At 41.1% G+C, this 144179-nt stretch overlaps 1 protein-coding gene across 5 annotated transcripts; it reads left to right on the plus strand.

Annotated features, from left to right (window-relative positions):
* Window positions 1-5030: 5030 nt before the first annotated feature.
* LOC131251596 (THO complex subunit 2) lies at window positions 5031-110789 on the plus strand. Of its 5 annotated transcripts, none has more exons than XM_058252409.1 (32): window positions 5035-5496; window positions 5698-5823; window positions 14528-14569; window positions 18390-18449; window positions 18567-18629; window positions 36691-36771; window positions 42894-42968; window positions 43111-43158; window positions 43500-43568; window positions 43687-43820; window positions 66527-66602; window positions 67391-67584; window positions 85405-85485; window positions 86413-86626; window positions 86730-86969; window positions 87051-87131; window positions 87231-87350; window positions 87459-87518; window positions 88741-88868; window positions 89912-90008; window positions 90104-90232; window positions 93456-93559; window positions 93840-94020; window positions 94595-94776; window positions 94981-95587; window positions 95761-95865; window positions 100213-100368; window positions 100503-100583; window positions 100778-101236; window positions 102599-103759; window positions 108257-108561; window positions 109911-110789. In XM_058252409.1, the coding sequence occupies exons 1-32, from the start codon at window positions 5362-5364 to the stop codon at window positions 109978-109980; spliced, it is 5664 nt and encodes a 1887-aa protein (XP_058108392.1). In that variant the 5' UTR covers window positions 5035-5361; the 3' UTR covers window positions 109981-110789. The 5 variants fall into 5 exon arrangements, with proteins under 5 accessions (XP_058108396.1, XP_058108392.1, XP_058108394.1 ...); XM_058252411.1 differs by having other exon boundaries at window positions 102602-103759; XM_058252413.1 differs by lacking the exon at window positions 108257-108561 and having other exon boundaries at window positions 5031-5496.
* The last annotated feature ends 33390 nt before the right edge of the window (window positions 110790-144179 follow it).

Below are 144179 nucleotides of genomic sequence, written 5' to 3' on the forward strand. Positions count from 1 at the left end.
ATGATATCTCTCTCCAAGGACCAACAAGTTCTAAATCTTCGATAGTTACTGGGGCCACCGCCTCTTAATTAGGGATGGAGAGTTGCCTCTCTAGTAGTTGTCTCATTTGGTTGAGCTCATTGGATAGTGTTTCGACTTGGTTTTGCAGAGAAAGATAGCAGCCTCCCTGGTTCCGATATCGTTGCGTCGGGCCCATAGGGGCCAATTCGACTTGAAGCTGAGAAGACGAGTTTTGAAGGTTGTGCTGCTTAGCAGGTTTAGGGTTGGCAGTGGTAGTGGGAGGATGTGTCTTCTTTCTTCCTTTGGCCATAACTCTTTCTGGTGAAGCAGGATTGACTTTCACGTCTTCCCACAAACAACGCCGAAATGTTGATGCAAAAATCTGGTCCACCCTCACTGAGCTTCTGATCTTTTGAGCACTCGCACAATGAGAAGAAAGTAATGGAGACCCTGACCAAGACAGGGGACCCTCCGATGCCAAAGTCAAGCTAGGAATCTGGGTTTAGTTGTAGACGAGGGTTTTGCGGGAGAGATTTTGCGTACCTGTTCCTGTAGGTGGGTCCCATATTTATAATGTTCATCAAACAGGGGACCCGTCATTCTAGGCACGATCTCAGCCATTAGGCGAGATGTGCATGAGCGATGATATTGTCGGTTACCCCAGAATCGTGTATCGAACGGTTATTTTTATCGTGCGTTACTGGAGGTGATCTCGCACCTAGCTGATCTGGTTAAGCCCACCTAGTCGAGAAAAGACGATCCGAGCCGAGCTCCTCTAAGCCGAGTTATGTCGAATGGCCGAGGACAACTTGGATTGGGCTTATCAAAACTTGACTTTGTTGTTCTCGATGGTTCTTCGATCACACCAGGTTATTTGGTTCTCGATATGTGTGAATGTCCAGACACTTGAGGCCCCATCCCGCTGAGGGCTATGTTTGCTAGCTTCATGCCAATTCTCTTAGGGCCTGTTTGATTTCCGGGTGAAATGGTAAATACCGTGTAAAAAAATAATTATTATTTCTCTATGCATTCATACCATACCTGATTTGACTCTTACTTTTTGACACAAAAACCAAGAATATTGCAAAATATCAGTGAGTCCCAGTGTGATGCATTTTGCTTATCCGCACCATTCATCCATTATTCCAGTTGAATTTATAGTATGAGTAAAAAAATGAGGCATATCCAAAACTCAAGTGGACCATGTCATACGAAAAAGGAAATTGAATACTGACTGTTAAAAACTTTTTGGGGCCACTGTTTCTTTTGGCGTGGGCCACTTGAGTATTGGATCTACTTCATTTTTTTGTCTCATGCTTCAAAATATTGTAGTAAAATAGATGGATGGAATGGATATATCATATGCATTATTATGTGGTTCAAAAATTAAAATTACCTCTTTTGAGCCAAATTTAAAGACACGAATTCCTATGAATTTTCAAACACGTGAAATAGCGGAAATTACCGTTTACCGTGTATTTACCATCTCTTGAAAAAACAAACAGGCCCTTAGGTAAAGGCCGAGCTGTCCTTGAAGGTGGTCAGATCATATCTTACTAACAGCATTATTTAAAAAAATGTTGATTCCGCGGGGATTATATCCAACTACTTAGTACTTACCAACAGCATTATTTGAAAAAATGTTGATTGCGGGGCCCTTTACCGTCATTTCCAAGATACCAAGTGCCGGGTTTAGCTAGTGACAGTGACTCCCCATACCAGGGGCTGGTGTAAAAGTGCTGTAGGCCCCACCATCATGTGTATGTTTTATTGTCGCCGTCCATCCATTTTGCTAGATTGTTTAGGCCGTGAGCCCAAAAAATGAGGCAGATCCAATTCTAATGCGATCCACACCACAGGTAAAAGAGGGGATTGAGCACTTATCGTAGACCTTTTTTTTTTTTTAATGCCACGGAAGCTTTGGATAAGGATGATATTTGTGTTTTCCTTTCATATAGGTATGTGTGACCTTATCAACAGGTTGGACGGAAAACAAACATCATGGTGGGCCCCACAGAGCTTTGACACCAGCTAGCTGGCTGGTGTTGGGGTCAAATAACCTGGAAGATGCTTACCCATATAGCATCTGCATTCATGATCGATTTTGGTTTACACGGCCATATTGGCTCTTCTTGATCTGTGGCCCATCTCGCACGTGCACACGTGCCGACTCGGCATGCTTTTGCAAGAAAAAAAGAATACAGTAACGAACCACATTAAAGTGAGAAAGACGTGAACAAGCCACTTTTAAAAGACCAAAGTTAAGTACGGACCCAAGCAAACGGTTTTGATCACCGAAAGGTGAACCCCACGTGTACAAAGTGATGGCCCGAACGAAAACACTAGCAACAGGACGAACATTGCATGATCTCTGCAATCATGGCTGATATGAAAAAAATGGCATATCAGTAGGAGATCCGACCCATTCATCAAGTGGGAATCGTGGGGAGGCCCCTTTGTCCAAAAAACCAAGATGGCCCCTTGATCAGGTGGGCCACACTTGTTTATTGAGGCCCGGAACGAACCAGCATAGTTTTGGGACATGAACAGATGCACATTTGCCAATCCAACCCGTTCATCACGTGTACCCAATGTGAATATGCAAATGTTAGGTTTGTGCATTCATCAGGTGGCCCACATGTATATGTTGAGTGCTGTCCATTGGTTTTTTCTTTTTATTTTTCTCACAAACGTATGGACCACTTGGTGATGGATGGTCAAAAGATGGTTAATGTCGGCTTGCCTGGACCTGGTTAGGACAACCCAAGCCTAACCCGAAAATACAAGGTCCAAGATCAAACCCAAAGAACACTCAAAATGGGCCACTTTCTAAGGCCCGAGCCTGAGCCAACCAACACAGGCGGTTTCTCAGTCTGCATATATTATATGGGGATCCATCGAGCCATTGTCATGTACGTTCATGCACTATGCCCCAGGGCCAGCTAGTCCTATCTGATGGTCAATGGTCTTGGTCCAATTACAAATCAGAACTAATCAGTTAGACTCAACCTGATCAATGGTTCTTGGAGTCTAGCTACATCACTGCCATGAAAATCCATGCAATAAGACCTGACGGGATGGATCAAATAGGGTTGCCGCCCACTGGGTTTTTGGGCTGGCTCGCTTTGGGCTGGAATATCAGACCCGAGGGTTGGATCTAGCTTAAATTTAAGCCCATCTATTAATTAGGCTGGGCTCGGCAGTTTATTAACTTATGTAGGGGTGCACATGGAATTGGTAGAACCGGTAAATCGGATCGGAACTGTGGTTTGGTTTAGTTCTAAAGTGTACCAGTTCTGGTTTTGATTCCGAAAATCAAAGGACCGATTAGTTCAGTTTAGGGTCCTTAGAACTGAACCAAACCGTGAACCAAACCGTATAACCAAACTCGGAACCAAACTTGGAACCAGACTGAGTTTACAATATATTTTAATTGTCTATTTTATTAGTTTCCAATATATTTTAGTTGTTTATTTTATTCATGATTTATGTTTTACAATGCACTTTTTGATTGTTTTCATAAATATCTTTCTGCACACTTTACAAAATATTTAAACCATTTATCAAATAGATCACAACATGAATGGACATAGGCTGGATTATTAAAAAAATATATGCAATTGGGCTGGATTATAAAAAGCCCAGAACTGTAGAACCGAACTGGTTTTTACGACCGGTTCTAGTTTGCAAATGGTTTGGTTCCAATTCCAATTTTCTTAGAACCGTTAGAATGGTTCGGTTCTAGTTTCAACCCAGAACCAGACCGCACCCCCAAACCTGAGCCAGTGTCGGTCCATCTGGCCAGTTTAGGATTTCAAAGGCATGTTTGTCATATAAAGGCCCACCTAATGGACAGCCCAGATCTTGCAACAAAGTTGGTGGCCTGGCTCAGGATGGGCTCTGGCGTGCATAATCATCACAGCTGGGCTCAGGTCTGTTTTGGGCCTTTCATTTGCTATGCGGAATGGCCTCTGACAGATCTCCCACCCACTGTTTACGTACGTACACAACCACTGACACTTTCGAAAATTAAACACGTGTGAGGTCAGTAAACGGATACAAGCCATGTTAGTTATTGGGCCTGAGCCCAGGCCCAAACCCAACAGACGTGCCGCTTTAGTCCCCATCCGGTCTAAACCGGTCGGACGTGGGCCGGGCGGTCCTACGTACCGCCATTCTTGCAAGTGCAACCATGTTTCGGTACGGAGTATATAGCATTATAGATAGAGTACAGGTGAGGCTTCAGAAAATAAATGTGATAGATACCTCAAATCAGAACCGTTTAAAATTCTGGAGTCTATCTGGATGGATTACAATCCAAAGTTTACACTGTAAGTATGATCCTAACCGGTCAGTTAGTGGGCATCAAATGGACGGTAGAAGAGAATTGGGAAATGGTCCAAATTTGACAAACAAACGTCCATTCAGCGGTCAGGATCATGCAATCAATCTGATTTTGAGTAAATTGACACATTAGTTCCCATTATTTGAGCCGTTCTGATTTGACTGCCACGTGTGTATTAGAGACACGTGTCATTATCAAAATGCTCATGAACTCGGGGAGTAGGCTGATACATGAGTTGTGCAACATTTAAAAAATGATGGTGCCTCATGCATCCTCACATTCGGCCCTGATATACTATTATCCAGACCATCCAAGTTGTGGCTCCCACTATGGTTAAAGTAGATCTAAAAGTTTACACTGACAAATAAAATCTCAACCATCCATTTAATAGCTATCAAATGAATGCTGAAAAACCGAAGTTTAGTTTCGTGGTCTCACTACAAATTTCGGTTGTGCTTCATCAACGGTTCGTTCAGTGAGTTGGACGGTCCAGATCACAATATAACCATGCCATATTGTCGTGTGCACGTTTGAAGAGTCACCACCATTTTTGAATTGGGACAAAACTACAGGCAGACGAGACCGTCAAAACGCATTTCCACCCTATACCCGCACCCTATCTCGCACACGCGTGCCATGTTAACACGTGAGACGCGAACATTTCCCTCATCATTCACTCGCGCGAATCGCCCAACAATTTGCGTAGCTTTCGTTTTCTTCCTTCTCCATGCCTGAAGGAAATAGAAAACCCTTGTTCGCTTCTCTCTATACTTCCTTTTTCCATAATCGACCCCAATCTTTCACATATTTACGTTTCCACCCCTCTTCCCCTCTCCCTCTCTAGTTCCTTCTTCCACAATCGACCCTCAACTTCTACATATTTACCATCCCCCTTCCAATTCCTACCCAAACCCTTCAATCTCCTCTCAAAACCATCCCCATCTCTGAAACCCTCCGCTCCAGCAGAAAAACCCTACTCTTCGAAATATTTCCTATTATACCCTTCTCCGGCGGCGATGTCCGTTCTATCGACGGAGTATAAATACCTGACAGAGGACTGCGTCCGGGAATGGAAGAATTCGAGCTCCAATTTCAAGCTCCCGAATCCGGTCCCGACCCTCCGTTTCCTCTACGAGCTCTGCTCTACCATCGTACTTCTCTCTCTTTTTCTTTCTGTAGCCTCATCTAGGTTTTTATTTTATTTTATTTTAATTTTAGTGGGAATTGATATCTACTCTGACCCGATTGATTTTCAAACTCCCCTTTCTGGTTTCTGAATCGAAGAAGTAACTGAGTAAGTAGTCGCTATCATTTTAATAACTATATATTTTTGAAATTTTTTGTTTTCATAGGTTCGTGGAGAGTTGCCACTTCAGAAATGTAAAGCGATTGTGGAGTCAGTTGAATTTTCCGATAAGCAGTCCAAGGAAGAGATGGCTTCTATATTTGCGGATATCGTCGCCCAAATGGGGCAAGATGTGAGTGCTTCTCTCTCTCTCTGTTTTGCAGAGGGTCTTTGTATGTTCTGAGCTATCTGTTTCTATCTAGAGCTTGTATTAGAATTTTAAGGGTATGTTTTGGCGAGAGTGAATTATCATTCTAATGGAATGCTGTTACTCATTGTCATTGTCTGAAAGAGAGCTCGGTGTCATAGATTGATAATTCTTATGGGGCAAAGTTGTTGGCTTAGCCAAATTATGCTCATGTTGTACACTAGAGGCTTTGTGCATAGATTATAGAGAATTATAGAGTAGGGAAGAAGTGTGCAGAGAGTTGTAGAGAATGGTAAAAGTGTGTAGATAAGTGTGGAGGTCTAAATTTTTTTTTGAATTCTATAGTGAAGCCTTGTAGACAGAGTAGTGTAGAGTGTTCTTGAAGTTTTTTAGAGTGTTTTAGCTGTTGGATGATCAATATATGATGCTATGCTAGAATTTATTGAGGGAGTCTAGAATGTTCCAAGGTCTATATAACAAGGTTGTATCATCATTTGTAACCATGCTAAGAAACTCATAAGCTTTGGAGCTCTAGTGCAATAGAAGCATCTACCATATGTCATGACTCTCTTGTATTCTAGTAAGTTTGGTGCATAGCACTTGGAGGATAGGCTGACTTCTTTGAGACGGAACTATGAATCAAGTGCTACATGGTCTATGCTTGAGGAAGCACTTGGAACATGGCAAGTGGTATTAGAAACAAGTTACGAAGCAGTCATAACGCTTGTGGGACAATAGAGATGCAATGGCATCAAAGGTGGTTAATAATGACCAAGCTTATGGGAACGAGGGTATTGGCATCAACAAGCCAAGGAGGGAGATGCCTTATGATGTGTTGGTGTTGTTGGAGGCGCAAATTCACAGGTGGAGCTGGCTGTGGAAGATGGATAAGAGCAATTTGAAGCAGTACACATTAGCATTGAGGACCTCAATAGTGGGCTTCGAGAACTCAAGGGGGAGATGTTGGTGCCATAAACATGTTGGCCGACACTCAATGTCGAGAGGAGGAGGCTTCCAAGCAACGATGATGGAGACACTAAACATGTTGAGGGAGCAGGTTGAGGAGACGAGAGGCGGTTCAACATTGTGCAAAAGGTTCATGGCCATGGGTGGTGCAATGAAGCTGAGGATGCTGGACCTAGGACCTTCAATGCATCAAGGGACGCTAAGGAACTTGATAACTTCGGTAATTGAAGCAGTATTTTGAGGCTGTTTTGTTGGAGGATGAGAGGGTAAAGTGAGGACTGCGAGTTTGCAACAATGTACCCCATGGACATGATGACTCTATGGCGAAAGCATCGTTCGGACATGAAATAGGGAAAATGGGGAATATGTGTCATCAACACTTGGGATGACTTCAAAGGGGAAAATTGAGACACTGCTCTATCTGAGAATGTTGAGTATTTGGCATGGAAGAATCTCAAGTAGTTGAAGCACACAAGGTTGATTTTTAGTATCTCAAGGAATTCTTGACACTCATTGTAGAGATTCCTAACATGCCAGTGAAGGAACTCCTCTTCAACTTTATTGATGGGTTGCAACATTGGGCGAAACAAGAATGTAATGACGTGGTGGGCCTGACTTGGCTTTGGAAATTGCAGTGATAGAGAATTTGATTGAGTTCATGAGGGTGACTCTTCCAGACTGAGATTACTTAGGAGGGATGGTCATGGCAAAGGCGGAGTAGAATGCAAGGAAGACTCCTACCACATGGATGGGTCTATTAAGCCATCAGGTGACAGAAATGTTAAGGGTGCTAGAGACAGGAGGGATGACATGGACAGACCGGACGTGTCCAAGCCATAGGAGCTGAAATGCTTTATTGCTAATGGGCCTCATGACAAGGGAGTGCCTAAAGAGATAGGCGCTTAACACCCTCAGAACGAAGTTGGATGAGGAGAGTCTAGGAAGCTAAGGAGGAGCTAACATATTAGGTCGATGTAGCTTCCCAATGTTGCAGATAACAAACCCAAGAGCCAAGAGAAGAGTTGAACTTTCTTTATTTGTGATAATGATCATTAGGCAAAGGATCGCCCACATAAGAAATCCTTGGGTTCGGTCCATGTTAATTAGGCCAAGGATCAAGTTCTCGAGTGCTTTGCAGGGGCAAGTGGTGAAGTAGGTTGAGCCGCTTGGACGAGAGTTGATGTGTACATCAATGGCATGTTCACTTAGGCTATGGTGGACGTAAGAGCAATCCATAACTTCACCTCTATGAAGGAGGCAAAGTGGCTAGGTTTAACACTAGTGAAAAGCAAAATCAAGGCAGTCAACTTGAAAGCCAAGCTTATTTGAGGTGTGCCAAGGACGGGGAGCTAGGCGTTGGTGGGGGAATCTGTAGGACGAGTCTCTTTGCCATTTCCACCGGGCATTTTCAAGTTGATATCGGGCATGAGCTTTATATACAAGGTGAAGGTGATTCCAATGCCCCACCTTAGAGTTATGAGCATCATGGATGAAAGGCATCCATACATGACCCTGGTGGCATGTAAGGGAAATTCGAAGGTTGGGATGATCTTAGCCTTGCAACCAATCTAGGAGACAAGGATGAAATGTGATGTGACAGATCACAAAACCGGCATGAAGGATCATCGACAGGTGGTCGATGAGGGCATCGACGCAATAGGTGGAAGATTGTCGTGTACCTATCATTGTCATTGGACCAAGTCATGGACTTGGTGAAATGATGCTCATCTTGTTCGTTAGAGGTTTTGTACACAAAATTTTAGGAATCGTAGAGTGGGAAGAAGCGTATAGAGTTGTAAAGAATGGTAGAATTGTGTAGATTAGTGTGTATATCTTTGGAGCGTTCTAGAGTTCTTTAGTGAAGCCTTGTAGAGAGAGTAGTATTGTTTGTTCTTAAAGGTTTCTAGAGTGTTCTTCGCCATTGGATTATCACCACATGTTGCCACTCTAGCAGTTAATTGAGGGAGCTCGAAATGTTCCTAGTTGGTCACTTTGCTGGCCTTTTCGGTTGCAAGGTGGGATGCTTTCCCCACATCTTATTTGGGGCTCCCCCTTTGTATTGGGAAGCTGACAAAGCATCTTTGGGACACAGTGGTGGACAGGTTTGAGAAGAGATTATTGGTTTGGAAAGGGTGGTACTTATCTCTTGGAGGGCATATTACCCTTATTAAAGCAACTTTATCCAATCGCCCTATCTACTTTATGTCACTCTTCAAATGTCCCAAGGCAGTTCTTTCCTACCTTGACAAGCTTAGATGGGATTTCTTTTGGGGTAACTTGGCTGAGAGAAAAAGTTTCACTTATTGGAGTTGGGCGAAGTGTACAAACCATATGACAAAGGCAATGCTGATATTCACTCTTTAGAATGATGAATGATGCCCTCTTGGGCAAATGGCGGCGGTGGTTTGGAACAGAAGTGGGGGGGTCTCTGGAGAGAGGTTGTTGCTAGAAAATATGGTTGTACGATAGGAGGATGGTAGACTAAGGATTCTACCCTTTATAAAACCTCGTCGGTTTGGAAAGGAATTGTTAGCATGAAGCACAAGTTCTCCAATGGTGTTGCTTTCTTATTAGGGAATGGGGGGAAGATTCGCTTCTAGTAGGGGTGTCAATGAGCTGAGTTTGGGCCCAGCCAACCTCTGTCCATGCTTGGTTTGCAGTTTTCTTCATAGGCCCAAACCTGGCTTAGGCTTGTGACGGGCCAAAAAAATTCTAGTCCGAGCCCGTCTTGGTGTGTTTACGCTGGGCCTAAGCTCGAGCCCTTTCCATTGTCGTGGAGAGAGAGAGTTGCTAATGGGGGGAGCTTTTGAAATTTTAGAATTTTCTAACTCCAATGGGTGGGCTGGGTTGGGCTGATGGGCTGTTTTACTTAGCCCAAGCCTGATGGGCTTCAGATTTAGGCCCGAGCCCCGGCCCACGGGCCTAATATTGCAATCCAAGCCCAGCTCGTGGTAGGCCAAGTCCACAAGCCTGATAGCCAGCCCAACCTATTAACAACCCTAACTTCTAAGAAGATGTTTGGAGGAGCGATATGCCTTTGTCCACCTGTTTCCCGACTATTGCTTGTCTTGCTCTGGATCGAAGCATCATGATCGATAAATGCTATGAGCTCCGTGGTGAGGTGGTTTGTTCTCTGCCTTGATGCCACCCCCCCCGTGGGATGAGGTGGATGAGTAGGTTGCCCTTTTGGAATGGCGTCATCCTTGCAACTTGGCGGTTGGTGAAAATGACAACATGTTTTGGACTAAAGACAAGTCTGGTCGCTTCACGGTGAAATTGTTCAACTTCATGCTTCGGAAAAAAAGGGAGAGTGTTGTGAACACTTCTCATGTTTGGAATTACGGTGCCCCTCCAAAGAGTGGGGTTTTTTGTTGGCTAGCAGGTAGAAAAAGAATCCTCACTATCGACAATTTCCAAAAGCAATCCATGATCATTCTGAACACGTCTTCTTTTTATGGCCAATGAAGAGTCAGTTAACCATCTTCTCATCCACTGTTCCTTTGCTAGCTGAGTGTGGGTTTCTCTTCTTGCTAGGTTCGGTATGGTGTGGTCCATGCCTTTTGACAAGGATCTCCTCTGAGCTTGGATGGGGTGGCCCTTAGCAAGAGTTCTTGCGCGATTTGGAGAGTTTTTCTTCTTGCCGGTTTACGGGCAGTTTGGGTCGAGAGGAATGGACATGGTAGATGCTTCCATAACGTTTGTCGTAGTGTGGATTGGGTCGCTAGTCATATTTGGGATATTGTACTGGAGTGGGCCGTGGGAAAGGATTGGTTGAGAAAGTTGTAATTTTCTCTTTCCTTTTTGCTCCCTTTTTGTTTTTTGGTTTTGTTGTTTTCTTTATTTGCACTACCTCAGCGAGGTGCAACCTCATTTGTAACTAAGGGATTCCAAATCGGTTACATTTCGGCCGTAACGGCCGACACGTAACAGTAACGGTTGATACCATTACGCGTTACAGGGTCGTAATGGCCACCCTCTCTTTTTTGTGCCTGTAACGGCCGTTACGGGGCCATTACATTCCATAACGGCCATTATGGTATCGTAACAATTGTTACGACCCTAAAGAAAATAGGAAAAAAAGAAAAAAAAAGAAAAAAGAAAAAAAAAAACATACCTTTTTTTTTTTCTTTGTTTTCTTCTTCTTCTTCTCCTTCTCCTTCTTCTTCTCGGATTGCTGCAGCTGCGGCTGTGGTTGCTGCCGCGGCCCTTCTTTTTCTTCTTTTTCTCGTCCTCCTCCTCTCTCTCTCCCTCTTCTTTCCCTCTTTTTCTTTTCGGTTTCCCTTTCTCTCTATTCTTTTTCATTTCGGTATTGGAAAAAGGAATGGACTGCGTGGCTGTTTCTCTCTCTCTCTCTCTCTCTCTCTCTCTTCTTTTCCTCTTCCTCTTCTTCTCATCTCCATCAGCCGACCAGCATCTCTGTGACTCTCTGTTAGGGTTTCAAAATCGGAGAACCATCTCTTTCTCTACTAGGGTTTTGAGCACAGAGCCATGCGCATCTCCCTGCTAGGGTTTCGTGCAGAGAGCCCTCGCATCTCTCTCCATTTGAAATTGTAGCGAAGTTGAAGAGCCCTCGCATCTCTCTCCATTTGAAATCGCAGCGAAGTAGAAGAGCCCTCTTTTGCTCTCTTTTCATTCCAAAGGAAATTGGACTGTGTACGAGTTACGCAACACGCTTTTAGCGTACCGAGTAAACTTTGTTGGGCCCATCGTGAATGTATGTGGTTTATCCACACCGTCCATCTATTTTTCCAGCTCATTTAAGGGGTTGATACCAAAATTAAAACATATATAGAGCTCAAGTGGATGATACCATAGGAAACCGTGGGAATAATGATTTCCACCATTGAAACCTTGCTAGGCCCCACAGTGATATTTATTTGTCATCCAACCTGTTCATAAGATCACAAAAACATGGATGAAGGGCAAACACAAATATAAGCTTTATACAAAACTTCAGTGGCCCTCAATAAATTTTCAACGGTAGAAATTCAATTCACACTATTTCCCGTGGTGTGGCCCATTTGAGATTTGGATATGCTTCATTTTTGGGCTCAAGCACTAAAATTATCTGGTAAAATGGATGGTAGGAGTGGATTAAATATCTAAATCACGTGGACCCTACAGAGTTTACTCGGTACGCAATCAGCTTCCATTCCAAAGAGGCTGTGTGAGCCACCGAGTTTTCTTTTTAATAAAAGGTCCACATGCCGCGTGGCCCCCACCATGATGTATGTATTTTTTCCAGGTCATCCATCCATTTTGCCACATCATTTTAGGTCATGATCCAAAAAATTAGTAAGATCCAAATCTCAGGTGGACCACACCATAGGAACCAGTGGTTATAGAATGCTCACCATTAAAATTTTCTTAGGGTCCACTGTAATGTTTATTTTCCATCTAACCTGTTAATTGGGTCACACTGACGTGGATGAAGGGAAAACACACATGTCAGCTTAATCTACAACTTTTGTAGCCCCCAATAAATTTTTAATGGTGGACGTTTAATTATTGTTGTTTCTTATGGTGTGGTCTACCTGAGCTTTGGATCTGCCTCATTTTTGGGCTCATGCCCTAAAATTATTTGGCAAAATGGATGGACGGTGTGGATATAACACATTCATCACGGTGGGGCCCAAAAAACTTTGACACTCGTGTGTTACACTTCACAATCCGAGTCCCGCCTAATTCGGGCCCTTAAAAAATTGTACACGAGACATTTATTAACTTAAAATTTACCAATTAAATTATGGACTGTAGTTGCTACCTCACAATGCCAAAATCAAATTGTTTGAATAGTTATAATTATTAATTTGTGGATGCTTATTTTTTAAAATAGGGCCTTTTGATTTTTTTCATGATTCACTATCCAATAAATGTCCACCAATTCATAAGTGAGATAATGCCAATAAATTGCATGAATTTGAGGCTAATTTGGGGCATGGATTGGTCCTCCAAGTCAGCCCCAAATTGACAACGCCATCTACCTGAATTTAATTTCATTTTTTCAAAGAACTATTGGGAGAAATGATATCAAATTGTTAAGTATATAAATTAGATATTTAGAATATTAAATATATGAATTTTGTAGTCAAATCTAGGTTATCTGGCTCATAAATTCATCGAACAGTCCGATACAACTTCTCACCAAAGAGTGGACCGTTACACCACCATAAACATGTTCCAATTTATAAATGAATGCATATTTGGAATGCTTAGAATATTCCGGATTTAATCTATATTTTTTTAGCAAAAAAAATAAAAATTGCACCGTTACGCCCCCGTATCGCCGTTACACCCCCGTATCCGTATCGGTATTGGAGGACACTGTTACACCAACCGATACTGATACGGGATACCTTGTTTGTAACCATACTAAGAAAGTTGCAAAGCTTCACAGCTTTAACACATTAAAAACATTCTTCTACATCTCGTGTTATTTTTTGTGTTCTAGTAAGTTCGGTTCATAGAACTTGGAGTGCGCGCTTGGGGATAGGCTGATTCGTTCATGACGAGACTGAATCTAGTGCTGCTTTGTTGGTGTCCGAGAATCTTCCTTTGCTAAGGTGGCTGCTTTGTCGCAAAGGGCTACTGAATTCAAATTTAATCTGCTGATCATTGAAGGGGACTCATGCAATGTTATTAAGAGATGGTGATTTCCCTTCCTAGCTCGCAATTTTCCTGGACAAGGTGGCTGACATTTCTCTATGCCTTCGGTGTCGCTTTCTCACCTTCATAGATCCGGTAATGTTGAAGTGGATAGCCGGAGTAGGTCGTTACTGCAGGTTTTGGTTAGATGAGATCTGCCGGGGTTTAATCCTTGTTGAATCCTAGTTGTCTGTTCCTTGCTAGCCTTTGGCCTGTTGTTGTTTCTCTTTTCATTTGTGAAAAAGGACTTAACGTTTACGACACATAAGACTATTGGAAACTATTGCTAAAGACAACCAAAAAGATCTAATTTTGGACTCCTAAGTCCTAACAAAATCCTCAATATATTTACTGAATAAGACTCCAAAGAAGCAAGCGACAACCTCACATGAGATATGTCTCCTTAAAAATCCGTGAGCACAAGTCCACCTGTGGGGCATGTTGGATGAGCTGTAGGACCCGCAAGTTGTTTTTGGAACCCACGTCTTCATTGGACACTTGTTGCGATCATTCATCCTTGCATTAGAGGAACTATGGAGTTCTGTTTTCTCTTGTAGTCTTAAATCCTGCAAGAAAGAAATTTGAATATCTCTTTTTCTGCATGATGAATTTCCTATAGATTTCTTTCAGTGCATTTCTAAATAATTGAAGGATCATTGTGACATATCTTGTGGGAGTTTTGGATATTAATAGAAGCTAGAACTAATTTGATGACCATGGTAGGTATGGATGGGTCTGGTCAATATGGTGCAGTTTTTGTCTTAAAAGTATGATGTGGTATGTTCGATTGTGGAAATTTGGTAAATATTTTTTGTTGCTTATTTTTGAATGTCTTTTTTCAATGTTTTCTTAAATATAAAAATAATCCATCAAGACACTTGCAATTATTTGATTTTCGGTTGCTGCAAAATGACACCTCACTTTGAATGATATGATTCAATTTTGGCAACACTAGTCGCATCACTAGGCTCTTTGTCTTGTACTCTTCTTTTTTATGTTACTTATTATTATTATTATTATTATTATTTTTGATGAGGAATCCTTCTGAATTATGGTTGTACATAATCATCTTTTACAGCTTACAATGCCTGTAGAGTATCGTGTCCGCCTCGTCAAAATGGTAAATCTTCACTAACAGAGATCTTGTTTTGTTTACGTTCACTATTTTGTCTTGGTTTAATTACCTAGGTGTTAGCTTGGAAAATGTTTTGTCATTATTTTTATTTCACATCAAAGGTGCTGAATTTGCTTAATACTTATTCATTATGGTTCTAGTGGTTATCTTGGAAGGTGACAAAATTTATGTTTTGAGTTCGTATTGCTTTATGCTGAAGTTGATGAGTCTGTTATCCTATTTTTAAAAGTATCCACTTTTGTTTCCAAGGGCCAGGAGGTACTTTGAATCTCTAACAAATCGTACATCTACAGTTTAGTGCTTGCAGAGGAATTTTGCATTTCTTCAATTTGTATTAAAGTTTACCGAGTTGTTCATAATAAAAGAAATCAAATGATCTCCCGTTGTGTTATTTCGTATAATACAGATCAATTTTTTCTCATGTTACTGCAAACTTATTAAAGAATGATGTTGAACATGTCTTATTTCCCTTATTACTAGGTACAATAAGTCCTCATCATCATCGTCTAAGCCTTATCCCAACTAATCGGGGTTGTCTACTGGATAAAATAAGTGATGTGCAGTTTATATTGGAATTATTACCTGAGTATTGGAACTGGTGTTGGGTATGGCGCTGCATTCAGTGGATCACCAAAATCCAAATATTAAAAGGGTCACAAGAAGGAATGGTTAATGCATATGACTGTATTAATAAAAAACTTCACAATATTCTAATAAGTTGAATTGGTCCTTATTGGTACGGTTCACTGTAAATTCTACAATTAACTACTATAAATTCAAAATTAATAGCTTTGAGATTTCAATTCTGGGGAAATTGAGAGCCTGTATCCTTGTCCAAGAACTTAATGAGCATATGACTCAGGTGCTCTATTTTCTTCAAGGATCTATCATAAGATCGGATTTGCCGATAAGACTAATAAGTGTATTTAGTAGCCATGAGCCTTGAATTTCTTTTAGTGAACTCTGTAGTCCCCTTTTGAAATTTGAGGGACTATAAGATCCTCGGCTAGACATTTGTGGTGCCCCCAAGTCTTGAGCCTATGCTAGTGGGGCCCATGATATAGACCATTTATCTGATGGCTCCATAATGGATTGACCATGGCCCAAAATTCTCCCTGACTTGACAACCCTAACCCTTTGACAGGTTGCTTGTAGTCTATGATGGCCAGACACGGGTACTGATTTGAACACAAATATGGGAAATGGGTAGATGACTCAACAGTTCAGGATATGGATGCAGTTATGGATACAAGTGTCCCATCTGTAGTGCCCTATTTGTATCTCATTTGAGATATTTGACCATTTTATTCTGTCATATTAAACAAAGTATTACTTTTAATTGTTAAAGTATGCTGGATTTAATGAATTGCTGACATTTGCAATTTTATATATCTATCTATTACAAAGACGTTATGACAAGAACGAAAGAAAATTGTTCGTGTTTCAGAAATAACGGGCCTAATTCAATATGGTTTAGTTGAACATTTCCTAGTAGTGATGGGATCAAAACCAAAAAACCAATTTAGCTTCGATTCCTATCCAAGTAGTGCATAGGGGAATACCTTTTTCAAAAATTTGAAGCTTCTAATAACTTGGACAGATTCTATCTTCTCAGATGTCTCCAAATTTTATTCAATTCACACACAAAAGTGACACAGAAATAAGGTTGTTAAAGAAGATAGAAAAGCTCATAGTGTCGTGGAGTCTTACCATGAGAATAACAACCCTAAGATCCCGTTTGATCATTATTCACCATCTTAGCGTTACCCCAACTAATTGGGTCGGCTATGCGAATCCTTTTCTGCCATTCCACTCTATCAAGTACCATGTCCTCAGCTAAACCTTTGTTACCAAATATTTTCTTATTATCTATTCTTAATGGCTCTACTCACGTCCTTTAGGGGCTTTCCTTTGCCCTTTTGGAGCCTTCAACTTGAACCAACTCCCTCCTAACCGCTGCTGCAGTTCTTGGTCTAAGAGCCAATTTGATGATGCCCTTAAACCATCCTAAATGATTCTAACCAACATTTTCAATAGCTTGTTTGGAAACTTGACCAATAGTCCACCTGAAGAGTGGGATGGGCCTGATATTTGAGTCAGGGTATGGTCAGGGTACAATGTACCTAATGGGCAGTTTGGATTGCTCCCATGTGTGATGTGTTGGCTCATGTGTAGGTTGGCAGTATCATCCCGCCTTGCCAACTCATTAGTCATTTCCACAAAAAGAGCTAAGAGCTGCTTTCCTGGGGAATGAGTCCAGAGTCCAGACATCGCCAGAATTTAGGTAGAAATAATTGGCTCTGGTTTTTTGGGCCCCAAGGAGTCTCACCTTTAGGGATCTATAAAAAACACTTTACCTTTAGGATTCTGAAAGTTCTCACTTCAAAATTTTAGAAGCATCCAACTGCAGGGATCCATAAAAGAGGCTTCATTTCAATCAACTATTTCATTGTATATTCCATACTGGCTATACATGCATAACTTACACATACATGTATACGAAAGTCTCAGTTGCAACAGGAAAAGATGTAAAAAAAGTTGCAACTAGCTGCTTGTTTGGCCCCTGTGGTGTATGTATATCATCCAATCAATCCAACAGGGTCACTCGTCATGAAAATAGGATGGCCAATAAATCATGCTGATCCAATTATCATGTGGGCCACTATATAGAAAACAATGGACAACCCCCCTAAAAACATTAAAGTTCATGTGGTCTACTTGATGGTTGGATCAGCTTGATTTTTGGCATCTAGACTGGTTGGATGCCACACGGAGGGCCCTGTACTCAACTTGTTGCATTTACAAATTGCAACTAGTTGTAGTTGAGACCATTCCATATGCATACCCCCCCTCCCAATACACAATGAGGTCAAGCTTTGTGGCCCCACTCTGATGCGTATGTGGCATTTGAATTGTGCATCTAGTGAACCCCTTCTTGAACATGAGATGTCTCAAAAAATAAGCCGTATTTGGAACTCAGGTGGGCCACACCACCCAGAATTGTGCGAAATCATGCCTAAGAACTCGAAATTCACTTTGTGGGGCCCACCTATGTTTGGAAACACTTGAAAATTTGTCAATCCCTTCATCCATGTGGGACACAATGAATGCTTTGGATGTTTGAACCACACCACTGTGGGCACCAGGAACAGTCAAGGGTAGGGGTCCACTCTCAATTGTTCCCTATTGTGTGACCTACTTGAGCCATGGATTGGCCTGATTTTTGGGCTCATGGCCCACCATGGAAGGGTGCATATGATATTTTGATGGTTGGTGCATATGATGGATAGGTACAGACCCAAGGCAAATACCTCATGAAGAGCACCCAATGCAAAAAATCAGACTTATCCAATCATCAAGTGGGCTCTGCCATGTATAACAACTCCACCCAAATACTTCCGAATTCATGTGGGGGCCTGCCATGGTGTGTGCATGGTGTCCAACCTGTCCAGAAAGATGCCTGAGATTCTATATTTAGGACTCATAAACGTTATTGTCTTCTACTGGTAAAATGTAAGATGATTTGATAATAAAGGCCATGTTTGTAATTCGAAATGTGGTGAAGTCTGTCAGCTGCCTAAAACCATATGTTTCTTTTAGCTCGAATCTCTAGGCATGAGGAATAATTGTTAGATGTATTGTAATGTTTTAGTGCACTGTTATATGTTATATCCTTTTTTATTCATTTTCTGGATGTTCTCTCAAGTCTCAACTGCCCATTTCCTCAGCAGTGTTTATAAATGCTTGAAAAACCTTTGTCTTTTATCAATGCTATCCAATTCTGATGGTTTCTTTGCGAATGTAGGCGAAATGGCTTGTGGACTCTGCATTGGTTCCATTGAGGCTTTTTCATGAGCGCTGTGAGGTAAATTTAATATATTTTCAGTCGCTCAACTTTTCTTTGATTTACTTTGGGTTTTTGTTTGGGCATCACATCTATTTGCCTATCGTAAAGACTTGTTGTTGCACTTTGATGTTGCAGGAAGAATTCTTATGGGAGTCTGAAATGTGTAAGATGAAAGCTCAAGAAGTTAAGGGCAGAGAGGTAGGGCGGATGCCATCATTTTGGAGTAATGCATGTTAGCTTTTCCATGTATGCCCTCAAGGAGTTGGCCGTCAATCTATGTAACATGAGCTTACTTCATGCATTAAAGAGTAAAATGTACCTTCACTGGGGCCACATGACTAATGCCCATTTCTTCACAGACAATATGAATATGGGCATGCACATCATGCCAATTTCTCTGAAGTTGGGTGCAGGCAATGTGTTTCATATTGGTATCGATGGATGTATCGCACCCTTGGTATAAGGAAACATATTGGTTACCACATAGGAAATATTGAATGTATATGTAATGTTTTGTTGTTTTTTGGAAACATGGGAAAAATGATCAAATTTTTCAATGAAACTTAAGGGGATGTTAAAAAAGACATCATTACACACAAATTAAAAGATAATAAAAAACAAGTGCACATAATAAGTTTCCTTAGTAGATTTGAGAAGTTTTTAAGGGGAAGGAAGAAGAAGAGAGAAGAAGAGAAAAAGAGAATTTATGAGAGAAGGGCTTCTTGTGTCTTAGAGCAAAACAAGCCCAAACACACTCTTATTATATTACTAGAGAACACTCTTACATACTTTAGAGGAACACAAAAGACTGTGTACCCAACACACCCACACGCTAACACTATATACATACATTGCATTATCTTTCTATACTCCCCCTCAAGTTGGAGCATATATCTCAATCATGCCCAACTTGCGAGTGATATGGAGAAGAACATCTCGACTTAGAGACTTGGTGAGGACATCAACTAGTTGTGCCCTAGAGCGAACGAAGGGAGTTGCGATTTCCTTGTTAGCCACTTTCTAAGTGACAATCAATCTCAATGTGCTTTGTGCACTCATGAAACACTGGATTGCTGGTAATGTGAATGACAACCTGATTATCGTAGTGCAAAGGAATGAGACTGGAAGGAGTATAACCAAGTTCTTATAAAAGGGTTCGAAGCCAAACAGGTTCACATGTTGCATGAGCCATCGCTGTATACTCAGTTTTAGCAGAACAGCGTGCAACAATAGATTGCTTCTTACTCTTCCAGGTGACAACGTTACCACCAATGAACGTACAATATTCAGATGTAGATCGTTGATCATGTAGATTTCCAGCATAATCAGCATCGGAGCTACCCAAAATATGAAGATATGACCATGCTGTTGAAAAAGCAAACCGTTACTCAGGGCGGACTTGAGATACCGAAGGATACGATACACAACTGTTAGATGCATGGTATGAGGGATATGCATGGATTGACTAACAACACCTATGGAATAACAAAGATCTGGTTGGGTAATAGTGAGATAAATAAATCGGTCAACCAACCGATAGCACATCCCTGGATCAGAGAGGCAAGCACTATTATCAGGATTGAGTTTCATAGTAGTATCCATAGGCGTACTGGCAGGCTTGCATCCTAGCATCCTTGTTTTCGAGAGAAGATCAAGAGCATATTTTCTTTAAGAGAGAACCACACTCGACTTCGACCAAGCGACTTCGATCCCCAAGAAATACCAAAGAGTCCCTAGGTCTTGTTTTGAGAAAAGATTTAACATCCACCATTCCCTCTGTATCATCTTTAGACAGCACTATCATCTCTAGACAGCACAATGTCATCCACATAGACAATTAGTACCATAACTCGGGTGGGTTGACGACAAACGAAGAGAGGATGATCGGCTTGACAACGAATAAATCTAAAGTCCAGAAGAGCATGACTGAACTTGTCAAATCAAACATGTGGAGATTGTTTGGGACCATAAATGGATTTCTTTAGGTAACACACAAGGGGTGGATTGTGAGAATCATGAGGCATGGAAAAACTTGGGGGTTGGTCCATATAGATCTCCTCAACAAGATCACCATGTAAAAAGGCATTTTTCACATCTAGCTGAAATAAGGGCCCCGACAAATTTATTGCCATAGAGATAACCACACGAATAGAGTTGAGTTTTGCCACCGGAGAATGTCTCAAAGTAGTCCACACCATATGTTTAAATAAAATCCTTTGCAACCAATCGTGCCTTATAACGGTCGACGGAACCACCTGGATGATACTTGGTGGTGTAAACTCATCGGCATCCAACAATTTGTTTTCCCTCAGGTAAGGAAACCAACTCCTGGGTATTGTTCTTCTCCAGAGCTCGCATTTCTTCCATCATAGCATTAGTCCAGTGAGGGCTACACATGACTTCCTTCAAATTGCGCGGGGTAGTAGAGGAGGATATGGAAACTACGAGAGACTAGAAGAAAGGTGAAAGATGGTTGTAGGAAACAAAATTACCAATGGGATGCTTTGTACATGAGTGGGAAGGCTTACATAAAGCGATGGGAAAATCATCATGAGGTTGAGAGTGAGAGCTTATACATGAACCACTAGTAGGAATGGATGAAGTGGTAGGTGGGTGATTAGTAGACGTTTTAGTTTGTCGATGATACACAAGAATAGGCTTTGGGACAAATGGGGGAGATACCATATCATTTTCGAGACATAAAATTGGAAGAGGTATAGGGTTGGAATTAGACTACGTAACCTCCCCCTGACTAGCAAAAGGATGGTGCAGAGATCTCCCTTCATCAGAAAAGTATGGAATCTCTTCAAGGAAGGTAACATCTGTGGACACATACTTTTTACAGGTCAAAGGATCATAACACTTATACTGTTTCTAAGACCGAGAGCAACCTAATAAAACACACTTTATGTCTCGAGGATTCAACTTAACATTACTTCAATCAAGAATTTAAATAAAGCATCTACACCCAAAAACTTTAGGGGGTAACAGAAACGATTTGTTCCGTGGGTGCAAGATTTCAAATGAAGATTTGTGTGCCAATATTTGAGATGAAATGCGATTAATTAGGAAAACAACAATAAGGCATCATCCCAAAATCGTTTTGGAAGATTCATACCAAGTAGGAGGTCACGTGTAACTTCGAGAAAGTGACAGTTCTTTCGCTCAGCTACACTGTTTTGTTGTAGGGTGTGTGGACATGTTGTATGGGACAAGATACCATGATCCTGCAAGAAAGACAAAAAAGCATTCGACATATACTGCTCCCATTATTAGAATGTAAAGCTTTGACCGGGCATTGAGATTGGTTGACCACTTCGTTGTTAAAGAGCTTGAACATATTAAAAACTTGATGCTTGGATTTTAAAAGATAAACGTAGGTCATCCATGTGCAATCATCATTGAATGTAACAAAATATTCTATCCAAAAAGAGATGTGATGGGAGTGGGACCCCAAACATTCGAGTGGACCAACTTGAATGGTGTGGGTTTCCTCTCAAACAAACTAGGAGTAAGCATAGTCCGATGATGTTTAGAGAACTCGCAAGTTTCAAAGGTTTTGATACAGATATGGAAGGAAACAAAAGTTTTAACGTAGATAAGGATGGATGCCCTAAATGACAATGCCATTGGGACTTTGATTCCTTATTTAAGGACAAGGCACTAGATGTTATTGCAGGTCCATTATAAAAACTAAAATAAAATTCCTCCACGTTCATGGCCCCCCACCAATCATTTGCTTCGTCTGGAGGTCCTGAAACACATAGTGAAAAGGGAAGATAGTTATTGAACAATTCAAAGATTTTATAAGAAGGTTAACTGATAATAGATTGAGAGGGAAGCTGGGAACATGCAAAATTGAGGACAAGTGCATAGGAGAGAGCTTGATGGAACTAGATCTAGCTACAAGAGTTTGGTTTCCATTGACAACAGTGACTGAGTGTGACTGGCAATGTTGTTAAATAACATATGCGATCGTGTGCGATTGCATATGCCTATGCGCATATGCGATCGCACAATTTTTTTTTAAAATTTTTTAAAAACATTTTTCAAAAAATTTAAAAAAATCAGAAAAATAGGGATAAATTAAGAAAAAAATGAATAAATTATCATATGTCATTGGCCCTTGAAATACATAATTTAAGTAAAATAAAACCAATTACATAATGAATTAAATATTAAGTCATAATTCATCAACAATTCTACATTCTACAATATAGTTAACATTTAACAAATATGAAATATCAACATTTAACATTCAACAATACATATACATCAACAATCAACATTAACATACTTAGTAAACAAAATGAAGAAGTTATTTATTTATTATTCATCTAATCATATACTATTACTATATACATTGATCTAGTTACCATTGTGGCATATCACCACCAGGTCCACCACTACCACCACCACCACCACCACCATCATCATCATTATTCGAGTCATCTCCTTCTTCCACATACACTCCACACCGTAGCATCAACAAGATCACCATCCATGTCATGAGTCAAACCGTGATTTTGTTCAATAGGAAAGTGACATGGTTTGCATCTCATCATTCAGCTTTTTTGATAAAACATCTAGTGCATACTTACGAGGAAAAGACCACTGTTCGATGTCACCACTTAGATGCCCAGAAAAGACTTATTCTTTCATTTCTTCATCATACGTACTAATACTTCATCAACATCCAATGGTGGATGATCTTTAACTTGATCATTATTATAACCATCTCCTTCTTTCATCTCCTCAATCACTTCAACGGGTTGGCGGCTACTACTCGCCCCCCTGCTCCCTCCCATCCTTCACCTTCGAGTGGTACTACCTTCATCAGGTGTCGATCCGTATGCGGCTTCTTCAACTTGTGCCCATGTCAGGTCCTCTCTAGCAAATATCGATTCCTCCGTCTCTACAAGCTACTCGTTATCTGCATCCAACTCATCTAAGCAGATAGGGTCAAAGAAACCGGGCTTTTCTTTCTTAGTTTGGAATCGTTCTCGCAATTTTTGATTGTCTTGAACGAAAACCAAGTCGTTGAGCTCATTTTGCTTAAGGTGATTCCTTTTTTTGGTATGAATTTGCAAGAAAGAAAGCGCATTTGACATTAGCTATTTAGGTAATTAATTTAGCTTAGGCCTTGCACTAAAAAATTGAAGTTTACAATTACTAAACAGTCTAAACTTACCGCCTCGAACGTGCTCCAATTGCGCTCGCAACCAATGGTAGAACACATGAGTCTAAGAATCCTCATAGCCAGCTTCTTTAGAGCTGGATCCTTCCTGTTCGGGTCCACTTCATAGGCAGCCCACCACTTAGATGAGAAAAACAGTTTAAGTAGGTTAGAAACATTTTGTAGAAAAACTATTTGTAAGACACTAAGACTGACATTCATAGTAGTATACTTACTAGGTAATTTCATTGTCCGATGCCTTATTACGATATCCCTTGAGAATATCCCCTCACTTTTTGTATAAAAGTCTAGTAAAGTTGAGATCTTGTCTTGTTCTCCTTTATCTGGAATCATTCTTTCCAAGATATCAATAAATCCAACCATATGCATAGTTAGTGCTTTTGCTGGATCAACAGAAGTGAATAAACAGGCTGGGTTAAGGATGTAAGCTGCCGAATACAATGGAGATGACATTTGGCTGTCCCATCTTCTATATATAATATCTAAAATTGGCTTGTAAACACGGTCTCTATAGTTAAAATGGTCCATGATCTTATTTTTCTCCCTCTCCATCACATCATATATGTAGCCTATTGTAGGCCTCTCATCCCCGTCCACCAATCGCAACACAATGACTAAGGGCTCGGATGCTTTTAACGCCGTTACCACTTGTGTCTAAAAACTTTGAGAAAGGATTGTTTGTTGAACCTGTTTCCCTTCATCCTTCTTTGACTAAGGCCCACTTGTAAAATCGGCCGACACTACAAAGCTTGTAAGTTCTAATTTTTTTGCATGTAATCTTTGTAGTGTTAAAAAGGCTGTAGCGAAACGGGTGATTGCTGGACGTAGCAAGTTAACCCAATGTTTTTTCTCATTCGACTGAGAAGAAGGGCGTGTTTGTACATAAAGACCGTGATTCTTCTAGCCCTTCCAATCACACTTATAACTAGCCTACCTATATCTTCTAATATAAGATCAATACAATGGGCCGCATAAGGGGTCCAAAATAAACGATGCCTCTTCTCCATAAAAAGACGTTTGACCATTACATAGGAGGCTGCGTTGTCTGTAATTACTTGTATAACATATTCCTCACCTATTTCTTCAACTACATTATCTAGTAATCTAAACAAGTATTCTCCTGTGTGTGGATGACCCGATGCATCCACGGACTTTAAGAATATTGTCCTAGCTGGACAATTTACCAAAAAGTTAATGAGAAACCGAATGGATATATCGGTCCATCCATCGCCCATTAGTGAACACCCATATGTTTTCCATGATTCCTTATATTTATTTATGAAGGATCGTGTATATTCAACTTCAGTTTTCAGGCATGTCTCCCTTATTTCATGATATGAAGAAGGTTTAAGCCCAGGTCCAAATTGACCTATAATCTCAACCATTACTTTGAAGCTTCTGGATTTAACGGCGTTGAAAGCAATGCCGGTTTGGTAAAACCACTTAGCAATATATTGAATAGTGGTTTTCCTATCTTTTTATTTATACCGGTTCTCTAAAGTTGTTTGAGCCGGCCGTTTGCCTCTACCCCTTTGGTCGATCACATCCTCGGGGTGTGGTCTACACCATCTATTCATGGGCTCATGCCCTTGGGCTCTTTTCGAGACGTTAGTTGTACTTGTGGTTTAGACCGGCCTGTCAAAGTAGGGGGAGTGGGACTAGATTCATCTACATTAACTATGTCTATATCTTCATATGCATCTTGTTCCAAATATTCCTCCTTACGTGGGACACTATCGCATCTCTTTCTTGATTGTTTTTCCATATACTCCATGATCTTCCTTCGGATTTCTGGTGTAATTTTGTCGCATGCTTTTGCATTTGACCCTGGTAAATGTGCAAGGTGTGCTTGTGCCTTGCAATGCCACCGGAACTCACATACCCACATAACTCATATACTATGTGAATCTTATCCGTAACACTACGGTAGTGCCCATACTTTCAACCCAGGTCATTCGACTTGGGTTTCAAAGATGAAGATTGGGAAGAAGACATTATGTTGGTGGTGTGTGTATTGGTTGCTACAGGTCGAGCGAGGTCTCCAGTGATCAGTGGGTTTTAGGTTGCTCGAGGTAGTGTGGTTTCCTTACGAAGATTTTCTCTTGGAATGTGAGAGGAGTGGGGGCAAAGAAAAAGAGAGGGATAATTAAGGATGTCTGCGGTAGAAGTAATCTAGATGTCATCTGCATTCAGGAAACAAAGGTTAAGCAGATGAGTGACAAGTTGATAGGGTCTATATAGAAAGAGTCAGATGTTTGTTGGCAGACGTTAGACGCTAATGGTAGCTCGGGTGGTATGCTGATAGCTTGGAAATCTTCGGGGTGGTCTTTAATCGATTCCTGGAAGGGGTTTATTCTATATCTGTTTCTTTGAAGGATTCGTCTTCTGATTTCTCATGCTTCATCTCCACAGTCTATGGTCCTAACAAAAATAGCAAGAGAGCAGATTTCTGGGAGGAGTTGACAGAGTGCAGAAAGAAATTTAATGGGCCTTGGTGCATAGCTGGTGATTTCAATACAGTTCGGTTTGTAGAAGAGAAGTCCAATGGGCGAAAATTAACCTCAGGTATGAAAGCTTTTTCCTGTTGGATAGGAGAACAAGAGCTGGTTGATCTACATTTGTTAGGTGCTAAATATACATGGTCTAATGAGAAAGCAAGTCCCATCAGGTCCAGACTGGATCGGTTTCTGATGTCGTCTAATTGGATCGAGACTTTCCCTCTCATAAATCAGACCATCCTTCCCAGACCTACCTCAGATCATAGTCCGATTTTGCTTTCAGTTGAAGAGAAGAATCGAGGTCATAAGCCTTTCAGATTTAATATGGCCTGGTTAAAGATAGATGGGTTTAAGCAGCTTATTTCAGATTGGTGGTCGGATTTCAAGGTGGAGGGCTTTGCTGGGTTTAGACTCGGTCGAAAGTTGAAGCTTCTAAAGCTTAAGATAAAAGAATGGAAAACCTCCGTGCTTCGAATTAGGGAAGTAGAGATTGAGGAGATTTTAGCTTTGGATAAGGAAGCAGATCAAGGTCAGATATCTGTCGAGAAGTTGAATAAAAGAATGCATCTTACTCAGAAGTATTCAGCTAGGATCTTGGAAGACGAAATTTCTTGGAGGCAAAAATCAAGGGTCAGATGGATTAAAGTTGATAAAAATGCTCATTTCTTCCATTCTATAGCTAGTGCAAGAGCAAGAAGGAACATAATTAGCAGTTTGAAGGTTAATGGGCAGCATACTAACGATCAACAGACCATTACGGAGGAGGCTGTTAGCTATTTCAGCAATCTTCTCAAGGGAGAAGAGTGGAAGAGATCGACCCTAGACTTGTTGCAGTTTAAAAGAATTTCAGGGGAAGAAGCGAAAAGTCTGGAAGCTCCCATATCTGTGGAAGAAGTGAAAGGGGCCCTGGATGATTTAGGAGGCGACAAGGCTCCTGGGCCGGATGGTTTCCCTATAGCATTTTTTCAATTCTTTTGGAATATGCTGAAGGGAGACATTATGGAATTTATATCAGAATTTTATTCTAGAAGCTGTATTTCGAAAGATTTGGGTGCGTCTTTCATCACTCTAATCCCAAAGATCTCAGGGGCAGAAACGTTAAAAGACTTTCGACCCATTAGTTTAATTGGCAGCCCATATAAAATTCTGTCCAAAGTTTTAGCTTTGCGGTTGAAAGGGGTTTTAGGAAAGATCATTCAGATAATCAGAGTGCCTTCATCCCGGGGAGACAAATTATCGATAGCGCGTTAATTGCTCTAGAATGTGTGAATTCTAGTCACAGATCCAAGGAAAAAGGTATATTATGTAAATTGGACATCGAGAAAGCTTATGATCATGTAGACTAGGGTTTCTTGCAGTACATGTTACATAGGATGGGGTTTGGGGATAGGTGGAGGAAGTGGATGGGAGAATGCGTGGGATTGGCTTTTTTCTCAATCCTCTTGAATGGCTCCCCTAAAGGTTTCTTCAAAAGTTTTAGGGGTCTGAGGCAGGGGAACCTTAGTTCTAGATCCTGAAGACATTGTCCTCCATACGTCTCACACACAAGAAACCCATGAGCAAACAACTCAAAGAGAAGACTACGGGATGAAAACAATCACAAATCTATGGAACCTTAGTTCTAGATGATGGTCCGAAGGTCCATAAATAGTTAAAGGGAAGCAACTCAGCAACAAGAATCATAAGGTGTGAACCCAACACAAACATTGCCTTACACATGAGAATCGGTCATCATCACATGCACCATGATCTCCGGTGTATAGGTAGACCCCTCTAAGACCCAAAAAACGGTACGACCGTACGATTTACCCTCTGTTTGGCTTCACAACACTCCCAAATTACCTCTTCTCTGTAACATAACTCCATGGGGAGTCAAATACAGTAAAACCGATCCATCATGTGAGGAGAATCTAAAGAAACAACTACTGATTTGGGAGAAATTGTAGAAAATTCGAGATTTGTTGGGTTTTTTTTGCCGAAAGAGAAAAATGAGTGAAACATACTCCATAGTATCTAAAAATCTCACAAAAATTACTATAATTCTTCTAAAATCGAGATCTATCAAACCATGTTCTTCTTGATCAAAATCGAGTTGTATGGTTCGTATAGTAGTTGACATCAGTAGTACGGTTGCTGGCGTCAGCAAGCTCCTATAGCACTAGTCAACACGAAGACCGTAGCTCTAATACCAAGTAGATTTGAGAAGTTTGGAGGGTAAAGGAAGAAGAAGAGAGAGAGTTTGTGGGAGACGGGATTTTTATGTCTTAGAGCTCCACAAACCCTAACACACTCTTATTATATTCTAGCGAACACTCTTACATACTCCAGAGGAACACAAAAGACTGTACACAACACATCCACATAGTAACGTTATATACATCCATTGCATTATTTTTCTTTATCCTTCGTATAAGGTCATAAACTATGCGTTGTCTGATAGAGGTGATGTAACTATATTTAAAATAAATTCATATCATTTATAAATCTAGGAAATGGATTCGAAGTGATTTTTTTAACAAAAAAGGGGATTTTGTAAGGCTTCTTTTTGAATTTTTTTGGGGACAACTTGAGTGTTGTTGTTGATATTGATGTATAGACAATACTATCATCAATAAAACATAGATACAATGCGTTAATATCATCAACATCCAAAAGTCTTGCAACTTCCTATAGGTCTTGTATTGCTGAGCTGCGATTTCGATAATGTTGTCTAATATTATTGATATTACAAACGTTGGTTGCAGGCGAGGTGTATTATTGTTATGAAATGCTAAAAAGAAAGCAGTATGGATTATGACAAGTAAAAATAACCACGTGGTTTTTATGCACTTGTGTTGAATAAAAATGACTTAGTCTAGCATTTTCTGTGTGCATGTTAAAAAATGAAAAAAAAGGAAACTAGATGTCTAGCAAGCATTTTGGTGCATCAAGATTCGAGATCCAACTCAACAGGCTTGTTCGAGTTTATTATTATCATGTGGCAAGTGTTTTATTTCATCGGTATTTGGAGTATTAACATCTCCTTTAGGTTTTAGGCTGCCATTTTTATTAAATCTTTTTCTGTTGTATTTGTTTTATGTTTGTGACTTCAGTGCTCTTGTGTAGCTCCGATCTTAGGGAGAGGTACGTGTGCAGTGAAGAATCATCTGCAGAGGGTTGGTGTGATTGGAGTGTTGGATGGGGGGACACGTATCTAGCTTCTTGGTAGGTTAGCTGAGGAGATGGGACAACAGGTGGCTGTCAACCGCCTTTTTGTCTGGTGACCATTAATGCCTCTGGCCTATGTCTCGATGTTGCAACAACTGGGGCAGTGAATGGAGGCATGCGTGCGACATGTGGATCGTTGGTGGTTGATGGTGCAGAAGAGATGTAGTTAAGGCAACACATGGCTCTCTCTTTCACTCAAGGGTTAGGAGCGGTTGCCGGGGGTCAATGGCGGTAACCATACGTGGTTGGGCTGGATCGCTTCATGTGACTTTGGAGTCGGAGCGGTGGGAGGATGTTCTACGCGCCTCTCTGGTTGACTTTGAGGATAGGTGTCCATTGGCTTTGATGAGGGAGAGAGAGAGACGTGCCTCTCTGGTTGACTTCGAGGATAGGTGTTCGTTGGCTTTGATGAGAGAGAGAGAGAGAGAGAGAGAGAGAGAGGCTTTAACAGGTGGGCGTCTCGGGATGCTGTGTGTCTAGCCTCGCTCGATGTTGCGGCGAGTGTCGCAGTAACAATGTGATGTTACTGGCGGTGAGTGAGAGCTTGTTATTAGATGACAATCGTCTATCCTCTCTAGTTGACGCGTGTTTGCTTCGTACGGAGGGGGTAACACGTGGCCACTTTTTGCCTTTGCCTTTACCTTTGTCTTTAATCCCTTTTGCTTTTGCCTTGCATTATAACCCTTGAGACGAGGGGTCTCACCCTTCCCTTTTAGAAAAATGGTTCTCTCTTCTCAGATACCCCCACCCTCATTCTCCTCTCTCCTGATCGTTTTCATACCCTCGCCTCCTCTTTTATTGCTTTCTCTCTGAAGACCTTTTTCAGTCCAGAGGTTGGGGAGCCTGGGATTGTCAGCTCCTCTGAGGTCAACTCTCTCTCTCTCTCTCTCTCTCTCTCTCTCTCTCTCTCTGGTGGCAATGCCTGAACCATTGGGATTTAGAACTAACAGAGATGAAGTTTTGGAGTACGATTTTGAGGGAGGAGTCCAAAAGTGGCTCTGAATGTCACCCCCCTGCAAGCAACTTCCTATGTTGGAGAGTTGCATCTGTTTTCAAGGCCTTTTCTTGCTCTATTGGAGCTTCCTAGGGACATGGGGGGTTTGGCTAGGGGAAAAAGATGGATAAAGGAAGCAACAAGTCATGTGGGGAGGCTTATTTAGGTAATTTTTGGGGATTGCGACGGGGATTGTGGCCCTCTTCTAGATGGTAGAGGAAAGAGGCCTTCAAAAAGCTTCATCGAGTTTCAAAAAAATTGTGTTGTTGTCCATCGCAAGTCTTCCAGATCTTCCAAGGGTTGTAGGGAACTGGTGGGTCTTAGTGTCTCTAGGAATAATTTCAAGGAAGGCCATCCTTAGGGGAGATAGGAAGGGGAGAGGGGTAAGGATCATGTCTCAATGAAGATTCTAAGTTGGAATGTTAGGGGTCTTGGGAGTTAGCAAAAGAGGCTTTAGGTTAAGGAGGTTTGTAGGAAGTCTAAACCATCAGTGATCATCATTCAGGAGGCAAAACTCCAGCATGTAGATCAGGGGATGATTGAGTCCATTTCAAGGGGTAAAAGGTTTGAATGGGAAGCTTTGGGAGTGATAGGTTCGGCTGGAGGGGTCCTTGCCCGTTGGAACCCTACAATCTGGGTTGGGAAGACAGCTGGTGTGGTAGGTTCTTGATAACGATCATCCTCAAAGATCTCGTGTCATCTTTTCGTTGAATTATCTTTGGTGTCTTTGGCCTAGACAGCTAGCTCTTTAGCCCCTGTTTTGAGAGTTGTCAATTGGCTCGTAAAGGTGGCATCTCCCCTGGTATGTGGAAGGGGACTTCATCGTGGTTCATTTCATGCACGAAAGATACAAGGGGTTGCGTATATTCGGTAGCATGCAGGGGTTCAAAAGCACTAGCTTGTAGCTTGTCTATGTTCCAATGGGAGCAATGATGTTTACTTGGTCTAATGGTCAAGCGAATTTAGCCATGTCCAAGCTTGATTGGTTCCTAGTCTCGCCCTCTTAGGTGGAGAGATTCCTGTTGGTGGTCCAAGGGGGTCTTCCCAAACCCATCAATGACAATTGTCCTATTACCCATTAGGTAGATGAGGAAAGCCCTTTCGATTCGAATTGGCCTGGCTTGAAGTGGAAGGGTTCGATGATATGGTGTTAGCTTGGTGGAAATCCCTTCAGTTTCAAGGCTTTGCTAGCTGGGTTTCAAGGCTCTGCTAGCTTCAGATTGTTCCAGAAGCTCAAAGCTTTGAAAGTTAGTTAAAGGCTTGGAGTAAGGAAGTGTTTGAGTAAAGACTAAAGAGTTAGTGATATGGAATTCTGGACAACATCCCAAGGGCTAATATGGAATTCTGGACAACATCCTAAAGGCTATCCAAGAGCTTGATATTAAAGAGGAAGGGGGATCTCTGTTTGAGGCTGATTCGAAGGAGGAAGAGATTAAATGTCATTAATGGTCTAGTGCGCTATGGTATTGCTAGTGCCCATGCTCGGTGCAATCAAATCTCCTCTCCATCAGTTGATGGCAGGTGTATCGAGGATTAGGATTTGATTTGCTCGGCTATAGTTAAACTTTTATTTGGGGCTCCTTTCAAAGGTGGATTGGGTCTTGCCGAGTTTAGATAATTAGTTTCGATAGCATCTCATCCTCTGAAGCGGAGGTTCTTGAAGTTCTAGCCTTGGAAAAAGAGTTTAAAGACGTGGTAATATCTCTTAGGAGGGACAAGGTCCTTGGGAGGGATGGGGATCCAATCCCCTTCTTTAAAGTCTTCTGGGATATCCTAGACAATCTGTTAAGTTGTCTCTTCTTTGATTCAGGTCGGTTGTCTAGAGAAATGGGGCTTTCATTCATTGCTCTTATTCCCAAGGTTGAGGGAGCTACTTGTCTTAAAGACTTCCGTCCCATTAGTCTTATAAGTAGTCGTTATAAGATTGTTGCCAAAGTCTTGGCCTAGAGGTTCAGGTCTATCTTGGCCAAGGTAATATTCTCCTTCTTCAAAGTGCGTTCATCTTTGGAAGGCAAATCATTGACAATGTATTGATTTGTGTCATAGGGAGGGTAGGAAAGGATAGTTGGTAAGCTAGACCTTGAGAAGGCCAATGACCATGTTTACCGTGGTTTTTGGATTGTGTGTTGGGAAGGTTAGGGTTTGTGGAAAAATGGAGGTCGTGGATACATTTTTGTGTTTCCTTAGTCCACTTTTTAGTCCTCATCAATGGGTTTCCTTTCGGTTTCATCAAAGCCTTCTAGAGGTCTTTGCCAAGGCAATCCTCTCTCACCCTTGTTTTTCTTGGTCGTGTCTGAGGCCCTAAGCAGAATGCTTAACAAAAGGTAGTCGGTGGGTCTTTTTAAAGGTTTTAAGTTTGTGCGAATGTTGAATGTTCTATCTCCCATTCAATTCGTTGATGACGTGCTCATTTTTTGTGGTGCGGCGTAGTCCAAAGTGGATAATCTGCGTAAAATCATTCGTTGCTTTGAGGTTGTCTTGGATCTTAAGGTCAAATCTTCCAAAGAGTGAAATTCTGGGGGTCCACTCGAATGTGGGGGAAAAAACATTGGCAGAGATATTTGGCTGTCGAGCAGGTTCCCGTCTTCTTACCTTGGGCTTCTGTTTTCTACAAGCAATCCTCCCAAGCATCTTTAGGACACGGTGATTGAAAGAATGGATAGGATGTTGTCGCCTTGGAAAGGCAGGTTTCTATCCCTAGGTGCTAGAATAACGCGGATCAAGTCCGCTCTCTCTAACCTTCCTTTTTATTCTCTGTCCTTATTTTGATGTCTTAAGTCGGTTCCTTTGAGAATTGACAAGTTGTGAAGGGATCTTCTCTGGCAAGGTGGATCTCTTAAAGGAGAGTTTCATCTGTTGAATTGGAGGGAGGTTTGCGGGCCTTTCAAGGCGGGTGGGGTGGGAGTTAGGAGGTTAGAGGATGTTAATTTTGCATGCTGGGAAAATGGGTGTGAAGGTTTGGGGTTGAAGAGGGAAGTCTGTGGAGATTTGTTATTGTAGGGACATATGAGCTTTCTAGTTTGGGGTAGTGGATTGAGGAATCTTTGCTCTATAGTGCTTCTTCTTGTTGGAAATCGATTGCTATAATGGCGTGTAAAGTCTTCTTGAAGGTTGGGTTCTCAGTTGGTAATCATGAAAGGGTCCATTTTTTGGGAACATATCAAGCTTCAAGAATCCTCTCTTGGTTCTGCTTTCCCTCAAATAGTGTGGCTGTGCTCCATTAAGAACATCGTGGTTGCTAGGTGCTTGATATGGCAGTGTGTGGATTCCAAGGTATTCCGTAACAGTAATGTGGCCGTAACAGCCATCGTTGTTACCTTTATGATATGGTCTCCATTTTTATTTTTATTTTTTTAAAAATTTAATAAAGAAAAAAATTCCAAAAACTTGTATCAGCCTCGTAATGAACCTTTACGGGGCCATTATGGCCTTTATGGTGGGTGTAACGGGTTGTTACAGGGGTTGTAACGGCCATTACGGGTCATTTTTTTTCCATAACGGCTGTTACAACCTTTACGACCCTATAACGTGTAATGGTTGCCACTGTTACCTTTACGTAACAGTGGTTATGGCTAGGGGTGTACATCGAGTCGAACTAAGTCGAGCTGGCCTCAGCTCGACTCGGCTTGGCCACTAGCTGACCTCAGCTCGAACTCAGTTCGGCTCAGTCCTTGAGCCTGACTGGCCAGCTCGGCTCGGTTCGGTCAACAGCTCGGGCCAGCTTGGGCCGAGTTCGAGCCAAGTTTGCCATTGAGGCATTTTCACAAACACCTAGACTGCACCTTCAAAATCTCACTGTATTTGAGATAGCAACAATGGTTTTACAGGTATTTTATCAAACACCTTCTAAGCAACATAAAAATCAAGAAAAAAAGGGTGTTGGTTTCATATACATAACTTCCTTGCCACCAGCCACACTTCTTTGAGTCATTTCATCAAACACTTGGTGAGCAACATCAATATCAAAGCAACCGAGTCACCGAATTGGTTCGATCCGAGTCGAGTTGAGCTGGGGCCAGCTTGAACTCGGCTCGAACTCATTTTTGAGCTCAAAAAATCAGCTCGACTCGGCTCGAACTTAGCTTCGAACCGAGTTGAATCGAGCTTTTTCGAGTCGAGTCGAGCGAGCTAACCGAGCTAGCTTGGTTCGTGTACACCCCTAGTTACAACACACTATGGTGGATTCTCCCTTGTCATTGCAACCTTTCGAATGCTGAAGTCGACGAGTCGGCAAGGCTTCTTGCTTACTTGGAACGCATTTGTCCTAATCTAGCTGAAAAGGATGGATCGGTTTGGAGGAGAGAGATCAGGAGGATTCTTTGATCGGTCTGGAGGAGAGAGATCAGGAGGGTTCTTTGTTCGATCCTTTGCTTAAGGTGTGGTTCTAAATATTGGTATTGGGGGGTGTATTGGCCTGGCTAAAAAAATGATACGATATAGGTGTTGTGTATCAGTATTGGTCCATATTGGACCATATTTGCCCGTATTGGTCAATTTTTTTTTTTAAGCTAAAGAATTTAAGAAACAATTAGAGAATAATAAGATATTTAAGAATCTATCTTTTTTTTTTTTGGGCGTGCATATGTTGGTGCATCAGACCATTCTCTGATGAGAATATTGTTTGTCGGTTCGAGTTGTTGAAGTTCAACTAAATGGGTCCTAGTTGAACACAAATCAAGCATGATTTGGTGAATTAGGGCTCATTACATTGAAATACAATAAAAAGAAGATGATAATATCAAAATGGAAATGAAGGTTTACCATTCTTGTTGAATTTTCCCATAATGGTCTGCTTCACTTTGATTTGTCGAATCCCATTCAAATAATTTGTTTTGATCCCAAAATAAATCTAAATCTAGCCTAAAATGAGTTTTTAAACTTCCTACATGGTTTAAATGAAGAAAAAGAGGAGACGAGTGAAATTTTGAAAAAAAAGAAAAAGAAAAAAGAGAGTCAAAATTGGGCTTTTATGGGCGTATCGGCATGTATCCGTCAATCTTTTCGTATTGGGTTGATATGGCTCCATATTGCGTATCGTCTCCTGCTGATATGGATACGATATGGCCATATTGGCCGATACAATATCGATATTCAGATCAATGCCTTGAGATGATCTCTTATTCCGCGTCTGATGTCGAGTGCCTTCATATAGGCTTTGTCTGGCGGTATGGGGCCCCTTAAAAGGTTGTTGGCGAGGCTTGCTGGCAGGAATAGAATCCTAACTATTGATAACCTTCGAAAAAGGGTGATGGTGCTCCTAAATGCTTGCCGCCTCCTTTGCTTGAATAATAGGGAATTGGTGAATCATATCTTCATTCGTTGCCCCTTTTGTGAAGGGTGTTTGGGATGGTATTCTTCTTGCTTTTAGCATTCCATGGGTAATGCCTAGTTCTTTGGAAGAGCTCTCTTTGTTGTGGCAAGGGGGCCCTAGTTCCTGATGCAGGACAATTAACCACTTGCTCTAAAAGCTCGAACTGTTAGAGCATGGTGAATTAATCCCTTTATCTCATAGCCCAGGCCCCACATCTCATGGGTTAGGACCTCGACCGAACCCCCCTCGTGGGCCCCAAATCACATGGGTACCGCCACACAGGGGCCGCCCACCCCGAGTGTGTCCCCGCATCCCATAGGCTACACTACTCGAGCCCGGTGTGATATGCGCATTAATCACCCCCGGTGAGGAGTCTAGAACATGAGACCTCCCTCGTGGGCCCCGCCCACCTCGAGTGTGCCCCTGCATCCCACAGGCGATCCCACTCGAGATCGGTGTGAAAACGCCCCTGCATTAGTTCCAAAGATGGGCTAAAATGGCTGCTGGTGCTGCTTGTGGTTTCGTGGTCTATTTGGCGGAAAGGTATAGCAGATTGGTTTAAGAACTGCAGTGATCCCATTGGTTATATATTATTGGCAAAGTTTTCTTGCTGATCGGGGAGTGGGCTTCCTGAATCCTGGGTGTTGGGTGGCCGCGGCTTTTTGTATTTTGTGGTTTCTCTTTTTTCCTTCTTGTTGTCTGTCTTTTGGCTTGTTTAATAAATTATCAAGCTCTTAGTATAGCTTCCTTCATGTATTTGCTCCTTGAGCTACCACTTTGGATCGCCCTTCCATGAATCATTGAGCTGCCTAACCCAAGTAGCATTCTTAAAAAAAAAGGAAAAAACTTTGCTCCTTTGGTTGGATGATTTCTCGTCTTGTCCAACTGTTTATATGCTGTTGCTTGTGCTTCTTTCTTCTAATGAAATTTGGTCTTGATTTAGAAGGAAATTGCTACCATGTTCTCTCAATGCTATTATAATTTTCAATTTTTTTTTCATTATCAGTTTAGTAGAACTAGATCCCTCTTATTCTAACTACTGATTTTTTCAGGTTAGAGTAAACACCCGACTTCTTTATCAGCAAACAAAATTCAATCTTCTCCGGGAAGAGAGTGAAGGTTATGCGAAACTGGTAAGTTCTGATTTGGTCTGCTTTATATTGCTTGTTCTGTATTTTTATTGCAGTGATATTTTTATGGCAATAGGAACTTATGGCTCCACATACTAGTTCATTTTCTTCATTCAGATTAGATACTTATTCCCTTGTCACCATGGAACCGTAAAGGGCTTTCCAGGTTTCCAGCAGGCATTGCCTGACTAGGTATCCATGTTTTATGTTTGGTTATTCTATTGTTCTTTATATCTCAGGGTTTGTGTTCTTTGTAGCATCTGATTCGTATGAGACATTCGTACCTTCCCATTTCCTTAAATGCTCATTACCATGACCTACATGAAGTGCTTGGTGCATGGGGTGCCAAAAGTTGGAAATAAGCTATTTTCTTACCCATGGCATAGACATGTGAGATTACGATGCAGGACTTGCACCTTAAAGAAGAAGATGTGTGTAATCATAGCCTGTTATGTTGATACAATTTCGTTTTTAGCCAATGTGGCTTGAAGAGGAGGGCTTTGTTGGAAAGGTCAGATATTGGTAGAAGTCCGTCCATTTGAAGGTTGGGCTTGTTTCAGATTCATGGTGAAACTGAAAAGATTGAGAGGTTTTATTAAAGAATGGAAACAGCTGGACTGTGGTACCTCAGGAATTGCTAAGGACGCTATCCTTCAGGAGATTCTATCTCTTGATTGCGAGGAATTATTGTCCGTTTTATCAATGGAGGAAAAAAGGCAAACGTCATTCTCTCAAGCTTGAATTTCAAAGAGAACTTAGAGAAGTGGAAAGTATGTAGCACCAAATATGAATAGCTGTTTGGCTCAAGGAAGGCGATAAAATTACTCAGTTCTTCTGTGGCATCTCAAATGCTTGAAGAAGACAATAAAATTCAAAACTTAATGGTGGATGGGAGGAGTGGAGTTGAAGCAGGGTATATGCAAGGGAGTGGTGGACTTTTATTCAAATCTTCTATTTTGCAATGCTGGGATGTCCAAATCTAGACAATCTTCGTTTTGATTGTGTGAGTGATGATGAGGTGGGTTGCTTGGAAAGGCCAATTGATGAGGCTGTTAACCAAGCAGTCTAGGATCTTGGAACTGACAAGGCCCCAGGACTGGATGGGTACCCCATTGCTTTCTCCAACTGTTTTGGGAGGAAGTGAAAAAGGAATTATTGGATTTCATTTCAGAATTTTACAATAGACAAAAACTTGTAAAGAAATGTGGGATGCCTTTATTGTTCTCATTGTTGGGAAATATGGCATGATAGTTTGAGAGATTTTGGACCTATCAGTTTGATTGGAAATCCATACAAGATGTTAGCCAAGATTTTAGAGGGAGGATTTAGGTGAGTGCTTGGAGGGATCATATCCAGATCATAGGGGGCTGTTCTCTTTGGTAGACAAGCAATTGATGAGTCTCTCATAGCGAATGAATGCATCTAATCAAGATAGAGAAGGAAAACCGTGTATTTTCTTCAAAAAAAGAAAAAAGAAAAAGAGAGAGGAAAACTGGCGCTTATTGTGCAGGTTGGGAATATTTTGGTAAGTGATCAAAATGAGGCTGATCCAAAGTTCAAGTGTACCACACCACTGGAAATTGTGGGGATAGCGATGACACTATTGAAACCTACCAAGGGGCCCACAGTGATTTTTTGATAAATCCACCCTGTCCATCCATTTTTCAGCTCATGTTGGTGGGTGAGCTAAAAAATGAGCAAACCCAAAACTCAAGTGGGCCACCAGGACACCCAGATCCATAGCTCAACTGGCAGACTGAGTGGAGATACCTTGTTTCAACACTTGAGGTCATGGTATCGATCCCTAGTGGGGGTGGCTAACATGGAGTGTGTGTACTGACATGGGTGTGTACTAACAAGCTAACCCCCAAAAAAAAAGAAAAAAAGAAGTGGGCCACCAGGAAACAGTGGGGAGGGAAATGCGTACTGTTGAAACATTCCCAAAACAGTGCTGTTTATATGCCATCCAAACCTGTCATAAGGTCATTCCTACTTGGATGAACTAAAAACCTAAATGTATTAGGTCATCCAAATTGCTCCTGATTTCAGATGGATCTTACCCAAAAGCCATATTGACCAAATGATATCAAGCATTGGATTTGCACTTTGAATTTGGACCGCTCGCAACTCTACTTTTTAACTATCTATTTAATCGCCACCAACGGATGGTTGGGATTGCTCAGTTAATGTGATTTTTGAGTGATACACAATCTGGATGATGAGTAAAGCTGTGCTACATGCATGGAGATGGGTCACCAGTGTCTTGAAAACGGTGGTGAACTACCACGGGAGCCTCATCCTACCAAGCTAGATTGCAGGAGTAGAGAGTTGAGACTTGGGCCAGGGAAATAATACAGGTACCTGTCACCACATGTGCCAACACAAAAAACGAGGACAAGATCCAAGACGTCCATTAGGTGAGTCCCACCGTGTAAATGCCATGGCCCAAACATCTGGCCTTTTCATTCATCAGATGTGCGACAGGTGTTTGAAACAGATGGATGGCTAAGAAAACTTGGCTGAGATTGTTTCTTATCTGCCAAATCTAGGCAACGTGATAAACGGTCAAGCATAATTTTTGGGTCAGGGCAGCTGCACGGTGTGGCCCACCTGATGTACAATTGGCTCATGTAATTCTTATCTTACAAATCAACTGAAAGACAATCTCTCTTTTCCGGGAATTATATTATCCTCGAACAGTGAATTCAATGGTCGGCATTCAATACCCCGCCGTGTGGCTCACTTGAGTTTGGGATCTACCTCATTTTTTGTCTCACATCCTAACATGATATGGAAAAACAAATGGATGGGGTAGATTTCTCAAAAGCATCACAGTGGGCCCCAAGTGTTTCAACAGTGGCTGTTCAATCTACATTGTTTTCTGCTGTGTGGTCAGTTTTGAATCTGCTTCCTATTTTGCCTCACATCCTACGTGGTCCACTTGAGTTTCGAATCTGCCTCATATTTTTTCTCACATCCTACCATTGACATTGTAAAACTGATGGACGGAGTGGATGTCACATGGACAGAGAAGTGGACCCCACCAATGGGCGAGCGGGATAAAAAAGGATGTCAAAAGCAATGAGTTCGCATGCTCAGTGTTTGAAGGGTAAAACAGTAGGAACCTTGATTCTCCAGGGTAAAAATGTCTTTACTGATGTTAACGGCTGTTCGCCTTTTGGAATTGTCAGTCAAAGTAAAAAGGCATGTTTTGGAACTATTTCTGAAAGGTAAGCAGGTTTAAATAAGTATCCAAAAAGTAGGAGGTTATCGATCCATATCTTAAACGTTAGGCTGTTATTTGAAAAAAAAAAAAGGAGACCGTTTTTCCTTCTCGGAAACGACAAGAATATAACTTACTAGCGATGGGAATCATCATGATGGCCAGCCAGGGGTGTCAATGGGTGTTCCTCTTATGATGTGTTTGTGTTCCCAAAGTAGCACAAGGAACATACGTCTTCTTGTTGGAAAGTGTTCGGAGCAAGGAACATACCTGTTGATCATCTGCAACATAGATGGATGATGATTCCCATTAGGTGTATTATGTGTGAGGCAGGGGAAGAAGATGTCTCTCATCTTGTTCATTCACTACCCTCTTTTCTTTTATTTTCTTTCTTTTTTTGGTAACTCATTCACTGCTCTTTTGCTCGAAAATTATGGGCATCGATCTTTGTGAAGTTTGGTGTTCTATGGGTGATGCCCTATTCGTGAATGATCTTTGTTCGAGTTTGCAAGTAGCCATATGGGGTGCTATTGGCAAAATCTTGTAGGTGTCTTTGGAAGTGCTTCTTTGATGCACCTGGGCTGAAAGAAATTGCAAGATTTTCCATGGGTTCGAAAATCGGAGAGTGCTGTGTTTCACATCATTGTCCTTAGCAACTAATTGGGGTAGACAGACCAGGGCATTGGTGGGTATTCTTGGGAGTCTTTGTATCCTCCTTTTGGGAAGAGATCCTCAGATGTGGTGGGCCTTTCAGGAAGGATAGAGAAATTTGGAGGGCTTCACCAACATATTCATGTCAAGTTGAATTTCGATGGTTGCTCATTAGACTGCCGTGGCTCTACAGACGTTGGCGGCATTGCCAGAAACAATGGGACAATATCATTTTTGAGTCCTTAGGCATGACTGGGATAGGAAACTCATCTTTTGCCGTAACTTCAGTGTTGCTATATGGAATCAGGATAATGGCAAAACACAATCTAAGTCTGATAATAATCGAGGGGGATTCCAAGAACTTCATCCAATGGATCAAGTCTGTCTAGCAGATTTCCATGGTGGCTGACCAACATCTTAGAGGGTGTTAGCGAATCATTGGATACTTCTTTTGTTCACGTGGTTGTTTGGCAAATGATCAGGTCAACGTTTTGGCTAAGAAAGAGCTTCTAGGAGCTCATTTTGGATTTCAAATGGTGGTTAGCTACCGTTGGGCCTTGAGAGAGATTCGTGATAAGTTTCCTTCTGTCCTCTCTAGTTTTCTTGTATAATAGCATGGGCTGTCTGCCCTGTGAGGTCTTTTGTGTGTAGTTTGTCAGCTTCTCTGTTTGAATAAAATATCTCCATTTGTCAAAAAAAAAATATAAAATGGAAGAACAAAGCCTGAGCTAGTATGGACTATTGTTTCCTGAAGAGTGAAGTAACATGGCAACAGATTTGGGTGTGGGAATGAGGAATCGTATGTTACAGATGTTATCAAGCTGGAGTGGGTGATTCCACTTAGAAGCTGGAGCGGGTGTGTTAGACCAAAGCATGATTTAAAGCGGGATCATCACCTAGTTAGAAGGATCATGCAACTAAGGTATGGGCTGATTGTATTCCTGCTTTAAACTCTTCAGTCTGGTGAATCCGCCGGAAGGCATGGGTTTGTATCCAGTACAATAGAGTGTAGGAAACAATTTAAGAGGAAATGGAAAGAGAAGGGCGATAACTTTGTTGACTCTCACCACAAGATTTGAACTAGAGTCCCATCAACAGTTCTCTAAAAGAGTCTCACTAGTCACTTCAAGGGTTTGTTTCCCCATCACAGGACTCTAAAGAATTTTTTTTTTTTTTTTCAAATAAAATTTGATTTTGTTCCATGTTCTATTCTCATTTGCAAAAACCTGCCACCTGGGTGCCAATCCCAATCTGGATTATAATTCGGATTTGCACTCTGCTTCCTAGCTGATTATAGTTGCTAACATTTTGGGACAGATGCTTCCCTGCTCCTGAACCTGAATATGCCGCTGCTTTACACACCACACAGCTATAGTTTTATTGTTCCATGTGCATGGCTTTATGTAGCCTTCTTCATAAACAAAGTTCCAAGTACAATAAACATCTATTTATTTCCTATTTTTCTACGTTGACCTTCCTAAACTTTACTCGACACCTATTGGCACTCAGTTGCTAAAACATGGTGCATTACATGCAATCGCATGAACCCCTAAGAGTCGTAATTCTATACAGCATCTATAAAATACTCTTTATGGTTTGTTGCCAACCCCCAAAAGACCATCAATTGGATCTGTGGGCCAGGCCTTACAGTTCAATAGGTTGATAGGGCCATCCAATTGGATCTGCAGGCTCCATATGGAAATCAGACCCCCTTTTTGGGATTGATCATCAATCGGGAAGCAGTGGAGTCCACTTTTGGCCTCTTTTTTTAATTTTTTAATTCTATGTTCGGATGGTTCTGCATCCATTTCTTGTGGGGGAAAAGGAAAAAAGATTGGAAGTTGTAATCATCTGAACAAGCCTCTGTGGAGTGTTGTGGATGCTTGTGTGAGGAATTCATGGTTAAATGTGTCTTGGACACGTTTAATGATTTGACTAACACCGATAAGATGCACCTAGTGGTGCTTGTAACAACTGACCCCACAGCCTCTCTCTCCCCCTCCCATTGTCCATGTCCTTCTTCCCTCACTAGGGAAATGCACATTTACACACTGTATTGAGCCCTGAAACATCTTCTCTTGCACTTTTTTGCTGATATGTTTGAGGTGATTATTGCATTCATTTGTTTGCTTGCCAATCCTTTGCCTGAATTTTTCTTTAGTTTTCTTTTAGTAGTGATTGCATTTAATTGTTACCAGTAGAGTTAATGGATTTGCTTCCACTTGTTATTCACTTTTGGTGGATCTTGCAGGTTACCCTTCTTTGTGAAAGTGGTTCAGAAGTTTCAACTCGGAGTACATCAGCAGCAAAGATCAGCATAATTAAGGTATCAAATTGCACCTAAAACTTTTTTTGTTTTTGTTTTTTTGTTTTTTGTTTTTTTTTTGTTTTTGTTTTATTATGAATATTTGCTTTATACGCTTCGTAATTTGTTTCTCATGATGCCCGTTAATATGTAATATCTGCAGTCATTAATTGGACACTTCGATCTGGACCCTAATCGTGTTTTTGATATTGTAAGTATCAACCTTTATTTTTTACTTTGTCCCCATTCTTTTCATCCATGGCCATTGTGCTTCTTTTCCCCATTCTTTTGATCCAGAGGACACCAGTTTTGAAGACTTGATAGGTTTTCCAACACCTCCCATGTTAAGGGGGATGACTTGGTTCATTTTCCAGTGAAACAGAATTATCTTGCAAGTCTTATTTTTTTGGGGGTTTTGATTCCTTGGGTTTAATTGGTAGAAATATATTTTCTTATACAATACATGAATTGAAAATTTGGTATATCAATCATCACACTCTCGTACAATGTTTCTCATACACTATTTTTCTATCTTATTCTGAGGTGCATCAGGTTTTGGAGTGTTTTGAACTGCAACCTGACAACAGTATTTTCTTTGACCTCATACCTATTTTCCCGAAGGTATGGAATGCTGGATGATCAGATTGTTACTTGCAGTTTCTTTCGGTAATATCTGTCTGTGATAATCTTATTTATGCTAAATGTGCATTTTTTGACCCTTGATTTTCATGTCTTGCAGTCACATGCATCTCAGATTCTGGGGTTTAAGTTCCAGTATTATCAGCGTATGGAAGTAAACGGTCCTGTGCCTTTTGGGCTTTACCGCCTAACAGCTATGCTGGTCAAATTGGGTTTTATCGATCTTGATAGCATGTGAGTTTTCTTGCATAATTTGGTTTCATAACATCGTGTTTTACAGGCTTTGTTTTCTTTATGTTGACATGTGTTAGGGTCCATTCAAATTTAAGCCCTCTCCTTGCATTTTCAAACAGATCTATAAAATCATTAAATTCTTGCAATGTTTAATTCATTTTATGTTTCCTTTCACATGCATGTTCTGCTCTTTCACTGTGATGGTCGTTGCCAATTGCATTGTGTTCCAATTTGCAATGAATGGTTCTTGTATTGTATGATCTCTGTACTATGAAAATGCATGCTTGCTCAGTATGAAAATTTCTTTTTTGCTAACAGTTACATGCTTTCCTGTATAACCCTTGGTCTCATCAAATGGTAACATCTTGCATCTCGCCTCTTGCAAGTGAGTACCTGAACATGGGAGGGGGTTCTGGACTGCTACATCTGTATTTGCAGTTGGCCTGTTAGGCAGACCTGATTATTTATGACCTGGTCTTTGGTTGGTTCTCACTGGATTCTTACTTTTGACATGATGTGCGATTTTTATCAACGGAAGCATGGATTACTGAGAGGCTCCTGATTTCAAACAGTTTAGGTTCTGCTTCCTGTTTTGTACTGTTGAGAAGCCTTTTAGTTTCTGGTTGGGGAGTATGGCTTTCAGCAAGTTGTTGTTGTTGTTAACTTGAACAGATTTGAAGATGAGATGTCATTTAGAAGGCTCAAAACAGTAATTATCATGGTTGCATGGCAAAAGTTTGACGACCGGCTGCCTCCGTGACATCAACCATCCTTTACCTGGGTTTGGGTTGCGCTGGCTTCCCTCCTGATATTAGCGCTCCTTTACCAAGGCTGGGGATGGGCCTTCTCCCAAACAGCTGAGACTACGCTGTAATGATGCCTTTAAAAGGTTTCTGAAAAGGGACCTTAAGTTTAATGCTTATGGTGTGCACAAGTTAAAGTTTCTAGTAATCCAATCCGTTGGTATGGGAGAGCTCGCTCTGATACAGTGACAGTTATATGCTTGAAGACGGTGATGCTTGAGAATGGTGATGCTTTTCACTCAATCATGTTCTGATCTTATGGTTGTAAATTAATTTGGCGACTCAAAAAGTGGATGGCGGTGCTTAAAGAGGTCTAATGGAACTGTTTAATATCCCATGCATAGCTGGAGTTGGACACAATCTTTCAGATGGGCAATGGAATAATATATTAAAGAAGGTTGGAGAAATATTCAAATTTCATCATGCTAATGGATGAGAAGACCCAATAGATTGGTATGCCCAAGATGCCCCTTGGCAAGGGTATTAGCGAGCTCATTTGCCTCTGTAGGACAAGATGAAAAGGAAGGAGTGACAGTAGTCATCTATTTTGTTGAGAAGGATGGATTTTGCTCTTTCAGATTCTGGGCTTTGGTCTTGGTTGATGAAGATCTGACAGGATTATACCAGCATGTGCTAATATGACGACTTTATTATATGAAAGCGAGTATGATGCTAATGTGACGACTTTTCCATATCAAAGTGAGTATGATGCTAATGTGATGACTACACTATATCAAAGCAAGTTTTAGGTATATATATATATACACACACATTAGCATGGTATTGGGGTTTCCTCGGACCATATGATTGGAAGACAGATTCTACCTCACCAGTATGGAACAGGAAAGCTCGGATTCTTGTTTGGAACTCAGTGTCCTGGCACACTAATTCATCTTGAAAATATGGATCTCAGCTTGTGAGAAGGGGCTGTGGAAGACAGCAGTGGCAACAATAATCCTTGATTGAAGTTAGATCATTAAGTGAAGCATTTGAATTGAGAACATCTGCAAAGCTTTCATATTCACCATGTTATGCCTTGCACCTAGCAGCATCTGTCACTGGAATGTGGGAACTGTTTCCAGTTTAGTGTTTATATATGATGGGGCTGATTGCTGGAAGCTTTATGTGGCGTCAAAGGCGAGTTCCATACATTTTCGATGTTGATGTTACTCCAATCTTTTTATTTTATTAGTTGCATGTCCTTAACAGTGGTATGGCAAAAGTTACCTATTGTACATATTCCTCATGTTCCCTGCAAAAGTGCCTCGACAGCATTTTGCTGAAAATTCATTTTGTTGGTTTCCTATGATATCTAGTTATGCTATTTGAATTCCATGTCTGTAAATTTGATGTTGAATCTTGATGGAATATTTTGGTTCTTACTTAAACTGCTCTGTTGTGATGCATTAACTGGTTTTTGTCAACTGTAAGCATTTGAATATACTTGACCTTGTGCGTTATATTACTTGTGCAAGCAAAATTTAGCTATGATCCAACAACCAAAAATACTTGTCCCTTATGTCAGATGGTTTAATCATATACTAAAATCATGCAATCTCTGCAAGTAGCTTGTGTGGTCTAAATATTTATTCTACCAGCTATGACAAGTTTCATGCTATATCTTCTCTGCATTTCATCTTGGATGCTCAGATGGAAGGTTGAGAAAAAAACTGCACATTCAATTGAATTAATATATATCGTTAAATTGTTACAAGCTGGAATGGTTTTGGGGCGTGCTCCATCCAAGATGAGGATCAGCAGAACAATGGTCCCTGACTCGTGCAAGTTAGGGTGCGTCTAACTTCGTGACTTGTCTGGTCAAAACAATCAGCTGCCGATGCGTTGGTGATGCGAACGCCAGACGGATGCCATGTGGACCCAAGGCACGAACACCATCCATGGTTTAAATTTTGGCAGGTGGGCCCATGGTTGGGCAATTTAGATTGTTCATATGCTATGTATCTCTGTGGATGAACCACGCTTCAAATAATTTCCAGATTGGCGGCCTATAGATGCTCAGATAGATGGTTCAGAAAAACAGTGCCTATTCAAATGGATTAATATACATCGCTAAATTGTTCCAAGCTGGGTGTTTTTTTTTTTTTGTGGCATGCTCCATCCTAGATGAGAAAAAATAGACCTATGGCCCTGATTACCGAATCATGGGCTCTGTTTGTGAGAATTGCAAAATAGGGGCCGACTCAGCCGAGTCGCCCCTGACTCATCTGGTGTGACTTGACTCGAGACTAGACGAGTCAGTTTGAATTACCAAGTCTGAAAACCATGATATTATTATGCATGTCATTGATATCTGATTATTTTGGAAGCTGATATATGATTATCTTGTAACTCATTCATCCTAATTGCTAGAAGTATTTAATGTAACATTTAAGAGTAGCGCTGTCAATGGTCTGGCCTGTCCCGTTGGGCTTTTGGGCCTAGCCCCACCTCGGACTGGAGTATCAGGCCTGAGGGCTGGTCCCGGCTTAAAATTCAAGCCCACTTATCAATTGAGCTAGGCTTGGACTGTGTACAACAGCTCGTCTGCCCAGCCTGAGTCCTGTCTGGCTCATTAGGTTTGCGAGGGAATTAAATAAAAGCTACTTAATAGAGACTAATGATTGGCAGCTCGGGTGGGTCCCACCGTTGTTTATGTGAAATCCACCTTGACCACTAGGTGCATCACCCTATTTTAGGCTCATGGCCTAAATATCAGCCCCATCCGTGATTCAGGCGGACTACATGATTGGAAACATTGTAGAGGGCAATGCTTACACTCCAAACTGTTTCCCTTAGTGTGGCCCACCCGAATCATGGATGGGCCTAGATTTTGGGTTCCATGCCTAAATTTGGTATGGCTTCCAATGGTTGGAGTGGATTTCGTGTAATCATTACGGTGGGCCCTGTAAAAATCAAGGGTGGACATCTCTCTCAACTATTTCCTTTGGTGTGGCCCACACCAATCACAAGTCAGCTTGATTTCTTGGCCCTGGGCTCAACGTGGGATTAGATATGTAATGGTGAGAGTGGATTTCAATGCACATCATGGTGGTCCCATCAAAATTCAAGGATGTCCTTGAATTTTGATGGGACCACCATGATGTGCATTGAAAAAAAAAAACTCACATATTTAGATTTCTACTCATTTAGTCCTTGAATTTTGATGGGACCACCATGATGTGCATTGAAAAAAAGAACTCACATATTTAGATTTCTACTCATTTATTAAAAACTGCAATTTTACGGAGGCCTACCCTTGATTTTTCATGGCGCCCACCATGATATGTATGTAAAAATCACTCCAACGCTTAGATGTGTAATCCTTGAGCCAACAAATCAGGATGACTTGTGATTCATGTGGATCACAACAAAGGAAACAATTGGGAGAGAGATGTCCACCCTTGATTTGCAAGCCCACCGTGATGATTATATGAAATCCACTACAACCATTAGATGCTGCACCAAAATTTAGGCATGGGGCACAAAATTCAGGCCCATATGTGATTCAGGTGGCCCACACTATGGAAAAGAGTTTGGAGGGGAAGTGTTGCCTTTACATTGTTCGATCATGTGGCCCACCTGAATAATGGATGTGGCTGATATTTGGGCCTTGAGCCTACAATGGGGTGACACACTTGGTGGTTTGGGTGAATTTCACATAAACATTACGGTGAGGCCCACCCCAGCTGCCAACTCCTTTGCTAGCGTACTCCCTTCTTTCTCTATCTTCCAAGCTGCAATCCACTCCCCCATCTCTCTCTCTCTCTCTCTCTCTCTCTCTCTCTCTCTCTCTCTCTCTCTCTCATCATCTTCCAAACTCGTTATCTTTTACTAGCTTCCTCCGATCATCCGCCTCTGCTGGATTTTTGTCAGTATCTACCTCGAATCGGACACCATTCTTGCTAGCTCGGACCCAGCATAAAAGTTTCGGGCTAGACTATTTTGGCCTGTCATGGGCCTAGGCCAAGCTTGGACAGAGCTTGGCCCAGCCCATGGACACCCCTAATTTAGATTGTTATGGTTTATATAGCAGAACATATTTCATGAATAGATTCAGGTTAAGTTCTAATTTCTTATAAGAGCTATTATTTTATAGCATTTTATCCCTACCATATATGCTTCACTCCGTAGTTTATTGGAGACGAGTTAAACTACTAAACTAACTAATGCTTTTTAGAAATTGATTTTAATGTAGAATGAAATATGTCTCCTGTTACTTTAAAATAAATAAATAATAATAATAATAAAATAAGAAAAAAGAAAAAAAAAGTCTCTTCTGGGATAGAGTCTGTTGCTGCCTAGGGATTCAGTGGAGTCCTGTCTGCTTGCGTCTGTTAGAGTTGTATGGCTTCCCTGGTTTCTGGTTTCTGTTTTGCGTTTTAGCTGGTTAGTGGGTTTTTGTTGTATAGTTTTTCTGGTTTCTGTCCTGCTTGGGGCCGTATAGTTGATTATTAATTTTCTTTCTTTCTTTTTTGTCTGTTTTTCCTTTTCTTCTGTTTGTTTCTCACTGTTTGTGTTCTTTTGGGTTGCTTCGGTTCCCTTCATTAATATATTTTTCTCAATCTTCAAAAAAGAAAAAAAATGTTGACATTTAATCTTATGATCTGCAGAAGATACGGCCAAGGCTTTAGAGGTCAGGGAATCAGGATAATCTGTGGGTTGATGATTCTTACTGCTTTCTAATTGTCCTGGCTGTTTGGAGTTGCTGGGTTATCTAGTGATTTTAGCTAGGAGTCGGAGAGGTAGATGAGAAATTTTGTGTCTATGCTGCTTGGGTACTTCACAATTAGGGTCCATATCTAGCATGTCAAGTCTCTTTATAAATCCTGTATCTCTTATGTGATCATGCTATGCCCCTGCTGCATTGTGGTTGAAGAAATTGGAGGCTGATATGCATTGGTGGGAAATGGCATTTCATGCTTTAAATACACTTTTTTGAGGACTACCATCCATTAAAACACAGGAAAAATTTCCACCTTAAAATACCTTTGACGGCTCATCTTCTGTGGTTGTGGTTAGAGTTAGGTTATTGAAGCAAGTGATGATCTGAAACTTTAGAGGGCTCATCTGGTATCCAGGGTCTTTGAGTTCCTGGTGCAAAATATGTTGGCATTGAAGATTAAAAAAACCTGTTCGGCTTGTTGAGTTCTTGGAATGTTGAGCTTGAGTCACTCTTCTCATTCCACCATCAAGCTCTCGCCCTCTTTTGATACATGGACGGCTTCCATACTCATCAAGTGGGTTCAATGATGAAGGGTCAATACCCAAAAATCAGTAGTCACATGATCCTAGTTGTCTGGCCAAAGTTGGGACTGACATGATGGATGATGTACATTAATGATTGGACAATTTCTTGTAGAATCAATATAGAACATACAATTACCTAGTTGAGTGGACAGTTAGGATCATCTGACTAACATGATTGTTTGAGCGGGATGAACAATCAAGGGTGGGACCTAATGTGGGCTAACATCGTTGATAAATTTTAATCTCATGATTATCTATCTATTAGTATAATGATTTGCAAATAAATTTATGCAGATGACAAGTTGTAGGACAGTTTAAAGGTTGGGTTATAGGCGGATAATGGAGCAATGGGCATCTTTGTGGAACTGGGGGTGGACAGTTGCCACATGTAGGGTTTTGAGGGTTGTTTACTAGGTATGGCCTTACAGGTTGGATTAGATGGATTTGGGTTCCGATTTATTGGCCGTTTACGGGTAAGGGTGGTTTTATAGGTTTTTATTTTTATTTTTTTTTGAAAGGTGAGAACACGCACACACACTCTTACACCTGCACACACATGGGTTCTCGAACCCATGACCACAGAGTTGAAACAAACAGTTTCTACCACTGAGGAGTGAAGTAGGATACATCCAAGCCTGTAAATAGGAATTTAGTAATTATGGACTGGAAAATAGGTTTTACTTTGGTTTCCCCGATCATGCATACACTGCTGTTGGATTTTTTTGGGACCATGTACACCCGATTGTTGAGATTTGGCTAGGAGTTGAATGGTTAAAATTGGTGTATGGTTTGGGTTGGTTTCCTCGTATGTATATTAGGCCGTAAAGAGTCCTTAGTGGTATATAAGCCTCAAAAGATTCCTTAGTGAGTAGGCAAAAAAGCAACGAGCTTCAATTCACTTCAGAGACCTTACTGAGTAGTCACGTTGTGCGAGTTGCTCACATTTTTTTGGCAGGTATCACTCCTGTTTTTTGTTGCTAAGTTAACTCCTCCGATCGAAATGAGCTACCATAAGAGAAGTCAATAGTCCCCCTGGTGATTGATAACCATTTCATTTACCTGGTGTAGTCGAGTTTGCATGTATAAGGATTAGGGTTACTGGTTAGGATGGGGCAAAGTCCGTGGTTTGGGATTTTGGCAAAACTTGGCCTATGGCTAAGGTTTAAGGAGCATCAGTTATTGGTTGGAATTGAAGATGGCTTGGAGGTTGAGGTGTACGGTTAGGGAAAGTAGTGTAGAAAGGTTATTGGGGGCAATGTTTTAAATGTCGATGATATCGGCCGATATATCCCACAATATATCTGGTATCTGACCTGTGTGATACGAAATGCACAGGTAGTGCGATATATCCCACATGTTCGATATGGTGAGCATTTTCGAGTTTTGTTCATTTTATTTTCTATAAATCATGTTAAATTAGTGTCAAATTGATACAAATCCATGATTTTTCATTTTTTGCATGACAAATTATGGATTGGGAGCTTTGATTTTGAGATTTGGAGGAGATGGGCCAAGTTGCAAAAAATTGAAAAAAAAAAAAAAATCGAAATTTCCCAAATTCTCGCAAATCATTTGCAATTTGTGTCCAAACATAAAATTAAACATGTATGTAACCTAATCTAGTGATTCTTCTTTTGCTTTTGAATGTATTGCTTGTGTTTCCACAAGTCTTCTTACATTTATAAATTGTATGAATAGACATTGAATATACTTGCATAAATTCAATTAGGCAACGCATAGATTAGGACCCCATACAAAGAAAACCTATTATGTGTACTTGTTTTTTGTAATGTTTTGATTTATAAGTGTGTATTGATGTCTTTTTTAACAATCATTGAAGTTTCATTGAAAAATTCAACCAATTTCCCAAAATTTCCCCATGTTTCCAACAACAACAATACATTACATGATACAACCGATACATCCCATGCGATAACCGATACGTATCCGTATCCCAAGAATGCGATACGTAACGCGATACTGATATTTCGAACACTGATTGGGGGTAGTCTGGGATTTGAATTACAGTTAGAACTAGGTATCTAGCGTGTATGGTTGGAAAAGTTGGGGCTGATTTGGGGATTTCGGTTATGAGATTTTGGTGAAGTTGGGGTTTTATTGATTAGGATTTACAAGTCTTGGGGATTAGACATACATTGGGTGTAGGGTTTGGGATTTGTGGAAATTTAGGGAGTTAGGGTTTTTATTTGGGAAAGTTGGGAAATTTTGGGAAAGTTTTTCGTTATGATATTGAGAAAATTGGGAATTTTAGGGTAAGTGTTTGGGAGTGTGTCATTGCCGGTCCTAGGCTAGGATAAAGGAGGGTTGCGTTAGGTTGGCAGCCGTCATCAAATGCTAGCTGCAACTTTTTCTCATGAACCTTGACAATGTGATGAATTTAGTTTTTTGAAGCGTAATGGAACTTTTATTAAAGACTTACTGAAAAACTGGCAAAGAAAGAATACAAGGCGAAAAATAGAAAAAGAAAAATTCAAGATGATTGACAAGAGAGGCCCACTCCGAAACAAGGGTTGAGACTCGAGCGAAGACTGAGTCAGTTGAAGAAAAAAAAAAAAAAATCTCTAAAACAATGCCCGTTCCTCTCATTCCGAACGACCTACCAAACAACAGGGAGGGAAATGCACCAACGAATCTTGTCCTTAATGATCAAACCTTCCTTGTGCCAAGCCCACAATAAATCCTTCACATCCTTAGGCATAGGCCAAGAAGGGAAGAAGGATGAAATGACAAGCGACCACAGCTTGGTTGTGAAGGGGCAGGAGATGAAGAGCTGATTGATAGTTTCCTCAGCTTGCTGAGATAGGATTTATGAATGATGAGAAACCGCTTCTGAAGATTGTCTATTGTCAACATTGTTGTCATGTGCGATCGCATATGCGCATATCCATATGCAGATCGCATATGTGATGTATGCGATCGCATATTGGCAATGACACATTGAATTTTTATTTTTATCTTTATTTTTTTGCAAAAAAATAACATTGTCTATAAAAAGGCTTCCAAATCTCCTCAATTTGCAATATTCTCACTCCAAAACTCTCTTACTCTATTTTTCTCTTACATTTCTTAATTACAAGTGGTCTTTATCTCCCTCTCTTGTATTTCCTACTTCCAAGTGATCTAATTTCTCTCTCTCTCTTACATTCCCTCTCTCTTGGAAGTTGGAAGATCAAGATTCAAGCACTTTTAAGTTTCAAGGAAGATAGCTTGTTGATTTTCTACCATAATAAATAAATAGCTTGTTGATTTTGTTGTTACTTCTTGTTAACTATATTGTTAAATGTCGATGACTTGATGTTTAATTCATTGTTTAATTGATTTTATCTCTCTCAAATGTAGTATGTAAAATTAGTTATCTATTAACTTAGAAAAGTTCTCCTCAGTTTCTTATATTTTTTTACAATTTTTTGAATTTTTCCCTTATATATATGTGTGTGTGTGTGTGAATATATATATTTCAAAAAAAAAAAAAATGCGATCGCATATGCGCATAGGCATATGTCATCGCACATGATCACATATGTGATTCGACAATAATGCTTGTCGAGACTCTTTTCTTTCCCACTAGCCATGTGAAAGGCGCCGCCTTAGGAGGGATTTACATAAGACCAAAAATGATACGCAAATCCCCCATTCACTTCTGTAGGAGGGGGGCAAAGCAACTTGTAGAAAGAGCTAATTGTAAACCTGCCAGAACTATGGGCGGCCCAAACCATATTGTCTTCCCCACTAGAAGGGCAAGCAAAACAGAGTTCATCTTGGAGCACAAGGAACTCCGCCAGTTCCTGGTCTGAGAGATCTCTTCTACAGGGAGGAGTCCAATAGATAGAAGATTCCTTGAATGAGATACATTCCACCATTGAAATATCAATTGAATGAGCAAGACGGGCCATATTTGGAAAAAAGTTGAGATAGAGGGCAATCACCGCACCACTTGTCCTCCCAATCCCATAACATGACTCTAGTTCCATCACCAATAGAGAAAGAAATACCTTTCTTGAAAACATTCTTATTTTCCATTATTGACTTCCAAACATTAGAGGGCCTATAAAGAGTTGACTCCTGAGCCTCCCATCCCCCTTTCCCAACCTGTACTTGGAAGCAACAGTTTCCCTCCATAGGATCCCTTCCTTCTTTCCAAAGTGCCATATCCACTTCTCGGGAAGAGCTTTGTTCATAGAGCTAAGATTTCTCAAACCAGCCCCTTCTTCCTTAACTGGCTTGCAGGCCTCTTCCCACTTCAACAAATGAAACTTGTTGACTTCACTTGCACCTTTCCAAAAAAAGTTCCTTCTTAAATTGTCCAATCTTTTCCGAACCACCGTAGGACACTTGAAGAGCGACATGAAGTAGAGCGGCGTGTTGGAGAAGACTGATTTTAGAGGAATTAATCTCCCAACCAAAGAGAGATGCCAACCTTTCCACTTCGAGAGCTACTTTTTTATTCTTTCTATCACCTTGTCCCAAAGATGGATCGCGGGCTTCCTGATGCAAAGAGGAAGACCCAAATAGAAGGTTGGAAAGGATCCAACCTTACAGCCGAAAATGGAGGCAAAATGGGATACTTCTGCCTGGGACAAGTGAATGCCCAGCATCGCACTTTTTCCCCTATTGATTTTCAACCCAGATACCGCTTCAAAACAATCAATAATCTTTTGCAATTTATCCATCATATGCGGAGAGGCGTCGCAAAAAAATGATGGTGTCGTCAGCGAACTGGAGGTGCGAGATGGGATTCATGTTTTTGGAAACACGGAAACCACTAACAAGGTTAGCCACTTGGCCTCTTGCCAGCATTTGACTGAAAGCTTCCGCCACAATCAAGAAGAGGAAGGGGGAAAGTTGGTCTCCTTGGCGAAGGCCCCTAGAAGTTCTGAAATAGCCTTTGGGGGAGCCGTTGACTAGCATCGAACAAGTCGCTGAAGATATGCTGGATCCATTTTCTCTATGTATCATTGCATCCCATTCTTTTCAATAAGTATTCGACGACATTCAACGTGATCGTACGCAGTGTTCGAATTATCTTCGATATTATTGAAATATCCCCGATATTATCTTTATCTCTAGCTTAGCGATATCGATAACACCGATAGCGATACCGATAACGTTGGTAGCATCAGAAATTTAAGGTATTAGCAATGTATCGATAAGTATCGCCAACATATCAATATCACTAATGCAATCGCCGATATTTTCAACTATGTAAATTCTGTGTCGCTTGAATTGCCAATGCATCAATATCGCCACTATTTTCGGCTATGTAAATTCTAGGTAATGCTTGTATCATAAGTATATCGACGATATTTCAATAATATTGTCAACGTTTTGATATCATCAAAATTTTGTTTATTAGAAAAAAAATTATTTCAATTTTATTTTCATGTGCACATGGTTGTACGTAGTGTTCAATTTTTCATTTATAATATTGATAATATCTCGCAACATGCGTGATATTGAGACCACAATCTTTCGTTTCCTTTCCAATTGTTGATAATTTCTTGGTGAAATATCATGTGTTGTTGATAATTTCCAATATTGATGGATGTTTGGATGGTTAAATAGGCCGGATGGGATGGTTGGACTGATTTCTTATAACAACGCATGCTTTCAAGGCCCCATTAAATGGAAACTTGTTATATATGCATTTTTTTTGCAATTTATTATTATTATTTCTAAATATGCAAATATGTACATTTTAACACCTCATGAAGTTTCGTAGAAAATTCCATCGTTTTTCCCATGTTTACCCACATTTCCAGTTATCAGCGATATTATTGACAATATCGATATGGTTTCCGTATCCCTGTCCAGCGAAACCTGTAGCGATACCGATACTTCGAAAACTGATTGTACGCCTTCTCAATGTCTAAGTTACAAACAATCCCCATCTTTTTCTCTTTTAATCTCAAATCAATGCACTCGTGAGCTATTAGAGCGGTATCCATAATTTGGCGACCTTCCATAAATGCTCCTTGGGAATGTGATGATGTATGGGAAATGGATAATTAGTGTTTAAGGATTTTGGGATTTTTGGGTTTGGGTAAAAAATATTTAAGGGCTTGTTTATATAGTGGGAAAAGAGAAGAAAATTGTAATGAATATTCAATGATGATTTCCCAAGATCTCCATGAGCATTATGGAAACATGGATTCCCATGGATTTCATTTATGGGGTTTTGTTTGAATAGCAAGTGGAAATCTCATAAAACTCTTAGAACAGTCATCCCATATGTTATGCCTGAGAATTTGACTATGGTGTTTATGTAATGATTGCTTCCAATATTTTTAAACTATTGAAACATAGGGCTTCATTCATCGCTTTAAGTCCTAAAGTTACAGGAGCCGAAAATTTAAAAGATTATAGGCCTATAAGTTTAATTGGGAGCATTTTTAAAATTCTTGCGAAGGTATTAGAGACTAGATTTAGAGGCATGCTAGCGAGTGTAATCTCCAAGTTCCAAGGTGCTTTTTTGGAGGGGTGCAATTTCTTGACAACGCCTCTAATAGCTCATGAATGTATAGATGCTAAACATAAGGAAGGGTTGAGAGGAGTAATTTGTAAACTGGACATTGAGAAGGCTTACAATCATGTGGATTGAGCCTTCGTGAATTATATGCTTGGGAGAATCGGATGCGGGATAAAGTGGAGGGGTTGAATAAAGGAGTGCATTAGTTTTGTTTGATTTTTAGTGTTAGTTAATAGATGGCCGAAAGGATTTCTCCAAAGCTCGTGAGGAAATAGGCAAGGGGACCCGCTCTCACCTCTCTTGTTTGTGGTGGTAATGGAAGCGTTAGGTAGGATGCTTGAACATGGTTAAGAGGTGGGTCTCTTCGGAGGCTTTTGTGTTGATAGATTGAGCCCCCTGATTTCTTATCTACAGTTCGTTGATAACATACTCTTGTTCTGCGATGCTAATGAGGTTAAGGTGGAAATTTTGGGAATGATTATTCGATGTTTTGAAGCTGTCTTGGGGTTGAAGATTAACATTGATAAAAGTATGATGTTGGGTTTTTAGTATGCCAAGGGAGAATTTAACAAGGTTGGCTTATGTGTTTGGATGTGAGTCAAGAACATTTCCTCTTCCTATCTTAGGTTGCCGCTTGGTATAGGGAAGTTGACAAAACATTGTGGGACGGAAACTAGTGCGGTAGAAATTCCGATATTTTTCCCTTGGGGGTTGGATAGCTCTCATCAACGCAACGTTATTGAATTTGCCTATCTATTTAATGTCGCCATTTCGGTGTCCAAAGTCGGTTCTAGAGAGGTTGGATAGGCTGGGACATGATTTTTTTATGAAAGGGTTCAGAAGGAACATCCAAGTTCCATTTGTTATATTGGGTAGAGGACCTAGAGGTGCGTAAACCTTATGATGATGGAGGGGTAGGAAATGGGAACTTGGAGGTGATGAATATGGTGTTGTGGGGAAAGTGGTTGTGGAGGTGTGGGATGAAGGAAGATGCGTTATGGAGGAAGATGCAAATATGGATGTGGTGGGGGATGGTAGTGCATTGAGGAATCATCTTTGTGTAGATATCAACAAAATTTTTTTCTTTCCTAAAGGTAACAACAACTTTATTGAAAAGCATGCCTAAAGGCGAAAAAGGAATGCAAAAGCAAAGACAAAATGACCCACAAGAAACAACCCAGGCTGCTTTTACATAGATTGTCCATCCGAAAACAAGGCCTTCGATTCTACAAATGGCCTCCTCAAGAGAGATTTATTATGAACCAATAAGCATTTCTTGCTCCTCAAACAACCCACATGATGGCCATAATATGGATTTAAAACCTCAACAATTTGAAAATGGATTCTCTCAGTAAAGTCAAATTTTGGCGAAGGGGTTGGTTTTGTTCTTGGGGAAAGTTGGGAAAGCTATTTGGAGGTTGCTTATAATTGTGGTCTTATGGGCCATATGGGGAGCTATGAATGGGCGCTGCTTTAGGAATGTTTGCAAGAGTGTAGAGGAGGTTATTGGTAAAATCAAAGGTCTTGTTAGGAGTTGTGCTGTCCATGTCAAGGCCATTTCGGCTGATCCTTTTTGTTGATTGTTTTTCTTGTTGTTGTATTCTTTTACCGCTTTTGGCGGGTTTTATAATAACGTTTATGTTACCTCTCAAAAAGAAAAAAAGGAAAAAGAAAAAGAAAGAGAAACTGGTATTACTGCTAGGATTAGCTAGATTGAGGAGCTTTGGGGGGGAATAACATATAATAAAGTGAAAGTGGGAAAGAAAAAAAAGAAGTCCCGAGATAGCCCTAATACCAGGCTGATGCAACAAGATAAAACAAAAATCTGAACCTAATAAAGAAAGGATCACTATGAACCAGTTAGGGATCAATTTCTTTTTTGTTTTTCTTGTTGTTGTATTCTTTTCCTGCTTTTGGTGGGTTTTCTAATAAAGTTTCTATTACCTCTCAAAAAGAAAAAAGAAAAAAAGAAGAGAAACTAGTATTACTGCTAGGATTAGCTAGATTGAGGATTTATGGGGGGAAATAACATATAATGAAGAGAAAGTGGGAAAGAAAAAAAGTCACGAGATAGCTCTAATACCAAGCTTATGCAACGAGATAAAACAAAAATCTGAACCTAATAAAGAAAGGATCACTATGAACCGTTTAGGGCTCAATTTCTTTCCAATGTGTCACAAGCTGATCTTTAATTGCTTTAAGAATCATAAACAGTGATTAAAGCAACATTTTTTTTTCCCTTTTCAAATCAGCAATGCTAAAAATTGCAATTAATAATCCTTCAAAGGAAGAAAAAAACAATTAATAGATAAACAAATGTAATAGCATCCAGCTTGTCAGTTGAGTCGGTTAGTTTGCCCCTACAATTGGGACACTAGTTCTAGCTTTACTGATGTACTGGTTTCACTGTTTTCAGTCCTGCCTAAGTTGATTATATAATACAGACCAATGTTTTATACCCTAGATCAGATTTTCACCTGTTCATCATCATCATTGTCGTCGTTGTTGTCGTTGTCATTTTCATTATCATCATCTAAGCCTCATCCTTGACAAATTTGGCTTGGTTGCATGAATCTTGTTCTGCCATTCCACTCTGTTGAGGACCATATTCTCGGTTGAACCATAGGTCAACAAATCTTTTATTGCTACTTATCCTTTTGGGCCTTCCCCTTACTATTTTAGAGCTTTAAACTTGAGCAAACTCACTCCTAACCGATGCAGTTCTTGGTTTCGTTTGCACATGCACAGGCCCTCTAAGTCTACTTCCCTCATATTATTACCTATTAGTGCTACTCCTAAATTTCCTTGAATGAATCCATTTCTCGTTCTATCCTTGTCTTACCACTTGTCCATCTCAACGTCCTCATTTCAGCTAGTCTTCCTATGAAAATGTTGATCCATGTCTGCCCAACATTTTGTCCCATAAAACATTGCTCGTCTTATAGCTAGCTATATAATCTCCCCTTCAAATTGAGTGGTATGCGGCGATCACATAAAACTCCATAGCCACATCTATGCTTCATCCACCCACCTCTAATGGACTATTTGGATATCTTGGGTTGATAATTCATGAGATCAGGATATTGAGAAGGATGTTGCTCATAGCATTATGGGGTACCTCTTGGTAAAAAATGTTAACTATTTCCTCATTTCCACTCCAATTGTTACTAAATTGCATTCCATAAACTCTATTGTAGTTAATTGATTTTAAGGGCTGTTTGGATTGGTGGAATTCTTTGGAAAACTGTGGAAATGAAATTGATTTCAATAGATGTGATTTTTTTTGAGATGAAACAACATTTTATTAGAAGACCCACTGACATAGGAAAATAATAGAAAGGAAAGAAAAGAAAGAGAAAAAGTTGACCCTACAAACAATCTCATTCACCGAGCAACACTTATTGGAGAAGCATCTATCGTTCCGTTCCTTCCAAATGGACCAAAAAATGTCTATGATAAGGAGCCTCCATATCACTTTACCATCTTTACCCGGTCCTCTCCCATGCCACATCCAAAGGAGATCCTCTACTGACTTCGACATAACCCAAGACATCCTCATTGCCGCGAAGAAGCAGTCCCACACCCCTCAAGTGAAGAAACAATGAGTAAACAAGTGATCGATAGATTACACTTCACTCATACACATCAAGCAAATGTTAGGAAGGATGAGGGATCTTCGTTGGAGATTATCAATTGTTAGAACTCTCTTTCTTCCCACTAACCAGACAAAGACCACCACTCTAGGAGGAGCCCCATAGGACCAATGTTTGGAAGGATGAGACAGACCCAAACCTCTCGCTGTATTATGAAGAGCGGAGAAAAATGGCCACAAAAAAAAATCCTGAAAGAGTGGTCTTTCCAAATGAGGGAGTCAACTTGTAAGGGACAAGGGATCACTGGTTTCAGTCGATTCAAAAGATCTAGTAGCTCGCATTCTTCAATATCGTATAGATTCCTTCGACAGGGGAGATTCCAAACCACCGCTCTGTAAATAATAGAAAAACATCTGTCAACTGTTATGGCATGGTCGAGAGCAAGGAGGGCTAATCTAGGGAAGGCCTCTTGGAGCGCCACCTCACTAAGCCACACATCGGACCAGAAATGAATGTGAGTTCCACTGCCCAGCACATACCTAATTCTGTTTCGCATGAGGTGTTCCATCGTAGCTATACCTTTCTATATACCCGAGGCGCCCCCCGAGAAACACCTCCCTCCACAATCTTCAATAGATGTGATGTTTTCTCCTATTTGTGAAACACATTTATTTGTGGAGATTAATTTCCTTGGAAAGGAGTCGTTGCCATTTCCTAAAAAAAAAAAAGAAAAAGAAAAAAAAGAGAGGTTAAATCTAGATTTCCAAGCGGGCCCTTAATAAATTTCCATTAATCTTTAAAAAAAAAAAAAAAAAACTAGATTTCAACTGTTATGATAGACGTCTCTCACTTTTTATTTGTTCACCTTTTAACATTTCTATGGAAATCATGTGCTGAAACAAACAAATTTATGTGGATTTTTTCCCACAAATTTTCCTTCCCTCAGATGTTTTGATTGGTTTTCCATATCCACGTTTTGGTTTCCACCAATTCAGACATGCCAGATTCTAAAGCATCCATTCATAATTCTAGCTTTGTGCTTAACCCCTCTCGCATCTTGTCAATGAAAGCTATGTCATTTGCAAACAACATACACCTGGGATCTCTTCTTGTAAAATGCCTCATGTTAAATTGTCCACAACTAATGCAACAAGATACATGCTCAATGCCGACCGTTGCTGTAAGCCTATAGTAATTGGAAACTCACATGACTCTCCATTGGTGGTCATCATTTGTGATTGTTCTCTCATATATATATATATATCATTAATCAGGCTAATATATTCATTAAGACTCCTTTCCTAACACCTACCAGATTGTCTCTCTAGGAACCCTATCATATGCTTTCTCCAAGTCAGTGAAGACCATGTGGAGAATTGTCATCCTCTCCCAGTATTTCCCCATTAGCTGTCTACTAGGTGAGTAACCTCAATAGCCATCCTTCCTCGCCAGAATCCAAACTTAATTTTGATACATACATCTCATGCCTTCAAATTCTTAAATAACTCTCTCCCAAAGTTTCATACTATGACTTGTAAGTTTAATCCCACGATAGTTAGTGCAATTATCTTTATCACTTTTATTCTTGTAAATAAGTACCATTTGTCTGGCATTCTCTCTCTCTCTCTCTCTCTCTCTCTCTATTTTATTTATTTTTATTTTTTTTAAACACACACACACACACCCCCACACACTCACACTGGGATTTCACCACCTGTGGGTACTCGAACCCTTGACCAGGTGTTGAAACTCCTAAGAATCTACCACCCAAGTAAGAGTAAGGATCCCATTGACTAAAATAAACAAATATCTCCCTTGCACTTCCAAACCTCTTTTGGTATATCATTTGGTCCTAGTGCCTTTCTTGTCTTCATCTTTGTCAAAGCCTTGTTTCAGTTTTGATATAATTATCCTACGGAAGTATCTATGGTCTCCGGCCTCTTTTAAGTTTATATTACTTCTATAGCTAGGCTCTCAGAGTTATCGTCATTTAACAGGTTTTGGAGATAGCTTATCCACGTTTACTTGATGTCGTTGTTCTTAATCAATATCCTCTGGTTATATCTCTTAATGCATATAACATGATCTTCATCCCTACCCTTGTCAATCTTTTTCGAGGTATTCAATAAGAGTAACGGTGGCCGTAATGGCCACCACCGTTACCGTTTTGATATAGGTCGTGATGGCCATTACGACCTTTTTTTTTTTTGAAGAACCTGTATCGGCCATTACAGCCCAGTAACGTGTAACGATTCCCACCGTTACCGTTACAAAATGGTCGTTATGGCCATCATGTAATTGTTTTTGAATACCTCGATCTTTTCTGTAAGTTTCAAGACATCTTTCGTTCTCTGGCATGTTTGACACATTCTCGTCCCCAATCCATCATGTAGATCATCATATGCCTAGTTTAAATTTTTTCTCATTACTAGCCAGGCCTTGTAACATGGTCACTTGTTATTAGCCTATTGGCTCCATTATATGAGTGGCTTTCCCTCAATATATTCCTATAACTTCTTTCACCACTTTCTAATGCAGTCTGCAATCTCATTCCACATAACATTCACTTTCTTTCTCAAGATTTGACATTCCTTCTTCCATCAATGAATAAATAAAACAGTCTCCTGTTAAATTCCACCACCTTGTTTTTAGATACCCATTAATTTCACTCCCTCTTCCATTTCGTTATGTAATCCATCATCATCATCATCATCTAAGCCTTATCCCAATTAATTAGGGTTGGCTACATGAATACTATTCCGCCATCCCACTCTATCAAAGGCCATACCTTCAGTTGTACCATAGGTCACCTAGTCTTCTTACTACCTCCATCGACGTCCTTTTGGGCCTTCCCCTTGCCCTTTTAGAGCTTTCAACACGTACCCACTTGAGGCTTGCAATCGATGTGGTTCTTGGTCTCTGTTACACATGACCAAACCATGTAAGTCTACTTTCCCTTCTCTTATTATCTATTGGTGCTACTTCTGAGTCCCCTTGAATGCATTGATTTCTAATTCTATCATTCCTCATCTTGCCATTCATCCGTGCCAACATCCTCATTTCAGCTACACCAATCCTATAAATGTTGTTCCTTGACTGCCCAACATTCTATCCAAGAAAGCATGGCTGGTCTTATAGCTATTCTATAAAATTTTCTTTTATGTTTGAGTGGTGCACGATGATCACAAAAAACTCCGGAGGCACATCTGCATTTCTTCCACCTAACTTGAATTTTATGACCAACATCCTTCTCAGTCTCTCCACTCATGCATTATTGACCCAAGGTATTGAAAGTGGTCATTTTGAGAAACTTCTTGATTAGTGATCATAACTAATAACTCATTTTCATTCCTATTGTCACTAAAAGGAAGCAACTAGTTGATGCACATGGGTTGATATCACCATCCGATTGCACGTGTGGACCCTGCAGTCCAATCAGAGTAGCAATTTCTGTGCAGATCAATCATCAAACCCTTGATTTGAACTTGATCCTTAATCAAATCGATTTGGATAATTGATGCGATCTAGATCTTAAATCTAGATTTTTGGTTTTGTTAGATCGTTAATTAGGATCTTTGGATGGGCCTTATCTTCGATTGGCCAGCTGGTGGGACCTTAGTTTGCTTTGAATTACACTGTAACTCCGACTTCCTAGCCATTTATACTTGATAACATTTTGAATCTGATGCTTCCTTGCACCCATACCTGAATCTGTTGCTGCCTTGCTTCACGCTTCACGCAACTATATGTGGGACCCATTCAATGTTGATGTCTGCCTGGATATGTCATATTCATTAACAAGAATACTTTTCCAATGCGATAGGTTTGATGTGTGGGGACACGGCCCCGGGGCCGGATGGGTTTCCTATGACCTATGCTTTTCTTTTAGAAATTTTGGCATGTGGTGAAGAAAGACATAATGGATTTCATCATAGAATTGTATGAGCGTAGTTGTTTCTCTTCCAAACTTGGAGCTACCTTCATTGCTTTAATTCCCTAAGTGTAGGGTGCAGAAAATCTGAAAGACTTCAGACTTATCAGTTTAATAGCCCAAGGCTGAAGAATGTTCTTTCCAAGGTAATTTTTAATCAGGGTGCTTTCATTGCAAGCAGATAGATCTTGGACAACGCACTAAGAGCCCATGAATGCATAGATGCCAAGAACATGGAGAAGAAAAGTGGGGTAGTTTGCAAGTTGGATATTGAGAAGGCATACAACCATGTCAATTGGAATTTCCTTGATTATATGTTTTTCAGATTGGGTTGCGGTTTTTTTTTTTGGGGGGGGTCCATTCTTGTTAATGGATTGCCAAAAGTCTTTTTTAGAGACTCTGGGGGCCTCCAACAAGGAGATCCTTTATCGCCTTATTAGTAGGATTCTTCGGAAAGGGGTAAAAAATGGGCTTTTTAGTGGGTTTATGACTTCAATTGCTGGACCTCAGATAAGTCATCTTTAGTATGCGGGCAATATGTCGTTCTTTTGTGATGCAGATGTGGCTTCTATTGATATAATCTCCAAAAGATAACAATATGTTTTGAAGCTGTGTTGGGCCTGAATATCAATGTAGCCATATCTGAGATGTTGGGTATTAAGGTTGGTGAAGAGGAGTTGTGTCAGCTTGCGAACATTTCTGGGTGTAAAGTGGGGTCTTTTCCCTCCACATACCTCAGGTTACCACTTTGCATTGGGCAGCCGACAAAGCACCTTTGGGTAGGGCGATAGAAGGAATTGAGAAGAAATGGACCTGTTGGAAATGTCGATATCTTTCTTTGGGTGGGTACTTGACTTTAATTTAGACAGCGTTCTCCAATATGCCCATATACTTTGTCTATCTTTAAATGTCCTGAGTTGATTTTGGATGGGCTTGAGAAGCTGAGAAGAGATTTCTTATGGAAGGTTGCCAATGATAACAGGAAGTTTCATCTGCTTAGGTGGGATGAGGTGTGTCGTCCGATAGAGGTGGGGGGTGCTGGCTTAAGAAGTTTGGATGATATGAATCTTGCCCTTGTTGGGAAGTGGATTTGGAGGTTTGGATTTTTGCCCAAAAGATTGTGGAGGGAGGTGTTAGCAAACAAAAATGGTGTAATAGGCGATGGATGGTTCATGATGAGATCATCTTTATATAGAGCCTCAAGCATTTGGAAGGCGTTCATGATGACTGAGCACTTCATCCACAGGGGAGTTACTTTCTCCCTTGGCAATGGGAACCACATCCTTTTTTGGGTGGATGTTTGGTGCGGCAACATTGTGCTCCAAGATATATTCCCTACAGTGGCCTCCACTGCTTTTGATCGCTTTATTTTGGGCTCGGAATGCTTCTATATTTGCAGCAATCAGGTAGTCTGGAATCCTCCTTGCTGTAGGAGTATGCTCAATGAAGAGTTTGTCAAGTTCGTCGGGCTGCTACAACACCTATAGGATTTTAGTCCTATTCAGGAATGCAATTCTATGCTTTGGTTGGCGTATCTCTTCGCCAAATTCTCTGTCAGGTCACTATTTTGGGTAATCAATATGATGCATCGAATCCCTATTCAACTGCACCCTTATCATCATTGGTTTTATGGAGCTCCTCCTCGGGTGGCGGCTTTTGCCTGGCTAGTGGGATGGAAGAGGATCCTCACGGTGGATAATTTTCGAAGGAGATCTCTTATTCTTCGAAAAATCTGTCTTATGCATATGAAGGATGCAGAGTCGATTGAACATCTTTTTATCCATTGCCTATTTGCTAGGAGTGTGTGGGAGCACTTTTATGTTTGTTTAATGCTCTGCTTGGGTGACGCCGAAGTCAGTGGCTGATTTCATGTGGGTGTGGCATGGGGGCTGGTAAAGCTGTGTGGAGTCTAATTCTCATGGCTGTTCTTTGAGCTATTTTGGGTGCTAGGAATGGGTGTTGTTTTTGAAATGAGAGAGTGGGTGTTGAAGATGTTATTAGGAAAGTAAATTTTTGGTTTCAAGTTGGGCTGTATAAGATATCCCTGCTGCTAGTCTCTTATTTTAAGCTTTTTTTCATCGGGTTGTATTCTTTTCTCACTTTTGCGAGTGTTTTAATAAAATTTCTGTTATCTCTCTCTCTCTCTCTCTCTCTCTCTCTCTCTCTCTAAAAAAAAAAAGAAAAAAAAAGAAAGTATTTTCCTTGTTTACCTGATAGATCTTGGCATTACAAGTAAATAACACAAATCATTCTCTTTGGTGGCTATTCTACTTGAAAGAAGGGAGACATGCAAATAGAATTATTGGATAATGTTTGATAGTCAGAAGTTTATGTGGTTATTACATAATTACTACTGGAGGGCCTCACATCTGCAGCTACTTTGCAAATGTCAAACATTCTGGGATAATACCTCATGTAGAAGTGCTGAGCAGTATTTTCCATGTCTCATTTGTGTATAGTTTTTATCCATGTACAATGTTCCCCAGTCTATTTCATGCATCAACCTTTTGAAATGTTAATGCCATATACTGTCAATTTAATTCATTTACTAGTTTTTCTTTGTGGTTTATTATTATTATTTATATTGATTATATCTATAAACTAGGTGGCTTGGTTTCTGATAGTACACTGTTCATCTTTTTCAGATACGCACATTTACTTCCTAAGGATGATGAGGCATTTGAGCATTATAGTGCATTTTCAGCAAAGCGGTTTGATGAGGTATGTTATCTCACCTCCCCCCTCCCCAACATACACACACATAGTTGATTATGAATAGATCTGTATTACTATCTTGATTTCGACTTTTACATATGAAATTATGATTCTGCACTCTTTACTGTGAATTACTTGTAATTTAAATTTATATTTGGAACATAGAGATTTATACTTTGATTTACGCAATGTCAGGCGCATACAATGTAACACTATGCATGCAGGAATATAAAGTAACACTCGTTATTTCACATATAAAAGCTACAGAATCAATTTGTTCACATTACTATAAGCTTAGTAATCAATTTGTTCACATAAGTATATTACTTAGTAGTATGTGCTGGACTACCCACATGATCCTACCCCTAGTTTGCTATGTATTTGAGGAAGTAATGTACCTCATAATCTTTTTTAAATTGGCAACATGTCCTCTATGCTTGATGATACCATCTCAAGTAACAAACCATTAAAGTTCTCTACTATCAGGCCTCTTTAGGAATGGGGGCTAGAACTCTTAACCCTATGTAGTGTATTTAGTTTGTTTGAGAATTGCAGTTTTAGTCAGTTCAATCTTCTGTACGTTGCCTCTTTTATTGGAATTTGTTTGTGCAAATGTACATCAGAGTCAGCACTGTTCTGCCTTTACTCTGCAACTTTTCCTTTTTTGGAGGTGATCTGATGTACACATCATTTTCGAAGATTGATTTTCCGTTGAAGTACTTCACTCTTGTTACTTTTGTAGATGGTTGTACAAATTTATTCAGGCTTCAATTCTTGTGCCTTTTTTTTTTCAGGCTAATAAAATTGGGAAAATAAACCTTGCTGCTACTGGAAAAGATCTGATGGATGATGAGAAACAAGGGGATGTAACGATAGATTTTTATGCTGCTTTGGACATGGAGAATGAAGCTGTGGCAGAGCGTGTTCCTGAACTTGCAAATAACCAAAGTTTGGGTTTGCTCACTGGATTTCTTTCTGTAGATGACTGGTAAGTTAAGCGCTTAATCAAATTCAGGTGATAGGATGTCATAGTTAAAACGCTAGCCCATCTTGTTGGTGTTTTCTGTCGGAAAATTCAAGTGATAGATTGCTGAGGCTAATAATACATTCATTGCAATTGACAATCTTCATTTGTAGGTTATAATTTATATTTGTCTCTATCTGTTTTCGTCGTATGAGTTCCATCATTCATTACTAGTATCTCTCTTGATGTTGGTCATCCTGTTGTTGCTGGACCTTTTCATCTCATTGATGCAGGACATGGAAATTAAACATGATATGCAAAAAAAATTCAGGCTTAAGATCATACTAAATCAGAAACAATCACATAAAATTCCATATCCCACACAAAAGTTCAAGCATTCAATCAAGGGGAATCTATATGGGTTCAGGCCTACACATGCTAGGGCCGGATCAATTAAAATTATAGACCAAACAAGAATCAAAGGAGGGTAAATTCATCCACACATGCACAGAAATAATTTCCCTAATCAAAGGGATTCAGAAATTTCAATTCGAGAAACCTTAAGGTTAAAGAAAGGGCATAAAATTAGGGATTTGAGTAATTGAGGGTTAGGTTTAGGGATTTTGGGTGAAAGTGGAGTAAAAGATAGGAGAGACGAATCAGAGAAGTACCGCACGCGTGGATAGCAACAATGGCCCAGACGCACGTGCGTGTGATCCCGGACGCACGTGTGTGGGGCCCATTATTCAGAAAAGGGCCACCTTGGCCCTGGTCGGCCAGGGATGGACTCCAAACCCATAAATCTCAACTCGATCTGATGGACGGTTTGTGCGTGGTGCTCTGCAGAAGTTTCAGCCCTCGTGCAGGGCCAGATTCCAGAAATCTGCTGTAAATGGGGAAATGCCTGCAAATATTGATGGATTTGCAGATGGAATGCTTGTAGGAAAAGAGAAATATGGATGGTAGAAGGTGGGGGCGAATCGGGATAGGTGTAGCTTCGTACTACGGTAGTTAGCCCTTCGAAGAAGGGAGGGCTTCGCACCCAATTAGGTTTTCATAACTCGGAAAGGAGCAGGAAACGCATAAATTTAATTAATCTTCAATGAGTAAAAAAGACTACAAGGGGTGCCTATTTATAATAAAACCCTATACCCCAAAACTCGCGCCATGTGCGCAACCATTACTTGGCGACGAAGTAATAAAAAATAACAACTAATCAAAGCAATCTAAACCGCCCATGATACTCCTAATAGCAATAATAAGCAAAACCCAAAGTACTAAATTAATTAGAATAGTGGGCCACGATCGTGAGAACTCGTGGTGGGACTCACATGGCTATTGGGTGTACTCTAACGAACCAAAACGCAGCTCTCTAACTAGGAGGACCTCCCTGGACGTCGTCATCGATCCAAATCGATGGTGGGGCCCTCCTCCTACTTGCGTACGTGCGTGAGGCGTGCATGTGCACGAGATATCCCCTCACTCATGCTTCTACTTAGTAGGAGATTCTCTCTTATTTCAGACCCATGAAAGTGTACTCCTGAGATATTTCTGTTTCTTGCTCAGATGGGCGCATATATGAAATGATCACATTGTAATATTACCACCACATTTGTGGTGGTAACGTTTCAAAATGTGCTCTAATTACATGTTTACACGAATTCGAGAATGCGAAATAGAACAAAGGTGCATGAGAAAATCTCCCTGAAGGCCGCAGATTCAGCTGAGTGAGGAAAGAAGGCCGAGATGGCAGAATCGAGTAGAAGGGAGGCTGGTGCTGGAATTCAAGTGAGGGATCGAAGAGGGCTTGGGGATCGAAGTCGTGGAAGATGGGAATAGAGGAGTTGGGGTGGGAATCTTGCATGACAAGGAGATTGAGGATCGGGCTTGGGTGAGGGAGTGGAGAGGGCAAGGGTTTCAAAGCAATAATAAGGAGAGAGGTAGGGGTGGGGATAGGTTTCTGGAGAGGGGACTAAGGAGTGTAGAGGGGTAGGGGATCGAAGTCGGGTCAAGTTGGAAGGAGGGGTTGGGGTTAGAAGTAGGGTGAGAGGGAGTATAAGGGGTAGAAGTCATGTTGTTGGATTGTCTCTCAGAGAAGGAGAAGAGCGAGTAGAAGAGGATGGTTAGGTATTTGTGGGAACGCGACGCTAGTTATTTGCCCTGGACTACTGTGCGGTTTGACCTCTTTCGGAATATTCTACCCTCTTTGTGGAAAACTTCCTGGAGGGGTGGCTGGAGACGCAATTCTTAAGGGTGTTCAGGCAAGTGGGAGTAGTGAAGGAGGTTATCCCTTAGATGCGTGGGTTGTCATCTCCTTGGTGCTTCACTTTTATTCAGATGGAGAAGTAGAAAGACGTCCCACGAGCAGTGGTTGCGATGAATGGCTGGAGTTATGATGGTTAAAGGCTCTCTATTCAAAAGGCTCGATATGGGCTTGATGTGGTGAATTGAGCAATTAAAAAGAGGCAGGGAATGAAAGAGAAGGGCAAGCTTGTCCCTGGCAAGGGTGAGATCAGGATAGAGAGTAGCAAGGAAGGTTGCAATAGTCTCTTTGGCTTGAAAGAAGATGAGCCGGCGGAGGGATTTAGAAAATCAGAGCAGTTGGTTCTCTCTGGTTTGAAGGATGCAGAGGAGCAGATCATGATGAAAAAATGGGTGTGAAAGTAGACGACTGATGGTTCATGTCCACCCAAGAGTGGTGGTGAATGCTTGGGGCGTGCTGCAATGGAGCTTGGTGTTGCAAATCAAAGAAGGTTCTTCGATTGCATAAGTCAAGATTCGGATGGCAGCATGCTGTGGTGTGGATGATGAAGGATGTATTATCAAACCCTTCAACAAGAGGGAGCTATGGTGTTCGTTTGGACCAATGGAGAATCTTGACAATATATTCATTGCCGGGGCTCTATTTAGGGATGAGCTAGTAGAGGCGATTCGTAAATGGGCCGATTGTTTGATTTTCTGTTGGGAGGACGTCTGGGGTCCAAATTTGGGATTTACCTCTGGAGCTGTGGTTCACAGAAACATCGTGGCGGTCGGGTCCTTCATTGGTGAGGTTCTTGTATTGGTTTGGTGATGAAAGAGGGTGAGGATATCAAGGTCGTGAGATTATGGATTAGGAAGAAGAAATGGGTTGATTTACCGGATTGGGTTTTTATTTTGGTGGGGAAGAAGAGGGTTGCAATCTAGGTGGTGAGAGAGCTATCATGGGAGAGCTGGGAAGGGGGGAGGAGGAAGGGGGGTGCAGAAGTGGAGAGCGGTCATTGTTTGGCGCTAGGGGCGGGTCGATTGGGGAAGATGGAGTACCATTTGGGTGGTCTTGCAGATCATTGGACCAGGGGGTGTCTACATGTAGTCCTCTAGATGGGTGGATGTGGATCAAGGTGTCCCGTATCGGTATCGGTTGGCATAACGGTGTCCTCCAAAACCGATATGGATACGGGGGCGTAACGGCTCGTAACGGCGCAAAATCTTTTTTTTTGCCAAAAAAATATGAAAAAATATAGATTAAATCCAGAATATTCTAAGCATTCCAAATATGCATTCATTTATAAATTGGAACATGTTTATGGTGGTGTAACGGTCCACTCTTTGGTGAGAAGTTGTATCGGACTGTCTGATGAATTTATGAATCAGATAACGTGAATTTGACTACAAAATTCATATATTTAATTTTCTAACTATCTACTATCAATGATAGATATATTAGAATAAATGTAAAATGAAAATATCTTACATTAGGTGTTTGCAATTATTTTTGAGGAATTTCTCAAACATACCTGTGCACGTGACTGTGATAGTGTGATTCCTGTCTATGAACTGTTATCCTCAAGTCAAGAATATTAAAAAAAATAATTAGTAGTGTCTGATATACTCCCCTGCAACTTGATTAAGGATTACTTGATTGGTTGTCAGGGGAGCTATTTTAAATACAAGTTCGGCAGTGTCAAGTGTGTGCATGGCTTCTTGTAATAATATTGTTGTGAGCTGTCTGCTGCAAATATTTACCTTAACACAAATATATACTCACAATCACAAGTCACCACCAAAATGAAAATCTGTTTTTTTTGTGGTTGCTCGACCTCCACATCATCGTCATCGTCACCATCAGGCTGAGGCTGTCCAATAGGTGTAGGTGCTGCATATCCATAATATCCAGTGCCAGAAGGAAATACTAGATCAACGAAACTAGAGGATGACTGATCCTGACTAGGCAACGACTCTGACCCGGAGTAAGGATATCCACCAGTGCCCGTCGAATACCCATACTGGTGCCCATACTCAGGTTGTTGAGAATCTTGAGATTGAGAGTGCGTCTGCTGTGATGAGTAACTTGGATTTGGATCTAGATATCTATAATCATATGGATATTGATCGGGAGGGCTACTCCAACATGAATGTGATGGAACAGGCTCAGTATAACCATCATAATTCAATTGACCATAAGAATATCCATCATAATAACCAAGACCATGAGCCTGCTGATGTTCCGGACCTCCCGGACCCGGTGCACCACTAGATGTACCCACCTCCTGCTGGCTGTATCGTGACTCGGTACACTCATAAGTCCGACCTTGTGTACCACCTCGTCGATGTTCATCGACATCGTGATCTGTAGACGGCTGTATAGGGCACTAAGCAACACCAGAAGTGCCAGCACCAGGGGCAGGGGGGTCATCATCATCATCCGACACGGTCACGCTGCCATTGCTCGTACTCTTTTGTTGATCTTGAGCCGTATCCGTGCGTGGCATAAACACAGCCCCTCTTACTAGGTCCAACACATCTGCACGACTCTCTTGTTGCGCTCTGCGTATTTCTGGGTCATTAATTTCCAATTCTTCACTATCCTCTTCAATTTGCTTTTCCCTTGTTTCCAACGAAGGTAAAAGTGGGTCATTCTCATCATAAATATTGTCTAAGTTTATTGGATAGTAGTCTCCGTCATTTGCAGTTGTAATGCTCGTATGATGTCGTCGCATTCTTAGTTTTATATTTAGTGCATGAAGACAAGTCTATCTAATGTTCTAGTTTGCAATCTATTTGCAATCTATTCCTATTCATTGAATGAATGAGCGCAAAACAACTCCAATTCCTTTCGCAGCTAGAGGAAGATGTTGTCTGACTCAAAACTTTTACTACAATTTTTTAGAGAGCCTTCGTACTTTCTCCGAAATTAATCCACCATTCGGCCGGTTGCAATCTAGATACTGCATGCTATGCAAGAGCATCTCCAAAGCTACTAAGGCAATTTCCAAATGTATCTAATTCATTCAATGCCTTTATTTGCAGATCTAAGTTAGGCTCTAATCTCTTTATCACATTTTTTAGCCCGACACGAACTTCATCATCCACAACCAATGATTGGGCATATCTATACCTAGGATTTAGGTAGTAACCTGCTGCATGAAGATCGTGATGGAGTTGTTTTGTCCATCTCTTGTCGATCATCTTCCAATAAGTCTCCCAACTTCTACAATCATGTTGAATTGCAAACTTTGCCTTATCCATGGCATCATATAGGAAGCCCATGATAGGTGCTTCATCGGATTCAACAAGAAGGAGTACCCTCATTAGTGGCTCCATCACCTTTAGGATCGCCTTGACCTTCTTCCAATATTTGTTGTCCCGTATGGTGTTCGCAACTTTGACCGGTGTCCCTGATGTCTTCTTCCCATGTTGTGTTGGGCCATTCTCGGGAAGCGAATATCTCACTCAACTCTTCCCTATGCTGGAATAAACTCTCTAATGCTATAAAGTTTGTTGCGAATCTAGTCACCGCAGGCCTCAACAACTCTCGTCCTTTCGTGAACTTTCTCATTATTGCGACTACTTGATTATGGTTGTAAATAAACGTCGTCACTTCCCTTGCCCTTTTGACCATTTCCTTAATATTCTTCTTCTTCCCAATATCTTCCAATATAAGATCAATACAATGGGCAGCACATGGTGACCAAAAAAGATGTTTTCTCTTATCCATCAACATATGTTCTGCAAGCTTATATGTTGCTTCATTATCTGTCACAATCTGCACTATATTCTCCTCTCCAATCTCGTCCACAACTTTATCCATTAGTCCATTAATATAAGTAGAATTTTTTGTTGCCTCTAAGGCATCAATTGACTTGTGGTATATAGTTCCTAAGTAGCAGTATACCATGAAGTTGATCATGCTGCGTCTGGTTGGGCCAGTTCAACCATCACACATGATTGTGCATCCTCTGGCTTGCCATACAGGTTTAAAGGTAGCCACGTATGCTTTCACATTCGCATACTCTGCATCTGTCCATTTCCCCCTAATCTCCTTAGCCGTGGGAGCTTTTATTCCTTCACCTGCTTCTGCTGCTGCATCAATTACCACCTGCTAATATGGAGAATTGGCTGCGTTAGGAGGTATGTTGGCATGTATAAATAACTTTGCTGCTGCTCTACCTAATTTCTCAACGGAAGTTCCACTCCACATTTGTTTTATCTTCTTTTGTTTAGTTGATTCTTTCCTAAATAGGATTGGATCAATAGAGCGTCTCTAAGGCTCATTTATTTTTTCATCCAAACGTATAGGGGCATCACGTGAAGATGTCTGTCGTCGGCTCCCAAACATACATCGTAACCCACCAAACCTACCCCCTCCACCCCCACCTGCAGAAGCAGTTGCACTTCTAGTTGCACTCCCACTCCCACTGCCCCCCTGTATCACGCACTGACCCGTGCGTGCCAAACATGCTGCGACGTTCTTCCTCTTCACGAGTTAGACGCAAGCTCTCTCTCTTAACTATAGTAAATTCTCGATCTGAATTTTCGTCAGAATCAATAATATCTTCATCACGAATGCCCATATATTCAGGACCTTACACTTCCTGTCGAGCTGCATCCAAAATATCATCTTTCTTGTTTTGTACAGCAGCACGTTTACCCTTCGACTCATCCAGAGTAGCTTGCATTAAAAGCATTATCTCTTTCGGTACTCTACTACATGGCGCAACTTGACCCTTTCGATGTACCAAATGTTGTTTGAGATGGGTAATTCCACCAGTCACAAGTCTATCACAATACTTGCACTTCATTTGGTGCCTAGTACCACCAACCCTCTCACAATGTTGCCATCCAATATCATCACTTGTTGTTGGCCAGACCCAAACATTTCTTTAGGTTTAGGTAGATAACTAGATAATTAGATATGAGTATGAGTGTATGACCTATGTTAATAAAGATGATTTTATATTCTAACTAAACCCTAAGAAGCTCCAAGACAAAACCTGTTCAATATAAGCAAATAAAAACATAAAGTCACTAATTCGAAAATAGAAAAAAATTATAAAATGACACCCCAAATCTGTAAAATGCACATTAACATGTTCTACTATGATTAACACATCACGTGGCATGATTAAAACAATAAAACAATCGTTAAAAAATTATTTTTCGAATTTAAAAAAAGGGCCATAATTAATGCGTAAATAGAAAATAATATTTAAAAAATATAAAATGGCACCCCAAATCTGTAAAATGCATATTAACATGTTCTAATATGATTAACACATCATATGGCATGATTAAAACAACAAAACAATCATTAAAAATCGATTTTTTGAATTTTAAAAATAAGGGGCAAAATTCATGCGTAAATAGAAAAAAATATTTAAAAAATATAAAATGGCACCCCAAATCTGTAAAATGCACATTAACATGTTCTAATATGATTAACACATTATATGGCATGATTAAAACAACAAAACAACCATTAAAAATTGATTTTTCGAATTTAAAAAAAAGGGTCAAAATTCATGCGTAAATAGAAAAAAATATTTAAAAAATATAAAATGGCACCCCAAATCTGTAAAATGCACATTAATATGTTCTACTATGATTAACACATCATATGGCATGATTAAAACAACAAAACAATCATTAAAAATTGATTTTTTGAATTTTAAAAAAAAGGGGCAAAATTCATGCGTAAATAGAAAAAAATATTTAAAAAATATAAAATGGCACCCCAAATCTGTAAAATGCACATTAACATGTTCTAATATGATTAACACATCATATGGCATGATTAAAACAACAAAACAACCATTAAAAATTGATTTTTCGAATTTTAAAAAAAAGGGTCAAAATTCATGCGTAAATAGAAAAAAATATTAAATGGCACCCCAAATCTGTAAAATGCATATTAACATGTTCTACTATGATTAACACATCATATGACATGATTAAAACAACAAAACATATTAAAAAAAGTATAAATACCTATTTTTGACAAAATTCTGAAAAACGGCCCACCGAGCTTCGATTCAACAAAATCCGCAATATAATGTGTTTTTTCCTCAAATATCCAGCTAAGGTTGGTAAAATTTAGTAGTAGAAGGAGTGAGAAAAAGTTTGGAAGCAAGAAGTTTCAAAAAAACAGCAAAAACATTGCTTAAAATGCAAAAAAAAAGTTACCATTTTACAAAAAACCATAACGGCCGATACGACCCCGAAACACGTATCGGCCATCACTATTACCGTTACGAATCGGCCGATACGTAAACGTTTTGGCACACCTTGATGGGGATAGATGGCGAGAGGGAGGAGGAGGTGACATGTGGTGAGGCTAATGTAGGCGGGAGGGTAGCGGTAGGGAAGGTGTTGGCGAGAGAGGATGATTATCTGGGGCTTTGCCATGTGGGGTGGTGGATGTCAGGTACGAGTAACGGAGTTGGTTGGTGGTGGACATGTTTCGGGGGGAGTAGAAGGCTTGGGGCATATGCGTACAACTAGTGGGGTGGTGACTCATGCGGGTTGGGTGACAGGCTTGGCACAGAGGGAAAGTGCATGATGACACGTGTGCGGAGACTAATGGCTTGCAAAGGGAGGGTGAAATAGTGGTGATTGTTGTGTCATCATGTGTCCTGGTCAAGATTCGAGGGGTCCCAAATGAGGCCAAGTTGATCTATGTGAGTTCTTCAAGGTGCATCGCTCGTGTGGAGGACCACTTATGTCCTCATACATGCATGCACCCTCCTTTTTTAAAGTTATTTTCATTTGAGTCTCTCTCGCTAATGGTGTTTGAGGATAGCAGGGGAGCTGAAGCTGTTGGAGTGAGTGGTTTGATTTGTTCATCGCTTGGTTTTTCTCCAATTTCATAAGGCAACAGATGGTTTCTCCCCTCAGATGCTATTGCGAACATCATTTGTTTGGCGAATGAAGGTGTGGCTTGCGGCCTGGCATAAGGAGGGTGAAAGGTCAAGGCAAGCTTTTGTGGCGGCAACAAAAGATCGAGAATGGCAAGAATTGTGAAACTATGGCTGTTCAAGGACTGCATTGTTGTGACGAGCCTTTGTTGGAGGCGCTCAACATTCCTCCAATACAAGCTTCTATGGAGGTGTGGACGAGAATATCAGGCATGGATCGCCATGAAGCTGTAGTGGGCTGATAGAGGGGAGAAAAGTAGAGCACATTTTGATGGCCATGGGTGTGCAGTGAATCAAATGCGATGGGTCCCTTTGGAAGATGGTAGGCATAACGTTTAGAGACTGTATGCACTGTTCCAGTTCATGGAAGAAAGAGGAGCTCAAAAATTGATGGTTGAGCTTTAGAAGGAGATTCAGAGATCCCTAGAAGTGCGGAGAGAACTGGTACGACTTGAGTCTTTAGTTAATTATGATGTTAGAATCCTCTTTGGTGGTGAGAGAAAGGGAAGAAGGGGAAGGATGGTGTCCCCAATGAAGATCCTCTACTAGAATATCAGGGATTGGGGTGTCTGCAGAATAGAGAAAAGGTGAGAGATCTCTGCCATAGATCGAAAACCCAACTTGCTATGTTCAAGGAAACCAAGCTTCAAGGTATTAATCAAAAGATGATGGATTTGTTGCGGGGTGTGAGAAGTAAATTTTAGGTGTCTTTTGGGCTTTTGATGGGATGTTCTTTGCTATGTATGGGCCCAACCAAGATGTTCAGAGACCTTTATTGTGGAAGGACCTCAAATGAAGCACATGAAAGATCGAGGTTTTTGTATGAAAAGTGAATGGTGGCAGAATTACTTGTAGCGTGCGAGATTTCTCTAGATGAGTGGAGTGTCATGAATTGGTGGATATACCTTTGGGGAATGTGAGGTTTATGTGGTCAAATGGATAGGGCTGTTATGACCAGAATTAACAAGTTTTTTGGTTTTGGTGAAGTGGGTGGAACAATTCCCTTTAGTGTGTCAGTGCGGCCTTTCAAAGTCTACCTCTAATCACTGGCTGATTTTGCTGGAAGTGGATGATGACTAGGACCCTAGACTGTTTAGATTTGAGGTTCCGTGGCTTGAGGTGTAGGTTTTTCTTCTCTGTGACAGAATGGTGGGTTCTTTTGTGGTAGAGGGTTATACAAGGTTCAAGCTTATCTAGAAGTGAAATTGTTAAAAGAAAGAACCAATGCTTGGAAAAAGGAAGTGTTGGGGAGTCGGCAGGTGGAAGTGGAGAATATTCTTAAAAGAATTCAAGTTATCAACATTAAAGAAGGTGAGGAGTTGTTGGATGTGGATAGAGCTTTGTGGGTGAACTTATCTTTTGACTACGTTAACCATCTAGAGGAGGAGATTATGTGGAGGTAGAGGTCGAGAGCAGTTTGGTTTGAGGAGGGTTATAAAATCACGAACTTCTTCCATAGTATCACTAGTGCCTGAACAAGAAATAACAATAATATTGTTCTTGTGGAAGGTAGAAAGAATAGAGGAGAAAGATAAGTCTGTGAGGCAATTATTCAAAACTAGAACTTGCTAACCAATGAAAACGGGGTGAGGTCTCGGTTGGATAATCTAGAGTTCAATCAGATTTTTGCTGTGGAATTTACTTTTTTAGAGAGTGTTTTCTGAAGACTTCAAAGCCGTCGTGGTCAGTGGGGAGGGATAAAGCCTCGGTCCAGATGGGTTTACTTTAGCTTTCTTTTAGGTGTTTTGGGATGTGGGTTAAGTTTGATGTGATGGGCGTTGTTATCAATTTTTTTTTTTTTTAGTGTCAGCTCTCATTGAGCCTATGGGTATCTTTTATTGCTATCATGACAAATGTGGAAGGTGCGGAGTCCTACAAACTGATTAGCTTGATTTGGGGGCCGTATAAGATTCTTACTAAAACGTTAGCGTCAAGATTTCGAGTGGTCTTTAGCGATGGTGATTTTGAAGGTCTAAGGGGCATTCGTCGTGGATAGGCAAAGTTTGGATAGTGCATTTATAGCGCATGGGTGCATTGATTCACAGTATAAGGCAGGAAAAAAGGGTAGCAAATTGGGTATTGAGAAGGCCTATGATCATGTTGATTGGGACTTCTTAAACTACATGCTTGGGTGGGTGGGATGTGGGCAAAGGTGGTTTCAAGGTTGAAAGTCAACATTTCCAAGAGCAAGGTGTTGGGTGTGCACATGTCCTTGGAAGAAGTGGAGGATCATGCAAAGGTTTTTGGGTGTGGTGTGGTTTCTTTTCCCTCATGATAGCTTGGTCTCCCTCTTTGCGATGGCAAAGCACCTTTGGGATAAGCTAATTGAATGGGTGGAAAGGAAGTTGCTAAGATAGAAGAGCTGTTACTTGTCATTGGGTGGTCACACCACGCTTAAAAAAGTGGCTCTATCTAACATGCCGAGTTTCTTTTCATTGCTCTTCAAGTGCCCCTCCGGAGGGGAGGAATCTTTGGAAAGATGTAGTTGCAGGTAAGTACGGGATTGAAGAAGGGAGGTGGTGGGTTAAGAGTTCATCTCTGTATAGGGGGTCAGGATTGTGGAAGGCAATTGCAAGTTGGTTGGTAGGTTCGGGAGGGGGCTTGCTTTTCTCTCAGGAAAGGGGAGATGATTTGATTCTGGGAAGATGTATGGCTTGGGGATAGTTCGCTTCAGTGACAGTTTTCAAAGTGAGCTGACCTTTCTCTAGGGGAAAATGTTCTAGTTGCTCTATGTGTTTCCCTATGCGGCCTTGCCGTTGGAATTTGCATGACAAGGAAGTGGAAGAGTTCATGAGGCTTCAGGAAAAGCTTCAAGGGCACTCCATTTTCAACTTGCGGTATATTTTAGTGCTTTGCCTAACATCTAGTCTCCCACGTCAAAACCTCAGAATTGTTTTAAGGTGCTTTGAGAGGCCCTTCAGGTTACGCACTAATCTCTGGAAAGTGAAATGCTTAGTATTGCGTCCTAAGATCTGTTGTCGATGACCTTGCTTTGTAGTTAGCGTCAGGGTATTAAAAAACGGATTATGTAACGGCTATTACATAATAGTAATGGTGGGAACTGTTACGTGTCAGGGCCCGTTACAGATGCTGTTATGGAAAAATGAAAAAAAAACCCTGTACAGGTTCTTAAATAAAAAAAGAAAAAAAAGAGAGGCTGTAATGGCTTTACAGCCTATATTATAATGGTAAAGGTGGTGCCCATTACGGACACCGTTACTGTTATTGAATACTTTGGTTAGGGTACAAGAAGAAAGTTTTTCATAAACTGCGGTCTTCCATTGGGAGCAAATCCAAATGCAGTCTCTTCTTGGGACCCAATTATGGAAAGATTTGAGAGAGCTTTCTTTGTGGAAATGAAGCTCAACCTCTCTTTTATCATGTTCATTATAACAGCTCTACTAACTCCCCACCTTACATAATTTTTTGCATGTCTTTGATCTTAGGGTACTTTTGTTTGTTTTCTATTTTCAATCTTCGTTGCAGGTTAAGGGAAAGATTCATTGCTATATTTAAGAGATGCTTTTCTTGTTGCAGTATCCCCTTTTTTGTTAATTTTTTTGGTCACATTCACCAATTGGTACCTAGCAGAGCTATTAGGGAGCCAAGAGTTTTTGTCAGAGTTATTTTTTGTTGGTTGCAACTTACAAGATCCTTTTGACGGGGACATCATGCGCACGCGCACACCCCCCACCCTACGCACGTATTTGAGGAGGAAAGCCCCACTATCGATCTGGATCGATGACGATATCTATGGAAGACCTCTTAGTTAGGGGGCTGTGCTATGGAGCATTGGAGTGGACCTGATCATCATGTGGATTCCACCATTGGATCTCATGATTGTGGTCCACTACCGTAGATGATCTATGATTTTGAGTTTTGGTTATTATCATTATTAGAAACATCATGAACAGTTTTGATTACGTAGATCAGTTGTTATTTTTGTTACTTCATCTCTAAGTATTAGTATGCGCACATGGCCCGGCTTTTGGGGGTTTGTGGTTTTCTTATAAATAGGCAACCCCATGTAGGTTTTTTTCCAATGAAGTTTATGAATAAAAATTCTGCGTTTTTTTCTTCTTCTCTATCTCTATGAGTTGAAGAATCGAATTGGGTGCGAAACCCTCCCTTCCTCGAAGGGGTAATTACCGTGGTGCGGAGCCACAATCATCCTAAATCATCCTTACTTCCTACACCCCACATCCATCATCTTCCACAACCCTCCCATATTCAGATTCACCCTTGTACCCAGGCTTTCATCCACAACAGATTTTCAGATTCTGGCCCATCAGAGGGGCTGAAACTTCGGTGGAGCACCACGCACAAACCGGGTAGTTAATCAACACAAAATTTGGTATGGAAATAGGTCTTCCCTGGCCGATCCTACCATAGGAATCGTTTTCCGATTTCATGGGCCCCACACACATGCGGACAAGGAATCACCCATGTGTTCCTAGGTCTGGTTGCTGTCCACACGCGTGGATCACCTCAGGTTCCATCTTTCCTTAGTTTCTCTCCTCTCTCGCCTTAAATCCAAGGCCTTAACCCTAGATAATTTCAAATCCCAAATATTCTCAAATTTGCAAACTCTAGATTTTCCCCCAAATTAAAACATGGTGAATCTCTTGAATTGGGGAACAATCCGTTGTAAGAATGGATGAATCTTACACTCCTTTGGGCATTGTTTGGTTTATAATTTTATTTGATCTAGCCCTAAACTTGTGTAGGCTTGGACCCCCGTAGATTCTCCTTGTTGAATGTTTGATCATATGTGGGACATGGAATTTTGTGATTGTTTAAAATTGGTATGATCTAAAGCTTGAAATCTTACATGTCATATTTAATTTCATGTCCTGCATCAAATTTGGTATCAGAGCTTAGGGTTTTCATAGGGGAATGCATTGCATGTTTAGGGTTTTGTCTATTCATGTCTATTTTGCATCAAGTCTCATCATATAGGGCTGTTTAGGACCCATCATTCACAACATGGATTGCTGAATTTTCTATTGTCAGAAAATCCCCAATTTTCATGGTTGAATTTTTTGCTAACGAACTATTTGGGCAGTTATGTTGCTGGAATTTTAGTAGCATTGTGTAGTTTCCCTCATATAGAGTCCTATAGGATCATTTAGTCCCATTTAGATGCATATAGTGTATTAGAGGGTCTTTGAGTTGAGTGAGTAGTTGTATGTCCACATGCACTGGTCGTGGTTTTGGCTTGCACCCTACACTAAACATGGAGCAATTGCAAGAGTCAATGAACAATGTAACCCGGCAGTTTGAGTCTTTGGGTAGGCGCTTGGAACAACGTATTGACCAAAGCTTTAAATAACTTAATGCATGCGTCACCCAACTAGAGACCTCCGCCCGGGCAAACCCCACCATTGGGGAAGATGCCCAATCTCAGGCAGGTGGTCATGAGGATAGATGAAGGAATGGAGGTAGTTGAGGAATTGGTCATGGGCGCGCACCCATGCACCCATCCTGCGAGGGGCATTATGATTACTATGACCCAGTTGCGCAACTCCTCCAGGGAGTTAGAGTAGATGCCCCTACGTTTGATGGCCATTAGGACCTTAAAGCTTTTCTAGATTGGTTGGCGGATATGAACCACTATTTTGAGTGGTACAATATGTCGGATGCTCGTCGAGTCCAATTTGCCAAGATGAAGCTTGTGGGCCAAGCAAAGAGGTTTTGGGCTACCGTGGAGCGAAATAAAGAAAGGTCGAGGGAGGCCCCAATAGTCCATTGGAGAGAAATGAAAGAAACTCTTAAGGAAAAGTACCTCCCTTTCTCCTATCACTTGAGGTTGGTTGAAGAATGGCAATCCCTTCGACAAGATTCCATGAGTGTGGCTGAATATATTGAGAAGTTTGAAAAGTACTTGACCCGGTGTGAAGTTGATGAGGATCTCGTACTCACTCTTGCTCGTTTTAAGACGGGCCTCCGTTCTGACATTAGGAGACAGTTGCTCGCCAAGGACATAAACACTCTTGAACAGATGTATCAAGTAGTGTTGGAGGTCGAATAATACCTCAAAACACCTGTGGAAAGGCGGTTTGAGCCTCGCGATTCTGGCGCTAAGGCCAACCCTTCTGGGGCTAAGCCTAGCACTCGATATCAATACAAGCCTTCCAGTAGTGTTCAATTTGGGCCCAAGGATGATAAGGGTAAAGGAGTTGTTGGGTCTAGCTCGCGTAAAAGTGATGCAACTAGGTGTTTTAGATATCAGGGGTTTGGTCACTTTGCCCACTAGTGTGACACGAGAGAGGGCACCAAGGTGTTCCTTATTGATGGGTAAGTAGAAATAGTGCACCCAGAAAGTGATGGTGAGGAAGAAGAATATGAGCCAGCAAAAACTCCTAGTGATGGAGAAGAGGGAGTGCAAGAGTCTGCAACCCTTGTAGTTGTGCATCGCTCCTTTACTCAAGTAAAGTATAATGATGATTGGCGCCGCAACACGACCCTCTATACTTACGCAAAATGTGGTGATAAGAGCTGCAAGATGATCGTGGATAGTGGCAGTTGTACCAACGTGGCATCAACTGGCACTGTGAGCCATTTGGGCTTGAAGCTTGAAGCCCTTGGGTTGATGAAACTTCTAGTGTGGTCTCGCACCGGTCTTGTTCCTATTCAGTTTGGATCATATAAAGCCACACTTTGGTGTGATGTTGTTCTTAGGAAGCCTATTGATGTTGTCCCTATGTCTCTGTCCCATAGGTCATCAAAGTCTGCAGAGTCCTTTGCACATCACATTCATTCATTGCATCAAGAAATCAGGCGAAAGATCAATACTAGTAATGAACATTACAAAATTTCTACAGACCAACATAAACAGTTCAAGGAATTCAATGTAAGGGACTTTGTGATGGTCTGCATCAGGCCAGAGTGGTACTCTCAGGGAGCCATTCGTAAATTACATGCGCGTAGCGCTTGACCATTCAAAATTATAAAACGAAACAGTCTCAATGCGTATGTGGTAGATCTTCCACCTCCCATGAGAATTAGTTCCACATTTAATGTGGAGGATCTAGTTGCATTTCAGGGGACCACTGATACATTGTCCAGCCTTGCACCGAACCATCCTGATTCCCCAGACCTTTCCCTTGGTTCATGGCTTCTTCCCGACCCATCTTCCCAGCCTCTACCTCCCATATCTACCCTTCCCACACCCAGAGAGGAGATAGAGGATATTTTGGACCATCAGATAGTATTGACGTTGGACGGCGAATTTCAAAAGTTCTCGGTCAAGTGGTAGTCATGCCCAACTTCAAATAGTGCGTGACTCGCTGAGGAGGAGCTTCAGAGACTCGATCCTGACAATCTTTGAGCGGTGTGATTTCTAGGGTAAATGCTTACTTTTCTACTGTTTATATCCAGGCAGTGTGACTGTTTTTTAATTGATCAGTAGTGGCATTTCTTTAAGGCAATGGATTGTGGTTACCAATGGTCCAATACTAAGAACTGATTTCAGGAATTCTTAGCTGCTACATCACAGGTATCATTTGCCTCTCTTGAGACTCGACAAAAAGAAATTTGCAAAGGTGCAGACATGGACTTGATCTCATTCACCAAGGAAACTCTCTTCCAAATGGAGGTGGAGTCCACAGCAGCCACACATAATTTTTAGAATCTCCTTCCATAATGAGGCCCCCCCTACTGCATCTGAAAAGGGAAATACCCACTTCAATCGCCATCAGGATTGCAAAATTATATCTGTCTCCCAACGGACCCAGAAAAATCCAAAGGGATGGTACCTTTCTTGTCCCTAACAGCTCCTCTAATGCTGGTTTTGCCCAGATTGCCCATGGAACAACTATTGGCATTTAAATTCCAAATGTGGGAAGGTGCAATTTTGAACTGTCAGTCGTCTTTCTAGGATCAAAAGCATCTTGAGTTACAGATCTCGTACTTCACTTAAGGTCTAAAAACATCAAGCCTTTGGATTTATTTGTGGTGAGTGGAGAGCCCCCATTTTGATTCCTAACTGTGTGACATTTTATTGTTGATGTTCATGTAACTGGAATCACTGGACATATAGTTTTGAACTTTGTTTCATGTTTACGGTAATTAGATGGCCCTACTGCACTGTAGCAATCTTTGTAGAAAAAATTCTCAATATAGTCATCTACAGGAGTGCAACCTGGATGGAGACCAACTGCCCATGTTTTTTTTTTCTTTCTTTCCTTTTCACATGGCACAATCATTACTAGTAGGTTAGCCACTATCCTGAGCTTGGAGTCTCCAAACCTGCTGCAGGTAACAAATTGATTGTCTTACACAATTCTCAAATCTTATTGTGGTTTTGTTTCTTCTCCCTAGATGTTGGTATCTTTTAATGTACAGATGAACTATTTACGGGTCAATGTTACTAGGAAAAACATAACACTTGAATTAATGGAAGTATAGTCTTTTATCCTATCTCTGTTATTATGTGTTCGCTTTTCTGTGTTTCCTCTTATGAATAGTGTGTTGCTCTTTTCTTTGTAGTCTATGCACCAATAACTGTTTCAGTCATTTCTTCCCACTTTCGGCAACTATAGTTCTGGCAGTGGTGTTGTAATAAGATAATCATCTTCATGTTCCCTTTAAAATCGCAGAATATTTCTTCCATATCCTGTGTCGTTACTTCCAACTTTGCTTCTTACATCTTTATTTACTGCCTTTTCAGGTGCCATGCACACATAATGCTTGAGCGTCTCTCCCCACTCAGTCCTGTTGCACATATTCAAATTTGCGAACGCTTATTTAGGTATTTTCCTTAGCCTGTCTTGTGGTCTGGCTGATGCTAAACTGTTTCTCTGCTTTGGATATCTACAGTAAATATCTATCTGGGTAATCTTTTGAAAAAATAAAAAAAGATTCCTGGTTGTCCAAGGTTTAAAATCTAGAAACTTGAGACAGTTGATGAGGACCAATCTCAACTTGAAAGTTGTTCGCGAGTACTTCTGAGTGTTTATGCTCTCTGAATCGTAAAATCAAATCAGATGACTTCTCCATTGTCCTGGTCGAGGTTTTTTTTTTGGGTTAGCTTGTTAGTACACACCCATGTCAGTACACACACTCCATGTTAGCCACCCCCGCTAGGGATCGATACCATGACCTCAAGTGTTGAAACGAGGTATCTCCACTCAGTCTGCCAGTTGAGGTATGGATCTTGGTGTCCTGGTTGAGTTCTTTACTACTAATCTTTGAAAAAAAGGGAGTTAATTACCACTCCCTCAAGTTGTAAAAGTTTTTTTTTTTTTGAGTGGTTATGTAAATCTTATTAGAAAAGAACGAAGGGTGACGATGGGATATCAATGCCCCAAAACTTACAAAAAGCTAGACCAAAGAGACCTGAGCTTTATCAATCACACCCTTCATCTAGTTGAAAAAGCTTCATCTGGTTCCATTGTAAAAACCTGGGTAAATAAAAAGTTCAAGAAAATTTTTGAGTACTTTATGACTTATGCACTTTTTGGAACCTGAAGCTTTAATTTTTAGTTAACTCTGCAACTTTCACCACTCGATTTAGCTTTTGAACTATTGCACGTTGTGATAAATCACAAATTAATCTATTAAACTTATGAAAATAGGTTTTTTTTTTTTTTTGGTGACGCCTGCAATAAGAAAGCGATGATATTGGGAATACTTATTTTTTTATCCTTTCTATATCATACTCTGTTTGCGCCTGTAGGATCATTGAGAAGTCCATCTCTTCTGCATATGCTACTGTTTGCGAAACACATCTTCGAAGCTTTGGGTTGTCGTTAGGACCTGGTTCTGATCCCATGGAGTCAAAGGCCTTGTCATTGCCCCAGAGCTCTTTCATCGATCTTCCAAGAGAACTTTTCCAGATGCTGGCTTCTGCTGGACCTTATCTCTACCGTGATGCTGTACTGCTGCAGAAGGTTTGTTGGATTCTTTCCTGTATCCAGTGTAATTCCATACATTAGCACTTTAACTTTACTGTCTAACCACATGCAATGACCATCTTCAACTTCAAATGGGCAGGTGTGTAGAGTGTTGAGAGGGTATTATCTCTCTGCACTAGAGCTTGTAGGTACTTCAGGTGCAATTTTACCTGAATCAGGTGACGGTGTGGGTCGAGATCCTCGTCCTCAACTGAGAGAAGCTCGTTTAAGGGTTGAGGAAGCTCTGGGAACTTGCTTACTTCCTTCTCTGCAACTAATTCCTGCAAATCCTGCGGTTGGGCAGGAGATATGGGAACTGATGAGTCTTCTTCCATATGAGGTTGGAATTTCATCAGTGCTCTTTGTTTCTTTGCATCTGAGATTATAATGCATAAAGACATTTCTTGGTTGAATCTTGTAGGCACGATACCGTTTGTATGGTGAGTGGGAAAAAGATGATGAGCGGATTCCGATGGTTTTGGCAGCAAGGCAAACTGCAAAGGTAGCTGAACACTATTCGTTATTGATCCATGCTTTGTATCACTGTGGCAACTTTCAGATGTTCTCAGTCAAATTTTTGTTTCACTTAATTACTATGCAGCTGGACACTAGAAGGATCTTAAAAAGATTAGCAAAGGAAAATTTAAAGCAATTGGGTCGCATGGTGGCGAAGCTAGCTCATGCTAATCCAATGACTGTACTTCGCACTATTGTTCATCAGGTCTTATCTTTTCTCCAGAGCTATTGGTTAGGATTCCTTGTTCTTGATTAGTAGGTATGTTTCATCCAGAAGATAACTTATACATGCATTGTGGACCTTGATTTGTAGATTGAGGCATATAGGGATATGATAACACCTGTTGTAGATGCCTTCAAGTATTTGACTCAGGTATGGTTTTCCCCATATGACATTTTCTATATCCTTTTAGTTTCCGGAAAATCGTCCTACACAATAATATGGTTTGTTGCACAGTGATGCTCTATTTGCTGCTTGATGTAGCTGTTAAGCAAGAAAGTTTGTAGTCATGCATTTATCTGTACGTATTTTGTGTCCTTGATGATGGTGTTGGGCCTTTCCATATGTAAGCTTAAGATGTTATGAATGGTTATACTTATTTTTGAGGTCTAGGAGTTTGGGTGGGAGCAAAAGAATGAATAAAGCATGCCAGACGGAGAAGGATGATGCCAATGGTGAACAATACATTTCATGTATACCCTTGTTACCAATGTGCTACCAAATAAACTGAGAATTTTGAGCATTTTGAACTAGGCAACTATCCTATTACTGAACCACCTATTCTTTGCTTCTCCAGGTGCTAGAATGGTTTACTTTGAACTTCGATTCATCAAACCTGCATCTACTTCTATCTTCTTCCTAGTATGCAAGGTCTGGTCCAAGTTTGTATTCAAGCATTAGGCAAGACTTCTGGTTAGGAAATTCTTCATGCTTGTGCAGGCATATGTGATTTGACTGATTTCCATCTCCACCTCACATCCAAGTCCAGGAGCACCCTCTTTATACCTTGGATTGATGCATTCATGATTCACCATTGGCTACATCCTAAATCTGCCTCCTTGTGAATGCCCTTTCCATTGTCACCATCGTCCAAGGCTTTATCCCAATTTGGGGTTGGTTGAATCCTGTTTCGCCATTCGATTCTATCAAGGGCTAGACCTTCATATAAACCATAGGTCATCAAGTCCTTTCTTACTACCTTCTTCCACGTTGGTTAGGCATCTGACTACTTTTTACTGGTCCAAAAATTTGGCTCTGGAGCTGAGTCACAAGTTAAATTGGGATTGCTTGGATAAGTCACAAGTTAAATAATTCGATTTAGGCTTTATGATATTTCATCCTGGTTTTAGCTGCTTTCCACTAATTTGCAGCTAAATGAGTTATGTTATTGTTCCGGATTCTCTTTTTGATGAGATGACTACTTTGCAAGATACAAACTTCTTTAGCCTCGTGTTGTTTGTTAAGTGTCTTTCTTCATTCTTCTTGGGTATTTTTTTCCCTTCAAAAGTCTGGGTTTATATTTGAAACTCCCAAATTCAGGTTTCTTACTTGTGCTGACTGCTGAGCTTTGCTAATTGTGTCCTCCCATTTGCAGTTGGAATATGATGTGTTGGAATATGTTGTCATTGAACGCTTGGCACAAGGTGGACGCGAGAAGTTAAAAGATGATGGCCTCAATTTGTCAGATTGGCTTCAGTCGCTTGCTTCCTTTTGGGGCCACTTGTATGTACTGTTAACTTAAGTGGCGTATTGTGTGTGTGTGTGCGCGCGCTAGTTGGATGGTAGATTAGCGGTCCAACCAGCTGAGCATCTCTTGATATGTGCGTGCGCGCATGCCACATTTAGGCATGCTCTAGTGGTATTGGTACCACCATAAGCTTATGGTGGTACTTGGCAGTTGTGGGGTCCACATGATGTGTGAATGGCATCCAACCCATCCATTAGATATGTCACATCAAGTAAACCCAAGGGCCCAAAAATCAGCCACATCGGTGAATGAGGTGGTCCATGGCACAGTCAAACAGTTGGGAGGAGATGCCCACCCTTGATTTTCACTGGATCACACCTGAGTTGCAAAACCCCCCATGCACACCAATGGTGGGTATCCCCTCTCAAATTGTTTCCCGTGGTGTGACCCACCTGAATTGTATTGGCCTGATTTTGGGCCTTTGAGTTATGAACCAACAGATGGTCCATAACTTTCTGTCTTTTGTTCTCAAACAACTGAAAACCAGTAAAAGAAAACATCATTGTGCAACACTTACCTTTAATTTTTTTTAAAAAATTATTTATTTATTTATTTTATTTTAAATGCTTCCGTAAGTTTTCTTAACCCAAACTCCAGACATGCCTTTTCAAAGGATCGACTTGAATTGAGCATTTTTAATTGTTTCTTTGCTGTAAATGACTTTCATCAGCACAACAAAACCTGTCTCACACATAACGATGATTAAAGTAGATTCCACATGGAAACGGCATACTCTGCAGCTTAATGAAGCTAGTTTGCTGGTCATCCTGTATACATCAAGCCTGTATGTTGTGTAGACATGCTAAATAGACACTAGATAGTCTCTCTGTCATTCTAAATGATAAAGTCATTAAGAGAATGTAAAGAATAAATTTAATAAGATTAGATATGGGGCTGAGCTTGCTTGCTAGGTCATTACCCAATGTTTATATGCAACTAATGGAGGTGGGAACAAGCAGCAATTTTGGCATATTAGTTATGAAGATTCGTTTAACACTGGAGTTGTCGTCTGTTGTAGGTGTAAGAAGTACCCTTCAATGGAGCTAAGAGGTCTTTTCCAATATCTTGTTAATCAGTTGAAGAAGGGGACAGGAATTGAGCTTGTTCTCTTGCAGGTATTTTGAGAGGCTAGAAGATTATGCTATTTACTAGAATTTTTTGCACAAAAAATTAGACCCCTCATGGATTCTGATTAGTGAGACTGATGCAGGAGCTGATACAGCAAATGGCAAATGTCCAGTACACTGAGAACATGACAGAGGAACAGTTGGATTCCATGGCAGGGAGTGAGACCCTACGGTATCAAGCTACTTCATTTGGGATAACTAGAAATAATAAGGTGCGTACATGCATTTGTCTACCATTATGCCTAACTTCCATCTTTTATATACTTCATTTTATATACCCACTGTCTTTCAAAATTAAAAAATAAAAATTACATACCCAGTGTAAAATTTGTCTAGCATTATGCCTAACTTCGATCTTTTATATACTTCATTTTATATACCCACTGTCTTTCAAAATAAAAAATAAAAATTACATACCCAGTGTAAAATTTTACTGTTATCCACTATTAATTATGTGGCTCATCATCATCATCATTGCCACCTTCACCTTCCCCTAGCAATTTGAGGTTGACTAGAGATTGGCAAACGTTTTGTTGATTGACTGCACACAGGACCTCAAGCTTCCTCCTTTTACTCAGGCTCTTGGATAGCAGCCATGGTATAGTCTCAAATTTTAATGTGGTAAATCATAGAAAAAAAAGGTATGAAGTACCTTCCTCTGTCCATCTAAAGGCATATAAGATTTTGAGTCCCTTTTTGGATGCTATGGGAAGTGGTAAGAGTTGAAGTAGAAGTTGAATTAGGAATATCATATATGTAATCTCGTTTAAGTGACACCTGATAAACGTTCTGTTATCAACAATTAATAAATTTGTTTTCTCCTAGAGAATATTGAATGTTGAAATCTAAAATCAACAGTTGGAAAAAGGAGGTTTTGGGTTCCCGTGAGGTCAAGATTGGTTCATTGCTTTAAGGCATTCAGGAGATTGATATTGAGTAAAAAGGGTGTCCACTATTTGAGGAAGATAAAGCCTTGAGGAGTAAGCTTTCCTTGGGTTATGAGAATCATCTTAGGGAGGAAGAAATCAAGTGGCGACAAGATTGAGGGCAGTTTGACTACAGGAGGGGGATAAAAATACTAAATCCATCTACGATATTGCAAGTGAGAGGTTGAGAATTAATAGGAACAGTAGCTTGATATTGGACAGGAGAAGAATAGAGGGTAAAGGCTCTTTAACTCTGTTCTAGGAGACTGAATTTCTATGAAAAGGTGCTTACATGATGTAATGGTAATGGTGGGAGTTGTTACGTGATATGGGGCTGTAATTGCCATTTTGAAAATAAAAATGGCCCGTAATTGCCCTGTAATGACATTTTGGGCCCACAATGGGATATGGCCCATAATGGGCTGATACGGGCCCGTAATGGTCCGATATGTGCCCAATACATTTTCTTCCTGTAAAAGAAAATTGACTGTTACTGCCCATATTGTAACGACCACAAGGCTGGATGTTATGGCCACTGTTACTATTATTGAATACCTTGGCTGCTGCACAACTTGGAGAAAATGGTTGAATGCGTCATATTGGCTCGGTATTCAGTTTTTGGTAAATGGTTTGGCTGATCAGCTATCTATGTTTTTGTTTGTAGTCGTGGCAGAGGCTGTTGGTAGGATGCTGGAGAAAGCCAATTAGGTGGGTGAGGTTGAGGGCTTCAGTGTGGAAAATGCTACTTTTCAGATTTCTTTAGTTCATTGGCGGCACAATGTTATGATATGATGCTGAGGCACTGGCGGACAATCAATCCCGTTGCGGGTTTGAGGTTGATATGGATCGAGCCCAATAATCGTTGTTTTTGCGATCAATTCCAGTGCCCAACTGGGCATTGTGGAAGGCAAGTTGGAAGTGTGCTTGTTCGGGCTTTGGTGCTCACGCCCTTTGCTGATTTTTCTTGATGTCAATTCCTTTTGGGGTGCTGTTTTATAGCTTGCTTGAGTGTTGATCTCTAATATTTGCTCCCATTTTAATAGAATTTTGCCACTAAAAAACCATATACTCGTTCATTAAAAGCCAGTTTCTGTCATTTTTATAAGCAGCCATTGGTGTATATAGAGTTGGACTTGGTATTGATAAGACATTAAAAATTAATGGAAAGCCCTAATATCTAGCTTCAGCATCACCCTCAAATTATCATTCTCTAGTGGCACATATTGATTTCAAGGAATTAACTATACCAGAAGATGCTTTCAGAGCTTCTCTGAACCCAAGAACAAGTGAAGGGCACAAAATGAGGGCAAGGCTATCAGCCCAGGTTGGAAGCGGAAACCATGGATGAACCTCTGTTTTCAATTCACTTTACTTTTCATGACCGGACATTCAGAATCTAAGCATGCATATAAACTATATCTGTTTGGGCATTTAAATATTAGATGATGGACAAACATCTATCCTGCTTTTAGGTTTTTAAATGCTCCAGACTTTTGGTGAAACACTCATGCATTGGTGCTTACACAGAACTGTTGTAAATTAATGTCACTCAATGAAGCCAATTAGCTGCAGGGATGAAAAGTTGGGAAAAGGACTCCAATGTGAGAAAATGAAAATGGAGCATTTTTTATTCTTTTTGAATAGCACCACAGATTTAAGGGAGAGAAAACAAGAGGGCGGCAGCAAAACCATCATGGATGATGAAGAATCATCTAAACATGCAAGGCCAAAGCCTCCCCCTAAAACTCTTCTAATTCCTCTGTACTGTGGCGCTGAAAATTTTGACCCCCATCGTCCAACTTACGATTCTGTGTCCGGCCCTCTGGAAAGTGACCTCTTTTGGTTCTGCTAGCATACAGAAGGTTCTATTTTTTTGCTCTTACCAAATCAACCACTATCCACTAGAAGAGCAAGATTCCCATGGACCGTTTAATTTTACCAATCTTTTACCCATTGTTGCATCTAGAGAAGACCTGAATTCGCCTCGGCATAACCCAGTCTAAGCTCGAAATGCCCGAAAAGCTGTCTCCAAATATCCCCCACAATCTTGCAACGAATGAAGTGATGATGGATTGACTCACTCTGAAGGAAAAGAATGCAGACACTGGGGATAACCATATTCCTGCTCATGAAGTTATTAATGGTGAGAACATTGTCCCTATCCACTAACCAACTAAATGCAGACATTCTAAGGGGCCCTGGATAACTCCTTATGTGAAGTCATTCTAATAGTATTAGCTTTTTTATTTGAATGAAATCTTTAAAATTCTCAATCTCTCTTCTTTCTGTTTATCTTTTCTTTTCCTTTGTTTCCTTTCATGTATTTTCTGTTTTTGCTTTTAATGAATTTCTTTGCATCCTTTAAAATAAAAATAAAAATTCAATATCTCTATACCGGCACTGATTCAGATTCTACCTGATTATATATTGTAAAAATATTGTTCCGATCATGTCCTCTGACTTCCTAATGCAAAGCCTTCAGGCATGACTTATTGCTGCTTTTTTGCAGGCATTAATTAAATCCACAAACAGGCTAAGGGATTCATTGCTTCCAAAGGAAGAACCTAAGTTGGCAATTCCTCTTTTATTGCTCATAGCCCAACACCGCTCCATGTGAGATGCTGAACAGCTCTACTTGTTAAATGATTCCCAAATAGAATTGGTGTTTTTATTATTATTATTATTATTATTATTATTATTATTATTATTATTTTTAATTTTTAATTTTTGCATTTTGCTTCATTCTTTTTCCTCATGGGGAAGTGGTGGTTTTGGATTCTAGAACACCTGGTTGAGTGATTCATATTGTAGACACTTTTGTACCACCACAATGCTCTTACCATACCACTAGTGGAATGATGAAAATAGAAAATGACGGTTATATGCATTTCAGGGTTGTCACAAATGCGGATGCACCATACATTAAGATGGTTAGTGAGCAGTTCGATCGATGCCATGGCACCCTCCTTCAATACGTGGAATTCCTTTATAGTGCAGTAACTCCCGCTACAGCTTATGCTCAGCTGATTCCCCCACTGGATGACCTTGTTCATAAATACCACCTTGATCCAGAGGTATGGATTTTGTTTAATATTCCTGCCATGTTCTTTTAGGATGGAAGATCATTATGACAGGCATTTCATTGAGCTCCACAATGTGGGCATCAAAATGTCTCTATTGTACATGCCGCACTTGTGTGTGAGCTTATGGAGTAGCCTGTGAAGGATAGTTAATAAATGAGCAACTCATCAAAGGGAAAACTTACAACAATCTGATGGTTCGATCTGCCCAGTCACTGATTTTTGGTCTATAGGTCATCCACATGATGGCCCATTAGATCAACTGTCCTGATTGTCTCACACACTTGCCACCTGTATGGTGGGAAGGGAACTTTATAGAACTTTATGGTGCATGGACTGTAATATCGTTTCTCTTTACTATTTTTCTTTTACCAGATTTATGATTCACTTGCGATTTCCAACTCCAGAATAGTACTTTGTCTAGGCATTCTTATAGATTCCCCTTGTGAATATGATGCAACTTCCATGTATTGTTTACATACTATAGTGAAGTGTGTAGTTGCGGGGGCATATAATGCAGTGACCTATATCATCAGGTTTCGGTGCATGATTCTTATTTCTCATCCAGGTGGCTTTTCTAATATATCGGCCTGTAATGAGGCTCTTCAAGAGTTCAAGTGGTTCTGAAGTTTTCTGGCCATCTGATGTTGTTGAGGAGGCAAATATGTTAAATTCAGATAAGGATTCCGAGTCTTTGATCTCATACCCTACAGTGGTTCTTGATCTTGGTTCTCCTCGAAAGCCTATCCTGTAATATTTTGTTTCAGATTTGCAATTTGATTCTTGTCATTTGCTTCCTTTGCTTCTGTCAACCCCCTCACCATGAGGTGGAGTGCATGCATGTGTATTGCCTGCACATGTGAATGTGCTGATTACTGTGTCATGTGCATGCATACATATACATGTACTTAATTTGTTTTAAAATGTATGCATCTCACATACTTACATCTACAGGTGGTCAGATCTTCTTGATACAGTTCGATCAATATTACCTTCAAAAGCCTGGAACAGCCTGTCTCCCGATCTCTATGCTACATTTTGGGGCCTTACTTTATATGATCTTTATGTTCCTAGAAATCGATACGAATCAGAAATTGCCAAGCAGCATGCTGCTCTTAAAGCCCTAGAAGAGCTTTCTGATAACTCAAATTCAGCAATTACTAAACGAAAGAAAGAGAAGGAAAGAATCCAGGAGTTATTAGATCGGTTGACTGGCGAACTCCAGAAGCATGAAGAAAATGTTGCGTCTGTGCGTCAACGACTTGCTCGTGAGAAGGACAAGTGGCTTAGTTCCTGCCCTGATACTTTAAAGATCAACATGGAGTTTCTTCAGCGCTGTATTTTTCCTCGCTGCATTTTCAGCATGCCAGATGCTGTTTATTGTGCGATGTTTGTGCACACTCTACATTCTCTCGGCACACCATTTTTCAACACTGTCAATCACATTGATGTTCTCATATGTAAAACCTTACAGCCCATGATCTGCTGCTGCACTGAATTTGAAGCAGGCAGACTTGGAAGGTTCTTATATGAGACATTAAAGATGGCTTACCATTGGAAGGTATTGTATCCTGGATGCTGATTTTGTCTCATTTCTTTTCCCCCCTCTGAAGGATGATGATTTCTTGATAATTATAAAGTTAACTGGGCCAAGATATGTTTTGAGGATTTGAATATCTGTTACAAAGATTATTATTAATCTGCTCTGAGATTTTGAAATGCCTTTATTTTCAGAGTGATGAGTCAATCTATGAACGAGAATGTGGGAACATGCCCGGTTTTGCTGTTTATTACAGATACCCAAACAGTCAGCGAGTCACGTTCAGCCAATTTATTAGAGTGAGTTCTCTGTCAATCAGAAGTTTAGAAGAATCCTTTCCACCTATGATTTTAAGTGTTTCTGACTGGAACTCAAAAAATATCTTGCTAATCAGCTTGTTGTTTTTATCATCTTGGGAAATGAGCATCTGCCTACTTTGACTGGTGCAGGCAGGCCCCACCATCATGTGTATGTGAACTCCATTCTGTGCATCCGATGCGTCAGCCTACATTAGGTCAAGGGCCCAAAAATCCAGCCCTATCTATGATTCAGGTGGGCCACACGAGTGAAAATAGTGTGAAGGGGTTTCCTCTCATATCGCTCACCTGAATCATGGATAGGGCTGATTTTTGGGCCCTGTCCCTAAATTTTAGTGTTTCATGTAATGGTTGGAGTGGATTTCATGTAATCATCACGGTGGGCCCTGAAAAAAAAAATCTGAGGTGGATGCCTCTCTTCCACTGTTTCCCTTCTTATGGCTCACCTGAATCACATTTCAGCCTGATTTTTTGGCCTTTGACCTAATTTGGAATCACGCAACTGATGGTCGGTGGAATTTAGAAATTCATGATGGTGGGGCTAGCTGAGCTTCACATCCCTTACATGAGTTTCGCTAAATGGCTTTAGTCACTGGCGCTTTTATGTAATGATGTAAGGCCATTTAGCTAGGAAATGGGTCGTGGCAGTGGGCCCAACATGGTGGTTTTTAAAAATACACTCTTGCCATCAACTGCATGACCCTATTTTAGGCCTAGGGCTAAAATATCAGCCCCATATGTGATTTAGGTGGACCACACAATTGGAAACAAACTGCAGGGTGACGCCCACCCTCCAAACTATTTTGCTTGGTGTGGCTCACCTTATTCACGGATGGGCTTGATTTTTGGGCCTCAACCCTAATTTTTTTGTGACATTTAATAGTTCAAATGGGTTTCACATAATCATCATGGTGGGCCCTAAAAAAATTCAAGGACGGATGTCTCTTCAACTATTTCCTTTGGTATGGCCCACCTGAATCACACTTCATTTTTTTTTTTCCCAAGACATAATTTGTAATCACACATCTAATGGTCGGAATTGATTTCTCTTATACATCTTAATGGGCCATATACAAATCGAGGGTGGGTGTCCCTCCCAATTGTTTCCTTTTTTTATGGCCCACCCGAATCACGGACGGGCTGATATTTGGGCCCTAGGGCTAAAATGGGATGACACATCTGGTGATTGGGGTGGATTTCACTTAAACATCACGGTGAGGCCCACTTCAGCCAGCACAACTCAAGAATGTAAATAAGGTCTCTGGACTGGTGCGCAGGAGACCAGGACTAATATATGTGCGTGCACGGATAACAACGCATAGTTGTCCCCTAAATGTTAACAACTATTACGCATAGTTTTTTTTTTCATTGTTTTGAAGTTCTATGTCTGTAATCATGTGACTTCTAATGTCTCACGAAGTTTCCCTGAAAATTCTACCATTGTCCTTAAGTTTCACTCGGACTGCAAAACTTTATCCAATATTTGCAGTATTTCCTGATATATTCCATGACATTTCCCATTGTGAAGGTGCAATGTCATTTGGAATATCAATATTTAAGGCATTGCTTAACCATAATAGTCTGTAATTCTATTTATACTCTTTAACCGACAAACCTACTATTAACCTACCATTCCAAGAAAGTTCTGAACCCAAAAAAAAAAAACTACGAAAGGGATCCATTATGGGTCTGATGTATGGTAAACAGCCTGGTTGTGCAGTCAGACATGGCTATCTGTGAGACTCAAGTGATTGCATCAACAGATGGATATGGTCAGATCAATCCTTTCGTGGGACACCCTTGGATCTGTGGATAGGTCCTGATCAGTTAGCCGCTACACATCAAAGGTGCAGATGAAAGGTGTGAACCTGTAGATCAATGGTGGATAGGGAGCATTCAACAGTGAGGTCTTGGATTTGACCCATCTTACCTATTTAAGAAAATGAGAACTGAAAAGAATATATTTCAATTGAGGATACTGGCCAGGTAGGATTATGTTGACTAACAGAAAACTTATCTAGATCAGCATCTATATTCAAACTTCAGAGCTATCCAAATCAAGGTGTTCTATAACGGTAACGGTGGCTGTAACGGCGACCACCATTACCTTTACGATACGGGTTGTAACTGTTGTTATGGCCCCTGTAACGACCGTTATGGTCTTTTTATTTTTTTTGAAAAAAAAATAATCCTGGAAACCTGTATTTGGCCCGTAATGTTGATTAAAAAGTATGGAAAACCTGTATCTACCCCATAACAGAAAATTACTGGGCTGTTATGGCCTTTATAGGGGACGTAACGTGCCGTTAACGGCAATTACGGGTCATTTTTTTTCCATAATGGCTTTTATGGCTGTTACGACCTTGTAACACGTAACGGTTGCCACCGTTACCTTTACGTAACGGCCTTTACGGCACACCATGGTCCAAATGGTTTTTGGGGATCTGTGCTTTGCACAGAAACATTGACTTATGTTTGTACTATGCTATCCTTTGTTTCTATATTGTCTAAGAGGGATCTAATACACTAATGAACACACTCCAAATTTGTTTACAATTTTATCCCTTTTTCTTTCTTTTTTTTCTTTCTGATTTTTAAGTAATTTTCAGTTAAAAACTGACAAACTGGATATGGGTCTGCTATCTGGTAGCCCGATAGGACTTGTACAATATTGGTTATGGGTTGGGTCAGTATGCCCCCAAAACCAATATTTAGAACCTTTCTTGTCCATGCCACCCCTCTGATGATGGGGCAAGTCTCAGGTGATTCTTTAGTTTTAGGTAAATTGCATTTCTTTAGTTCTCTTTGGCGTTGGATCTTTCATTCTATCCAATTTGATATTTTCTCTTGGATTGCTTTCTTGTCTTACCTTTTCCATCTAAGACATGGTTTATAGGAACAAATCAAAGTATTCACCATTTTCAATTGACAGGCTGCATTTTTGTGTATGTTTGTCATGGAAACGGATCCCCTCTAGTCCCTCTTTTGAACTCTGATAAACGACACAGATGATTCTCTTAAGTGTTTCCTTGTGCTTAACATGTATGTTGTGCTAGTTTTTCGTACAACTAGTTACATGTCAGACTTCAACCACCCAAAATGCTTTCCAAAGCTGTTAAGATATATCCAGAGTAGGCCTCATATGGCTTCTTAATTATTACCTCCTCTCTTAACGCATGAAGCTAATTCCAAGATTTACTTATTATCCAGGAAAGGGGTTACCCAAATTTGTCGCAAGTGTCCAATGCTTTTCCTTTGATGTAATTGGTGTTTGGCATTGGCCTGTTTGTATTTCTTTTGCTTTGCTTTTTTAATAAAATCATGTTATCAATACAAAGAATAAAAGCATTACCTCCTCTTATAATGCAGGGGCATTTTCACTCCAAGCTCGAGTGGGGTAGCCTGTGGGATGCGGGGAAAAACTCGGGCTGGGTGATCCATGTGATTTGGGGCCCATGGGGGAGGTCTCGTGTTCGAGACTCCTCACTGGGCTCGAGTGGGGTAGCCTGTGGGATGCGGGGATACAATCAGGGTGGGAGGCCCATGTAAGGCGGTACCCATGTGATTTGGGGCCCACGAGGGGGGTTTGGCCGAGGTCCTAGCCCATGCGATGTGGGGCCCACGAGAGGGGTTTGGCCGAGGTCCTAACCCATGCGATGTGGGGCATGGGCTATGAGATAAAAGGATTAATTCGCCATGCTCTAACAGTTCGAGCTTTTAGAGCAAGTGGTTAATTGTCCTGCATCAAATTGGTATCAAAGGAGGTCTCGTGTTCGAGACTCCTCACCAGGGGTGATTAATGCAAGGGCATTTTCACACCAGGCTCGAGTGGAGTAGCCCGTGGGATGCGGGGACACACTCGAGGTGGGTGACCCATGTGATTTAGGGCCCACGGGGGAGGTCTTGTGTTTGAGACTCCTCACCGGGGGTGATTAATATGCATTTCACACCGGGCTCGAGTGGGGTAACCTGTGGGATGCGGGGATACACTCGGGGTGGGCGGCCCATGTGAGGCGGTACCCATGTGATTTGGGGCCCACGAGGGGGGTTCGGCCGAGGTCCTAACCCATGTGATGTGGGGCCTGGGCTATGAGATAAAATGATTAATTCGCCATGCTCTAACAATTTGAGCTTTTAGAGCAAGTGATTAATTGTCCTGCATCATCTTACTAGACAAATGCATATGCTTTTGGCTACCATTCCATTTTCTTCAAACATCCGTAGTGTTTCTTGATTTGAATTCCTTTTTTGGTAACCATGTTCTAATCATTTCATGTAATTTAATGTTTCAACCATAGAAATTGTAACAATTTCCCATTTTCCTGGTAGGTGCACTGGAAATGGAGTCAAAGAATTACTCGGTTACTCATTCAGTGCTTGGAATCAGCTGAATACATGGAAATACGGAATGCACTGATATTGTTGACAAAAATTTCGGGTGTTTTCCCTGTTACACGGAAGAGTGGGATCAATCTTGAAAAACGGGTAAACAAAAGCAATTTCAATTTTTATTGAACTATTTTTTATTGAAAGGCAACACTACCAAGGCTTGTACTATATGATCTCTTACTGCCACAATCATCATCATTTATTCTGTATGTGATACTGTTTCTTTACAGGTAGCTAAAATTAAAGGGGATGAGAGAGAGGATCTGAAGGTCTTGGCTACAGGTGTGGCTGCGGCTTTGGCTGCACGCAAGGTAAAATTTGAAGCCAAATTAACACTATTCATTGGAATGTCACACCTATCATCGAACTACAATATAAAAACTCTTGGTGTTGAGTGTGTTTTATTTCTTTCTCTTTTCTTGCTTGTTTCTTTTTTAGATATTAATGTGGCAGTGAATGTTGCTCTCTTATCTAATGGAAGTTTCTATCATCTTCAAAATTGCAGAGCTCATGGATTTCCGAAGAAGAATTTAGCATGGGCCATGTTGATTTGAAGCCGGTTGCATCACCTGCAAAATCTTTAGCTAGTCATATGGTGCCTATGTCAAATGGTTCTGCCCTGAATAATTCTCAGAATGAGAATGCCGGGTCTCGTAATACCGGTGTAGGAACTCAACTTCCTGATTCTTTGATTTCTGTCAAGGATCCGATACCACGAACTAAACCTGCAGATGGAAGGCCGGAACGATCTGAAAGCATCACACACATGAAAACTGATTCGGGACAACTAAAATTAAGGGGTGGGGCATCGGCAAATGGGGCAGATTTCCATTCAATACTGCCTTCCACAGTACAACCTGGAACTTCAAGACCTGGAACTCAAAAGGTTTCAGATGAACATGCAAAAGGCCAATCAGATGAAAATATGGCCAAGGTCGTCCAAAAGGTTTCTGTAGATTCTGAGGTATGGTTTCTGTTAGTAAAATCCATCTTGTGTTGGTAGTTGTTTTGAGCTGGGAAAGCAACATTCGTTTTTGGTGCTTGCTTGATTAAGGTATCACTTAAATGTACGCCCCAAATTGTGGTTGGTGGAAATGCTATGCCAAAACAAGGTCCGCTTGGAGTTCAAAGCAGCATGGAAAATGGAACCTTATCAAGTGATTGCCTTTCTCTCACTTTTCTGTATCAATTACAAGTGAGATATTTAAAGGTCCACTTGCAATTTGGTGCAAGCCTCTTGGGCAGGAGGTGCAGTGTTGACTTGATTTTTTATATGTTAGAGAAATGGTTTGAAATGTTTCTCACCAAGAAAGATCCACCTCAGGGTGATGGGTGAAGATACAAGCCCGGAGTCCACTGGAAATTAGAAGCTCAAACTCTGTTTCACTTTCTTTTCTTTGGATGCCTGCCCTATTCTTCTTAACTTGATCTAACGGGCAATCTTGCATTTTAGCTAATTTTACTTATTTTAGGGTTTAGTTGGTGCAAATGGAAATGTGATCTTCGAAGAAACAATGGCAGGTGAAACTGCTATAGTGCATGGACCAATCAATTTTATGGAGGCACTGCTAAAGTGCATTGTTTTAGACAGATGAAGTGTGTCCAAATTTCTCTAAGAGTAGTTTAATTTGTAAAATCTATTTTGAAAAATAAAAAAAGTTGTATAGCGTGATATAGTGAACCAAATTGGGCCTTGCTTGAATTGGTTCTTATATTGTGCAGTAGATGTGACAAGTAATTACACTGTCAGCCACATTACCATGATAGAGTGCACTTTTAGCAACTCTTTCTATGCCTTTGTCCGGAACTAATTATATGATTGTATGAATGTACTTCTGGTGTATGATAGCAACTGAGGATGGGATAGTTTTGTTAGTAAGGCTATTTGCAAATGACTTGCTCCTGCGAATTCCCATGGGGACATATGGTAGACACATACAAGATCTGGATGTGCATTGAGTCACCGCTCCATGTATGTGCCATGTCCAAAAATCAGGTCAAATGGATGACTGTAAGTGCTTGATCAAAGCAGGGCCAAAATTGGATTGTGGTCATTTCTTCTTCATCTTCTTCTTCTTCTTCTTCTTTTTCCTCTCAATTCAAGCACTCGGGAACATTCACTATTCTTATTTTTGGGACTTGGTCCATATATGGCGAGGACTGCTGGACGAGTGGTCAGGATGTTGTAAACGTCAGCCACACGGCTTTGTGGGAACTTGGGTGCCAAGACGTGCAATTAGCATTCCGCCAACATTAACTATTAAATTATATTTATGTTATTTCAACTTTATTTCTTATAACTCCATACCTTTCTTTTTTCTATTAGCAGGCAAGACCTCAGACCAAACGCTCAGTGCAGGCTGGATCTCTTACAAAACAACAAAAACAGGAGCTGATGAAAGATGATTTGAAAACTGGAAAATCTGTCAGCCGAACAGCTGGTCCAATTACTTCTGGCGACAAAGACCTCTCTGCTCATCAATCTGAATCCAAGCAAGGTGGAACAGCTTCTGCTTCTTTAGCTACTAACAATGGTGGTACATCTTCAGTTTCTTCTAAGATTCCAACTGCACCCATGAGAATGGAGAGTGGAGCTGTTAAATCCACCGAACTTAGAGTCTCTTCTGGAAAAGATATGGATGATGCTGAAATTCCCGAGGTATCACGGCCGCCACCTTCTAGACCTGCTCAATCTCCTCTTCGTGATGATTCTTCCACTGCTTCCAAGTCTGCAGATAAGCAACAGAAGAGAACTAGTCCAGCCGAAGAACCAGAGAGACTGAACAAACGCAGAAAGGGTGATACTGATGCAAATGATGGGGAGAGTGTGGAGATTCGATTATCTGGTAGAGACAGAACCGCTGACCCACGACAAATGGACAAATCTCATATTGCAGATCTTGAAAAGTCTGGAAGCGATGATCAGAATCACAATCGGCTCACGGATAAGCTTTTGGATAGATCAAAAGACAAGGGTAATAATGAAAGATATGACAGAGACCATAAGGAGAGATTGGAACGTCTCGATAAGTCCCGTGGTGAAGACTTGCTTGTCGAGAAGACAAGGGATAGGTCAATAGAAAGGTATGGAAGAGAACGTTCAATTGAAAGAATGCAAGAGAGAGGGACAGAAAGGAGTTTTGATAGGGCAAGTGACAAGTCTAAGGATGACCGAAATAGAGATGACAGGAATAAATCACGCTACAACGAGAATCTTGATGATCGTTTTCATGGGCAGAGTTTGCCGCCTCCACCGCCTCTTCCTCCCAATTTGGTTCCTCAGTCAGTTAGTGTTAGCCGAAGAGATGAAGAAGATGATAGAAGGGTCGGCAGTAGTAGACATGTCCAGAGGCTGTCTCCTAGACATGCAGAGAAAGAGCGGAGAAGATCAGAGGAGAGTTTAGTTTCACAAGACGATGCAAAACGTAGAAGAGAGGATGACTTTCGAGAAAGAAAGCGTGATGAACGGGATGGCATGTCAATGAAGGTACATCTATGATACTTGCCCAATTTTTGTTAGAGGGATGCTAGTCTCACTTGCATCACTTGACTCTCACATCTTACTCAAAAAGGCATGTGAACAGCCCACATCTATGTGAGATTCAAGCCACTCATCAGGTGGGCCCATCACAGATGTCACCATAGTGAGAAATCAGGCCTGCCAAATGATTATAATTGTTGAATTTGAGAAATGAGATGGACAGTCACAAGAAAGTAACTGATGTTTTAAGCCATCCATCATTTCCTTGAATCCAGCAGTTAGTATTCTCTGAAAGGCCTCATTCTTCAATATTGTCACTTGCATGGTGCAGCCCTTCTGCTGAATAACTGCAGTCATGCTCATGAATGACGTCTTAACATGTGTGCTTTTTAGTTTTGAAGGGGTGCAAGTAAGATTGGAAAAACTTCTGGTGTGGAACAAAAGATTTAAAGAATGAATTAAGTTGGTATAAGGCTTTGATAAACTTTTGGGATAAAGATTTTGAGGCCTTGCAGGATTTGTGTCGCTGATATGGGTGTGGCTCGAGCGGATTGGGTTGGGTTGAGGGTCAACCCTACCTCAAGAGTACCCAACCCGACCTGAGTACCAAACTGAGGTGCCCAACCCAAACATAAACCTAAGACCTCTACACTCGACCTGACCCGACACAAATAAATGTGATTTATTGCCAACCTGACCTGAATTTACTCAACCCAAATTCAACCTGAATTCAAATTGTGTTGGTGTTTTCCAACCCCAACCCAACCTGAGGGCCTTGACTACCGGAACTCAGGTTGGGTTGAGTTGCGGCCTAGTAGCTGACCCCATTTAGTTAGGAAGGCTTTGATGCTGATGACAATGATGATTTATTAAATTGGAGGATCTTGGTGTTTATATTGGAGAAATTTTGGATGGAAATTTCCCTTTATTATACATGGTCGACTGGAGCTTAGAAGTTGGTCCTGCAATGGAGCATGGGTGAGAAATGCATTAATTTCATTCCTATCATCATTTCTTGACAGGAGTACTCAAATACCATGTACTTGAAGTTGTTAGACAGACAAAGGAAGGTCACAAATGATTCGTATGCATGCATTCTTCCCTCCCTGGCTTGTCATTAACCTCTGCGATATTGACATGGGAGTAGGGACAAAAACTTCGGTCCTGCCTCTTCACCTTCAGTTAGGACCTGTTTGATTTGCTGTATTTACATGGAATTTGACCGGAATTTAGCATTTATTACTTTGTAAAATCATATGTAAAATGTTGACATCTTTGGTATGTCCTGAGGAAAACAAGGCCCTGAGATAATAGGTAACCATGATGTATGCGTTTTATCCATGCTGTCTGTACATTTTGCCAGATCATTTAGTCCGTGAGCCCAAAAATGAGGCAGATCCAAAACTCAGGTGGACCACACCACAAGAAACAGTGGGGATAATGACACCCACCACTGAAACCTATGTAGGGCCCACCATAATGTTTATTTGAGATCACACAGACATGGATGAACGGAAAACACAAATATCAGCTTGACCGAAAACTTCTGTAGCCCCCAAGAAGTTTTCAATGGTTATTGTTCAATCCCCCCTGTTTTATGTGGTGTGGTCTACTTGAGCTTTGGATCTGCCTCATTTTTGGGATCATGCCCTAAAATGATCTGCAAAAAAAAAAAAAAAGAAAAAGAAAAAAGAAAAAAAAGAAAAAGAAAAAAAAAGAATGGATGGCATGGATATAATACTCTACGTCATGGTGGGGCACATGGAGTTTTGGCTTTGAAACACATCTTGCGAATTTGAATTTCACCCGATTTTCGAGGCAGAATTCCACCTCCCTTCCAAACACTTGCGAAAAACCATAATTATGTTTTTACCCCCAATTCACATGATTTACAGAAAATTAAACAGGCCCTTGAAGTCTAATTTTGTTTCTATTGATCTGTATGGTGAAGCTTGGAGGTTTCTTTTCTCTTTTGCTACTTCCATTACAGTACCAGCTGTCTTGTTCCTGGCTGCGCTGTTGATGATTTTGTAGAGAACACGCATATATTAAAAGTATTAAAGTTCTTTCTCCAAATTCATAACACAGTTGAGGAATTCCAACTTACATTAAATGATGATTGGTTTGTTCGACATGCATCAAGCAAAGAATATACTAAATCTACTTCCATGGAGCTCAAGCAGGAGTGGGGAAGTGTTTGTTTCAAAATATTAGGAAGTGTAAATGCCTAGGTAATTGCAGCAGGACTGGCACCTTGGGTAGAAGGTTCCTACCACTTGGTGCTAAAATATGATTCAGTTGTTGATGAATTCTCTTGAATGTATGCGCCAAACTGCCTTTTCAGAAGTAAGATGATTTCGAGAATATCATCATTGCCATCATCATTTAAGCTTTATCCCAACTAATTGGAGCCGGCTACATGAATCCTGTTTCGTCATGCCACTCTTTCAAGGGCTTTAACTTGACTAGGAAAAAATATTTTTCAGACTGGAAAAGCAACAAGCCTTCTTCATTATATATATATATATATATATATATATATATAAAACAAGGAATACTTTCACCTTTAACCAAGGTAGGTTAATTTCAATATTTGTTGTGCACGCCACCAGTCACTGAACAACCCAATATTCATGTCTTATTTTCATTTGAGATGGTAGTGGAAACCATCAAGACTAGCATCATCAAATGAACTCTTTTTAGAAAAGAATTCCTATGTGTGTTAATGTTGGATTATTGAGAGATCGAAGGACAATAATTGATACCGGAAAAGGAAGGATCAAAGGTGAAAATGTAGTGGGATGCACCCATCACTTGGTCTTTGGAAATTGAGTTGGATGGATCTTCAATTGGTAACCTGGGTCCCTCCATTGTGAGGAAGGTTCAAAATATCAGTATCAGAGAATGCATCTGCTGGTCCATAACTGATATTTTTATTGGGACATATCAGCTGTGCACTACGTATTGGCAATATAAATGTGAATTTTGACCCACATCTGTGCTGTATCACTAATAAATAAAAGCACATCTTTGGACCCTCAGGACTGTTTTTAAAGACAATGAAGCTGAAGGCAAAATTTTATGTCTGGACCTTCTGGATGGTTTGTTTCTAACAAACTAGAAGCTGAAGGCTCTTAGAGAAGCTTCTTTTTTTTTTTTCTTTTTTTTTTCTTTTTTTTCAGATGCCTTTTCAGGAAGTAATTCAAGCAATGTTGTATTGCGGTTGGAAAATTGTCATTCCAGGGTGTGGCAGCTTTCTTTAAATTACTATAGGCTTACATCAGGGGTCATCATTGAGCTCATATCTTTTTATGTTGGTTGTGGATGAGTTAACGAGATTTTAAAATTTGTTAGATTAAAACAGAGTATATGGAATGCAATTTTATTAGTAACAGGAGCGGAAATGAGGAATTAGTTAAAGATTGTTAACCGAGTACTCCAAAATGATAATTTTTGATGGATTGAGTCAATAATTCCATGAGACCAAAGAAATTGAGTAAGATGTTGCTCATAGATTTATTGCTGGGTGGATGAAGTGGAGATGTGCCTATGGAGTTTTATGATCGTTGCATACCAATCAAACTGAAGGGGAAATTTTATAGGATAGCTATAAGACCAACCATGCTTTATAGGACAGAATGTTAGGGAATTAAGGAACAACATGTTCATCGGATGAGTGTAGCTGAAATGTGAATGTTGAGATGGATGAGTGGCAAGACAAGGAAGGATAGAATTTAAAATGAATGCAGTCAAGGGAACTTTAGAGCAGCACCAGTAGCTAATAAGATGAGGGAAAGTAGACTTTTAGATGGTTTGGCCATATGCAATGAAGACCCAAAACTACAACGATTAGGAGTGAGTTGGTTCAAATTGAAGGGCAAGGGGAAGGCTCACATTGACGTGGATGGAGGTTACTAAGAATTGACTTGCTGACCTCGGGTTTAATTGAGGATATGGTCCTTGATAGAATGGTATGACGTAATATGATTCGTGTAGCTGACTCCGATTAGATGGGATAAGGATTAGCCGGTGATGATGATGATGGTTGTAGCAGCTTTCTTTTATTTTGACGAGTATCTCTTATGTAGCTTCATCTCAATGTTTTCTCTTATTTCTTGAAAAAATAAATTGTTACATATAATTAAAAAAAGGTCATTTTGTAAGAGTGTGCATTCGTATTGGCAATTCCATTCCGAAAGTCAGTCAGAGTAGCCATTTTCATCTAGCTACAAGAAAAAAGAGAGTAATAAATGCGAATAGATTATGTGTCATGGTTGAGCCTCTTGCCCTAGTTTTTGACACTTTTTAATGGGTAGTTTTTAGCACATCCTGGTACGTCTTTATAGCTGATAGTCAAATCCTTGCTTTACAAGAACAAAGGAAAAGAAGTTTCCGCCCGACGCACCTTTCTTTCAGTTCCAACCTGTTGGCCATTTCGTTATCTGTCTGTCCTTATGTTTGTTGTCAGGGCCCCACTGACATGTTTCCTAATGTTGTTAATAGGTGGAGGAGAGAGAGAGGGATAAAGGGAACATGTCAAAAGAGGATATCGAAACCACGGCTGCATCCAAGAGGCGGAAACTTAAAAGGGACCACCTGTCTCCTGCTGAATCTGGTGGTGAGTATCCACTGGCTGTGCCACCGCCACTGCCCCTTACAGTGGGGATCTCACCACAACAGTATGATGGAAGAGACAGTGGGGACAGAAAGGGAGCCATGGTGCAGAGAGGAGCTTACATGGATGATCCTGTGCCGAGGATGCATGGCAAGGAAGCAGCGAGCAAGATTGCTCGCCGTGACAATGATCCGTATCCTCAAAAACCGTTTCTTGAATGTTAAATGATCTGCAATCTTTTATCAAAGAGGAGTGGTACTGTGATGTTGGGTTCGTGTAGTTCTATGAAATGCATGCAAAAACTCAAAACATCTCCACCAAACACGTGGCACATCTGCCAGTGATCGGGACTATTGATTTACTAGGCCATTGCACTGATGGTTAACTTGAAATTGAGCAATGCGGCCTGCAAGCAGGTGGTTATTTTGAAGTTGAACAAACTACAGTCCATTTAGCAGACAAATCTCACATTGAGTGGATAGTCAAGACTTACAGTCAACTGAATTTTGGTCCATAGACCATCCATTTGGGTGTTCGCCACATGTATGGTGGGGACTGCACTTCATAGAACTTCATGAAGCATCCTTTAAAATAGTATCTCTGTTTATCATATTTGTTTTTTAGGTGCTTAAGTTCTTCAGGTCTGCATGCATGCACACGCATGATCATGTCTTATTTTTGGCAAGAACTTTGCTAAGCCCACATGCGTGTACAAGTCAGGCGATGCAATGCCCATAGATATGCCAGTGTGGCAGACCAGCGCAATATCCAAGTAATCCATCCAAAATGTCCACTATGTAGATTTCCTGTACCAAGAATCAGGTCAGGTGGGCCACAGTTCACTGAACCAATGCACAGTTGTGAAAGAAGTCACCCAAAATTTTCTGACCTGTCCACTTATTTCCAATATCATGGCATATCTACTTTCTGCGGTCCACCTGATGGATGGTTAGACATTGTCTGTTTACCATGCTGGCATATGTGGTGGCATGTGCATTAGCGGACTTGTTCATGTGTGGGCATAGAAAAGTACTTTTGCCAATCATCCTTTCTCCATCTCTCAGTGGTCTTCTTCATAAAAGCCCATCTTCAGGTTATTTAAAGAAAGAAAATTGCTCCAGAGGTTCATGGCATTCATTCTTTGTACAGAACCCTGATATAAGAGTCTTGATGCACAGATGCCAACGTGGTACAAGTGTGAGATCTGGACTATTCATCAGGTGGGGACCACCATGAAAGAGTCTACTCATCAGGTCTGCCACAGAAGTGATGAGAACGGACTTCGGAAAAAATTGCCAACAGGCCACATTCTGCACGCACATGTGGCTCACCTGGCAAGTGGATCAGCTTGTCTTTTTGGCATCTTCACATAGGTCCCACCTGATGAATGGCTTCGATCTTGCTCACATGTGCCATAGTCGCACTTGGACAGGAAGGCCCCATCTCCATATCACTTGCATGGGTCCTGTTTGGATTCCCCCTTTTGACATTCTAACGCTTGTACATGTTCCAAACTGTTCAATCTTAACGAGCTCAATTCAGGCTATATGAACGAGACTGGGAGGAAGAGAAGCGGCCGAGAGCAGAACCAAAACGCAGGCACCGGAAATAGGCTCTGTACAAGACCTGGGAGGAAGAGTAGCGGCAGAGAATGGAACTGAAACGCAGGCACTGGAAATTTTCCAATGAAGGAAAACCGAAAGCTTTGCCTCAGCCCCCAACTCTCACTCTTTTGTATTTTGGGACCCCACAAAAATCTGTCATCTGGGTGACTGCGGATGCCAATCCCTCTCTGGTTGAGGACGGACTTGTGATATAATTGAGTTGGATCCCAAGTGTCATTTGGGTTCTCTTGGACCTGTGATATAAGCAAGTTGGATCCCAAGTGTCATCTGGGTCATGGTGATGTTCGTAATATCTAGTCTCTTTTCGATTCTTGCTCTTCTGCATTGAAGGGTCTCATGGCGATGCTTGCAAAATTTCATCTCTTTTCGATTCTTGCTGTTCTGCATTGAAGAGTATGCTGCTCGAAGCTCATCAAACTACCACAATATGATTGAAGTCCAAGTTGGGGCATTGGTTGTAGTCTTAATCTGCAAGAGGGCTAGCGTTTAAGTTAAATCTATTTTCCTGTTTCCTTGGCAAAGATTAGTCTGTAATTAGTGCAGTGATGATCATGTTTAGGGAATTCCTCAAAATCTATCCTCAAGTGAGCAGAGCAGCCAGTGGATTGTAGAATTAATGAAGCTTTGTCATGGGTATTCTGCGGGCATGCGTGGTCCTGTAATCGTCATGGGATGATAAAGACTGACACTGAATGGAATAGATGTTGATAATTTTGAAGGGCAAAAACATGGGTACTTTTGTACCATCTACTTGTTTTTCATGTATGGAGAATTGTAACATGTGTTTGGTGTTTGAGATGTTTGGGTCCCACCCCTAATGTGCATGTGGAATCCAAACCGTCAATCTGGTCTCTTCATTGGCGCCATGCATGCCAAGAACATCCCTATCACCAAAAAAAATAAAAATCCAGGGGGACTCACCACATGGAGCAATGTGCTATCATGCTGAAAGCCAATATGCTCACTTGTTATGGCCCACCTGTAACATTGGAATGGCTTTTGAGTGTCCTTTCATCCTGGTTGGCATGTGCCTGATGACCTATTCCACATTCCATCCAGTAAGTTTCTATGGTGGATATCTCCCTCCCCACTGTTCCCCTATTGTTCCCGTTGGTGTGGCCCACCTGAGCTATGGATCTGCCTGGATTTTGGTATGATTTCTATTGGATGGCGCTCGTACATTGTGGTTGGCCACAGCTCAAACATAGAATTAAGGATAGTTGAGAGGAAATGATACGGAAAGCTATACTTCTGCATCCTGAATATGTTAAGACTCCTGTCTTCACTAACGTGGCTGGAAGAGGTATATATAATAGATGACAACCTTTTTTCCCGGCACTTTTTGGCACTTAGTTTTTCACCATTTGAAAGAACCTTATAGGCATATCATAGGGCTATCCAGACCGTCCAAATTGCTGATCAAAGTGTGCATGCAATGTAACTAAAAGTTTGCATAAAAAAGATAAATGTAAGCCTTCTGATTTTATTATTCTAATAGTGTTACTATTTTAATTTTTAATCATCCATTTCATAACGAAAATTAAGGACAGATGGCAACATCTTTGAAAACCAAAATGAGATAAATGACATAATTGTTGACCACTTTAAAAATATTCCCAATGGTGTGATCTCCATTAATGGCTCAGTGGTAGACTCACATGAGTTGATGTGAGTCTCAACACTGACACCAGGGATGGAGTGTGTGGGGTGTGGGTATTAAAAAAGCAAAAAAAAGAAAAAAAAAAGAAAAGAAAAGAATATTCTCAATGGTAGTCAGGGATCTTCATCTCAGATTGACATGAAATTAATTGATAATAACTTCCTCAAATTATCAAAAATCTTTAATCAACTAAACAATATTTTTATTGTTTTGGTTCCTAAGTTGGATAATTGTGAGTTCCTTACTAGTTTGAAACCTATATTTGTAACCAATGAGATATATATATATATATATACATACATACATACATACATACATACACACACACACACACACACACACACACACAATTATATTCAGAATTATGGTAGACTGAACGAAGGAGATTATGCCTAAAATTATCAATCATTTCTTATCTGCCTCAATTCTTGATTGCTTTTTAGCCATGACATCATCTGTGACATCCACATTGATATGGGGATCTGCCTAGGATGTGTCAAGATTGATCTTAAGAAGGCTTTTAACTCGGTATGCTTGGATTTTTTGATTGAGGTCCTTGGTACTTTCAATTTTTAAGAGAGGTGTGTTTCTTGGATTCTTCTCTGCATCTCCACTCCTGCCTACTTACCAATTATTAATGAAAATGACCGTGGGTTTTTTAAGAGCAATAAAGGCTTGTGTCAGGGAGACCTATCTCCTTTCTTATTTACCAGTGTCATCTTCTCGACCCTCCTTATCGAATGCTGTAATAATGGTTTAATTCGTTACCCATTTTAGTCGGAAGCTACCACGATTTCTCATCTCTTCTTTGCAGATAAACTTGTGATATTTGCTAGTGCTGATTCTATATTTGCATTCAACTTAAGAAACTTCTTCTCTATTTTTCTGATAACTCTGGCCTTCAAGTTAACCTTCTAGAGAGTGTTTTTGCTAATTTCTGGTTTCTGACAATGCAAAAATACCTTCAAAGATATTTCAAATATGAAAAATGGCAAACTTCCCATTAGGTACCTTGGAATTCATCTTTGTTTTTTTTTTTTTTTTTTCTGCTAGGCTTCATGTTAAGAATTGTCAAGCATTACTTGACAAATAGAAAACTTAGTGCTTAGAAAGTTTCCTTCATTTCTTTTACTGCAGACTAGAATTAATAAAATCAATTATTTCCAATCTTCATATATTTTGGTCTCATACCTTCTACAACATTATTGAAATGCGTAATAGAAAATTTTTTGAAGGCTCTTCTAAAATTCACTCGATTAGTTGGGATCAAATCTACAAGGCTAGAAATGAAGGTGGCCTTGGTATCATGTCCCTTGAAACATCTACCCAAACCTTCATTCTTAAGCAATTTTGGAAATTCCTGCACAGAAAGTTTTTGGGGAATGTGGTCCATTCTAAATATATTAGATTTAATTTTTCATGGTGCATCATAATTCTCACAAATGCTTCCTAGGCGTGGCATAGTATTCTCCGTGTCCACAGCATTGGTAAGATTCATGTTAGATTCCTGGTGGTAAATAGTTAAGTCTACTAATTTCTGGAATGACCCCTGGCTTGGGGAAAACAGCCTCTTTTGACTGCTTTAAGATCAAACTGCTCAAGATCTTTGATTGGGCTCAAATGTACCTTATTATTATTATTAAATACACGTACTCACACCCCTGGCTTGTTAGCTTTATTAGCTTCTTCATGGGAGATGCGCAAATATGCCCGTGGAGTGTACAAATTAGTGTTGTCTTTAGGCGTCATTATCTCTACAAGTGAGCTTGTGTTTCTCCTTTGACCGACCGGCCCAGATTGTGGGCTCTTTCCTCTAGCCCAAGGTGTGGGTGTCATTGGCCTGGGGTGCGAGCATCCCTAGCTCCAAGTATGGGCTTTTTCATTCATTCATTCATTCATTCTTCTTCTTTTTTTGACTTTTTTCTCAAGGGGTTAAGCCCTCTTGTTGTTGTATTCCCTTTTAAGCTTTTTTTGCCTTGAATTAGTAATAAGGGGTCATTTGGATGCCTCTGAAATCCTCAAGTTGTAAAGGAATTGCAGGGTAATTAAATTTCTGAAACTTGTCAAAATGCCTGTCTATAAAGGCTTTATAGGCTGTAAACGCATTTCTGAAACCTAGCAAAAAGGCATGTTTTATATTACAAGTAAACTCTTTAACAAAATGTATTATACATAGTAGAACAACAATGGTTGATACGTACTTGTGATGTGTGGAGCCCACCATAATGTGTACATTACATCCAATATGTCTATCAAGTGCTTCCATTATGCTCTCCTATGGCAACATAAAAAGTGATTGATTGTCAAATGGACCACTCGAGAGGGAAGGATGGGATATCTACCATTAAAAAATCTAAATTGTATTGGGGCCTACTATGATGGGTGGAGAACATCCAATCCACCCACTGTGTGTATGCTTTGATGCCCCCCAACCCCCCGAAAAAAAATAAATAATAATAATAAAATAAAATAAAATAAAATAAATCAAGTCCTTTTTATGCAATTTGCTGATTTTTGTAGGATTTTCGTGGTATGAATACCTACTTTATACGTTGTAAACACTATATAAGTTAGCCAAGCATATAATATTTTTATTTGTAAATAGATTACAACTTAAAAGCCAAATAGAATAGCATGTAAACAGGTTACACCCGAAATTCTTTCAACTCACAAGAGTTTCAGTACAAGGTCATGCGTTTGAGAACCCATTGTGGTGAAATCCCAATGTGGTGTGAGTACATAGGCATGTGGGGGATGCGAGTGTGTGTAAAGAAAAAAAATGTTTATAGCTTAAAACTTTGTAGACATCCAAACGAGCTCTAACAGATAGCTTCACAACAGTGCCACATGTGAAGATGAGAAATTGTGAAGAAATAACTTCGGACGCTAGCCCTGAAAGATGCCCGATGGCTGGGACTATCCAATCTGTGCATTTTGGACCATTTATGTCTTAGAAGGGACAACCAGATGGATGGTTCAGATTGGCTAGTTAGCACCACGTGTATTGTGCAGATGGCTCTACCATAGTGTTGTCCCACTAGTTATACTGTCATTTTCCACCATTGAAAGTTCCATTCCAGTAGAATGGAGAAGAAAATTCTCTAATGCATGCTATTGTCTAAGCATAAGTTAACCGATCCTTACATCAAGCAATCCCAACTTTGTAGATGCTCAAAGGAAAAAAAGTGATCCGGGCTACGCGAATGCAGAACTAATAGGATTATCCTAACCGTTCATTTTTTAATGTATTTAGCCCTCAGGGTCCTTCTCTTTGCCTCAATGATGTACTCTCAGGAGTTTCAACATGAGGTCTGGAGTTCGAGTACCCATAGGTGGTGAAATCCTACTATGGTGTGAGTGGGGTGTATGTGGGGTGCATGTAAAAAAATAAAAAAATAAATAATAAAAAAAAAACAACGTATTTAGCCCTATGCGTTCCATAGATGCATTCTTTGCACGGAAGGAACAAAAAAAGCTCAAACGAAAGCGGAAGTAGTCCATCAGATTTGGGCCCAATCCTAAGTAGGGTATGATGTAATTGGGCCCCAGGCACATCCGGTTTGAAGAAATTCATTCCAGATATGGAGAAATTGTTGTTGAAGCGTGGACCGTAAATGATCTGTAACTTTTAATCTAAGCATCATCATGAAAGCACAATCTATTAATCTTTATGTAACGATGGTTCTAGGGTCAACCGACTTACATAGTAGGTCACATTCATCTGTTTCACAAGAAAACACATGCTTCCAATTCAAAATTGTGATTTTAAGAAAACATTACTATTTTTAGCATTTTTTATTTTTATTGTATTTCCTTATTTTTTAAGTTTTAGAATTTCTATTTTTTTAATTGTTTGCAATTATGATAGGAATCCTCCGATGAGGTTTATCTAGACTTTCTACTTTTGTAAATTAGGCTTTAGAAGAGTTTTACTGTTTTTGGTAACTTTTGAATTAAGGTTAGAATTTTGCTATTTTAGATAATTTCGAATTATAATGTGGGTTTTCTTTATTAATGGTATATCAAGAAATTATACACACATTATTCAATAAAATATCTAAATTTTCTCTTATTTTCTAATGGAATCAAGAATTCTTTTTGTGGGTTTAAGGTTTTAATTGCTTGAGAAAGACAATGATCTTCTTCTCATTATTTCGTGCTATTCCCTATGTCAGTTGGTATTAGAGCGAGGCTTTTGTTTTTTTCGATTTAATGGCATCTAACAATGGTTTGAGTAATAACCTCATGGATGGTGCTCGAGAGAACAATCCTATTACCATGACAATGTTTGTAGCTTTCCAGTGGGAGAATCTGCAAGCTATGTAAGGACTACAGGCAATGATTGATCTGTTGTACACATCGAAAAAGGAAATAGATTTGTAGCGACATAACATCTTTTGAACAAAGTGCACCATGTATTAAAAGATTTGTGATATGATCATAGATGGTGGGAACAGTAAGAATATCATATTGAAGACTATGAAGAAAAAACTACAGCTGAAGATAGAGAAACACCCATCTCCACATACAATTAGATGGATCAATAAAGTCAAAGAAACAAAGTTAACCGAACGATGTTGTATTCCCTTATCCATTGCTAAATATTACATAGACGAAATAATATATGACGTTGTTGATATGGAGGTTAGTCGACTATAGCAGTACGATGTTGATGCCCGCATAGAGATGATGATAATATATTTATTTTTATTAAAGATGATAGAAAGATTATCTTTTCTTGTATGATAACAAAGAACCAATTTATGACTTCTAAAGTGGATGGATAGTCTCTCGTAACCGCCCGAAATTTCATCAAAGAAGGTAGGGAGGGGGAATAAATGCATTAGCTGTAAAAGGGAAAGAATTAGAACCCATGAACATTTTACATGATTGAAGGGAATTATGCCTAATGAACTTTTCGACGAGTTGCCCTTATGCATATTATAAAGCACCACATTGATAGTATCCTATGGACAAGTCTACCAAATCACTCACATTATCAGATGAGTTCAAAAGAATACGATATCTTGCAGGGACAAGTAGAAGAATTGATCTCTAAGGGTCTAGTAAGGGAGAGCATGAGTCCGTGTGTTGTACCAGTCCTTTTGACACCTAAGAAGTTATAGGAGTTTGATGTCAAGTAGGGAAAAGTCTAATAAATATCAACACTAGAAAATGTTTAAGTCGGTGATAACGTGTTCACTTGCTCAAGGAGAGGTTTTTTACTAAAACTTATAATAAGTTGAAGAATAAGAAGATTATACATTTTCCAGTCTTCAGGAAAATCAATGATAACACATATGTTATTGATCTTCTTGAGGGCATTGAGATTTCATAGATTTTCAACGTGGTAGACCCGTATGAGTATCATGAGCCAAGTTTATTGAATAACTCGAGGATGAGTTCTTTCCAAGTGAAGCGGACTAATGTACGCATTCTTTGTAGGATTGGACCAAAAGAAGTTCAAACGAAAGCTAAAGTAATCCATCAAATCCGAGCCCAGTCCTTGGCAAGGCATTATATAATTGGGCCCTGGGCATGTCCAGTTCTAAGAAATTCATTCAAGATAGGGAGAAATTTGTTGAAGTGATAAAGTCCCTTGATATACATTGATACACCACAATCTAACAGCTTAAGCTTTTGGAGTAAATGGTTGTTTGACATGGTATCAGAGCGGAAGGTCCTATGTTCGAATCTCGAGAGCAGCAAATATGCCTCGTTAATATATTATTCTCCCACGGGGGATTAGGAAAATCAGGTCCAGCCTAGGGATCGAAAAATTAAGCCCAGCCTATTTATGGTGTGAGTGTCCCTCCACCCTTATCAGTATGTTCCCATGCGGAGTTCCCACCCCACATGTGTGAGGGGGTGTTGCCCAGCTTGAGGGGGAGTGTTGAAGAAATGCGTCCGAATACGCGTCCAAATCCAGCCAGCTCATCTGCAGAATAAGATCGCTGTATTTTAGCCCATACATCTCTCCTCTATAATCTCTGTAATCTCTCCTCTATAATCTCTGTAGATTCTTCTTCTTCATTGTTTTCTTTATTTAGTTTTCCTCCATTCTTGTATAAATACCGGTTGTGTGCGGCTCTAAGAATCAACCTTCTTCTTTCCCAAAACATGTATTGTTATCATGGTATCAGAGCCATGACTGCTGCTCTCTTTTATCTCTCTTTGGGATGCTGATTGAGATTCCTCCATCTCCTTCGTCAGAGGACTAGGCATATTGGCAGCATCCAGCATAGGTGCAGAGCACGTGCAGCATAGGTGCTTGATCGAAGGTCCCTAAGCCTTGTGTGAACTCCTCGTACAGTGGGCCAAAACCGACATCATTATAGAGCTAAACGCCATGCGAGTTCAAATGCCATGAACTTGCACTGCTCATTCATGGCAAGAAGTTGTGCCTCTTTCTTGTCGAGGAGAGCACTTAGCCTGACATTCTTTTCCATGAGCTTCTGGACTTCAGCTTCCTTCTGCATCTTCTCTCCCTCCAAGTGAGCAGTCTTCGCAACTAGCCTTTCAAAAAGCCTCCCCATTGTCTGAAACTGCTTCTTTGATGAAAGAAGTGTCTCTCTTACACTGATGAGACTGCTTACATATGATCTCAGTGACTCAAAGTCCTATTTCACACGACAAAGCTCCTGTTCATTTTCTGCAGCGCGTTGTCTTTGTTTCACACAACAAAACTCCTGTTCATCCCATCCCTAAGAAGATTTTTTTTTTTTGGGTAGTCCCACACATACACACACCACACGTGCCTGGCAAGAGTGTGGAACATGTACAGAGGGTAGGCCCAAGCAACCTGATACTCGGCTTCGCTATGATTGATGCGCTAGAAACTATACATGTGGCATTACCAACATGGTTGCGTAGTGGACATTTAATGGACGATTGTAATGGGAACCGGATCCTAACCAGATTTCACAAAGAAATATCAGTCTAGTATTCCAAAAAAAAACCTCAGCCTTGATATTTCTCCATGGCATCGTCCGAGGTCTTTGACGATATTTCATCCTCGCATAATGAGGATTTCAAATAGCCTGAAAATCCAGGACTGAAAATCACATCATCTTCTCTCACAGGGCCTAATTTTCTCCAATGGCAACAGGCTGTCCGCATCTTTATTGGCGGCAAACAAAAACTTGGACACATCACTAGGACCCTTTCTTGTCCAGCCGATGGAGACTCCAAGAAAGAAGAATGGGAATCTGATGACATGATTGTCATGTCATGGTTAAGGAACTCCATGGCCGACAATGTCCGAAGTGGCCTTCTTTTCTTAAAAACGGCGAAAGAAATATAGGACACGGTCCATGAACTCTATAGTGATGCGCACAACATGTCACACATATTTCAATTAGAGAAGGAGATCGCCTCCCTCCAACAGAATGACAAAAGCCTCACAGAGTACTATGCCACACTCCGGAGTTTATGGGAGGAGCTCACCTATCATGATGAGGAAGATACCTATTGTTCTCGTGATGTGATCCTTATCAAGAAATGTCAAGAGCGATGCCGGATCTTCAGGTTTTTAGATGGCCTTAATAATGAGTATGAGATACTCTGACAACAAATCATCCACAATGCTGAGACGATGACCTTGAATCAGGTTTATGCTCAGCTTGCAAGAGAAGAACAACGAAAGCAGGTTATGATTCCATATGCCTCGATCACACAGTCTGCCTTACAGGCTGATGCTCCTTTTTCTGATAATAAGGGACATAGTCGTGGAACTCGAGGTCATGGTCATGGTTTTCTTTTTTGCACTCATTGCAAACATACCAGCCATATGGTTGACAATTGCTGGATCAAACATGTAGACCTCCCATGCGGGGAGGCTACACTCGTGGACATAGTCGTTCGTCAGGTGGCCGATGGGCCAATTTGTCTGCTACTGAATCCAAGGAAACACCGTCTGCTTCCTCTCTACTATGGTCCAGATTTCTCAAGAAGAATATGATAACCTGATCGCCCAGAAGGGTGGCCTCTTAGTCTCAAAATCCATGACTACTTCCAGTTCCCCAATGTCCGGTACATCCACTCCTGCCTCCTCTTCCCAACCCTGGGTCATAGACACTGGGGCCACAGATCATATGACTGGTATGTCTCACCTTTTTTCATCTTTTCATCCCAGTTCTACTTTAGGATCAGTAAAGTTAGCCAACGGAAACCTTACTCCCATTACGAGGTCAGGAACTGTTCCTCTAACCTCTACTGTCTCCCTCGACAAGACCCTTCTTGTCCCAGGTCTTGACTCCAACTTGCTTTCCGTTAGTGCACTCACTAAACAATTTAACTGTGTTGCCATTTTTCTTTAATCTCAATATATATTTCAGGATCTCAGGACACAGAAGATGATTAGTGGCGGGCATGAACGTGCTGGTCTTTACCAATTCGATGTTAATGTTTAACCTAGAATAGCCGCCCATCTTCCTTCCACCACTCAAGAGGATTTTTTTCGATGGCACTATCGATATGGTCATCCCTCATTTTCCATTTTACCCAATTTATTTTCTGCCTTAGCTTCCCACAAAAATGTTAAGACTTTTCAATGTGGTACTTATGCTTTATCCAAGCAGAAACGTGTTTCATTTCGTTTAGTCTTGAATAAAGACTCCGGTCCTATGTTTTCTGTCATTCAATCTGATGTTTGGGGACCTGCTCCTATTCCCTCCTCCATGGGATTCTGGTATTTTGTGACTTTTATAGATTGTACTACCAAAATGACATGGATCTATCTTCTTAAAAATAAAAGTGATGTGTTTAAAACTTTTATATCTTTTCAAGTTTGGTTAATTAATCAGTTTGATGCAAAAGTCAAGGTCCTTCACTGTGATAATGGTGACGAATACCTTTCCATTGTTTTTCTTTCGTACCTTCATTAGCATGGCATCGAGTCAAACACCACTTGTGCTTCCACTCCTCAGCAGAATGGAATGGCAAAAAGAAAGAACCAACAATTATTGAATATCACTTGTTGCCTCCTCACTGAGATGCATGTTCCCAAACGTTATTGGGGAGATGCAATTCTCACTGCATGCTACTTGGCCAATCGACTGCCTCATTCTGCTTTGAACTTTCAGACTCCGATTTCTTTGTTTAAGAAAGTTCACCATGTCACCGATATTCCTCTTCGAGTTTTCGGCTGCACTGCTTATATGCATGACTTCTCTTCATTTCAAACAAAGTTATCAGATAGATCGATCTCTTCCATGTTTATCAGGTATTCACCTACCCAAAAAGGTTATAAATTTGTGGATCCACATACAGTTCATCATTATGTCACTCTAGATGCGATATTTTTTAAGTCTCTCAATTTTTTTCTTTGATGACTTCATCTCCTCTCTTATCCCCACATGTTACTCCTATCCCTTTTCTAAACTCACTGTCCCCTACCTCACCTACTCTGCCATCACTTTCCATGACTCCACCACCACCACCACGCCCTCCACTCGCCCCAACACTCGACCTCTTCATTTACAGGACTATGTCTGCACTCAAGCCTCATCTATCTTGCAACATAGAAAAGGGTGAGCCACCACATCACTGCCTCTACCATCATCCGATGCTCGAAGATTTGCTCCTGACTCGGCTCTTTTTGCTTCTTCAGAGAAAGGTATTCGTCTTTACACATTTCATCCTATTCAGTATTTCATTTCTTATCAGTCATTATCTCCATCCTACAGAACTTCTATTGCCAATGTTGATTCTGTATTTATTCCTACACGAGTGGATGTGGCATTGGCACACCCTCACTGGAAGCAGGCTATGCTTGAGGAGATGAATGCCTTAGAAAAAAATCAAACTTGGGAGCTTGTTGATTTACCGGTCGGTAAACATGTTGTGAGCTGTAAGTGGGTTTACACTATCAAGCATAAATCTGATGATGTGTGAATCAATCATCAGCTCACATCTCTCCTTGGTGAGTCTCTCTCAAATCCTGGTCCGTATCAGTGACTCATTGGCCGTCTTATTTATTTAACTATTACAAGACCCGATATCTCTCATGTTGTGAGTGTGCTCAGTCAGTTTATGCACTCACCACGGGCTGTCCATTTGGATGTTTCCTATCGTATTCTCCGTTATCTCAAAGGTTCCCTTGGAAAGGGCCCTTTTTATTCCAGACATGGACACTTGTCTATTTTCGCTTTTTCTAATGCGGACTGGGCCGGTGCCAAAGATGACCGAAAATCTACAGCCGGTTACTAATTGTTTGAGGGAGGAAACTTGGTTACTTGGAAAAGTAAAAAGCAACCGGTTGTTACTCGACCTAGTGCTGAGGCCGAATATAAGGCTATGGCCCATACAACTTGTGAGTTACTTTGGCTTAAGAAATTTCTGACCGAGCTTAGCTTCTCTCCATCTAGACCTATGCCGATGATGTGTGATAATCAGGCTGCCATTCACATTTCTAACAATCCAGTTTTTCATGAGAGCACAAAGCATATTGAGGTGGATTGTCATTTTATTCCAGAGAAAATTAAATCTCATGAAATTATAACTCCACATGTTCGCATTGGGGACCAACTGACAGATATTTTCATTAAACCTCTTTCACGTGACCAGCATGACGCAATCATTTTCAAGATTGGCATTTCAAATATCTTTAGACCCAGTTTGAGGGGGAGTGTTGAAGAAACGCGTCCGAATCCAGCCAGCTCACCTGCAGAATAGGATCGTCATATTCCAGCCCATATATCTCTCCTTTGTAATCTCTGTAATCTCTCCTCTATAATCTCTATAGATTCTTCTTCTTCATTGTTTTCTTTAGTTAGTTTTTCTCCATTCTTGTATAAATACCGGTTGTGTGCGGCTCTAAGAATACAAGCTTCTTCTTTCCCAAAACATGTATTTTTATCAAAATTGCCATTCAAAGTGTGGATTGTGAAGTAATTATAACTTTTTATCCATGCATACCTAAATATTCCCTCTTATTTTCTTATGGACTCAATAACTATTATTAATGGTGATTTTCTTCTCATTGCTTCACGATCTTCCCTCCATCACCCTCCAAATAATCATATTGGCCTGATTATCTATACAGTGGAGATTTACCTGATTGCCATACATTTTCTAATATATTGAACTGTGGAAAATAATCCATTTTGATCTCATCAGAGTAAGATGATGGACACCCCTATTAGATAAGTGGATCGTAACTGATTATGACCATCCACTTGGTAAGCCCCACCTTGGATTGTCTACACAAAAGAACTGTCAAGGTATATAAAAGATCCTAGTTATCCAAATAATTGATTTGGTCATTGAATATGGATTGATGGTTGTATCATTTTTCCCTGGCCAATTGCAATTGTAGTTTGTTGGTTCGTATGGTAATAATTGTCCGATCATATAGGATTTTGGACCATGGGCAATCTATGGCGGGGTCCACTTCTTAATATGACAAGGATGTGCCATATTCGAACATTCCATGTAATAATAATGATGATGAAAAACATATTCAAATATTTATTAGAATTTAGAAACAAAATGCAAGCAGGGTGACGTATCAACTGTGGCCATCCATCTAGTGGGCCCTAATATGGATGGCTTCTGTATCAAGAAAACATGCATAGTGGACGACCCTTCCTTAAGTTATAATCACTTTGTAGTAGTGATCAGATGGCTATGATCATACCATCGATGTGCATTTAAAAACACATCCTAGATGTCCTCGATTGGATAACATTATGGGTACGTCACCCTACCACGCTTCTTGTGGGGATGGGGAGTGGATTAGGTGTGGCTCGTACCATGGGCCCACCTTGATGTATGTATTATATATCCATGTTGTCCATCCATTTTGCCCGATCATTTTTAGGCACAAGTCCAAAAATGTTAAAGATCCAAATTTCGTGGATCATATTATAGAAAACAATGGTGATTGAACACATTATCATTGAAAACATCCTAAGGCCCACTGGAACTTTTCGGTAATGTTTATTTGCCATCCAACAGTTTACATTCATTTTTAGTACCCCAACATAGACTGATAAGGGGTCGCCACTTGTCATTACTTCGATGTTAGTAGAATCATACTTGTAACTAACAGTATATTTTATCATTGTTCTTTCTGTGATATGAATTCTGTTGTAAATGTGGTTACACAGAACCATACCCGTGCTTTTAGGAGATTAAAACACCACATGCCATGTGGCCGTGATTAGTGTACCATTTAATAAGGCAGCATACTCAACATGTCTATAAAAGACTCACAAAGGGAAAGAATCCTATCACAGATTTGTCTATGATACACTTGATAAGACTGTTTCTCGCAATACTTATAAAGTGGGAGATCTTCTTAGAGACGTTTGAAGGTTTTGCAGTGATCACGAAAACTCCGAATATCTGAATATCAAACCAATGTTCAAGAAGATTGGTTGTAACATGGACCCAAATTAGGAAAGAGTAGACATCAATAGATCAGGTCCCTATCCATATATCAATCAGAATTAAGAGAACGGGAGAGCTTGACTGTTGGATCTAGTCCTACTATTTCTACGTACAGACGAGAGTGAGATCGTGGAAATGTGGACAGCACTAATCGAGTCATTCAGATGCAACGGTGACCTGATTGATTTGAGATACATGACTAAGGGGTAGAGATGGATTTGATCGATCCCAAATCTAAATGAAGTAGGGTCCTGAAGGTCTCTAATATGGGACAATCTACGTAAATGTGGAGATATGAAAATCAACAGTTTTAGATTTACGAAGATCTCCCTATTCAGAGTGTATATCGTAGATGCGAAGAATTATGAACCATCAAAGAAATTCAACGAGGGTTTTTCCACCTCGATAACCTAAAAAAGGAGCGTGCGATGAAGAGCACATGGCCCATGTTAAACACAATCTATTTTCTTTGACATTTATCTTTACGTTTGTCTTAACATAACCTAATCTTAGCATAGATCACTACTGTCCAGCACCACTATTACAATACAGTATGATTAAATTAAACATCCATAACCCTGAGTTGCTCGATCCCGATCAACTAAGTCCTTACTTTGGTGATCATCTTTCTGCTCACATCCTGCTAACCATCCTCCTCGATCATCTATTCTTACAGAGGAATTGGGTACTTATCTTCCATTTTGTTTATTTCTCTAGTGTATTTGATACTATGTCAATTATAATGAGCTTTATTCAAATATTAATAAAATCAGTATTAATTTAGCCTTCTTTTATTTGTTTGTTTATTTTTGTTCCGTAGAGAAATACATTGGCTACAATTATTGGTAAAAGAGTAAATCTTTGGACACATGGCAAAAAGAATCCATGGGGAAAGACTCACCTATACATTTTCGTAAATCGCCCACTTAGTCGTTTTAGTACAGAATCACTGGCGTTCAATCAAACATTGAGTCAAATATGATTATGGCATGCCTACATTTTCTGATAATTGGATCTGCTTTGTTTTTGGGCTTATATCTTAAAATGATCCGGCAAAACGAATGACACAGTGTAGAATACATACATCAAGGTAGGCTCCATCGTAAGGGACACACACCTAATCTGCTCCCATGGGTATCTGGCTTTACTATTTTCCAGTTCCTCTGTTGCCACCATGTCTTGATTAAATGTAGAGCACTGTCCATTTTAGACTACTAATCTGATGGCTAGGCTCGCCCGATAGGGAGACACTGGGGCATTTCCCATCCCAAGAGGGGACCTGCTGAATGAATGGCTCAAATTGCAATACCATTGCTTGCTCAACTATCCAGGCAATTTTTGGTTACGCCCCACCATGGATGGACCACCTCGAAACGCACGTGTAGATACCATCCCCTATGGTTGGGATGGGCACACGTAAATGCTGATCTAATGAGTTGAGTTGGGTCGGGTCGAGAGGGCTCAGATCTCACCCCTTTAATAAATGGATTGGAATTTACGATCCAGACCCAAAATTTGGTTCATGCCCACGTCAGGTCAAAGACAAAAATATCCAACCCAGTTTGGGATCCGGGCTGAAATCCACCCGATTTATCACATGAGTCAGGTCTGGATCAGGTGTATAAATTACAGGTTGAGTTTTTAAAGAAACAATATTGAACATTGTTGGGGAAAAATAGTATAAGTCTAGAGACTCGGCTATGGAATGGACCAACTCTACTGACATGGCCCGGGCTCCCAAGGCAACAAGCCTGACCGAGGCACGCATGTCCAAAGCCTAAAGGAGAGACTTAACTCGAATTTCAAGGAACCAATCCAGACTGAGGCTTACAAAGTCTTGAACTATAAGGCAAAAAATCTTTGAGATGCACAAAGTTAGCTCGGCAAACGAGGTAGCAACATCTAAATAGGCCGACCTATCCTTGGGTCGGTTACAGAGTCAGCTATCGGATTTGAAAGACACACTGATTATGGATCGGTCACATCTCATTCGACAGAAGATAAGTAGCTCAACCTTCCATAACTAGCCGAGACTCACTTACCAATAGAGTCGGCTAGGCCCGAGAAAGGAAGAAACGATGTAAATTGAAACACCTTCTCGAAAATCCAGTAAGAAGATCCTCGATCCCGAATATCTTAGGATCGGCTGGAGTCCTAAGTTGGATTGATATTGAATCTCCAAGATATCAGAAAAGAATCCTGGCACGATGGGATCCTCCCCTTCCTATAAATATAAGAGACTTCAAGGGTGAAAGGTACGCAAAAATACTCTCTCTACAACCCCTTCAATAAGGTCCTCGCCCTGACTTTGGCATCGGAGGGTCCCTGGCTCTAGTCAAGGTCTCCATTGTCTTCTTCCTATGCAGGTAAAGGATCTGAGGAGGGCGTACCAAATTTTTGCATCAACAGATTGGCGTCATCTGTGGGAAGCGATACGAAAAGTTGTTCTCTCCAAGTACTGAGTAATCTCCAGTGGCAAGAATAAGGAGAACCATCTAGAACGAGCATTGTGATGTCCCTGTCACTGGACCACCGGCAATAGAAGGCCCGCCGGGTATGAACGGAGCCCAAGGGCCCAGAACCAACCCAATAATCCATAAGGTTCTATGGCCTGTTCGGCAACCTCCGTTTCGACCAGGCACACTCAAAGGAATCGAGGAAACAGACAATTAGATAAGGAGGTTCAGGAACTCAGGACCGACATAAACTACATGAAAAAAATGCTGGAACAGATCTATCACCAGCAGGTTCGGCTGCCCCAGAAGGGCGATGGTCGGACAGACGACCCACAATAATTAGTCCATCCTCGGCCCGTCGCTTCACGATCTATTCCTCAGCAAAGCCAGCACCAGGGTCCAGCCGAGCCTGCGCCCTCTCATATTTCTGTGACTGCCTCACTGCCTGCCACCAATATTCGACATGAAATAAATCAGAGAAGGCGCAGCAGGCCCCCGGTTGAGGGTACGGCTGACAGAAATGAACCCTTGAAAGTTGAATTACACGACTTTCGAAAGGAAGTGCGGGAGGAGATCGCAGATATAAAGCAAAACCGCAATATAAATCAGACAAGGCCCGAGGCGAAGGCATCCCCATTCACGAAAGAGATCATGTAAACTCGGTTATAGGAACTATTCCGCCTTCCTCAGATCACACACTTCACTGGCAAAACCGATCCAATCGAGCACATCGAGTCCTTTCGGACCTATATGGAATTGCACGATGCCTCGGACGTCGTGATCTGCCGGGCCTTCTCCCTCACTTTGGCCAACGTAGCTCGGCTTTGGTTCAAATAGTTAAAGCTAAAGTCCATTAGCTCATTTACTTAGCTCAGCGACGCTTTCCTTGCCAATTTCATTGGTGGGAAGAAAAAGTTGAAGTCATCTGCATACTTGAACAATATAATTCAAAAGGAGGGAGAGCTACTTAAGGATTATATCAAGCGCTTCAACTTCGAGTCGCTCCAAGTCCAGAAACATTCGGACGAAACAGCCCTCAATTCTATCATGCAAGGCGTCAGAGATAAGTCGTTTCTTGCATCCTTGGATAAGAACCCACCTACTACTCTTGCTGAATTCATGGCTCGATCGGATAAATATGGGGATGCCGAAGAAACCTGAATCCTGTGTGAGGCCGCTTAAAACACAAAAACCCTGGCCAAAGAGTTAGCAAAAAAGGAAGTTAACTCGGCTAGTGGTAAGAAGCGTAAAGATGATCGGTCTCGCGACAAACGTAGGTCGGGTAAGCGGCCTGACCACAAATTCTCGATGTACACTCCGCTCAATAAGCCACAGGAGCAGGTATTGATGAAAATCAAAGGCGAAGAATTCGTTAACTAGCCGGATAAACTCCGGAGCAATTTGAACCGACGGAATAAGAGTAAGTATTTCCATTATCATTGTGATCATAGGCACAATACAAGTGATTGTTACAACCTGAAACACGAAATCAAGAGACTCAGCCAAGAAGGTCGTCTCAGAGAGCATATCGAATAAAGAATCGAGATGACGGAAGAACGCTTAGGTGACAACCGACCTATGGAAGAAATCCAAACCATTGTCGGTGGTCCTCGAGGTGGAGGTGACTCGAACAATGCTCGAAAAAATCACACAAGGAGCATCAGTCGGCCTGAGTTCGAGATCTTGATTTTAGCTCGGCCTTCAAAAGAGAGGAAAACGGAAAAGTACTATGTGTCATTTACTGATGAAGACACTCAGGGCATTTATCACCCACATGATGACGCCTTAATCATCACCCTCACTATAGCCAACCGCAAAGTGTTCTGTATTCTCATCGATACAAGATGTGTTGTTCGTTCAAGCATTCGATAAAATGAGCATCGAACGATCGGCATTACGGCCAACCGAACCCCATTAATCGAATTCTTAGGTAGACAAATCCTTCTTGAAGGAGTCATCTCACTACCACTCACTGCCGAAAATTCCTCGCATCAGGCGATGGTTATGACCAACTTTCTGATAGTCGATCAACCATCAGTCTACAACGCCATCCTCGGTCGACCCTCTCTGTGTCTTCTCCGAGCTGTCGTGTCAACGTACCATCTCTCCATAAAATTTCCTACAGAGTCGGGAGTAGAAGTCATCAAAGGCGACTAACAGGACGTAAGGCACTGCTACGCGACGGCCGTAAAAGCTTCAGTCGAGGTGACCACGATCGAATCACTGGACTCTCGAGCCGAGACTCTCAAGCGGGGTCAAACGGTAGAAAACCTTATTTCGATACCTCTGGTCGAGACAGACGAGCCCAAAACTGTTCGGATTGGCTCGTCTTTGTAGTCGCTCCTGAAAGATAAGCTGATATCTCTACTCCGACGGTACGCCGACGTATTTACATAGAGCAATGAAGATATACCCGAGATCGACCCCTTAGTAATTACTCATCACCTCAATATCAACCCGATCTACCGATCGATCCCACAAAAGCGACGACCTCTCGGCCCCGAAAGGTATGTCATCATCGAAGAGGAGGTTAACAAGCTCCTCAAGGCTAAATTCATCAAGGAGATATACTATCCGGAATGGGTAGCTAATGTCGTACTCGTTAAAAAAGCCAACAAGAAGTGGCGAGTCTGTATCGATTATACCGACTTAAACAAAGCCTGCCCGAATGATAGCTTTCCTCTTCCGAGGATCGATCAGTTGGTGGATAGCACGGTGGGACATGAACTTCTTAGTTTTATGGATGCTTATTCTAGGTACGATCAAATTGTAATGCATCAATCAGATAAATCTAAGACTACTTTTATCACCAAAAAAGGTCTTTCTTGTTACCGTGTGATGCCATTTGGCCTAAAAAATGCAGGAGCAACCTACCAGCGACTAGTGAACAAAATATTTGCCTAGCAGATCGGCCGTACCATGGAAGTGTACATCGACGATATAGTCGTCAAAAGTATATGGGCAACCGATCATATTACCAACTTAGAAGAAATGTTCCTTATCCTTTGCAAATATCAGATGAAGTTGAACCCAAGCAAATGTGACTTTGGAGTAAGCTTGGGTAAATTTCTTGGATTCCTAGTCAGCCAGCGAAGGATCGAGACAAATTCGGAGAAGATCAAGGCGTTACTTGACATGGAATCCCCCAGGACGATTAAAGATATATAGAGATTGACTGGATGGGTAGCCACACTGAACCATTTCCTTTCCCGAGCTATCGATAAATGCCTCTCATTCTTCAAACAATTGAAGGGGCGACAAATGGTAGATTGGACGAAAGAGTGCGAAGCAGCATTCTAGCAGTTAAAGTCATATCTCGGATCTCCTCCTCTCCTTTCAAAGCCCGAGTTTGGAGAAGCCTTACTATTGTACCTGGCGGTCTCCGATGCAGCCGTAAGCTCGGCCTTGATACGTGAGCATGAAGGGAAGTAATTACCGGTGTATTATGTCAGCAACGCACTGCTCCTAGCGGAAACCCGATATCCACCTTTGGAGAAAGTGGCCCTAGTATTAGTTGTGTCTTCATGACGATTACAGCCATACTTTCAAGCGCACTCCATCATTATCGTAACCGACCTCCCACTGCATCAAATTCTCCAGAAACTAGAAGCTTCCGGCCGCCTGACGAAGTGGGCAATTAAGATCAGTGAATTTGATATTCAGTACAAGCCAAGGGTAGTAATTAAAGGGTAGGCTGTGGCCGACTTCATAGTTGAAGTTACCCCACAAACCGATCCACCTACCGAGCTTGATAATGAGCCAGCCAATCAGCCAATAATTGCAGCTCCTGAGACATCGCCCGACCCACCCCACTGGTAGCTTTGTGTGGATGACTCATCCAACTCTAAGGCAAGCAGGGCAGGAGTCGTCTTGGAAACTCTCGATCAAACTTACATGCAATATGCCTTAAGACTTAGATTTCAAGCCTTGAACAATACAGTAGAATACAAAGTCCTATTGCTTGGCCTTCAACTAGCAGCCAGCTTGGGTGTTACTCATCTCGACGTATTCAGTGACTCGCAGTTGGTCATCAATCAGGTTACTAGCGTGTATCAAACACGTAAGGAGTAGCTGAAAGCCTACATGAAGAAAGCCAAAGAGTTAATCGGCAGTTTTCAATGATGTATTGTCATTCAGATCTCCCGAGCACAAAACGCTAAAGCCGACTATTGGTAAAACTTGCCTCGGCTGATGAAGACGATATACCCCGCTTCGTTCCAATTGAGTAATTTCCTAAACCAAGTATCGACAACCCGCCTAGTTCGACCATGCACTCGATCGATTCGGAACCTACTTGGCTTGACTCGATCGTCTAATATCTCGACAATGGAAAGTTGCCTGAGGATCGAGCTGAGGCCTAACAGCTGAAAATCCGAGCTTCCTGTTATACCATACTTAATATTGTACTATATAAGAAATACTTTTTTGCTCCTTTGCTATGATGCCTAGGACACGACGAGGCTAACTATGTACTGCGGAAAATTCACGAAGGGATTTACAAAAATCACTCGGGAGGATGATCGCTTGCGCATAAGGTCTTACGGCAAGGGTATTACTGGCCGACCATTCAGCACGACGCTCGCAAACTCGTCCAAAGTTGCCACAAATGCCAGCGATTCGCGGTCATTCTAAGATAGCCACTCGAGGAACTGACCCCTATGGCCGGTCCTTGGCCCTTCGCACAATGGGAAATGGATATCATCGAACCGTTCCCTTTAGGGAAAGGACAGGCCAAGTTTACTGTTGTTGCAGTGGATTACTTCACTAAGTGGGCCGAAGCCGAACCATTGGCCAGGATAACCAAACAAAAGATCACAGATTTTGTCTGAAAAAATATCATCTGCCGATTCGGGATACCTCGAATCATTATTACCGACAACGAAAAGTAGTTCGACAACAAGCAATATCGAGGGATGTGTGACAATCTCGGAATAAGGAATGTCTACTCGTCTCCCCATCATCCTCAGACGAATGGACAGGTCGAGGCAGTCAACAAGATCATCAAATAGCATCTTCGAGCCAAACTCAACCGAGCTAAAAGAGCGTGGGCTGAAGAATTTCCTAAAATACTGTAGGCTTACTAAACGACCACTCCAATGGCCACAGGAGAACTCATTTCTCCCTTGCGTATGGATCAGAAGCCATCACTCCGGTCGAGATCGGAATACCTACTGCTCGAGTCAATTCGTTTAATGAATAAGACAATAATGAACTGCTAGCTCTCGGACATGACCTCTTGAAAGAACAAAGGGAAATGGCTCGGCTACGAATGACAGCTCAGTAACAACAAGTATCTCGGTTCTACAATACTTGAGTTAAGGTTAGACGATTCCAAGTTAGGGACATGGTCCTCCGAAAAATGGTCTTAAACACAAAGGAAGTTGGTGCAGGCACACTGGGACCCAATTGGGAAGGATCCTATGTTGTCTCAAGCACTGTCTGACCTGAAACTTATTGGTTGGAAGATCTAACTGGGCAATTACTCCCCCATCCATGAAATGCCGAACATTTAAAAATCTACTATCCTTAGGTCAGCCGTTGAGCGATTGGTTAAGTTCTTTTTTCAGAGGAGCAAAGAATGGAAAGCATGTAAATCGAGTCAAATAAATGTAAGAATCAAATATATTCATTCATCAGTATGAGTTTTACATCAAATTACATTGACAAAGTGACAAGGAAAGACGCAAAAAAGAAAAGTCGGCCGAGATAAGCGATGTTCTCCCCGGTTGCAGATGCTCTCGAGTCCGGCTTAAAGCCTGGTGTGCTTGAAGTGCTTGAAGCTTTGCAATCCAAAACTAGAGCCTGGTATGCTTGAAGTGCTTGAAGCTTTGCAATCCAAAATTAGCTTCAAGATTCACTAGGAGCTAGCTCAGGAAATGACTCGGATTCAGCTGCTGCCACCACTCAGAGCAACCACTAGCGCCGCCTCAAGAGCAGCCTCGGAAGTATCTCAAGATCAGCCGCCACCGCACCAGACGACCCAGCTGCCCTGGCATCTGGATTGTCAGACCCAAAACCACTCTCGTCGAATCCCGAGAGATCAAGATCGGGGAAAGACAACTTCATTAGCTCCATGCACTTGACATAGCCATCTTGATACAAGCTGTCCCACTCATCCAAATACTCACGAGATTCAAGATAGACCTCTACAGCCAGGGCCTTACCATGGACAATGATACCCTTAGTCTCGGCCCTAAGCCGAGCCAACTTCTCTTCAGAGGAGACATAAGCCTGGTGATTCCGCCGGCTCTCCTCCTGGGCCTCTTTCAAATGTGAGGCCAAACGAATACTCTTGGCGGTGGCCCCCTCGAGAGCCTGTCTGGCAATCTCCAAGTCACCAGTCATTATGTTGAGCGGAGTCACAGCAGCAACCAGTTATGCTTTCGCCTCTTCAGCTTGTTTCTAAGTGTCGGCCAGATCCGAGCAAGCCCTGAGCACACAAGGGGCAAACTGCAAAAGGAAAATAAGAAGTCAGCCAAGCTTGAGGAAACCATAAAGCAAGCGCAAAGTTCAGCTCTTACCTCGAGAAGCGTTTTCGCCATATAAGAGAGAGTCGGCCTCGGAGGAGCTTCAACGAGGGCAGCGAAGTCCTTTTCGCTCCCATGGGAGATCGCCCAAGGGAGCATATCCTTAACGGCCCATTGGAAGATCGACATCTCCTGTTGAGTCGTCTCCCCTCTTGAGGGCTCCTCCCTTCTCTACTCCTCCCTTTGTTCCGGAGCCAACTCTGTCTGGCTCAGTAGCCCCTCGAGACTCAGGAGTCACCGCGTCCTTCACTCTCCTCTGAGTCAGGTACAATCACGGTCGGGATGGCCAAGGCAGTTTGCCCCTTAGACTTAGAAACTATCTTCGACCTCTTTGGAGGCCGAGGCTCCGACCTTGGAGGGGCTTTCATTTTGAAAGGTGGACGGAAGAAGGGACGAGCCTCAACCATCTCTGCATTAACCGCGAGACGAGTCAAACAAAAATCAAAGGGAATAAAGAAGGGCGGTCAGAAAGTACCTGTTAAGGCCGAGTCCAAACCCGATTCAAAAAGACGCTCTGGTTGGAGAAGCCTCTTCAAAGACCTCTGCTCCGGACTCAGCGCCTTCAGATCTTTGACCCGAGCTAGAGCGTCGACTCCAAGACTCGGCGTTCACCCGGGGATATCTACAAAACATACACAATTAAATTCAAAGGACTTAAAATTATAGGGAGGTGGAGAAAAGTGTCACGCCCCAAACTCGGAAACCGGGCTCACAAAATTCTCGATCGCCGAATCAGGCGCCGACAGCCTCCGTAGAACCCCATTCTCGGCTCCCAACGCCCATTCGCCAGGTTCCGATCCTGGGATGCTACAAGGAGGATTTTCAACATCAGTTTGATTCGTAACAAGCATAATCAAAGGCATAACCCACAAACAACAACCAAAAACTCCATCACATTTTCACTATAATAAAAAACTTTACAAGTACAATGAGCATAAGGGAAATACAATGATGATCGACCAAAAGCTCCAAAAAGATCAGCCACGCGCCCAAGCCTCAGCGCTGCAGCGATCCAACGTCACCTGCACGCAACGGTCGTGCATAAGCTTATAGAAAGCTTAGAGGGTGGTGAAAGTGTATGCTCAAGGTGGTAATGTAGCTATGCAGTATCAGAGTAATGCGGAACATGCTGATGAATGCTAAGAATCCCACTAGCCGTACCAAGGCCATGCGGTGCAAAGAATGATGTCGGCCATACCAAGGCCATGCAATGCGAAATGCAAGTCAAGCATACAAATCCTCATCTAAGTCCACATGTCAATACGGCTCAAATCTGGAATATCACCGGGGTCTAGTACACTCCAAGCCAGATTGCCGCCCCATCGCGCGCAATAAGGTGAGTGGAAAAGACCTCACTATCCGCCTGCCAATATCGGGCTCGGCTCGTCAATAGCGGACCCATTCCTCGAGCTGGTCAGACTCAGCCTAGCATTGCCCCCTACTCTCGGGCGGGTAAGGCCACACCCCCTTCCAACCGACCACGACACAGTGGAAAGCGCAACCGTCTGGTAATCGACACTCAACGCTCATGCACCCACTCGGTCTAGACGTTGGAGCAACCTCCTGGTACCATAAGGGTTTAGGGACTTTCACCCAGGGATATCTATCGCACCCCATGTAGAACAGTATTTCCGGTATCCAATCCTGCCAACCACGATACGTCTGTGGAGGCTACGGCCTTGATGTCGCTAGGGCGTATAGTAACCATATCACATAATGCGAATGCATGAATCACACTATTCAGTCATGCAGCAATCCTGCGCGTATCGTGTGCTCATGCAGGGCAACACCCCCTATACGGGAGCCCCTAAACAATCTGCCCGAAGGCATATGCGATGATCAGTCATTTCTCATATCAAGCATACGTATGATGCATATGGTCATGAATCATGGGACTAAACATGCTATATAGGATGGATGATGTGCATAACGAAGATGGGCCTAGACGGCCTACACATAACACGTACGAGCTTAACAATGGGCCCTAGGAAAAGTCATAATGCGGACATTTAACCACACTATACTTGCAATGTGGACGTCAAACCACCATTGCTCCCAAGGCATAGCCCGACGTAAGCATCATTACATAAATCATGTAGGGACTGCACATTGCAATGAACCTTAGGTATATCCCATTGGGCCCCCAATACATCAAATGGGTCGTATCATATGGGCCTCATGTTTATCAAGTGAGCCACATCAATGGGCCACACCAATAGGCCTTATGTGCATTGCAATGGGCCATAACCCGTGGGCCTTAGAATGCATCCAATGGGTCTACTCACATGGGCCTTGTGTATATCAAATGGGCCTCGTCAATCGGGCCCCCATATGTACATCAAATGGGTCTAAACCCATAGGCCCCAAAACATTTTTAATGGGCCATAACCCATGGGCCTTAGAATGCATCCAATGGGCCTACTCACATGGGCTTTACATGCATATCAAAGTGGGCCTCAATCATGGGCCGCAAACCGAGGTGGGCCTCCCACCAATATTATATTAAATATGATATAATATATAATATATATATACATAATATATATACATAATACATATGATATTATATATAATATAATATTATGTATATATGTATATATATATATATATATATATATATACACACACGCACACACCACACACGTGCACACACACACACATGCACGCACCAATCCACACACGCACCCGCACACATCACAATGGGCTCCACCGTCCGCTGGACGATGGCTTTAAAACATACACACCACTGAGGGCTCCATGTGGGGCCCACCATGATGTTTCTATGTCATCCAACCCGTTGATAAGGCCTCGTGGGCCCTGATGAAGGGTGAAAACAAATTTCACCTTGATCCCAAACTTCTGTGGGCCCAGAAAGGATTTCAAGGGTAAAGTCTAATTCACACTGTTTCCTTTGATGTGGGCCACTCGAGTCTTGGATGAACCTCAAATTTGGAGGGTGGTCCACTAACCTCGGGGTCCACCATATGAATGGATTGGATGACTCATAAACATCAAGGTGGGGCCCATGGCTACAGCCGTGGGTGGCTGTCCGCCAGCCCGTCCGCTGGACGCTGGGCGCAGGCAGCGCCTGCTGCCGTCCCTGACACAGCAGCGTTGCTGCTGTGTTGCCCTGTTGTTTTTTTTTTTGATTTCTGTATATCCAGCGAATCCACTCCGTCCAGTGCTCTTCCATGGCTCACCACGAGCAGTTCAAGTCCAATATTGGACGTATTTTGGCGGATAAGAAATCAGGGAAGGTTTCAATGGTGAAAACCACCATTTGGTATGGTATGGCCCGCCCGAAGGTCTGATTAACCCCATCTTTTGGCTCAACGCCTAAAACAGATTTGGGAAAGGAATGGACGGCATGGATTTAATACATACATCAAGGTGGAGCCTACACAAGTGGGCCATCCCCAAACCAAGCTAATTTTTACATTTCCCATGAAACATCCAGCGTCCCTGGACGCTGGACTCTGTAAATACACTAGAGGTGGGCCTTGCTTATGTGGGCCACCTCATGGAGGATGGTGTGGATACTACACACAAAGTGGGCCCACTTGTAGATGGCTTGGAAAGGATGCATGTTTCAGGGTGGGATCCATCTAAGTGGGCCATACAACCATGTTATGATCACACATATAAAAAGAAAAGGAAATAGAGAGGGAGAGAGAGAGATAGAGAGTAAGATCCGCGTGATGGAGGGACCCCGGCACTATGGGCCCTCCCTTGCACTAGATCATACATCAAGTGAGTCCCATTACATGTGGGTCCATGGAATTGAAATCCAACGGTGGAGATCCCATCTCCACTAAATTAAACGGTCTAGATGACCCTAAATATGCAAGAAAACAAACATCATGATGGGGTCCATGGAGAATGGCCCCATCATGGAATGATCATGGTGATCCAAGTGGGCCATCGGCCACATCTTAGGGTCCAAAGTAAGATCCAAACCATTGATCGGTTGGCCTCACTTGGCCCATCTTAAAAATATGAAAATCTACCCTATCAAGGCACCCACCACTTGATCTTCTTGCTCCCTTGGCTTCCTTAGCTCCTGGTGCTCCTCTTTGATGGAGGAAGATGGGAAATGGATGGTTGAGATGAGTGGTGAAGGGGTAGGAAATGGGCCACACTTGAAACTTGGGAGAAAATGGGAGAGGGTCTCATACGTATGGATTTTGCTATGGGAGAGTTTGAAATGAGAGAGAGACTTGTAAGGGAGAGAGAGAGAGAGAGAGAGAGAGAGAGAGTGATGGGTGATGGAGTGATGGGGGATGGTTTGGGTTGAAATTTTGTAAAAAGGGGGTATGGTTGATGTTGAAAATGGGAAAAAGAGGAGTGGTGAGGTGGAAAGAGGGTAGACTTTTGAAAAAGGTGGAGATGGGTTGTTGTACTTGAGGTATGGGATGCTTTAATGGTTGATTGATGGGACTAATTGTAGAGATTCCCTCGAAATTTGCAACGCGCGGTGTTTCTTCGGAATAAACGCTGATCGGCATCTTCTTGCCTGGGTATCGGTTCGGTGCGCAAGTCACGGCGTTGGAACCGCGGCGACGACGCGGTCGCTATGATATAACTCTCGGACCAAGCCGACGTCGGTGCGGGAGACCTGGCTTAGGATCGTGCGCAAACACCGAATACGGTGCGAAGGTTGCCGGAATTTGACCGGAAGGACCGCGGAAGCTAACAGAACAGTACGGATTAGGATACGGGTCTTACAAAAAGCGTGCACACCGAGTCACCTGCTTGGGAGAAAACCAAAGGAACACGAGAGTCGATATGCCTAAGCTCGGCAGTCTCCCAGCGACCACACGCCCATAACCACATATCTCTCCAATGTTTATTAGAAGTAGGAGGGCCGGTTATCAAAGATCCACCCTTATTCTGTCAAGCACACAAAAAATACCAGTCGGGCTGCTATGAGTTCGACCGTACTTGGTATAAATAGAGAAACTCATCGACGGTCAGTGATGGCTGCTCCATCTCAGTCCACAACACTGCACATCCAAACAAGTCCCTCCATCTATTCGGAACTATTTGCCCAGGCGCTATTCGGAGTCAGGAAAGCAAATCCCGAGCTATCCCTTGAAGAGGCAGACGCAAGCCACATTGAAAAGTGACCTAAAAAATTATGATAGTTCATTTGCGAGAGGGAGGCGAAGAATGACCGAGTCCGGAACATGATATCCGGCCCTGATCTTGTCCAATTCTGCCTCTGTCAAAACCAAGGGAACGGGACCCTTCCATTCGTCCTCAACCTCCTCTCCCTTGGCTGTTGATTCAGCAGCGCCCGCCAACTTCCGGGCAGCGACCGACTCACTAGCTCCTTCGGCCATCTCACCCTCTTCCTCCTCTACTTCCTCCTCAGGAGGATTGGGTCTGCCAGGGGTAGTCGCCAACAACGCCCCTCTGCGAGATAAACCCACTAGAACTGGACGTTCCGCTGAAGATCCCGCCATCCCTTCGGAGTGCTGGAAAGCGACATTGGCATCCACTACCATCTCCACCAACAGCGAAGGTGATTCTGAAACATCCCAAAGACGTCTCACTTCACCTTCGTTACCGGAAGCTCCCTCCTAAGGGCTCACTGGTCCTTGCATTATCGCTACAACTGAAAGCAAAAGGGAGGGAGAGAGTTAAAAACTCATCGGAGGTGGCAGGAGTGGTGGAAGAAAGGACAAAACATGGAAGCAGGAGCCAAAAACGGAAGAACGAAAATGGCGAAAATGGCAGAAACGATGAAAAACAGTGGAAAACGCGCGAAAATGGGGACCCAGTGTCCCGCTCCCCCTTTTATAGCCTTGCCACGTAGCAAGGGCATTTAAGGAACCGTCAAATTGACGCCTGCTTCGACTCCCTCGCCCGACGCGTGGCATGCTTCCGGTGATGTGAGCACGTTTCTCGCCACGTGTCTGGCTCTTATAAGGCGAAAAGACGTGTTGGCAGCTTCTCGCTCGTGCAGCCTCGATAAACAAACCGACGCATGTTTTGGACGATCTAAAACGCCTCAATATCTACGCTGGCCGCCAAGCAAGCAATAAATGCTTCATCATAAAGTTGGTCCCAACTCAAGCCGACTCAACAACTCTCTACCCCTTAATGTCAATAAAGTTATTTCAAGGAGTAAGGGGGCTTACTGTTGGGAAAAAATAGTACAAGTCTAGAGACTCGGCTATGGAATGGACCAAATCTACTGACATGGCTTGGGCTCCCGAGGTAACAAGCCTGACCGAGGCACGCATGTCCAAAGCCTAAAGGAGAAACTTAACTCGGATTTCAAGGAACTAATCCAGACCGAGGCTTACAAAGTCCTGAACCATAAGGCAAAGAAATGTTTGAATTGCATAAAGTTGGCTCGGCAAACGAGGGAGCAAATCCAAATAGGACAACTAAGGCCCAATGCTCGGAAGCCACACGACCGACCATAAAACTGACCTATCCTTGGGTCGATTACAGAGTCGGCTATCGGATTGGAAAGACGCACTGATTATAGATCGGTCGCATCTCATCCAACAGAAGGTAAGTAACTCAACCTTCCATAACCAGCCGAGACTCGCTTATTAGTAGAGTCAGCTAGGCCCGAGAAAGGAAGAAACGGTGTAAATTGAAACACCTTCCCGAAACTCGAAAATCCAGTAAGAAGATCCCCGATGCCGAATATCTCGGGACCGGCTGGAGTCCTAAATTGGATTGATATTAAATCTCCAAGATATCAGAAAAGAATCCTGACACAATGGGATCCTCCCCTTCCTATAAATATAAGAGACTTCAAGGGTAAAAGGTACGCAAAAATACTCTCTCTACAATCCCTTCAATAAGGTCCTCACCCTGACTTTGGTATCGGAGGGTCTCAGGCTCTAGCCAGGGTCTCCATTGTCTTCTTCCTGTGCAGGTAAAGGATCTAAGAAGGGCGTACCAAATTTTTGCATCAACAAACACCATTTAAGTAGTGGCTATGAATTTGATAGTTAAAAATAAAATGGTGGACCGCCCAAATTCAATAAGTAAAATCAATGGTTAGGATGGTTCAATTACAGCTATTTTCGGTATATTCTCAATTTTATAAAGTTTAAAATATCATTTGTAATCATGTTTTAGAAAAAGATGATGAACTATTGCTAGTCCATACCAAAAGAAAACAAAAAACTCATGAAATTTAATTAACTACTTTTCTTTTAATTTGGGTCGGACTCAAACGAAAGCCAAATTGAGTCCGACTCAATTTGAATTGGGTTGATTTGACGGGACCCATGCTCATCTCATTTAATAATTTGAGTTGAACTTTTGGCCAAAGCCGCCGGTCAAAATTTTGGACCCAGGCCCACTAATTTTGTGGGTCAGGTTCACGTATTGGATCCCACCCATCCATTTTCACCCTATGCCAATCACGACCATTGGATTATTGGCCACTAGATATTCGGAACATAGCTCTATGTGATAGGAAGAGTTCATCGATTTAACTTATCGATGACAGAGACATCAATTTTTCACGGTTGATCTGCCGGCTTCTGAACTGCGACCGCTCTGGATTTTGGGCTATCACTTATCCACATGATGGCACAGTACGTCAATGGTCTGGATCGCTATTTGCCTGCACCAAATGAACAGTATAGATACTGCCGTACTTGCATGTGGACGGTTCGATGGAGCACGTGGATCAGTGTCATTCCTGAGGTAAGGGAAGTTGGTCAACATTCAAAAGAGATTTGTTTGAAAATTTGAATGGAGACTGATTTGTGCAACTAGTTATGTAATTATCATGGTTAATGTCATCTCATCTGCCTAACAGTGATATTTTATTATTGGAATCAGTAATGGGCCCCATCTATCTGGGCTTTCAACGGATGATATTCAATCGGACCGGTTATCGCTCCAGGCCCATCCACTTTAGTGGTTGGGTTTCAATTTCTTGCCCAAGCCCACCTAGTTAAAGTAGTTAACGGTCCCACTCGGTCTCTGGCCAGGCATGGACCTGACCAATTTATAAATTGGGTTCCAAATCCGGGCCCTGGACTGAGGGACTAGATGGACCCGTATAGAGCCTGACCCAGGACCCGATGGGCTGATCGGGCCCACATAGTTCTCCCTTAGCATATTTAAAACTGTCCTAAGTCGGTTGGGATTTGTATAAGATTTCCAATATTTAAAAAAAAAAAAAAAAAAAATGCTTGAAAATGTCACACATGTCATACATGTCACATTTTTCCCAATTTTGTTCATATTCAACGACAACCACTAACAACCCCTGTGTTAGTTTTACACCATTTAAACAAATGGCGGTTGCTCTTCGAAAGTAAACATGGCATAGTTTTGACCGTTCAAATTGCTGACCCAACTGTGGATGGAGCATATGCACGGAGAAGATAACATTTACCATCTGATTTATCCAAACCGTTGGCTATTTTCCTTTAGACCATGGATTTTATATATGTTATTTGGATGGGTAGGATTGATTGGATGAGTTGTTTTAGATATACGCTCCATTGACAATGGTGCTACAATTTGGATGGTCTGAACTATGTACATCAGTGCCACAAGTACTGATGAGGATGGGCCAAGATTATTTTTTAAATGGTGTAAAACTAACATGGGAGTCTGCCAATATAATATGATAAGCGAGTCCATCTTTGCATTGTATACGCGGATTTTTCAATTATGATAGGTGGGGTCAGTGAGCCGTCCACAAGGGAAAAGGCCTCTGCTGAATGTAGGGGTAAGATTTTCTGATGGGGATGATTTTGGAACCCCATCCATCCATGTGGGACTAACCATATAAGAATGGTTTGTTTCCCAGTAATGTGTGGCAGTTATTTCAAAAGAAAAATGATTGTTATATAAAACATCGTTTATATATCATGGAGAAGACCAGAAACTTTCTTTTAATGCGGCCTTTGGTAATGTTTGAACGGTGAGATGGCTTGATTAGGTATAAAGGAGAGGTACTACGTAGAAAGTAAGAGAGAAGTATTATTTTTTATCTTTCTTCTCTGCAATGCAATTGTTATGGCTTTATACAAGTCCATGCTCCGAAACTTTGGAGTGGATTATGTACGGCACCATCTCACACAAGATGGTGAGGCTCTTACCACGGGGCCCACCTTAATTTATGTATTTTATATCCATGCTGTCCATCTGATTTGCCAGATAATTTTAGGGTAGTCCAAAAATAAAATAGATCCAAATCTCATACAAGACAATAGAAAATAGAGGAATGGACTACTGTAATGCTTATTTACCATTCAACTTATTGATAAGGTCACATAAACTTTTATTTTTTTGGTTAGTTCTTAGTACATCCACTGTCAGTTCACACTTCAGTATTAGCCACCCCCGCTAGGGAATCGGTAACAAGACCTCAGTGTTGAAATGAGGTATCTTTCACTTGGTCTACCGCTTGAGCTATGGATCAGGGTGTAAGTCACATAAACTTAGGTGAAGGGGAAAAAATAAATATCAACTTGGTACAAAACTTATGACCCATAAGAAGTTTTTAATAGTCAATTATTAGTGTTTACTACATGTTATGGTTCTTTTGAGATTTGGATCTGTTTCATTTTTGGGCTCATGCTGTGAAATGATTTGGCAAATGAGATGAACAACATGGATCTAGAATAAATACATCAAGGTACGACCCATAATAAGGATAGCACCTAATCTTTTCTCCCTGATCAACTTATAGTATCTTTCTTGAAATAATAAACTTGCTTACATAGCAAAAACATCTTAACTAAAACTGAACTTCTGTAGTGGCCAATATACAACTATTAATCAGCTAGATCATAGGCCTCCTTGCTAGCTTTCCAACAAAATCTTACAAATGACAATTCTGAAAATCAGTTATAAAGCTATGGTAGTTGAAAGCTAAAATTTATGCCAAGTAGTTTTTTCTTATTAAGTTCTTTTGTTCTAACCTTTTTTTTTTTCCTTAAATCCCGATTTGTTATTGAAGTCATTTGTGACCTTTCTACACCATGAAACTGGTGAAAAAAAAAGAAAAAAGAGCTTTATAACATTTGTTTTCAACAAGTTTTTACAAGAAAATTCACACAAGATTTCAATTTTATCATCCAGTGAAATAAATTTTCTTGAGAAAAATGTGAAAAGCTTAAAAATAAATGATGGCACATGTAGCACATTTGAGGTTGTTACATGTTGCATACATGGGGTGATTCAAGATGGAGGATAGCACATGCCGCACATGGTAGATTGTACATGCAGGACGTTGTCATATGTCAAAATTATAGAGGCTTCGAATTGTGGTGGCATAGTTGGCAAATTGGAAATTTGCTTTTCCAAGACCTAAAGAAGTCGTTGGTAAAACATACAAATTGAGGAATCCAGATCCTGCTTGACACAAGCATCAGTTTCTTGCTTGTTGCATTGTGATTGGTCCACGTTATCATTGACATTGTCTGCATGAAATGTGGTAAGTGATAATGTGGCCCAATCACATTGCAACAAGCAAAAACTCCAGGCAAGCGGAAGATCCATGCTCATTATTCAAGTAGAGAGAAGTTGTTTCGAGGACAGGACTTGTCCTTTCCGATTCCCCACCGGAGCTGTAGTGTTCGTTAGGTGGGCCCTACGTTGAATTAGAGCCTTCCGCCGTTGAATGTCCAATGTTGCTTAATTCTATGTTACTTTCATTTCTGGGCCACAAATCAATTGTGTAGGACCATTCGATCAGCATGATTGTTACTCCGTGGAACCTTCATGGAAAGCAGTGCCTCATGAACAAGTCAGATCTCGTCAGCTCATTACTTGTAATGAATGTTTGATGTACCAAAAGTATAATAATACACCGATTAAAGTTAGGCTATTAAATCCTCGGAATGTGACATTCATTCATGTAATAAGCCTGAATAACAGACCATCTTTCTCCTACTAGGGAGCTCTGTCTGATCAGTGGGCCATTATTATTGTTATTATTATTATTATTGTTGTTGATAAGGTTTCAAGTTCAATGAATTGGATTACAAGTTATAGTCCACCCAACGGATAACTTCCAACCTATTCTGTGCAAGCACGGGACATTCAACCCTTTTAATAGGTTGGCCCCATCATGAGGATCATCGCTTGCAATAATCAGTTCTATTTCTCTTCTCTGCCGTCTATTTCTAACCCACAAATCAAAATCAGATCAC

This window comes from Magnolia sinica, chromosome 7 (genome assembly GCF_029962835.1).
Source record: "Magnolia sinica isolate HGM2019 chromosome 7, MsV1, whole genome shotgun sequence".
NCBI lineage: Eukaryota > Viridiplantae > Streptophyta > Magnoliopsida > Magnoliales > Magnoliaceae > Magnolia > Magnolia sinica.

What these genes read in the sequence shown, in the direction of transcription:
- LOC131251596 (XM_058252409.1), top strand. Translation starts at nt 5,362, where the DNA reads ATGTCCGTTCTATCGACGGAGTATAAATACCTGACAGAGGACTGCGTC. An exon ending in ATTTGCGAACGCTTATTTAG is followed by an intron (nt 85,486 to 86,412) that starts GTATTTTCCTTA and finishes TTGCGCCTGTAG; the next exon opens with GATCATTGAGAAGTCCATCT. An exon ending in AGGTTTCTGTAGATTCTGAG is followed by an intron (nt 101,237 to 102,598) that starts GTATGGTTTCTG and finishes TTTTTCTATTAG; the next exon opens with CAGGCAAGACCTCAGACCAA.